The sequence below is a fragment of the Bos grunniens genome, chromosome 28 (genome assembly GCF_055505025.1).
Source record: "Bos grunniens cultivar Pamir isolate PY7600 chromosome 28, Bosgru_T2T1.0, whole genome shotgun sequence".
Lineage (NCBI taxonomy): Eukaryota > Metazoa > Chordata > Mammalia > Artiodactyla > Bovidae > Bos > Bos grunniens.
This window is the reverse complement of record NC_141192.1, coordinates 6,401,123-6,545,301: the sequence shown is the minus strand read 5'-3', so window position 1 is coordinate 6,545,301 and position 144,179 is coordinate 6,401,123.

Genomic DNA, 144,179 nt, shown 5'->3' with positions numbered 1-144,179 from the left:
CATCTACTACTGTGGGCAGGAATCCCTCAGAAGAAATGGAGTGGCCATCATGGTCAACAAGAGTCCAAAATGCAGTACTTGGATGCAATCTCAAAAACGGCAGAATGATCTCTGTTTGTTTCCAAGGCAAACTCCAAGTCTATGCCCCAATCAGTAATGCTGAAGAAGCTGAAGTTGAATGGTTCTATGAAGACCTACAAGACCTTTTAGAACTAACACCCAAAAAAGATGTCCTTTTCATTATAGGGGACTGGAATGCAAAAGTAGGAAGTCAAGAAACACCTGGAGTAACAGGCAAATTTGGCCTTGGAATATGGAATGAAGCAGGGTAAAGACTAATAGAGTTTTGCCAAGAAAATGCACTGGTCATAACACTCTCTTCCAACAACACAAGAGAAGACTCTATACATGGACATCACCAGATGGTCAACACCAAAATCAGGTTGATTATATTCTTTGCAGCCAAAGATGGAGAAGCTCTATACAGTCAGCAAAAACAAGACCAGGAGCTGACTGTGGCTCAGACCATGAACTCCTTATTGCCAAATTCAGACTTAAATTGAAGAAAGTAGGGAAAACCACTAGACCATTCAGGTATGACCTAAATCAAATCCCTTATGATTATACAGTGGAACTGAGAAATAGATTTAAGGGCCTAGATCTGATAGATAGAGTGCCTGATGAACTATAGAATGAGGTTCGTGACATTGTACAGGAGACAGGGATCAAGACCATCCCCATGGAAAAGAAATGCAAAAAAGCAAAATGCCTGTCTGGGGAGGCCTTACAAATAGCTGTGAAAAGAAGAGAAGTGAAAAGCAAAGGAGAAAAGGAAAGATATAAACATCTGAATGCAGAGTTGCAAAGAATAGCAAGAAAAGATAAGAAAGCCTTCTTCAGCGATCAATGCGAAGAAATAGAGGAAAACAACAGAATGGGAAAGACTAGGGATCTCTTCAAGAAAATCAGAGATACCAAAGGAACATTTAATGCAAAGATGGGCTCGATAAAGGATAGAAATGGTATGGACCTAATAGAAGCAGAAGATATTAAGAAGAGATGGCAAGAATACACAGAACAACTGTACAAAAAAGATCTTCACAACCCAGATAATCACCATGGTGTGATCACTGACCTAGAGCCAGACATCTTGGAATGTGAAGTCAAATGGGCCTTAGAAAGCATCACTATGAGCAAAGCTAGTGGAGGTGATGGAATTCCAGTTGAGCTATTCCAAATCCTGAAAGATGATGCTGTGAAAGTGCTGCACTCAATATGCCAGCAAATTTGGAAAACTCAGCAGTGGCCACAGGACTGGAAATGTCAGTTTTCATTCCAATCCCAAAGAAAGGCAATGCCAAAGAATGCTCAAACTACTGCACAATTGCACTCATCTCACACGCTAGTAAAGTAATGCTCAAAATTCTCCAAGCCAGGCTTCAGCAATATGTGAACTGTGAAATTCCTGATGTTCAAGCTGGTTTTAGAAAAGGCAGAGGAACCAGAGATCAAATTGCCAACATCTGCTGGATCATGGAAAAAGCAAGAGAGTTCCAGAAAAACATCTATTTCTGCTTTATTGACTATGCCAAAGCCTTTGAATGTGTGGATCACAATAAACTGGAAAATTCTGAAAGAGATGGGAATACCAGACCACCTGACCTGCCTCTTGAGAAAAATGTATGCAGGTCAGGAAGCAACAGTTAGAACTGGACATGGAACAACAGACTGGTTCCAAATAGGAAAAGGAGTTCGTCAAGGCTGTATATTGTCACCCTGCTTATTTAACTTATATGCAGAGTACATCATGAGAAATGATGGACTGGAAGAAACACAAGCTGGAATCAAGATTGCCGGGAGAAATATCAATAACCTCAGATATGCAGATGACACCACCCTTATGGCAGAAAGTGAAGAGGAACTCAAAAGCCTCTTCATGAAAGTGAAAGAGGAGAGTGAAAAAGTTGGCTTAAAGCTCAACATTCAGAAAACGAAGGTCATGGCATGTGGTCCCATCACTTCATGGCAAATAGATGGGGAAACAGTGGATATAGTGTCAGACATTATTTTTGGGGGCTCCAAAATCACTGCAGATGGCTATTGCAGCCATGAAATTAAAAGATGCTTATTCCTTGGAAGGAAAGTTATGACCAACCTAGATAGCATATTCAAAAGCAGAGACATTACTTTGCCAACAAAGGTTCGTCTAGTCGAGGCTATGATTTTTCCAGTGGTCACGTATGGATGTGTGAGTTGGACTGTGAAGAAGGCTGAGCACCGAAGAATTGCTGCTTTTGAACTGTGGTGTTGGAGAAGACTCTTGAGAGTCCCTTGGACTGCAAGGAGATCCAGCCAGTCCATTCTGAAGATCAGCCCTGGGATTTCTTTGGAGGGAATGATGCTGAAGCTGAAACTCCAGTACTCTGGCCACCTCATGCGAAGAGTTGACTCATTGGAAAAGACTGATGCTGGGAGGGATTGGGGGCAGGAGCAGAAGGGGATGACAGAGGATGAGATGGCTGGATGGGATCACTGACTTGATGGACATGAGTCTGAGTGAACTCCGGGAGTTGGTGATGGACAGGGAGGCCTGGCGTGCTGCGATTCATGGGGTTGCAAAGAGTCGGACATGACTGAGTGACTGATCTGATCTGATCTGAAAATGATTAAGTCAGAATATCCCCGCACGGGATCCAGAGATGGAGACAAAGAAGGCACCGCCTTGGCTGTGTGATAGGGAGGATGTGGCTGAGTGGAGGAGACAGTAGCCGTTTTGGGTGACTGTCACTGCCTAACAGATCAGCCCTAAATATAGTGGCTCAAAACAATAGTTGATTTAGCTCAAGAGTTTTCAGCTTGAATAGAGCTTAGTGAGGGACGCCTATGGCTGTGGACTCATCGTCAGTTGGAGAAGCTCTACCGAGGGTAGGATTTCCATTCCCAAGATGGCTTACTCATATGCCTGGCAAGTTGCTGTTGGCTGGGAGCTCAGCTGGGCTGAGAGCCAGTGGCTTTGGTTCCATTCCATATAGGCCTCTCGATGGGGGTCCCCACTGACCGCTGGGTTCCTGCGTAGTATGGCGGTGGTGCTCCTGGCCCAGAGGCTCAGACCCAGCCCCAAGGCCAGCCCCCCATGCTGTATCACTCTCTCCACATTCTGTTTGTGGAGTCAGTCACAGAGGCCTGCCCATGTTCAAAGAGAGAGAACACAGGCCTCAGTTCCTAATGGAAGAAGCGTCGACATCACATTGTGAGACAAGCAGGTGGGATGGAAGGCATCATTGTGGCCATTTTTGGAAAGTGCAAGCTGCCAATGAGGCTGTCAGAGGGAATACAAAGAAGAAGGGGGATTATCCAATGTCTTCCCTGACCCTGCTTTCAGAATCTGTATTCTAACAGTCTTGAATAGATTGTTACTCCTATGAGGTGGTTAGCTGATGCTGGGAAAGCTCAAAGAAAAGGTAGTGTGTTCTGTCTTAGGAATATTGAAATTTGTGGTGATAGAGGTAGTGCAGTTGTTGGCTTGGGCTTCCCTGGTAGCTCAGCTGGCAAAGAATCCACCTGCATGAGACCTGGGTTCTATCCCTGGGGTGGGCAGATCTCCTGGAGAAGGAAACGGCTACCCACTCCAGTATTCTGGCCTGGAGAATTCCATGGACTATAGTCCTGCTGCTGCTGCTGCTGCTAAGTCACTTCAGTTGTGTCCAACTCTATGCGACCCCATTGACGGCAGCCCACCAGGCTCCTCTGTCCCTGGGATTCTCCAGGCAAGAATACTGGAGTGGGTTGCCATTTCCTTCTCCATTGCATGAAAGTGAAAGTGAAGTCGCTCAGTCATGTCCAACTCCTAGGGACCCCATGGACTGCATCCCACCAGGCTCCTCCGTCCATGGGATTTTCCAGGCAATAGTACTGGAGTGGGTTGCCATTGCCTTATAGTCCATGGGGTCCCAAATAGTTGGACACGACTGAGTGACTTACTTTTTTTTCTTTTCAATGATTGGCTTATTCCTGCCCGGTTACAGCTTTGGTGCTGTTATGGCATTTGCCTTCGCTCAGGTCTGGTCTGAGAGAATGGAAGTCTTTTATCGTTGGGGAGATGGCAGAGGAATGCCTAAAGGATATGTGCAGAGCATCACCTGTGTGTATATACGTGTGTGTGAATGTGTGTGTCTTCCAGAAAGTAAGTGGCGTCAGGTGAGCTAGCACTCACACAGGCTAAGAGATGATGTCAACTGTTAGCCCTTAGAGCCAGCTCAACAGTGTGGGTGGATTTTGACATTGTTCAGTCACTGAAGTTAGAGGCTAAGGTCTCAGAGCCCCCGTGGCACAAATGATGTATTGGGCAAAGCTTTACATGGATTGACTCATGCTTATGAGCCTGATGAAATTTATCCCCCACAGAAAAAGACCTTAGCTTAGGGAACCTGTTTCCCCTTTGCCTCACTGATGCTCCTCTGTGGATCTTCATTGACTCATGTAATTTTAAAAAACCATAGTTCCAGTAACACAAGGTGAAGTTTCATACTTTTAAAATTGTTAACTATTTGTTGTTGTTTTAGTTGCAAAGTCATGTCAGACTCTTTTGTGACACCATGAACTGTAGCCCCGCCAGGTTCCTCTGTCCATGGGCTTTTCCCAGGCAAGAATACTGGAGTGGGTTGCCGTTTCCTTCTCCGGGGGATCTTCCTGACCCAAGGAATGAACCCACGTCTCCTACATTGCAGGCAGATTCTTTACCGTTGAGCCACCTTGGGAGCCCCACTGTTAACTATATATTTCTGTAAACATTAATGGGTGTCTCTTTCATGTGTAGGAGAAAAAGAATATGGAGAAGGATATTGGGTTAGAAACACACTGCCAGGAGAATGATAAATGTTGAGCAAATCAGTGATTATATGCTCTATTTGTTTAAGAAGCTGATACCTCTCTTAAACCATTACTGTGGCTCAGTGGGGAAAATCGGCTTTCAGGGATATTAAATGTGTCTGTACATGTAAGGGCTTGCACCTGTTTGGGATAAATATGTGTGTATGCAGGGTAAATTTCCTTTTAAACGTGTGATTTTCTTTCTGAGCCTTAACTACCTGAGACAGTATGATTCTGTGCTTTTTCAAGGCTGAAATATTTCTATCAATGAGCCACTGAAATTAGAAAATTCAAGCATCATCTGAATATAAAATAGTTGTGTAAATTGTACCTTCCTCAGGATTAGGTGTTAAATTACCAGATTTACATTTTATTTAATTATATTTGTCAGCCAGTCAGACAACATGCATTCACAGACAGCTGACCTTGTCTCAGGGCTGGTTTAGATGCCGAGCAGATGGCAGAAAAATAACTGAATCTCTGCCTTCAAGGATCCATAGGCTAATTTGGTGACAAAATAATTGTGCAAATACATACACATATATGTTTATATGGGCTTCCCTTGTGGCTCAGTCGGTAAAGAATCCGCCTGCAATGTGGGAGGCCTGGGTTCAATCTCTGGGTTTGGAAGATCCCCTGGAGAAGGGAAAGGCTACCCACTCCAGTATTGTGGCCTGGAGAATTCCATGGACTGTATAGTCCATGTGGTCACAAAGAGTCGGACACGACGGAATGACTTTCACTCATATGTTTACATATATACTGTAGGTATGTAATGCATGTTTACATTATATATTATAAATATACATATGAATCAGATGGTTTGAAGAACTGATAAATGTTATGAAGAAAATAAAAGTAGTATAATAGAGATTGATTGGGGAAAGGGGCAATTTTAAAGAAAGTCATCAAGGAGGGTCATTCTGAAGGGTGACTTTTGATTTTGGTAGCAGGGTGATGTTGGCCACCTAAAATAAGTTAGAAGTGTTCCCTTCTCTTCATTTTTTTTTTTTTTTTTGAAGAGTGTAGAAGGGTAGGTATTAGATCTTTGACTGTTTGGTGAGATTTGCCTGTGAAGCCATCTGGTCCTCAGTTCATTTCAGTCGCTCAGTCATGTCTGACTCTTTGCAACCCCATTAATTGCAGTACCCCAGGCTTTCCTGTCCATCATCAACTACCAGAGCTTACTCAAACACATGTTTGTTTACTTAACTCTATGGAGAGTTGGTGATGCCATCCAACCATCTCATCCTTTGTTGTCCCCTTCTTCTCCTGCCCTTAATCTTTCTCAGCTTCAGGGTCTTTTTCCAGTGAGTCAGTTCTTTGCATAAGGTGGCCAAAGTATTGGAGTTTCAGCTTCAGCATCAGACCATCCATTGAATATTCAGGACTGATGTCCTTTAGAATGGACTGGTTGGATCTCCTTGCAGTCTGAGGGACTCTCAAGAGTCTTCTCCAACACCACAGTTCAAAAGCATCAGTTCTTCGGCACTCAGCTTTCTTTATAGTCCAACTCTCACATCCATATATGACTACTGGAAAAACTATAGCCTTGACTAGGTGGACCTTTGTTAGTAAAGTAATGTCTCTGCTTTTAAACATGCTGTCTAGATTGGTCATAGATTTTCTTCCAAAGAGCAAGCGTCTTTTAATTTCATGGCTGCAGTCACCATCTGCAGTGATTTTGGAGCCCCCCCCCAAATAAAGTCTTTCACTGTTTCCATTGTTTCCCCATATATTTGCCATGAAGTGATGGGACCGGATGCCATGATCTTAGTTTTCTGAATGCTGAGTTTTAAGCCAACTTTTTCACTCTCCTCTTTCACTTTCATCAAGAGGCTCTTTAGTTCCTCTTCACTTTCTGCCATAAGGGTGGTGTCATCTGCATATCTGAGGTTATTGATATTTCTCCTGGCCTTTTGTTTTTTGGGAGCTTTTTGGTTACTGTTTCAAGCACTTGTATGAGTGATCAGTCTGTTTAAATTTTCTATTTCTTCCTGATTCGGTCATGGAAGGTTGTATGATTCTAAGAGTTTGTCCATTTCTTCTAGGTTGTCCAATTTGTTGGTGGATAGCTGTTCATATTATTCTCTTATAATCCTTTGTGTTTCTGTGGTATTGTTATTTCTCCTCTTTCATTTCTTATTTTATTGGTCAGGGCCTTCTTTCTTTTTTTCTTAATAAGTCTAGTTAATGGTTTGTCAACTATGTTTTATCTTTTCAAAGAACTAACTCTTAGTTTCACTGATCTTTCTGCTGTCTTTTTAGTCTGCATGTCATTTATTTCTGTTGCAATCTTTTTTATTTCCTTCTGAAGAGTGACATCTGAGAAGGAAACAGCTCTTCAGCAAATCTAGCTGAGAAGCATTCCAAGAAGATCTTGATGGGATGAACTGGGAAGCTCAGAAGAATAGAAAGGCTACTTGCTGGTGAATAGTGAGCAAAAGCGTAAGGGAAGGGGGAAGATTTTGGAGAGGCGGACAGATTATAAAACACTGCTCCTTTCTGATATGGTAGGGGTTTGATTTTATTCTAGTGGCAATGAAAAGCTATTGCAGAGTTTTCAGCATGAAGATGGTGCTGTCTGGTTTGCAATTTAGGATGATTACTCTGGATGTGTACAAAGAATGGACCATGGAAGAGCAAGTTTGAAAGTAGGAGGCTGCTGCATAGACCAAATAAGAGGTGCTGGTGGCCTGGTCTAGGACGGAGCAGCAGTGATGGTGAATAGTGACGTGGGAAGGCAAGGGGGTGCTTTCATGAGCAGAGGAAAGGATACTGAGCCCACCTCCAGGCATAGTGGTACAAAGCCTGTTGGGAGAAAAGGCAGCTAGAGCTGCATGATATTTGACATGCATAGAGGATAAACAAGAGGTTCCATTATATCAAGAGAGAAAAAGGAAATCCAGAAAGTCAAAGGCTAAAGCCCTAGGAGAATTTACTGACAGTGCAGTCCCAGTAGTCACAGAGGCTGTCCTCTCCAAGCTGATGTGATAGCATTTGGGGGTGAACATTGTGGAATCGTGGCCCCCTTCTTGAAATACAGGGTCGGGCTTGGTATTGTGGCATTTAGGAGAGCAGAGCAGTGAACTTTGGGTAATTGTCTCTTCTGTGGTGCACAAAGGATTTTTCTGGGGGAAATTCTGTGTCTCCGTAATAGAACATATTCTAGAAATACCTTTGCACTAAGGGGTGGGGCTGGAAAAGGCAATGGCACCCCACTCCAGTACTCCTGCCAGGAAAATCCCATGGACAGCGGAGCCTGGTAGGCTGCAGTCCATGGGGTCGCTGAGGGTCTGACACGACTGAGCGACTTCACTTTCACTTTTCACTTTCATGCATTGGAGAAGGAAATGGCAACCCACTCCAGTGTTCTTGCCTGGAGAATCTCAGGGACGGGGGAGCCTGGTGGGCTGCCATCTATGGGGTCGCACAGAGTCAGACACAACTGAAGCGACTTAGCAGCAGCAGCAAGGGGAGGGGCAACAGTTAAGACCTAGTCCGTGAGGTTTGTCGCTTTCTTCTACTGACGGAACAAGCCCTGGGTGAATCTAGCAGAATAAGACCCCACAGGGCAGGGCTTTCAGATTGCAGTTGGGTGCGTCATGGGAAATGAAAGCTTCTTTTTGTGTCCCCATAAACAGATATGTTTTAACTTGGCACTTCTTTTCCTCATAAAGAGGAAGAAAAGGAGAGTAATACCATCTGATAAAATGAAACAGGACAATTTGGGAAAGAAAATTAGGCCATATTAATACAATTTTAATTATATGATTACATTCTTCAGTTGAGTGATTGCCTTACTTGTTATTAATTTGGGTGGGGGAAATTTTTGTGAGCCATTATTGTGGAATTTTATGTACTTGTTGGTGGGCTTTGTATGGAAGCGCAGTGGAACTTGAAACTATGGATGCAAAGCTGCAGGCTTTACTGGAAACACCTGCTACTAGACTCTGATAGAATTTACTGGGAAGTACTAAGCCATTTTGATTCTGTAATTTTCTCTCTGTGTGTATATGTGTGTGTTTGCTATATTTGGAAAAGATTCCAGACTTGTGCTGTAGATGACTGGGAACCAATTTAAATAATTTGGGGGAATGCCTGAAGGCAACAAAATGTGGAAATGCTTCTAGATCTGCAGAGGTATGCAGGCTGTTTCAGAGTTTTCCCGGAATGCCATGTCAACAGCATCATCTTATTGGAAGGAAAACAATTTTCACTTAAAATTGTAACTGACACCTGTGATTAGTTTCCTGCAAAGAGTAGAGGTAGATAAATGGATTCTAAGAAATCATTAGTTTTAGTGGTTTGAATTGCAATAGTTGCTAGAAATCTCTAAGAAAATGTTAAGAGAATTTTATGGAAGATGTTTGAATAATAGAAGTTTGACATGTAAGGTTAAATAGCAAATGGATTGTTGCATTAATTCATCAAATAGCTACTATTTATTATAAAATTCTTCTTTTTCTTATCCATGTGCCAAGCATCATTCTGGGAGCTGAGGGCAGAGCAGTAATCAAAACAGATAGGAATTTCTACCCTCTCGATCTGGTAATGTAGTGGAGACAGAAGGATAGGCTATAAACAAAGTAAAGAAGACAGCATACAGTATGTAGATAAAGGTTATGGAGAAAGAATAAAGTTGGAAGGGTGGGTAAGGAATGCTGGTGGTGAGGAGTCAGTTTTAAATAGGATAATTAATGAAGACTTTTCTGAGAAACAGTATTTCACCAACAATTTCAGAAGGTGAGTGAATAAATGATGTGTAAGAAGGGAGATAGTGAAGGACAGGGAAGCCTGGCATGCTGCAGTCCATGGAGTCACAGAGTCGTGCACGACTGAGTGACTGAAGAGCCACAGGAAGATGGTCTAGATGGAGGGAATAGCACTTGCAAAAACTGTGGCATGGAAGCATGATTTAATAAGTTCATTCTGGAGGAAATATTGAGAATATATTGTAGGCCAGCAAGAGTGCAAACAGAAAGATCTGTTAAGAGGCTATTGAAATAGTCCAGGTGAGAAATGGTAGCCAGCTGGACCAAGGTGGTAATAATGAATATGAGAGAAGGTGTAAGAGTATGGGTATATTTTCAAGGAAAGCTCATAGAATTTGGTGACAGATTGGCATGGAAGGTGAGAGAAACAGAGGGGTTAAGAATGAGACTACACTTTGGATTTGAATTACGAGGGATAGGATTCCGATTAATGAAGACTCAGAAGTTTTGGCGGTAGGGAGGATCAGGGTTTCGGTTTTGTAGTTGCTAAGCTTGAGCTGCCTCTTAGCCATCCACATAGTGAAGTCTAGCGGCAATCAGACAGATGGGTATGGAAATCAAAGAGTAGTCCAGGCTGGGGTAGCAAATAAGACTGTCATCAGCATAATGGTGGTATCTAAATCCATGATATTGGGTAAGAACAGTAAAGGAAGTGTGTAGGTAAAAAGAGAAGGTCAAGTAAAATGAAGACTGAGAATTGACCGTTGTTCTTAGCAATCTAGAGGTCACTGGTGACTTTAACAAAGATGGTGAGGGTGAAAGGCTTGATTACAGTGAATCCAAAAGACAATTGGAGGAGAGAGATTAGAAACAGCAAGTAATAAAACAGCAAGTTTTATTAGTTTTATTGTAATTGGAAAGCAGAGATATAGGGCAGTAGTTGAAAGGGGAGACAAAGTAAAGAAATGATTGATTTTTTTTAATTTGAGAGAAATAACATCACATTTGTGAATAATCCATTAGTAAGAGAGAGAGTGATAATGCAGAAGAGTTGCATTGTTGTGCTCCATCTGTGAGTAGGTGAGAAGGGCTGAGATCTACTATCTAAATAAAGGGGTTGATTCCAGCTAGAGGTTAGAGCAGTTTATTCAACACACCAGAAGGAAAATTTAAGTATTTAGGCGGTGATTCTGGGAGGTTCATAGAGGTGTTGGAGTTTATTTAAGGTGCCTTCTAATTACTTCTGTTGGATTTAGAGAGGAAAGAGAAGAGTGAAGAAAGTAGGAAATTAGTTAATTCTGTAGTGTCTGTCAATGACCTTGTGGTCAGACTAGATCTGATCTGAGATGCTTCGATAGCAGTGGATGGGGTTGGTAAGATTCCTTTGTCACCCACCACCATGTAACCCATTACCACCCAAGAGCCAATCGTTGTTGTGGGTCCCTGGGTTGAAGATACCCATCTATCAGTATTCTTGATTTTGGTATTTCAAGGTTTTGGAAGAGTATGAAGAAATATATGCTAGACTAGAGGAAAGGCTATTATCTGGGTAGTGCTTATGTGAATAATCGGCTTGTAAGGGTTTGAGTTTCCTTCTGTTTTAGTGGTTGCCTTACAATTTGTCATATGTGTTTACAACTAATCTTAATCCACTTTGCAGATAACACTATACTGCTTCACAGGTGGTGGGAATACATTATACAAGATTTCCAAATTCCACCCTCCTGTCGGAGAAGGCAATGGCACCCCATTCCAGCACTCTTGCCTGGAAAATCCCATGGACGGAGGAGCCTGGTGGGCTGCAGTCCATGGGGTCTCGAAGAGTCAGACACGGCTGAGCGACTTCACTTTCACTTTTCACTTTCATGCGTTGGAGAAGGAAATGGCAACCCACTCCAGTGTTCTTGCCTGAAGACCCAGGGACGGGGGAGCCTGGTGGGCTGTTGTCTATGGGGTTGCACAGAGTCAGACACAACTGAAGTGACTTAGCAACAGCAGTCCTAACAATTATTAGAAGGAATTATTAGAAACAATTATTAGACTGTTATTCATTTCACTTATGTTGTAAGCTGTAAGTTACAACCATTCGATTTTTGTTGCTACTATTATTTTGAACAAACTATTATCTGTTAGATCAACTAGGAATAAGAAAAAAGAAAAGATTTTATTATACTTTCATTTATTTCCTTTCTAATACGCTTCCTTTCTGTGTGTAGATCTGAGTTTCTGATCTAATTTATTTTCCTTTCTTCACAATTTCTTTAACATTTAACACGTTTACTGTTGACAAATTCCCTCAGTTTTTGCCTGAGAAAGTATTTTCCTTCACTTTTGAAGGATAATTTCACTTCAGGATTGGTATTTGTTTTTTCTTTCAACACTATAAGCATTTCAGTTCAGTCTCTTCTTGCTTGCTTGGTTTGTGAAGAGAAATCTGATGTGATTCTTATCCCTGTTGCTCTATAGGTGAGGGATTTTCCCCTTCTGGCTTCTTTAAAAATGTTTCCTTTGGCTTTGATTTTCTGTGGTTTGAATATGCTACACCTAGTTGTAGATCTCTTTGGTCTTTATTGTGTTTGGTGTTCTCTGAACACTTGGATCTGTTGTTTGGTTTTTGTCACTGATTTTTGAAAATATCAGCCATTACGTGTTCAAATATTTCTTCGATTTTTTTCTCTTTCTTCTGGTATTCCCAATATGCAGATGTTATATCTTTAATAATTGTCCCACTATTCTGAGTATTCTCCTCCCTTTTCTAATTCTTTTTTTCCCTGTGTTTTTCAGTTTTGGAGGTTTCTATGAACATATCTTCAAGCTCACTGATACTTTTCTCTTGACTGTGTCCACTCTACTGATGATCTCATCTAAGGCATTCTTCATTTTGTTAGAGTTTTTGATTTCTAGGACTTCTTTTTGATTCTTTCTTAGTTTCCATCTCTCTGCTTATATGTTCATCTCTGTAAGCCTAAGTTCTTGAGTGCTATCCATTTTCCATTAGAGTCCTTAGCATATTAATCATAGTTATTTTAAATTCCCAGTTTGATAAATCTAAAATATTTTATATACCCAAGTCTGGTTCTGATGCTTGGTTTGTGTCTTCAGACTTTTTCTTTCAACTTTAATTAAAAAAAATATTTTTAATTAAAAGATAATTGCTTTAAAATATCAGTTTCATTTCTGCCATACATCAGGACATATGTTCAAATTTAATTTTTTATTTTTGATTTTAGCATACTTTGCCTTTTTTTTTTTTGAAAGCTGAACATGATGAATTAGGTAAAAGAAATTGAGATAAGTGGGTCATTAGTATGAGGTTTTGTTTATCTGGCTAGCAGTTAGGCTGTTTGTTTACTTTTTGCTGTAGTTTGAGGTATCAGAAGCTACAGTTTCCTCTGATATCCTTGTTTGGGTTTCTCTGCTGTCTTTGAGTTTCCTTAGATATTTCTTGTTAAGTAGAGTTCAAGCCTTGCAGTTCTTTTCAGCTATAATCTCCTATGTTGATGTGATAATAAGATGCAGGATAGGCCACAACTTCTATTTCCTTATGACCAGGTCTCAGTATGTTCATGAGCCTATAACCCTGTAGAGGTCACAACAGCTCACAACCTGTGACCTGTAAAGGTCACAAGTGCTCATCAGCTTCCTGCACCCACCCCCTGTAAGTGACGCAGGAGGGGTGGAGAGGCTGAAGGTGGGTATTTCCGTTTCTTTGTTAGTTCAGTTCAGTCGCTCAGTCATGTCCAACTCTTTGAGACCACAAGAATCACAGGCCTCCCTGTCCATCACCAACTCCCGGAGTTCAACCAAACTCATGTCCATTGAGTCCGTGATGCCATCCAGCCATCTCATCCTCTGTTGTCCCCTTCTCCTCCTGCCCCCAATCCTTCCCAGCATCAGGGTCTTTTCCAATGAGTCAGCTCTTCACATGAGGAGGCCAAAGTATTGGAGTTTCAGCCTCAGCATCAGTCCTTCCAATGAGCACCCAAGACTGGTCTCCTTTAGGATGGACTGGTTGGATCTCCTTGCCATCCAAGGGACTCTCAAGAGTCTTCTCCAGCACCACAGTTCAAAAGCATCAATTTTTCGGCATTCAGCTTTCTTCACAGTCCAACTCTCACATCCATACATGACTACTGGAAAAACCATAGCCTTAACTAGACAGACCATTGTTGGCAAAGTAATATCTCTGCTTTTTAATATGCTATCTAGGTTGGTAATAACCTTCCTTCTAAGGAGTAAGCGTCTTTTAATTTCATGGCTGCAATCACCATCTGTAGTGATTTTGGAACCCCAAAAAATAAAGTCTGCCAGTTTTTCCACTGTTTCCCCATCTATTTGCTATGAAGTGATGGGACCACATGCCATGATCTTAGTTTTCTGAATGTTGAGCTTTAAGCCAACTTTTGTGCTCTCCTCTTTCACTTTTATCAAGAGGCTTTTTAGTTTCTCTTCACTTTCTGCCATAATAGTGATGTCGTCTGCATATCTGAGGTTATTGATATTTCTCCCGGCAATCTTGATTCCAGCTTGTGCTTCATCCAGCCCAGCATTTCTCATGATCTACTCTGCATATAAGTTAAATAAGCAGGATGACAATATACAGCCTTGACGTACTCTTTTTCCTATTTGGAACCAGTCTGTTGTTCCATGTCCAGTTCTAACTGTTGCTTCCTGACCTGCATACAAATTTCTCAAGAGGCAGGTTAGGTGGTCTGGTATTCCCATCTCTTTCAGAATTTTCCACAGTTTATTGTGATCCACACAGTCAAAGGCTTTGGCATAGTCAATAAAGCAGAAATAGATGTTTTTCTGGAACTCTCTTGCTTTTTCCATGATCCAGCAGATGTTGGCAATTTGATCTCTAGTTCCTCTGCCTTTTCTAAAACCAGCTTGAACATCTGGAAGTTCACGGTTCACATATTGCTGAAGCCTGGCTTGGAGAATTTTGAGCATTAGTTTATTAGTGTGTGAGATGAGTGCAATTGTGCAGTAGTTTGAGCATTCTTTGGCATTGCCTTTCTTTGGGATTGGAATGAAAACTGACCTTTTCCAGTCCTGTGGCCACTACTGAGTTTTCCAAATTTGCTGGCATATTGAGTGCAGCACTTTCACAGCATCATCTTTCAGGATTTGAAATAGCTTAGCTGGAACTCCATCACCTCCACTAGCTTTGTTCGTAGTGATGCTTTCTAAGGCCCACTTGACTTCACATTCCAGGATGTCTGGCTCTAGGTGAGTGATCACACCATCGTGATTATCTGGGTCATAGAGATCTTTTTTGTACAGTTCTTCAGTGTGTTCTTACCACCTCTTCTTAATATCTTCTGCTTCTGTTAGGTCCATACCTTTTCTGTCCTTAATTGAGCCCATCTTTGCATGAAATGTTCCCTTGGTTTCTTTGATTTTCTTGAAGAGATCTCTGCTGCTACTGTTGCTAAGTCGCTTCAGTCGTGTCGGACTCTGTGCCACCCCATAGACAGCAGCTCACCAGGCTCCTCTGTCCCTGGGATTCTCCAGGCAAGAACACTCGAGTGGGTTGCCATTTCCTTCTCCAATGCATGAAAGTGAAGTTGCTCAGTCGTGTCCAGCTCTTAGCGACCCCTTGTAGTGTAGCCCACAAGGCTCCTCCATCCATAGGAATTTCCAGGCAAGAGTACTGGAGTGGGGTGCCATTGCCTTCTCGAGAAGAGATCTCTAGTCCTTCCCATTGTGTTGTTTTCCTCTATTTCTTTGCATTGATCACTGAGGAAGCCTTTCTTATCTCCTTTCTATTCTTTGGAACTCTGCATTCAAATGGGAATATCTTTCCTTTTCTTCTTTGCTTTTCGCTTCTCTTCTTTTCACAGCTATTTGTAAGGCCTCCTTGGACATCCATTTTGCTTTTTTGCATTTCTTTTTCTTGGGGATGGTCTTGATTTCTGTCTCCTGTACAATGTCATGAACCTCCCTCCATAGTTTATCAGGTACTCTGTCTATCAGATCTAGTGCCTTAAATCCATTTCTCACTTCCACTGTATAATCATAAGGGATTTGATTTAGGTCATACCTGAATGGTCTAGTGGTTTTCCCTACTTTCTTCAATTTAAGTCTGAATTTGGCAATAAGGAGTTCATGGTCTGAGCCACAGTCAGCTCCTGGTCTTGTTTTTGCTGACTGTAGAGAGCTTCTCCGTCTTTGGCTGCAAAGAATATAATCAATCTGATTTCGGTGTTGACCATCTGGTGATATCCATGTGCACAGTCTTCTCTTGTGTTGTTGGAAGAGGGTGTTTGCTATGACCCTAAGTCATAGCAAGTATGTTTCCCAAGTGTGTTCTCTTGGCAAAACCCTATTAGCCTTTGCCCTGCTTCATTCCATATTCCAAGGCCAAATTTGCCTGTTACTCCAGGTGTTTCTTGACTTCCTATTTTGCATTCCAGTCCCCTATAATGAAAAGGACATCTTTTTTGGGTGTTCTAAAGGGTCTTGTAGGTCTTCATAGAACTGTTCAACTTCAGCTTCTTCAGTGTTACTGGTTGGGGCATAGGCCTAGATCACCATGATATTGAATGGTTTGCCTTGGAAATGAACAGTCATTCTGTAATTTTTGAGATTGCATCCAAGTACTGCATTTTGGACTCTTTTGTTGACCATGATGGCTACTCCATTTCTTCTAAGGATTTCCTGCCCACAGTAGTGGATATAGTGGTCATCTGAGTTAAATTCACCCATTCCAGTCCATTTTAGTTCGCTGATTTCTAGAATGTCTTTGTTTGTTAGGCTTCAGTAAAACCTACATTGCTTAGGCCCTGATGAAATACTTTTCATGATATTTGGTCTCTTTTAGTGAGAACAGAATGCTCTGGGTGCTTTTCAAAATGGTTACTGCTCCCATCTTCCTTCCTGCAGCATGAGGAGATATTTCCCTGATCTTCACCCCGATAAGCTGATGGGGTTCCTACAGGTAAAACATATGAAGACTTCCCTACCCTACAAGGCTAAGTCCCTAAGAAGTTTTATCTATTAAGTGAGTCTACATTAAGCCTCCAGAAGTTAGTTAACCTTCGAGTATTCTTGGCTTCCCAGGTGAGTCAGTGGTAAAGAATACACAGTGTAGGAGACGCAGGTTCAATCCCTGGGTCAGAAAGATCCCCTGAGAAGGAAATGGCAATCCACTTCAGTATTCTTGCCTGGAAAATACCATGGACAGAGCAGCCTGGTGGGTTATAGTCCATGGGGTCACAAAGAGAGTTGGACACGACTTAGTGACTAAACAATGACAACAAAGTGTTCTGAGCAGGCTCTAGGGGTGGATTTTGCTTCTGGCAAGCCCTCGTTTTGTGCCTCCAGATGTTGGGCAAGTGATTTGTCTCGTGCCCACCATTCTCTGATGGGCCTAAGAAGAGTTGCTAATTTTCAGTTTGCCAGCCTTTTCTTGTGAGAATTGGATAATAACTTCCAAGTTTTTTTCCATGTTGAAACTCTAAAATGTGGAAACTGTGGTCCATTTTTTCAATGGGAAATGATTTAGGCTAAGAACCAACAACAACCCTTATCCCAAAGGAAAGCAAAGGAGAGAAGTCAGTAACAATCCCCTGTTAAAAAGAGATAAGAAAGTGAGATAAGTAAAGGGAAATAGGAAGGGGAAATTTTCAGCTTCTGACAATAGTCTGTAATTCTATTTTGACCCAGCCAAAAGTAATATCTTCCTCACCCTGGTCCTGCTTTTCCTGTTGTCTTTTCCTTTCTTTTACTCTTATCTTCCTCTTTGTTCTCGTCTCCGGTCTCCTCTTTCTTTCTCTTTTTCTTCCTTTGTGTTAAAAATATGGTAGATTTCCTCTGTGGTTTCATACACATCAGCCCTTGGCACTTCTCCCAGGTGAAGATGGCTCATCTCCTTTTCAGGCTGGCTTTACTGGTTTGTCAAGACAGATGCAAAATGTGAGGATCACCTTGATGCTCACATTGGATCTTGTCCTAGACCTTTTACATAATTAGATAGGAGCATTCTCCCATGATCTTTACTGTACATTCTTTTTTTAATTTTTTTTGTGGACAACAGGACAGACGTAGGATGGCTAGTATTGTCTCTGGAGGTCATTACTTGAGCCTTGAAGTGGGGCTGATTTAATCATTTGCCAAGTGTTGAAGGCAATTGCTCTAAGAAACTGGTTGGAAGTTACCAAGTACCTCTTCCACTGGCCATGTTAGAGTTTATGGAGGTGCTTCCCATTGTTTTAATATGCTTTTCTTATATTCTTGTGAGCCATATTAATCTTTATTAATTTTCACAGGGCTCTTGCTATAGATAGAGTGAACATGTAAACTCTCCATTTTGGCTTCCCTCGGAAGTTATTCAGATGTAACTGTTGTAGCCTGGAGAGTCAGCAGTTCGGGCTTTTGAAATGGCAATCTCAGGATCATCCTTGTGAGGAGGCCAGCACATTGCCGGATGATGAACAAAGCCATAACAGCCTGTACAATGACCATATACATGTGCCTTAGCACATGGTAATGCTGTTACTACTGAGGCATTCAAATGTTCTCTGAATTTCAGTTTCCTGGGAATAACTGTCTTATGGATGTTATAAACCTAAAACGGTAAGGGAGTTGTATAACCCCTGGCCCTCAGGAATCCCAGTAATCTAGTTACGAGGTCGAGACCGACTAGTTTCCCTCAGTACCAGGCTGAGAGTTTTGCTCAGAGTTTCAAGAAGTCTTTGTATGTAATATAAAGCATGTGAGAGTTTTTACTAAGGAAGTAGTGGAAAGAGGGCATGACTGATGAGCGAAAGAGAGCAAAGGATACATCTTGTGAAGGCGGATAAGAAGAAGAGCTGGGTGTTACATCCTTGGCATAGAATGTGTAAAGGCAAGGAAACTGGTTCATGAAGGGGGACAAAACAACACCCATCTTGACGAGAACTTGGATGTCAGTCACTTTCAGGGGAAGGCAGCTCAGAAGGGAAAAGGAATGAATGCACAGCCCGACTTTTGCTTCTGTTTCTCAGGCTTAATTACCTTTAAAGAATATTGACCCAGGAGCCAGACTTCTGGGGATTGAAACCGAGTTTTACAATTTACTAGCTGTTTAACTTTAGGGAAGTTACTTAGCCACTCTGTCCTTAGAGCTATAGGTGATTTAACTATAGTATAAGCTTATAGTATAACTATAAGTAATTTAAGCTTATAGAGCTTAAGTGATTTAACAATCATTCGCTCCCTGTAGAGAATTAAATGAGGCAATAATTATAAAGCTCTTAGAATACTGCCTGGCATGTTGTCATGGTGTAAGCACCCTGATGTGTTTGAATTCTGCATTATATACGTGAGGATTACTTCTTTCGAATGATACTGTAAATATTGAATGCCCATTGGTTGTGCATAGATGTACAGTTTGGTGTCACTAAGGAGATTTTCAAAAGTGCAAAACTTGGAAAAACACTTTGTTTGGTTTAAACAATACGTTCCTTAGGACCTCTCAGGATTTTCCCATTGTTGTTCAGTTGCTCAGTCGTGTCCAACTCTTTGTGACCCCTTGGACTGCAGCACGCCAGGCTTCCCTGTCCTTCACCATCTCCCGGAACTTACCAAACTCATGTCCATTGAATCGGTGATGCCATCCAACCATATCATCCTTTCTCTTCCTCTTCTCCTTCTGCCTTCAATCTTTCCCAGCATCAGGGGGCTCCTCTAATGAGTTTACTCTTCGCATAAGGTGGCCAAAGTATTGGAGCTTCAGCATCCTTCCAGTGAATATTCAGGACTGATTCCCTTTAGGGTGGACTGCTTAGATCTCCTTACTGTCCAAGGGACTCTCAAGAGTCTTCAACACCACAGTTCAAAAGCATCAATTCTTCAGCACTCAGCCTTCTTTATGGTCCAGCTCTCACATCCGTCCGTGACTACTGGAAAAACCATAACTTTGACTAGACAGACCTTTGTTGGCAAAGTAATGTCTCTGCTTTTTAATATACTGTTTAGGTTTGTCATAGCTTTTCTTCCAAGGAGCAAGCATCTTTTAATTTCATGGCTGCAGTCACCATCTGATTTTCCCATGGACAAGATTAAAAAGTTGCCAGTTGGAGCCAGGATAATAAGGAGACCATATTTACTATCCTCCCTGCATGGTTTATATTAACTGATTAAATCAACTTGGAGAAAGATTTCCAGGGGTTTAGTGCATCCTCTGACCACAGCTATCCTGCAGTACATGCTCGTTGGTGACTTTGGTGAAGTTATTAATATAAAGGGCCTACTCATTGGAGCTTTGGGGGGTGTCCATCAAATATGTTGGATAGAAAGATTTGGATTCTCAAAGGTGTTTTCAGCTCAAGCCCTTCTTGCTTGTCTCACTGTATGTTCTAACATTCCTCTTCTTTTATTGGTTTGCTACATTGCTTGAGTTTTCAGCACACCCTGTAGATTTTCACCTCTGCACCCTGTCTTCATGACATTCCTTCTTTTTACATATTTGTGACATGCTTTTCTTGGATGATCAGCTCTTCCTCTCTAGGGCACTTTCAAGGCCATCATGCTTTAATCAAGATAGTCCCAGAACTTGTTGGTCAGTCCTGGCTTTGCCTTGGAAAGCAGGATGGGGAAAAACACCTCCCTTTTCCTATGGTTCCAGTTGATGTACATGCATGTCTTCACTTCTCAGGGTGCAAGATGCTGTTGGCCTTGTTAAGGAAAGGAATCTCTCCACGCCAGTGGAGACTTGCTTGTTTAGATCTGGTCACAATGCTTTCCTCTGCACAGTGCCCTGTGCCAGCAGTGAGAAAGGGCACTTCGTTTATTACATGGACTGAACTAGGCAGGGAGAGACTCTGAAATAGCTTTAGCATTCTCCCACACTGGCTTTAAATCTGTTCTGTCCGCTCTCCTTTCCTCACTACTGGATCATATTCAGAGAAATGTTGCAGCTTTTCTAATCTATTTCAGATATCAGAAGAGTCTTGTCTTCAGCTTTTACCAAGCTGAAACTGATTTAAAGCAGAACCTCCTTCCTAGATTCAGTTTAAAGCTCTCCCCTAGCACTTCACCCCCACTTCCTGCTTTTTGGTCAGTATTGTGGTGGGGGGGGGGATGTCTGTTCCTTCGCCCTTTACTAGCATTGCTTCACCTCCCTCCACACACTCTGCCTGCCTCGGCATCCTGGATTTGGGCTTGGAGGAGGGAGTCATTTATTCATTCAGCAAATAGTCATTGTGTTCTTAATTTGTGCCAGGCACATCATTCTCAGTTCTGAGTATGAACAAATGTGGCAATGTCCCTGCCTTCATGGAACTTATTATATTCAAGAAGGGCAAGACAATTATACTAATAACAATATAATATATTTTTATTTTTTTAGCTTTATTTTGTATTGGGGTATAGCCAATTAACAATACTGTGACAGTTTCAGGTGAACATCAAAGGGACTTAGCCATACATATACATATATCCATTCTCTCCCAACGCCCCCTCCCATCCAGGCAAACAATATAATATATCTAATAAGGACAGTAAGGAAAGTAAAGAAGAATACAGGACTAGGGATCCTAGGAATGGAATTTGCTGTTCTATCCAGAGCCATCCATGAGACTTTCTGGTAAAGTGACATTTGAGAAGAGACCCGAGGAAAGAAAGGCGAGTGAGCCATGGAGAGGTACAGGGAGGAAGGTCTAAGCAGAGGAGACCAAACAGTCAAGGACCCCAAGGAGCCCACTGTGGTTGGTGGGACGAGTGAGGTGGAGAACAGCAGACTCTGGGGCAGAGAGGCAGATGGGAATTGGGTGGTCATGTTAGGCTCCCAGATCATGGAAGGAGTTTGGTTTTTATTTCAGGTAGGCTAGGAAGCCACTGGAGACATGTGTGAGGATGAAGAATGTCATCTGACTTTGACATTATATTCTGGCTGCTGGGTGAATAGAATGTAGAGTGAAGGTCAGGTGTGGGGAGACCACTTAGGATGTGATTGCCGTAATCTAGGTAACAGATGGTGGTGGCTTAGACTAGGGAGGTGGATGAGGAATAGTCATATTCTGGATCTTTTGAAGGTAAATCCAACAGGGTTTGTTTATAGGTAGTATTTGAGATTTAAAAAAAAAAAGAAGAAGAAGGGACTCCAGGTGACTTGGCTAGTAGCTAGACTGATGGATCTGTCATTTACCAAAATAAGAAAAGCTGCAGGAGAAACAAGACTCATTCGGGGTTTGGTGGAAAACAGGTTTAATTGTTGGATCCATAAAGTCTGTAGAGTTCAGGGATCTAGGCTGAAGTTTTGAACTGGGATGTTGTCACCATAGATGTTCAATATGAAGGAGCAGGAGGGAGTCTGAACAGAGCTGGCATTGTCAACTACAAAGGCCATCTTCTGGGAATAGATAAGGTGCTGAAGGTTTGGGAAGAGAGATGAAAATATGAAGAAGAGGGAAGAAAAAGGACACAGGGAAATGTGATTGCAGGATTCAAGCAGCCCTAATGACACCTTGGAGTTTGTGGTCATGAATTTAAACTAAAATTAATCAGCTTGGTTCTTCCTTAGCTACATTCTACAGGCTGAGTGAAGAATTTTTTCTTTTTTTTCAAAATATAATTTTGTGGATTCTTTAGATACCTTTGCTCAAGGACCTCTGATGCACCCCATCCTGTTTGTGGTCCTGTCAGTTCCTATGTGGCAGAACACTTCTGGGATCCTTGTATCTTGGTAGGCCACCCCCATTTTCAGGATCCTTTCAAAGTGACTTGAGTTGTTTTTTGTTTGCACTTCCCAAAGCCTCCGCTTGCCCCATGGGAACATTTGCATCTCCTTTCTGCAGTGGTAGAGATGTCGCTGACCCACTGTTGTCCTGTTTCCTCACCTGACCATTTCCCAAACTTGTCCAGGTGAGAGTTGGCAGTTTATATCTTTGCAACTCATGCTTAAGGGAGTACGTAAGTACATATCAGGTTCTTCCAAGAACTTTTTAGGCAAGACCTTTCAAAACCTTCATATTTCTGTAGCACAGAAATTCTCTAACAAGAGAAGATGGTAATTTGTTCTTCCCTAAAGTATAGCCTATAATTTCTCCGCATTATTTTTTTTAAATTATTTTGAAATAGTTTCACATTTACAGGAAGATTGCTGGAATAAGAAGAGTATAAAAGACAAATGCATGCCCTTTACTTAGGCTCACCTGGTGTTAACTTTTTATACTGTGTGCTTCATCATTTGCATGCTCTCACTCTGTAGATGGTCAGAAAAAGAAATATCTCTCATTTTCTCTCTCTCCTTAAGTAATTCAGTATGTAATTCCTAAAGGTAAGGATATTTTCTTATATAACTACAGCACAGTTCTCAGCTTCAGAAATTTATATTGATACAATATTCCATATTCACATTGAAATAATATTCCATATTCCAATTTAGCAATGATACCTTTCAAAGCATTTTTGTCCTGAGTACAGGATCCAGTCTAATGTCAGGTAATACTGCATTTAGTTGTTACACCTGTTCATTATCCTTTAATCTAGAATATTCTCACATAATTTTGTGACATCAACATTTTTGAAGAATACCTTCCTTCCTTTAAACAAAACTTTTCTCATTTGTGTTTGTGTAACATTTTCTTGTGATTAAAGTTATACATTCTTTTAAAAACTTCAGATAGAGTCACAACATAAAATTTACCTTTAAAGTATACAGTTTAGTACTTTTTAGCATATTCACAGGGTTGTGCAATCATCACCAATGTATAATTCCAGAATATTTCCATCACCCACCAAAAGAACTTTGTATCTATTAGCAGTTACTCCCCATTCCTCACTCCCCCTGAGCTCCTGACAACCATTAATCTACTTTCTGTCTCTATGGATTTGCCCATTCTGAACATTTCACAAAAATGTGGCTGTGCAGTATATGGCCATTTTTGTCTGACTTCTTTGATTTAAAGCATAATGTTTCTGAGGTTCATCGTTGTAGTGTATGTCATTATTTTATGGCTAAATGAGATACAATTGTAGGATATACAGCATTTATTTATTGGATGTACAGGATTTAAGGGCATATCGCACTTATTTATGCCATTGATGGGCATATGAATTGTTTGCATTTTGTGGTTATTATGAATAATGCTGTTATGAACATTATGTATGAGCTTTTGGTAGACGTATGTTCTATATTTTCATTTACTTTGGTATATATCTAGGAGTAGGGGAAGACCCCTTGAGGAGGACACAGCAAGCCACCCCAGTATTCTAGCCTGGCGAATCCCATGGACAGAGGAGCCTGGCCGCTATAGTCCACAGGGTCGCAAAGAGTCAAGCGCGACCGAAGTGACTGAGCAGCACACATCTAGGGGTAGAATTGCTGGGTCCGGATAAAGCATCTGCCTGCAATGCAGGAGACCCGGGTTCTATCCCTGGGTTGGGAAGATCCCCTGGAGAAGGAAATGGCAACCCACTCCAGTATTCTTTCTTGGAGAATCCCATGGACAGAGGAGCCTGGCGGGCTACCGTCCACGGGGTCGCAAAGAGTCGAACACGACTGAGCAACTTCACTTCACTTCACTTCAAAGTAACTTTATGCTTAACTCTTTGAGGAACTGTCAAACTGTTTTCTAAAGTGTCTGCACCATTCTACATTCTACTACCAATGAATGAAGGTTCCGTTTTCTCCACATCCTTGCCAACACTTGTTATCATCTGTTTTGATTAAATCCATTCTAAAGGGTAGAAAGTGGCATCCTGCTGTGATCGTGACTTGCGTTTCCCTTTTCCCTAAAGATTAATGGTCTTGTGTGTCTCTTCACGTGCTTATTGGCCACTTCTATATCTTTTTTGGAGCATTGTCTGTTCAAATTTTTTCCCATTTTAGAATTTAGATTAGTAATCTTTTTATTATCAAATTATGTAAGTGTTCTTTTCTAGAGTAATAGATTTTTATCAGATATATTCTGCAATGACCTCTCCCATTATGTGGAATGTCTTTTCACTTTCTTGATAATGTCTTTTGATGCACAGAATTATTGACTGATTTTGATGAAGTCCCATTTATCTAATTTTTCTTTTGTTGCTTTTGCTTTCGATATAGTATCTAAGAAACTATAGCCTAGAGCCAGGTCATGAAGATGTACCCCTGTGCTTTCTTTTAGGGGTTTTATAGTTTTAACCTTTTTAGGCCTTTGGTGTATTTAGAGTTAATTTTTTATGTGCTGTGAGGTAGGGCTTCAATTTCAGTATCTCTTACATGTGGATATACAGTTGTCTCTGTGCCATTCTTAGCAAACACTGTTCTTTCCCCATTGAGCTGTCTTGACACATTTGTCAAAAGCAAATTACCATAAATGTATAGGTTTATTAATGGACTTTTGATTCTATTCCAGTAATGTATATACCTAACCTTATGCCAGTATCATACATCCTTTATTACTATAGGTTTGTAATAAGTTTTAAAATTAAGAAATGCAAGTCCCAGTTTTTGTCTTTTATTTTCAATATGGTTTTACTATACTGGGTCCCTTGCATTTCAGTATGAGTTTTAGGATCAGTATGTCAATTTCTGAGAAAAGAAAAGGCACCAGAGTTTTGATAGGAATTATATTGAATCTGTAGATTGGGGGATTACTGGCATCTTCACAATAATAATTCTTCCAATCCATGAACAGAAATGCCTTTTCATTTACACAGATCTTGATTTTTTTGCAAATGTGCTTTGTAGATTTTAAATTTCAAGTCTTGATCCCTTTTGATAAATTTATTCTTAAGTATTTTATTTATTTTGATGCTATTGTAAATTGAATTGTTTTCTTAATTTCACTTTTGGATTGTGAATAGAAATACAATTGATTTTTGTATATTGATAATTTATCCTGCCTCTCTGAGCTTATTTATTAGCTCTAATAGTTCTATCTGGATTTCTTAGGACTTTGCATATATGAGATCATGCTGTCTGAAATAGAGATAATTTTACTTCTTGTTTTCCAAATTGGGTGTGTTTTATTTTTTCTTGACCAATTGCCCTGCTTAAAACCTCCAATAAATGGTGAATAGAAGTGATGAGGAAAAAAAAAAAAAATGCTTGTCTTGATTCTGACCTCTACGAGCACAGCTTTCAGTATTTCAACTTTGTGTATGATGTTGGCTGTGGCTTTTTAAATTCCCTTCTATTCATAGTTTGTTGAGTATGTTTTTTTTTTATTTTTTAGATCATGAAATAATATTAAGTTATTTCAAATGCCTTTTTTTGTGTGTCTAAAGAGATGATATGTGTTTTTTGCCTTTATTCTATTAATGTATTAATATGATTTAGTCCATTGATTTTCATATGTTAACCAATCTTGCGTTTCTAGGATAAATCCCAGTTGTTCATGGTGTATAATCCTTTTAATGTGCTGTTGGATTCAGTTTGATAGTGTTTTGTTGAAGATTTTTGCATCTATATTCAATATGAATATTCATCTAAATTTTCATTATTTGTGAGGGATTTGGTTTTGGCATCAGGGTAATATACTAGTTTCCTAGAATAAGGTGGAAATTTTTTCTTCCTAGGGTGGAAAATTCATAAACAAAAACATCTGGTCTTGGGCTTTTCTTCATGGGATTATTAAAAATTGCTAATTTTTTAAACTAATTATGTGTAAATTGAAATTTTCTATTCTTGAATCAATTTAAGTTGTATGTGTCTTTCTGGGAAATTGTTCATTTTATCTAAGATACATATTTGTTGGTATAATTTTTCGTTCAGTTCAGTTCAGTTCAGTCGCTCAGTTGTGTCCGACTCTTTGCAACCCCATGAACTGCAGCATATCGGGCCTCCCTGTCCATCACCAACTCCTAGAGTTTACCCAACTCATGTCCATTGAGTCAGTGATGCCATCCAACTATCTCATCCTCTGTCGTCCCCTTCTCCTCCTGCCCTCAATCTTTCCCAGCACCAGGGTCTTTTCCAATGAGTCAGCTCTTTGCATCAGGTGGCCAAAGTATTGGAGTTTCAGTCCTCAACATCAGTCCTTCCAGTGAACACCCAGGGCTGATCTCCTTTGGGATGGACTGGTTGGATCTCCTTGCAATCCAAGGGACTCTCAAGAGTCTTCTCCAACACCACAGTTCAAAGGCATCAATTCTTCAGTGCTCTGCTTTCTGTATAGCCCAACTCTCACATCCACACATGACCACTGGAAAAACCATAACCTTGACTAGACAGACCTTTGTTAACAAAGTAATGTCTCTGCTTTTTAACATGCTGTCTAGTTTGTCTTAAGTTTCCTTCCAAGAAGTAAGCGTCTTTTAATTTCATGGCTGAATTCACCATCTGCAGTGATTTTGGAGCCCCCCAAAATAAAGTCAGCCACTGTTTCCACTGTTTCCCCATCCATTTGCCATGAAGTGATGGGACTGGATGCCATGATCTTAGTTTTCTGAATGCTGAGCTATTTTTTTTTTTGAGATTTTAAATTTTATTTTATTTTTAATTTTGTTTTATTTTTAAACTTTACAATATTGTATTAGTTTTGCCAAATATCGAAATGAATCCGCCACAGGTATACATGTGTTCCCCATCCTGAACCCTCCTCCCTCCTCCCTCCCCATACCCTCCCTCTGGGTTGTCCCAGTGCAACAGCCCCAGGCATCCAGTATTGTGCATTGAACCTGGACTGGCAACTCGTTTCATACATGATATTATACATGTTTTAATGCCATTCTCCCAAATCTTCCCACCCTCTCCCTCTCCAACAGAGTCCATAAGACTGTTCTATACATCAGTGTCTCTTTTGCTGTCTCATACACAGGGTTGTTGTTACCATCTTTCTAAATTCCATATATATGTGTTAGTATACTGTATTGGTGTTTTTCTTTCTGGCTTACTTCACTCTGTATAATAGGCTCCAGTTTCATCCACCTCATTAGAAATGATTCAAATGTATTCTTTTTAATGGCTGAGTAATATTCCATTGTGTATATGTACCACTGCTTTCTTATCCATTCATCTGCTGATGGGCATCTAGGTTGCTTCCATGTCCTGGCTATTATAAACAGTGCTACGATGAACATTGGGGAACAAGTGTCTCTTTCCCTTCTGGTTTCCTCAGTGTGTATGCCCAGCAGTGGGATTGCTGGATCATAAGGCAGTTCTATCCAGTTTTTTAAGGAATCTCCACACTGTTCTCCATAGTGGCTGTACTAGTTTGCATTCCCACCAACAGTGTAAGAGGGTTCCCTTTTCTCCACACCCTCTCCAGCATTTATTATTTGTAGACTTTTGGATCGCAGCCATTCTGACTGGCGTGAAATGGTACCTCATAGTGGTTTTGATTTGCATTTCTCTGATAATGAGTGATGTTGAGCATCTTTTCATGTGTTTGTTAGCCCTCTGTATGTCCTCTTTGGAGAAATGTCTATTTAGTTCTTTGGCCCATTTTTGATTGGGTCGTTTATTTTTCTGGAGTTGAGCTGTAGGAGTTGCTTGTATATTTTTGATATTAGTTGTTTGTCAGTTGCTTCTTTTGCTATTATTTTCTCCCATTCTGAAGGCTGCCTTTTCACCTTGCTAATAGTTTCCTTTGATGTGCAGAAGCTTTTAAGGTTAATTAGGTCCCATTTGTTTATTTTTGCTTTTATTTCCAATATTCTGGGGGGTGGGTCATAGAGGATCCTGCTGTGATGTATGTCAGAGAGTGTTTTGCCTATGTTCTCCTCTAGGAGTTTTATAGTTTCTGGTCTTACGTTTAGATCTTTAATCCATTTTGAGTTTATTTTTGTGTATGGTGTTAGAAAGTGTTCTAGTTTCATTCTTTTACAAGTGGTTGACCAGTTTTCCCAGCACCACTTGTTAAAGAGGTTGTCTTTAATCCATTGTATATTCTTGCCTCCTTTGTCAAAGACAAGGTGTCCATATGTGTGGATTTATCTCTGGGCTTTCTATTTTGTTACATTGATCTATATTTCTGTCTTTGTGCCAGTACCATACTGTCTTGATAACTGTGGCTTTGTAGTAGAGCCTGAAGTCAGGCAGGTTGATTCCTCCAGTTCCATTCTTCTTTCTCAAGATAGCTTTGGCTATTCGAGGTTTTTTGTATTTCCATACACATTGTGAAATTATTTGTTCTAGCTCTGTGAAGAATACTGTTGGTAGCTTGGTAGGGATTGCGTTGAATCTATAAATTGCTTTGGGTAGTATACTCATTTTCACTATATTGATTCTTCCAATCCATGAACATGGTATATTTCTCCATCTATTAGTGTCCTCTTTGATTTCTTTCACCAGTGTTTTATAGTTTTCTACATATAGGTCTTTAGTTTCTTTAGGTAGATATATTCCTAAGTATTTTATTCTTTTCATTGCAATGGTGAATGGAATTGTTTCCTTAATTTCTCTTTCTGTTTTCTCATTATTAGTGTATAGGAATGCAAGGGATTTCTGTGTGTTGATTTTATATCCTGCAACTTTACTATAATCATTGATTAGTTCTAGTAATTTTCTGGTGGAGTCTTTAGGATTTTCTATGTAGAGGATCATGTCATCTGCAAACAGTAAGAGTTTTAATTCTTCTTTTCCAATTTGGATTCCTTTTATTTCTTTTTCTGCCCTGATTGCTGTGGCCAAAACTTCCAAAACTATGTTGAATAGTAGTGGTGAGAATGGGCACCCTTTTCTTGTTCCTGACTTTAGAGGAAATGCTTTCAATTTTTCACCATTGAGGATAATGTTTGCTGTGGGTTTGTCATATATAGCTTTTATTATGTTGAGGTATGTTCCTTCTATTCCTGCTTTCTGGAGAGTTTTTATCATAAATGGATGTTGAATTTTGTCAAAGGCTTTCTCTGCATCTATTGAGATAATCATATGGTTTTTATTTTTCAATTTGTTAATGTGGTGTATTACATTGATTGATTTGCAGATATTGAAGAATCCTTGCATCCCTGGGATAAAGCCCACATGGTCATGGTGTATGATCTTTTTAATGTGTTGTTGGATTCTGATTGCTAGAATTTTGTTAAGGATTTTTGCATCTATGTTCATCAGTGATATTGGCCTGTAGTTTTCTTTTTTTGTGGCATCTTTGTCAGGTTTTGGTATTAGGGTGATGGTGGCCTCATAGAATGAGTTTGGAAGTTTACCTTCCTCTGCAATTTTCTGGAAGAGTTTGAGCAGGATAGGTGTTAGCTCTTCTCTAAATTTTTGGTAGAATTCAGCTGTGAAGCCGTCTGGACCAGGCTTTTGTTTGCTGGAAGATTTTTGATTACAGTTTCAATTTCTGTGCTTGTGATGGGTCTGTTAAGATTTTCTATTTCTTCCTGGTCGAGTTTTGGAAAGTTGTACTTTTCTAAGAATTTGTCCATTTCTTCCTCGTTGTCCATTTTATTGGCATATAATTGTTGATAGTAGTCTCTTATGATCCTTTGTATTTCTGTGTTGTCTGTTGTGATCTCTCCATTTTCATTTATAATTTTATTGATTTGATTTTCCTCCCTTTGTTTCTCGATGAGTCTGGCTAATGGTTTGTCAATTTTATTTATCCTTTCAAAGAACCAGCTTTTGGCTTCATTGCTTTTTGCTATGGTCTCTTTTGTTTCTTTTGCATTTATTTCTGCCCTAATTTTTAAGATTTCTTTCCTTCTACTAACCCTGGGGTTCTTCATTTTTTCCTTTTCTAGTTGCTTTAGGTGTAGAGTTAGGTTATTTATTTGACTTTTTTCTTGTTTCTTGAGGTATGCCTATATTGCTATGAACTTTCCCCTTAGGACTGCTTTTACAGTGTCCCACAGGTTTTGGGTTGTTGTGTTTTCATTTTCATTCGTTTCTATGTAAAATTTGATTTCTTTTTTGATTTCTTCTGTGATTTGTTGGTTATTCAGCAGCGTGTTGTTCATCCTCCATATGTTGGAATTTTTAATAGTTTTTCTCCTGTAATTGAGATCTAATCTTACTGCATTGTGGTCAGAAAAGATGCTTGGAATGATTTCAATTTTTTTGAATTTACCAAGGCTAGATTTATGGCCCAGGATGTGATCTATCCTAGAGAAGGTTCCGTGTGCACTTGAGAAAAAGGTGAAATTCATTTTTTTGGCATGAAATGTCCTATAGATATCAATTAGGTCCAACTGGTCTATTGTATCATTTAAAGTTTGTGTTTCCTTGTTAATTTTCTGTTTAGTTGATCTATCCATAGGTGTGAGTGGGGTATTAAAGTCTCCCACTATTATTGTGTTGTTGTTAATTTCTCCTTTCATACTTGTTAGCATTTGTCTTACATACTGTGGTACTCCCGTGTTGGGTGCATATATATTTATAATTGTTATATCTTCTTCTTGGATTGATCCTTTGATCATTATGTAGTGACCATCTTTGTCTCTTTTCACAGCCTTTGTTTTAAAGTCTATTTTATCTGATATGAGTATTGCTACTCTGGCTTTCTTTTGGTCCCTATTTGCATGGAAAATCTTTTTCCAGCCCTTCACTTTCAGTCTGTATGTGTCCCCTGTTTTGAGGTGGGTCTCTTGTAGACAACATATGTAGGGGTCTTGTTTTTGTATCCATTCAGCCAGTCTTTGTCTTTTGGTTGGGGCATTCAACCCATTTACGTTTAAGGTAATTACTGATAAGTATGATCCCGTTGCCATTTATTTTATTGTTTTGGGTTCGAATTTATACACCATTTTTGTGTTTCCTGTCTAGAGAATGTCCTTTAGTATTTGTTGGAGAGCTGGTTTTATGGTGCTGAATTCTCTCAGCTTTTGCTTGTCTGAAAAGCTTTTGATTTCTCCTTCATATTTGAATGATGAGATCCTTGCTGGGTACAATAATCTGGGCTGTAGGTTATTTTCTTTCATCACTTTAAGTATGTCTTGCCATTCCCTCCTGGCTTGGAGAGTTTCTATTGAAAGATCAGCTGTTATCCTTATGGGAATTCCCTTGTGTGTTATTTGTTGTTTTTCCCTTGCTGCTTTTAATATTTTTTCTTTGTGTTTGATCTTTGTTACTTTGATTAATGTGTCTTGGGGTGTTTTGCCTTGGGTTTATCCTGTTTGGGACTCTCTGGGTTTCTTGGACTTGGGTGATTATTTCCTTCCCCATTTTAGGAAAGTTTTCAACTATTATCTCCTCAAGTATTTTCTCATGGCCTTTCTTTTTGTCTTCTTCTTCTGGAACCCCTATGATTCGAATGTTGTAGTGTTTAATATTGTCCTGGAGGTCTCTGAGATTGTCTTCATTTCTTTTAATTCGTTTTTCTTTTATTCTCTCTGATTCATTTATTTCTACCATTCTATCTTCTAATTCACTAATCCTATCTTCTGCCTCTGTTATTCTACTATTTGTTGCCTCCAGAGTGTTTTTAGTTTCATTTATTGCATTATTCATTATATATTGACTCTTTTTTATTTCTTCTAGGTCCTTGTTAAACCTTTCTTGCATCTTCTCAATCCTTGTCTCCAGGATATTTACCTGTGATTCCATTTTGATTTCAAGATTTTGAGTCAATTTCACTGTCATTATTTGGAATTCTTTGTCAGGTAGATTCCCTATCTCTTCCTCTTTTGTTTGGTTTGGTGGGCATTTATCCTGTTCCTTTACCTGCTGGGTATTCCTCTGTCTCTTCATCTTGTTTAAGTTGTTGATTTTGGGGTGTCCTTTCTGTATTCTGGCAGTTTGTGGAGTTCTCTTTATTGTGGCATTTCCTCACTGTGTGTGGATTTGTACAGGTGGCTTGTCAAGGATTCTTGGTTAGGGAAGCTTGTGTCGGTGTTCTGGTGGGTGGAGCTGTATTTCTTCTCTCTGGAGTGCAATGAAGTGTCCAATAATGAGTTATGAGATGTCTATGGTTTTGGGGTGACTTTGGGCAGCCTGTATCTTGGAGCTCAGGGCTGTGTTCCTTTGTTGCTGGAGAATTTGCTTGGTATGTCTTGCCCTGGAACTTGTTGGCCCTTGTGTGGTGCTTGGTTTCAGTGTCAGTATGGAGGCGTTTGATGAGCTCCTGTCAATTAATGTTCCTTGGAGTCAGGAGTTCCCTGGAGACAGGGTTTGGACTTAAGCCTCCTGCTTCCAGTTATCAGTCTTATTTTTACAGTAGTTTCAAAACTTCTCCTTCTATACAGCACCATTGATAAAACATCTACATTAAAGATGAAAAGTTTCTCTACTGTGAGGGTCACCCAGAGAGGTTCACAGCATTACATGAAGAAGAGAAGAGGGAGGAGGGAATTCGAGGTGACCCGAATGAGATGAGGCGGAATCAATAGAGGAGAGAGTGGGCTAGCCAGTAATCACTTCCTCATGTGCACTCCACAACTGGACCGCTCAGAGATGTTCACGGAGTTATACAGTGAAGAGAAGAAGGAGGAAGGAGACAGAGGTGACCAGGAGGATAAAAGGGGGGAATGAAAAGGAGGGAGACAGATCCAGCCAGTAATCAGTTCCCTAAGTGTTCTCCACCGTCTGGAACTCACAGAAATTCACAGAGTTGGGTAGAGTAGAGAGCAGTTAGGGAGGAGACACAGGCGACCTAGTGGAGAAAAAGGAGAGTCCAAAGGGAAAGAGAGCAGTCAAGCCAGTAATCTCGCTCTGTGGTGAAAAATGGGTACTGAAGATTGGATTCTTAAAAGTACAAAATTGGTAACAAATACATAAAAGCAAAAATTTTAAATCTAGAGTAGAATTTGGAATTTCAAAAATACAATGTTAAAGAAAAGAAGAAGGAAAAGAAAGAGAGAAAAAATGAACAAACAAAAACAAACAAGGTCACGAAAATTATAAAGAAAATATAGGTACAAAATTGATAACTAATACCAAAAAGCAAAAGTTAATAATCTAGAGTAGAGTTTGGAATTTCAAAAATACAATGTTAAAAAAAAGAAGAAGAAAAAGAAAGAGAGAAACAAACAAAAACAAACAAAAACAAAGTCGCAAAAATTATAAAGAAAATACAGGTACAATGTTGATAACAAATACCAAAAAGCTAAAATTAAAAATCTAGAGTAGAGTTTGGAATTTCAAAAATACAATGTTAAAGAAAAGAAGAAAAAAAGAAAAAAAAAAAAAAAACAAGGTCAAAAAATTATAAAAAATATATACATGAAGTTTGCTGAAAAAAAAAAGGTTTGTTTGTTTGTTTTTTTTTGCAAAGTAATAGGTTATAAAAGTGAAAATTAAAGGAATAATAGAGGGCTTAGAATTTTTTTTTAAAATCAAAAAAAGAAAGAAAGAAAGACTGATCGTAAAAATAGTAAAAATATATCTAGGACTTTCTCTGGTTTTGTTGTGAGTATTGTGGGTTCAGTTCATTTTTGGCTAGTTCCTTGGTCCGACTTATATTTCTAAAATCTATAGGCCCCTTCCTATGTAGTCGGTATAACCACAGGGTTTTAATCTATTGCCTGTAGCTTCCAAGGCGGTTCCCTCTGTTATAGCTTCTTCTGTTTGCTGTTGTCTTCAGTGTCTGGTTTCCACCCTGACACAAAGGGGACGGTGGAGGACACTTTTTTTTTTAGGCTCACTTGTTCAGTTGCGCTGTGGGGAGGGAGGGAGGGATGCTGCAAACAAATAACACTGGCGTGTGCTCGCAGTGCCTCAGCCACACTGGGTCTGCCCCCACTCACGGCGTGTGTAGCCTCCCTGCCCACACTGCTCAGGCTCTAGGTTGCTCCGCTGGGAACCATCCGTGGCCCGCCCTGGGCTGCCTGCACCTCCCAGGTCTAAGCTGCTCAGGTTCAGGCACTCGGGTGGTCCTCAGAGGCGCAGACTTGGTTGGGCCTGCGTTTTGTGCCCTTCCCAGGTCCGAGCAGCTCAGGTGATGAGGTGTTTGGCGAGCAGGATTGCTGCGACTTATTGCCTCCCCGCCGCTCGGTTATCTAGGTGTACAACCGGCACACCTTCTCAGGGAGATATTGACCGTCCAGACCCCCAAGAAGTTTTAGTTAGCAAAGAAGCCTGCTTACACTTTTATTGATAATGTCTCTCTGGGGCTGCGATTGTCCCCTTCCGGTTCTGGCTGCCTGTCACCGGAGGGGGACGGTCTGCAGCCGGCTGTCTCTGTTCAGTCCTTTGTTCCATGCATGGGCCTGGCGGTGTCTTAGGTTAGGGCTGGCTTTTCGCGTGGTGGATATCCCACAGTCTGGTTTGCTAGCCCAAATTATTTCGCTCAGATAGCACTCAGGGTATTCAGGCCAGGTCCTTACTCTAAGCGATGCAGCCTGTGCCGCACCTCCCTGCCCAGCCCCCGCTTGCTAATGTCCTGTGCAGGTGTCTGGGCTGCTTCTCCACTGGGGGAGTTACGGTAGGTCTCGCAATCTGTGGGTTTTAATTGTTTATTTATTTTTCCTCCCTGTTATGTTGCCCTTTGTGGTTCCAAAGCTCAGCACAGATTCGGCAGTGAGAAGGTTTTCTGGTGTTTGGAAACTTCTCTCTTTTTAAGACTCCCTTCCCAGGATGGAACTCCGTCCCTCCCTCTTTTGTCTCTTTTTTTGTCTTTTATATTTTTTCCTACCTCCTTTCGAAGACTTGGGTTGCTTTTCTGGGTGCCTGATGTCCTCTGCCGGCATTCAGAAGTTGTTTTGTGGAATTTACTCAGTGTTTAAATGGTCTTTTGATGAATTTGTGGGGGGGGTAAAGTGTTCTCCCCGTCCTACTCCTCCGCCATCTTGGCTCCTCCTCTCCTGAATGCTGAGCTTTAATCCAACTTTCTCACTCACCTTTTTCACTTTCATCAAGAGGCTCTTTAGTTCTTCTTCACTTTCTGCCATAAGGGTGGTGTCATCTGCATATTGGAGGTTATTGATACTTCTCCTAGCAATCTTGATTCCAGCTTGTGCTTCATCCAGCCTGGAGTTTCTCATGATGTACTCTGCATATAAGTTAAATAAGGAATTTTTCATAGTATTCCTTTTAAATTCTTTAATTTCTATTGTAATGGCACCTTTTCATCTCTGATTTAGCAACTTAAATCTCTCTTTTTTTTTCTCCTTGTTCATTCCAGCTTAACGTTTGTCAGTTTACTCGATCTTTTCAGGGAGCTCACTTTTGGCCTTCTTTTTTTTCTATTCACTTTTGGCTTTCTTTTTTTTTCTATTCTGTTTCATTTATTTCTCTAATATTTATTTTTCCTTCATTATACTTACTTTAGGTTTAGTAAACTTGTTTTTAGGTTTTGTTCTTCTTTTAGCTTCTCAAAATGGAAGTTTAGTTTACTGATTTGATATTTTTCTTGTTTGTAAATATATGCATTTACAGCTGTAAATGTTCCTTTGAGCATTTTGATGTACCCCATTTGTTTCGGTGTACTGAACTTTCATTTTAATACATCTCAAAGAAGTTTCTAATTTCCCTTTTGATTTCTCCTATGACCCATTGGTGATTTAGGAGTGTTTTATGAAATTTCTATATATTTGTAGATTTCCCAAATTTCTTTTTTTTTTTTCTTCTAATTTTATTTCATTTTTAAACTTTACATAATTGTATTAGTTTTGCCAAATATCAAAATGAATCCGCCACAGGTATACATGTGTTCCCCATCCCGAACCCTCCTCCCTCCTCCCTCCCCATACCATCCCTCTGGGCCGTCCCAGTGCACCAGCCCCTAGCATCCAGCATCGTGCATTGAACCTGGACTGGCAACTCGTTTCCTACATGATATTTTACATGTTTCATTGCCATTCTCCCAAATCTTCCCACCTTCTCCCTCTCCCACAGAGTCCATAAGACTGTTCTATACATCAGTGTCTCTTTTGCTGTCTCGTACACTGGGTTATTGTTACCATCTTTCTAAATTCCATATATATGCATTAGTATACTGTATTTATGTTTTTCCTTCTGGCTTACTTCACTCTGTATAATAGGCTCCAGTTTCATCCACCTCATTAGAACTGATTCAAATGTATTCTTTTTAATGACTGAGTAATACTCCATTGTGTATATGTACCACAGATTTCTTATCCATTCATCTACTGATGGGCATCTAGGTTGCTTCCATGTCTTGGCTATTATAAACAGTGCTGCGATGAACATTGGGGTACACGTGTCTCTTTCCCTTCTGGTTTCCTCAGTGTGTATGCCCAGCAGTTGGGTTGCTGGATCATAAGGCAGTTCTATTTCCAGTTTTTTAAGGAATCTCCACACTGTTCTCCATAGTGGCTGTACTAGTTTGCATTCCCACCAACAGTGTAAGAGGGTTCCCTTTTCTCCACACCCTCTCCAGCATTTATTATTTGTAGACTTTTGGATCGCAGCCATTCTGACTGGTGTGAAATGGTACCTCATAGTGGTTTTGATTTGCATTTCTCTGATAATGAGTGATGTTGAGCATCTTTTCATGTGTTTGTTAGCCATCTGTATGTCCTCTTTGGAGAAATGTCTATTTAGTTCTTTGGCCCATTTTTTGATTGGGTCATTTATTTTTCTGGAGTTGAGCTGTAGGAGTTGCTTGTATATTTCACAGCAGGATCCTCTATGACCCACCTCCCAGAATATTGGAAATAAAAGCAAAAATAAACAAATGGGACCTAATTAACCTTAAAAGCTTCTGCACATCAAAGGAAACTATTAGCAAGGTGAAAAGACAGCCTTCAGAATGGGAGAAAATAATAGCAAATGAAGCAACGGACAAACACCTAATCTCAAAAATATACAAGCAACTCCTACAGCTCAACTCCAAATTTCTATCTGTATTGATTTCTAGTTTTATTTGTGTTCAGAGAATATAGTGTGTATGATTTCAGTACTTTTACATTTATTAAGACTTGTTTTGTCATCTAACATATAGTCTATACTTGAGATTGTCACATGTGTACTTGAGAAGAGTGTGTGTGATGTTGTTGTGGCATGGGAGGCTCTATAGATGTCTGTTAGGTCTAGTTAGTATTTTCTGTGTTCACGTCATAATATTTCCTTGTTAATTTTATGTCTAGTTTTTCTCTCCACTATGGAAAATGGGAGAAAATTTGCTACAGCAGCTGGTGGGGGCTAAGCCTTGAGAATGACTGCTGCTGCTTCTGCTAAGTCACTTCAGTCATGTCCAACTCTGTGCGACCCCATAGACAGAAGCCCACCAGGCTCCACCATCCCTGGGATTCTCCAGGCAAGAACACTGGCGTGGGTTGCCATTTCCTTCTCCAATGCATAAAAGTAAAAAGTGAAAGTGAAGTCACTCCGTCATATCTGACTCTTAGCGACCCCATGGACTGTAGCCCACCAGGCTCCTCTGTCCATGGATTTTCTAGGCAAGAGTACTGGAGTGGGGGTGCCATTGCCTTCTCTGTGACAATGACTAAGTTGATCCAAATACCTGTGTCCAAACACAGAATTAAGTTTCAGTGTCTGCAGTGTGGACTTTTCAACTATAAGTCTGTATTAAAGTTAGAATGTAAAGTTTAAAAATAAAACAAAATAAAAAAAAAATGAAATGGTTAAGGTCAGAGTGGCCAGTGTAGCGCAGGTGGAGTTGAAAGTCTTGAGCTGAGAATGGATAGGTATCACTGTGTCAGAGATAAAGAGGGTAGGTGCCCAAGCGGAGATGAAGAAATACAGTAAAGTAAAAGAGTTCTCTTTGGGAGTATACCTTGAATCTGGCAAAATCTTTCCTGATACTTCTTCCTGCAGCTTCTTATACTTATGCTCTGTCCTCAAGAGGATTTTCCCACCTCTTTCATGGTGCCCAGGACTTCTGAAAGTAGGCAAGTTCCCTGTGCTTTCAGATAGAGGGCACCTATCTTTGGGCACACACACTGTTCAGGAGCCAAGACAGGGCTGACAGTGGAGAGGGTCTGGCAATACCGCCAGCCCACAATAGACTCAACAGAGGTGCCCTCCTGTTTATTTGTCCCAGGCTGTGGTGTGTCTTTCATGACAATCGAGTTTTATTTAAATAAGTAAATTTATTGCTTGCCTTTGGGTAGTCCTTGAAATTCTATTTGGGAAACAACGTGGCCTAAAGAAAAGAAAGCTTTGGAGTCATAAATCCTGAGCATGCCCAGCTCTGATGGTTACTGTCATTTAGACAAATTATTAAACCTGTGTTGTACTCATACATGTACACATAGTCATGCAGATGTGCCTCCACATAGATGCATATACTGCCACATGCGTGGGAGAGTGTAAGTGATGAAAGTGTTAAACAAGTAACTTCCAAAGCACTAGTGCCATGTCTGTTGATCAAAGGAATGGGAGTTCTTAGCATCTTCTCTTTCTTCCCCTTCCTTTCTGCCTGCTGTGTGAAAAAATAAAGGAGAGAGAGAGAGAAAAAGGAGAGAAAGTCAGAGAGAGAGAGAGAGGGAGAGAGAGAGAGAAGTTATCTCATTCAATTGGAAAACCAAGCTCAAACACATCTTTTGCACAGAGAGACATCCTGGCTTTAGGCAAGTCAACCAATGGCTTCAACTATTTTACTCCTGAAATTGACCATTGATTTAGATAAAAGAACTGGATACAGCAGAGGTTTTGATGGGCATAGAAGAGCAGATAGAAGGTATGATTGCTTGGCAAGTGATCATCTTCCATTGTAAAATAGATGCACTTGTTCCTAACTTCTCCCAGGCAGGGCTGAGTGAGGACAGAGGCGGATCCTGTGCGGTCCTCAGGTTGCATGTGAACATTTTCGTGTCTCTCCTTCCTTTTGCCCTCTCTGTGCTCTCCATCCTCATAGAAACGGTGGTTGTGCTGCTGCACCTGGATTTTGTTACCGTGGTTACAGATGCAGTCCCTGCTGGCGGAGGGGGAGGGAGCTGTGTTTCTTATAAGGGCAAATTGTACGGGCATTTAAACTGGAGGCATCACAGTGGAATACAGCTGCCAAGGCCTGGGAGGGTATGCTTCCCCTTTGTAACTGGGATGTTTGGAAGACTGCTGCCCCCTCCTCTTTCTATGTCTTTGTGTGTAGGGGGATGTGGACTCATTCCTTAGCCTGTAACATGTTCAGAAGGCTGAGATTCTGGTTGGGAACAGGGAGAGATCTTTAAGTAAGATTTTGAGGGGTCAGGGCTTGAACTAGGGATTTCTTAGCAGATGCTACAAATGATATCAAACAAAGGGGAGAAATAGTCAGATGTGAACCGGAAGACAAAGCTTCCCAGGTGGTGCTAGTGGTAAAGAACTTGCCTACCAGTTCAGGAGACATGACAGATGCAGATTCTGAGCCTGTGTCAGGAAGATCCCCTTGAGGGGAGGGCATGACAACCCCCTTCAGTATTCTTGGCTGGAGAATCCCATGGACAGAGGAGCCTGGTGGGCTGCAGTCCATGGGAAAGAGTTGGACACGACTGAAGCAACATGGCATGCGTGCACCCATGAACAGGAAGTCAAAATCCTGAAGCTGAAAGAAGATTACAAGGGTAGCCAAACAGAAAGAGCTGGGGATCATATGTAGGCAGGAGTCAACTCTATGAGGTTGAAGAAGATAGGAGCAGCATATGGTGAGGGGACCAGTACTTGCCTGGCATGGGTGCTTGTGTTTGCAGTCAGCCCCTGGGGAGCAGTGTCTGTGTGGGTTGGTGGAATTTACCAGGTGGAATCTAACTCAAGGATGTCCATGTCATCTGGACAGTGGGACCACCAAACAGGACACTGAGCCAGAGCCTCTTCCCCCTCCTTAAGGAAGATGATAAATTAGGACAAGTTAGTTGCAAATGTTTGCTTCTCAGGAGTAGCAGGCCCAAAGTCTGTAAACCACCGTTAGCCACAGAAGTGAATTTGTGGCTGGGCTTCTGGTTTCTTTTGCTTGTTGGCTAAGTGGGCAGTTGGCCAACAGACACCTGTTGAGGCCCCACTGTCTTCCAGGGCTAAAGGTCCCTGAAGGCTAAAGTGCTGTTCTTGTTTTCAACCCCAGCATCCTATATTAACTCTATCCACACTCAGGAGCCTAAGCATACTCCCCAACTAGGACAGGAACTGGGTTACTGAACATGGGAGAATGAGAAACCAGGGCCCTGCAAAAGTCTCTCACTGGCCATTGGGATAGCCTCTGCCTTCAGGCAGGGAGATGTTTGAGGACTTCTTGGGGTCTGTGTGCTAACTGTCAGTTGAGTCGGCCAAGAGTACAGGGCAGTACAGATGGAAGGCCTGCTGAGCCCACTTTTCACTTGACTTTCTGGCACTGGGTAAACTAAGTGGAGCCACATACTGATATAAATACTTCAGGAGATGAGCGTGAACCTTCTATGTTCTCATTGGTCAGTCCAGAGAGAATGTGTACACAGACTGATGTGTATACACAAATATTATGTATAGACTTTTATGTATACAGACATAGACAATATGCTTGTGTTTTGCCTCTGTATAGACATCTAAGTGGGTCCCTGCATGTGTCCTCGTGTGCAAATATGTGTGCGTGTGTGTGTGTGCATGTGTGCATATGCATGCATGCTTGGGGAAAGAATCTCTTGGTGTAAGCATCTAGAAATCAGAGAGCTCTGGATTTGAGGATTGACTGTTCCTTTTATTAGCTCTGTGATTTTTAAGCAAACAGTGTTGTATCTTTCAGTCACAGTATTCTCACCTGCAAATGGAAATAATTAATCCTATTTTATAGGCATCTTTGTGAGGATTATATGCCGTAATTAACGTAAAGCATCTGGTATAGTATCTGGCATAGAAGAGGCAATTAACAAATAATTCAGCTCCTTTTACTATATATATCTCTCCTCCCTGCCTTGAGAAGGCATGCCTCAAATTTTGTGTCATTATTCTCACTTGATGAAGGAGCAAATGGTTTTCAAAGCAGGCATATCAATAGCTTGAATGGTAGGCAGTTTATAGAATTTGTAAAAGCATATTCACACACTTGTTCTCCTAATATCCATTAACTACAGTAAAGCAGTCAAAATTATTTTGGTTGGTATTATGCAGATTCAAGAATGAGAAAGCACAGTTAGAGGAGCTGTTATTATGGAGCAAACCCTGGTCCACAGCTCTCAGAACCCAACGTGACCTCAGAAATGGAGGGCTGCCCCATGTACAGAGACAGTCAAGTACAGGAAGAAGTGACCTCTCTGCCTCCCTTCTTTATGTTTGGCCATGACTGACCTATTGGCCACAAGCCTTTGAATGGCACCCTAAACCAGAGTTGTGCACACCAAAATTCCCATTTGTTCCAGGAGGAATCAATTCTCACCCTGTTGTTTTATACCAGGCAGAGCAGGTTTCCTGCAGCAAGTGTGAGAGACCCTCAGAGAGCCTCCCACCTTGGTCTATAAGGAAGGTCAAGGCCTCTCCTGACAGCCTCTGGGCTGGTGAGCAGTGGCTCAGCTGGGGCAGGAACCACCAGCTGGTTCCCTCAAGGCCAGAGTTTCATTTTGAGACACATAGCCCAGCTGTGACAGAATTCATGGGCATGCATCATACTCATGTCTTCAGCACCTTGGAGCAGGAACTACACTGGGTCTTAGCCATTCTGTTTTGGTACAGTCATTGTTTTGTGGAACCCAAATGGAAGGGGTTAAGGAGAAAAGCTGAGGCTTGGACTGCTAAGAGCAGAATTTAGGGTAATTGTAGGGAATAACTTGTCTGCCTGGCCAAGTCAATACCAGAATAGCCATTCTGGAGTGTTGGTTCATCTCTTTATGGCATTTCCTTTAATGCTGTGTCCAGGCCTGTGTTAAGGTGGGTAGGGTGTGGGGATTGAGGGGAGGTCATGGCCCTGAATACAGGTATAACCAAAGAGCTAAGGTATTTACCTTAGTGGAACCAAACTAATTGTGTATTTGTCTCTGCCCCAACATGGATACACTGATTAGTGGAAGCAAGAAACCAAACAAAGGTCCTTATTAATTTCCATGTCATTCTGCAAGATGCCTTATGAAGTAGGCAGTAATCTCTGACCCTATCTCACTCCTGGTCTGGGTGGTGGGCTCAGGACCAGCAAACAAGGTAGAATAAGATGGGGGAAAGGGAGAATTTTCAAAGGAATATCAAGGCTCTGATAAAAGAGAAGGGACTTAATGTTTAGCAAACAAAACAACAGATGACCAGTGTAGTGACTCTATCCAGACCTCACTAATTTGTCTTCTCCTGAAATATCTGGGGTCCTTTGGGCTCTAGAGTTAATGCCCAAGTCTTTGTTTTCTGTTTTCTCTTGTTTCCTTTATTTAAGCGTTTCTTTTCTCCCAAACTGGAAACTGCGAAGGACTATGCCTCATCTAGGAAAAATGCAGTTTATTCAAAATGAACTATACCAATGTAGGTTTCCAAATGCTCCTTTCAGATACTCCTGCAGCCCCATCACCATCACATATCATCACCATCATCATTCCTATCATCATAATCACTATCATTACCATCATCATCATTCTCAAACACCAGTTTTTTGAATACCAGGCCCTGAGTAAGTGTCTTCAATAATTTTCCCAGTGAAAAAGAAATCTTTATAATAACCTCATGAGGCAGGCTTCTTTATTTTCTCTTTTTAGGAATAAGAAAAGTGAGGCTGAGGTCACAGTAAATGGAATCAAGATTTGATTTGTTTCTGCCTGACTGGAAACTCCATGTATTTAACTGTGGTGCTAGACTATACTGCATCCCCCCAAGCATTGTTATAATAGTAATTTACCAAATATTGAATATTGGCATGTTTTTCTTGTTCTTGAATGCTGTTTCTCAACACAGAGTCCAAGGACTACCTTTATAAAAATCTCTTGGGGTTGGTGGTTAAATATTCAATTCCTGAGCCCTATCCATAAATATTTTATTGAAATATATTTGATATGTAACATTATATTAGTTTCAGGTGTACTACATGTTTTTAGATTCCACATGTGAGATCTTTTTCTGTCTGGCTTGTTTCACTTAGCATAATGCTCTCAACTTCCATCCATATTGTTTAAATGGAAGTGTTTTGTTTCCTTCTTTTTTATATAGCTGAACAATATTCCATTATACATGTATCACATTTTCTTCATCCTTTCGTGGACACTTCGGTTGTTTCTATGTCTCGGCTGCTGTAAATAATGTTACAGTGAACATAGGGAACAGATACTTCGTCAGCCCAGTATTTTCATTTCCTTTGGATAAATACTCAGAAATGGAATTGCTGAATCATATGGTAGTTCTATGAAAATATTTTGAGGAGTCTCCATGCTGTTTTCCACAGTGGTATATCAATTTCCATTTCCACCACAGTGCACAAGGGTTCCCTTTCTTCCATATTCTCTCTGACATGTTATTTTTTGTCTTCTTGGTAAATGATAATAGCCACTCTAATAGTGTAATATAATATCTCATTGTGGTTTTGATTTACATTTCCATGATGATTAATAGTGTCGTTCAGGTTTTCATGTACCTGTTGGCCATCTGTATAATATGGCTTCTTTGGAAAAATGTCTATTGGGATTTTCTGCCCATTTTTAAATTGTGTTGTTTGGGATTTTTGCTATTGGATTATATAAGATTTTGAAATATATTTTGGACATGTGTGCTCAGTCACTTTAATCATGTCTGACTCTCTGCGTCCCCATGAACTGTAGCCTGCCAGGCTCCTCTGTCTATGGCATTCTCCAGGCAAGTATACTGGAGTGGGTGGCTATGCCCTTCTCCAGGGGGTTTCCCTGACCTGGGAATTGAACCTGAGTCTCTTATGTCTCCTGCATCGACAGGCTGTTTCTTTACCATTAGCACCACCTGGGAAGCCCCTATTTTGGCTATTAACCCCTTACTGGGTATCTGACTTACATATCTTCTCGTATTCAGTAGTTTGCCTTCCCAGTTTGTCTATGGCTTCCTTTGCTATGTAGAAACATTTGGGCTCTGACAGTAAAGAATCTGCTTGCAATGCAGGAGACACAGATTCTATTGCTGGGTTAGGAAGATGCCCTGGAGAAGGGAAGGGCAACCCACTCCAGGATTCTTGCTTGGAGAATTCCATGGACAGAGGAGCCTGGTGGGCTACAGTCCTTGGGATCACAGAGTCAGACATGACTGAGTGACTAACATTTTTTTCTTTGGAAAAATATCTATTCAGATTTTTTGACAATTTTTAAATCAGGTTGTTTGGGGTTTTTGCTATTGAGTTGTGTGTTTTTGAAATATATGTTAGTCCCTTATTGGATATGTGATTTACAAATGTTTTCTCCCATTCAATAGGTCGCCTTTCCGTTTTGTCAATTGCCTCTTTTGCCTTGTAGAAACTTTTTGCTCTGATGCCCTCTCACCTGTGTGTTTTTGTTTTCCTTGCCCGGAAATATTGAATCAGAATCTCTGGCCGTGGGGTTGAGTGATGATATGTCTTTCACATGATTCTTGCTAGAGTTTGGAAACTATTGTTCAGAGCGTAGGAGAGTATCCTTCTTAATGATTGTCCTTGGCCCTTCAGTCAGTGCCTCACAATCTTCACACAATAGCCGTAATTTTTATAGCTACAGGGCATGCTGTGAAATCAAAGCGGGGGTACCCCCTGGGGAAGGCCAGAAGCAGGCATGGCCACCATCAACAAACACAATCTGATTGCAGAGTTCAAACTGTGTCTATGGGATGTGAGCTTCATTTACAAAAGTCCTAATTTGGCTCAGCAATTGCCATGACTGCCCCATTCCCATCCTTCAGTTTAGGCATACTTTCTTCTACTCTGTCTCACCATCCATATTATTTCTTTCATTTTATTTATTCAAATCTATCATCTTATTATCTTCAGTTCTTTATTTGGTCATATGTCCATTTTCTACTTATCTGATTAGAATGTAACTTTCAAGGAGGCAAGGGCTTTGACTTTTCTGTGGAAAAGTCATCACAGAGTCCACAGAACCTGAACTATGCCTGACATATTATAGATATTCACAAAAATATGTGCCAAAAGAATGCATCCGTGATCTAGTGGGAGAGACCTGGTGGTAGCAACTTCCTGATCATAACCTAAAGGGTAATAGCAGACAGTAATGTCGAGTGGGATGCTTCCTATTGATTGAAGTAGAACCTCAACAGCCATGTGGGAGTATTAGAACAACCAAGAATAATCAAGTGGGTAGGATTTAGGGCAGGGCTGCAGTCCACACAGAAGTCTGAACTAAGTCAGAGGCCAGGCATATATATAATACAGACTATTAAAGAAATAAACCTGATTGACCTATAGCAGGCCAGACTTTGGATTTAGGTCAAATTTCATTGTGTCTATGATTAGGGATAGGTTGTGCCTACATATTCTATTTGGCTGGGCCAGGACCATTAAGGAATGGGTAGGGTAGAGCCTAAAGAGTGTAACTGTCCAGGTTTGACCAGGAAGAAAACTATCCCAACATTTAAGCCTTCTCAAAGTCATCCTTCTCCTTTCCTAGGAGTGGAATCCTAGGAAATGCAAAATAAATCATTTAGTCCCAAGTAAGTAAAAATTTGAAGCTTCCCTGGTGGCTCAACAGTGAAGAATCTACCTGCAATGCAGGAGACGCGTGCGAGAAACACAGGCTCGATCCCTGGGCCAAGAATATCCCCTGGAGAAGGAAATGGCAACCTACTCCAGTATTCTTGTCTGAAAAATCCCATGGAAAGAGGAACCTGGTGGGCTACAGTCCTTAAGAATCGAACAAGATTTAGTGACTAAACAAAAACAAACTAAAAATCTACTTTGTGATATGGGTAGTAAATGTAGCAACAGAAGGCATAAGAAGGCCAGTGATTTCAGTGATTTCACTGAAACTTAAATTACTTGTTGCTATCCCTAATAGAAGTGAAATAGAGATCTTTAGGAGTGTTTCTGGCATAACCATCCCGTGATGATTGGATAAAGACTTTTTTTTTTTTTTTTTTGCCACCACATGGACAGTGCTCAGAGTTACTTGGGGGTCTGGTGACTGATATTCAGGCATTTCCACTTTTGGTGACAGGCGTTATCTCTCCTTTAGAGCTTTAATCCCTGGCTCCTGCTCTCACTGAAGGTTTCTGGAGCAGGTGGTGAAAAATAATTTCTTTGGCCCAGGTACTAAAACATCCTCCATAAGGGCTGAAATACCGCATCAGGCGTTTCAATGCCTTCTTGTCTCAGCCACAGAATTTTGAAAGGTTTTAATTCTCTAATTTCTAACTCTTCTCTGCTTCTAAAAATGTATTGGTGGAGATTTCAATATCAAATGAATGCATGCTCATTAAAATATTTGGAAAATATAGTAAATAGAGTAGCAAAAATAAGCATCAGTAATTCTACCACCCGAAAACAACTGGTGCTAATATCTTGGCTTATTACCGTCCTGCATTTTTATTATGAATAGCTGTTAAAATTTTTTGTTTGCATTACATGGTGGTAATCATGCTGTATACACAATTTTGTATCCCTAAGTATAAAATTATAATGATAGCATAGCAGAGAGTTTTTTCTATGTTATTATAGGCACTTCATAAATACCAATTGTATATACCACAGCTGATTTAATCATTTCCTGACTATTGGACATTTAGGTTGTTTGCAATTTTTGAATAATGCTGAGATGAACATCTTTGTAAATAAAACATTTTCCACATTGGGGAATTTTTTACTTTGTGTAGATTTCATGGAAATGGAGCTACTGTGCTCACGTATGTCAGTCACCCTTGCCAGTAGCTGATAAGGCAACTTTGTGCAAATTAGAAACAGGCACCCTTTCCTCCAGACACTTGACTGCTATTTATGGGGAAATTGTCTCCATAATTAAACCACAATTCTTGCAAGTGAATAGTGCCACTTAGGGGTGTGCAAAATATAATTTGCACAGTCAAAAAAGTGGCAGATGTGTACATATTTCTAAGCTTCCAAATTCCTTTCCACATGTTATAATAATTTATTCTCCTAATAGTCATGTTGGAATGTGACATTTTATCTCATGTCAGTCAGTTTGGGGAGTTATTTTAAATATTCTAATTGGATGGGGGAGAAAATGGTACTTTATTTATTTATATTACCTGTGAGTCTTAAAAATGTTACTTTATTTCAGTTGTCTCTAAAGAACTGTTCTAAAGACAGTTCTAAAGAACTGTCTCCTCTTACTAGAGATAGATTTTTTTCCTTTTTTTAACATAGAAGTGTTAAGCAGAAGTTGATAGCTGAGCCCAGATATGGTTCCCCAGCTAAACAGAAGGTGTTTTGTGGCTCCTACCCAAGACTTGTGCTTTCAGCCTCTGTGGCTGGGAAAACATGTAATTGGTTCTTTGTGCTTCCAACCTTCCCTCCCAAGAAGGTTGCCTCCTGTTTTTTTCTTTCTTTCTTTTTTTTTTTTTTGTTCACTTCTGGGCTTATCCATGAAAAACACTGGGAATGTCTTCTCAGGGATCCAGAATGAGAAGGTCTCAGCATGATTTGGTCTGATCGGAGCTTCTTCCCTTGCTCAGCTGCTTACCAGAGACTGTGGAAGATTGTGGAGGCATACAATAGTGAATTCTGTGCCACAAAGCTCTTACCCCTGAGCTGTGAACCACCTGCTGAGACTTCCTGTCTAGGATCTAGGAACTTGTAGTGTCAGGAGTCTCCAGAGGAAGAAAACCAGTAAGAGACACAATGGGAATTGGCTCTTGCAATTATGCAGACCAAGGAGCCCTAGGAACCACCACTTGTGAAGTGGAGAACCAGGGAGACCATCAGTGCATTTCAGTCCAAATCTGAAGACTGGAGAACCAGGAGCACTGATGTCGGAGGGCAGGAGAAGATGGACGTCCCGGCTCAAGCAAAGAGAGTAAACTTGCCCTTTCTCCAAGTTTTTGTTTTAGTCAAGCCCTCAGCAATTTGCATGATGCCTACCTGCACTGGTGAGGGTGATCTGCTCTACTCAATCTATGATTTAGGTGTTAATCTCTTCCAGAAGCCCTTCATAGACACACCCAGTGATAATGTTTTACCAGATATCTGCTATCCCTCAGCCCAATGAAGTTAACACATAAAATTAACCATCACAGGCCCAGAAAACCATGGTATGCCTGTGAAGTTTTATTGAAGCCCTGGTCCCATAAAACAGCAAAGTGGCCAGGCCTCCCTCTTCATACTAGGGCATCTTCTCAGCTAGAGTCCAGGCTTATAATTTATTCATGCAACAAATTTTATGGGTTCTCTCTGTGTCCCAGGAACTGCTCTGGGTGCTGTATACAGTGGTCAACAAGAAGAGGCCCCTGCTATTGTGGAGCTTGTAACGGTTGGCAAGGCATAAAATGAGCAAGCAATCAAATAGATGAATGAGTAAATGAATAAAATCTAAAAGGTGATGTGCTTATCAGCAATTTAGAGTGGGGACTTAGAATAGGAGGATGCTTCAGAGTGGGTGGTCAAGGAAGGCTTTTTTGAGGCAATGACACTTGGGCTGACACTTGAATGACCTTGTTGATCAGCTATATGATAAAGAAAGGAACTAGCATCTATTATGACAGCAGTCCCTAACCTTTTTGGCACCAGGGACTAGTTTCATGGAAGACAGTTTTCCCCTGGATGGTGGGCGATCGGGTCAGGATGATTCAAGAACGTTACTTTTATTGTGTACTTTATTTCTATGGGGCTTTCCTGGTGGCTCAGATGGTAAAGAATCTGCCTGCAATGCAGGAGACCCAGGTTAAATCCCTGGGTCGGGAAGATCCCCTGGAGGAGGAAGTGGCAATCCACTCCACTGTTCTTGCCTGGAGAATTCCATGGACAGAGGAGCCTGACAAGTTACAGTCCATGGGATTGCAAAGAGTTGGACATGACTGAGCAGCTAACATTTATTTCTATTGGTATTACATCAGCTCCACCTCAGATCATCAGGCATTAGATCCCAGAGGCTGGTGACCCCTGAATGACGACATTACCAGGATCTTTGGGCGGAAATGTCATTTAACTCATATTATAAGGTATAAGGTGGTATCTTATACAGAGATTAAATCACTTGCCTGAGGTCTTGAGGCTTGTAAGGGTCAAAATCAATTTGTGGCCATGTGGGTGTAAGTTCAAAACTTGTGCCCTTTCCACAAAACCACATCACATGGGAAAGAGAACTTGCAGGCCAGGGGCTAAGCAGTTTCAGTCCCTGGTATTGGAACTGGTGAGGGAGGGCAAAACCAAGGACAAGAATTAGTTCCTCCCTTTTTCTTTTGTGAAGCTGTCCATGATTAAAATCGGAGTGCCTCTTGGTGGGAAAGGCTGGCTCAGTGGACAGAGAAACATAATTTATTGGTTCAGTAAATCTCATATGACCCCCGCCTCCGACATCCCAAGTCAGTCATCTTTTGCTGAGGAATCGTGACTTGTTTCTTTTTATCTTCTTGGCCAGCAGTAAATAGAAGCCTCTGTCCTAGGTGAAGACTCAAGTTGGAGCAAGGCTGGACCCTCATGAAGCTCATTCCAACCTGTTCTGGCAGTATTGTGACTCGTGGGAGATCTTTAGGCTGATTCCAGGCTTCTCTTGGGTTAGAAGCATGCAATTCTGGAAGAAATAACCATTTCAGAGACTATCAATGCAGCTCTCAAGCCCTTGTCTCTCTGCTAAGTGCTCTGTATCTTTATTGATGTGTTCTAACACCAAATGTGGAGAAGGCAATGGCACTCCACTCCAGTACTCTTGCCTGGAAAATCCCAGGGACGGAGGAGCCTGGTGGGCTGCCGTCTATGGGGTCGCACAGAGTTGGACACGACTGAAGCGACCTAGCAGCAGCAGCAACACCAAATGTAGATGTGACCAACGTATGAGATGGGCATCACTGAGTTTTTCTGTTCCTGGGCCCAGCGGGGTCCAGTGGAAACTTTGACAGCTTAATTATGGTCTTATTCAGTCACCCGCAACTAATGCATCTTCCTGGCAAAGCAGACGTCTTCCCTAAGGAGAACAACAGGGCAGATTGCTGTCACAAGAGTCTGCCAAAATCTGCTCTAAATTGTCCCTGAACCAGTGATAACAAATCAAATTGCTACAAATAGACATCAATTTGCAGAAATGTGAGCTGGACAAGGGATGGTTTTGCCTCGGGGAGTAAAGGTGAATGTGTGACAAATATCAGATTTGCAGAGAAGGGAAGGGATTTAAGGTTGTCTTGTGGGACAACAGTAGAGTCAACCCCCAAAGATACTGATTTTGCTCCATTCTCTGAATTACCAAGAGTTCATCTTTGGTCTCTGCAAGTCATAGTTTGTATCTTTGGCCATGTGCTCCAGTGGACTGGACAAGTTTGCAGTATTGGGGTTCCCGGGCTGTTTGAGAGACTAAACCTTTGTGTTTTGAGATGAGTAAGACTGAAGCCTGGGAGACAGTGAGAAATTGTGATGCTGTTTCCATCTAGGATTTGCAGTGGAGACTGAAACTAAAAGTCCCCTTGGAAAGAATGATTGGAATCAGGCCAGCATGATTTGGTCTCACTCTTAGTTCAGTGTTTATTACATTACTCAGACTCTGTTATGAGCAGTGGAGCTGAAAAACAGTAACCCCTACCACAGCTTTCCAGATGCTAAGAGTTTAGTTAGCTAGATGTGGAAGGACACTCTGCCTTGGTGGCAGGTAATAAACCAGCAATTCATAAGCCCTTCCTTGGACTAAATTCCTGGGATGGGACCTTTCAAGGGTCAGGAAGAGGAGGGAGAGAAAATAAATGTCCTCTCTTTTTTCCTTTACTTCTTCAGTCCTTATGCCTTTTTTTCTTTCTTTCCTTCCTTAACAAAGGCTGTTGTTTCATTTAAAATGTCTTTATTTTGTTAAATTTAGAGAATAAAAATGAAAGAGGAGAAAAAATGATACCTGCAATTTTATTATCCAGAGACAATCCATAATGACATTAAAGCCAATTTTCTTTCAGTTTTTTTACTCTGCCTAGATACTTTTTCATAACTATGATATTTTAATATGCATTTTATTTCACATTATGTATTACTAACTCTTTATAAACAACTTTAAAGCTGGTAAAGAATCCGCCTGCAATGCAGGAGACTGCAGTTTGATTCCTGGGTTGGGAAGATCCGCTGGATAAGGGATAGGCTACCCATTCCAGTATTCTTGGACTTTCCTGGTGGCTTAGCTGGTAAAGAATCTGCCTGCAATGTGGGAGACCTGGGTTCAATCCTTGGGTTGGGAAGATCCCCTGGAGAAGGGAATGGCTACCCACTCCAGTATTCTGGCCTGGAGAATTCCACGGACTGTATAGTCTATGGGGTCCCAAAGAGTCGGCCACAGCTGAATGACTTTCACTTACACTCACTTTTTCACTTTAATGGCCACATAATATTCAAACAGATAGAAATCATATAAATTACTTAGCATTGATATAAATAGCAAATTATATAAATTATTCCCTATTGTTCAATGTTTAGATTTTTCAATATTCATTATTATAAATAGGACTATAATAAACATCCCTGTAAATGAACACTTCTCTGTATTTAAAAAGATTTCCTGATGCAGTGCTAGAATTGTAATTACTAGCACTAGCACTATTGTAATTACTAATTTATGTGTGTATATATATATAAAATATATATATATATACTGAATAGTCTTTTTTTTTTTTATCTCCTGATTTATTAACTAGTCATAGACCCCGTCAGTGACAGAGGCAGTCTCACTCTTGTAACAGTAGTTTTAAAATTATGATTTTAACCCAGCTATAGACATTAACATGCTACTGCTGCTAAGTCGCATCAGTCGTGTCCAACTCTGTGCTACCCCATAGATGGCACCCACCAGGCTCTGCCATCCCTGGGATTCTCCAGGCAAGAATACTGGAGTGGGTTGCCATTTCCTTCTCCATGAATACTCTTGATATAGCAAAAGGTATGGGTTATGTGTATGTATGTGCATGCATGTTGGAGAAGGTGATGGCACCCCACTCCAGTACTCTTGCCTGGAAACTCCCATGGGCGGAGAAGCCTGGTGGGCTGCAGTCCATGGGGTTGTGAAGAGTCGGACACGACTGAACGACTTCACTTTCACTTTTCACTTTCATGCATTGGAGAAGGAAATGGCAACCCACTCCAGTGTTCTTGCCTGGAGAGTCCCAGGGACGGGGGAGCCTGGTGGGCTGCCATCTATGGGGTTGCACAGAGTCAGACACGAGTGAAGTGACTTAGCAGCAGTAGCAGTGCATGCATGTATGTATAACTAAATTATTTCCTGAGTCATGTCTATACTCTCAAATACATTTTCTAAATTTTGTATACTATATTTAATAACCACAGCAAGCTTTGCTAATTGTATGAAATCTGGTTTTTATATTGGCAAATAAGTGAAATGTTTTTCAAGTATATCCTGACAGTAAAATACACCTGATTGCTGAATGTGTTTGTGAGTCACCAGCTTGCCAGAGGAGTCTTGTCTGCTGGAGAACTGGTGCTGAAGCAAGAAACTCCTCCTAGTATCTTAGGGGCCCTGGCCTGTCACCCCCAGATGTTAAGAATCTGCTTATTAGAAGCTGAGCATGGTGGCTTTAACATCAGACTCAGACACCATCTATATTAATCCCTGGTCTTAAAGAACTTACATGTGATACCAGTTTAAAGAACACAGAAATTGCTCCCAGTTCCATAGTAAGATAAAAGACATCAATATAAAGCTTATAAATAAGAAGCCAAAGTAGCAACTTTGATGAGTTTAAGTTCTGGTGCTTGGTTGCTTAGTTGTGTCCGACTCTTTGTGACCCCATGGACTGTAGCCTGCCAGGTTACTCTGTCCATGGGATTTTTCAGTCAAGAATTCCAGGGTAAGTTGCCATTTCCTCCTCCAGGGGATCTTCCTGACCCAGAGACTGAACCTGCATCTCCTGTGTCTGCTGTATTGCAGACAGATTCTTTACCCACTGAGACATTAGGGAAGCCACAAGAAAATTCTGTCAAAAAATGGTAAGTAAAATATTTATATCTATATTAATTATATGTTAACAAACATTTAATTGCATTATTATTAAAGAAGTATACCTACATATATATATTTATTTATTTTTCTTATTTCCCTAAGCACACAACTTAAAGCTTAATTTTTCTATTAAATTATGTTTTCTTATCAGGACTGTTGCAAGTACTTATAGCTGAGAATGCATTTAAGAGTATTTAGGAAACTCTTCTGAGTTTAATTCTTAGCACAACAATAACAACAATAATAAAAGCTAATATTTATTACTTGCTATGTGTCAGGTACTATGTTGGGTGTTTTACATACATTCTCCCATTTAATCATCATGGCGAGTCAGTGGCATTGGTATTGCACCCATTTTATAGATGAGGAGACTGAGATCTAGAGACAGGAAATGACAAATGAGTACATCCTAGAGGTGACAGATATTCTCAGTGTGAGAGAAAGATGGAATAAATTTATAGGTCAATCCCTGAGTCATCTTGCATTGGAAATTAAGGGGTCTTGCCAAGAGGATGCATATTGTTTTCCTGCTGCATGTCCCATTTTAAACAACTCAGGCCTGATCCCCGAGTGAGGCGCCAGAATTTGTATCTGCAGCGCTAGCCCTTCATCTGATAGATTCAGCCAGTGCCCGCATCGACTCAATGGACATGAGTTTGAGCAAACTCCAGGAGCTGGTGAAGTACAGAAGAGCCTGGTATGCTGTAGTCCATGGGGTTGCAAAGAGTCGTACATGACTGAGTGATTCAACAACACCTAGGACTGGTGTGGCCCACAGTCGAGACTTGGAGGAAAAAGAAATGACTTGGCTCGTGATGAACCAGAAACACAATATCAACAGGGCAGAAGTGGATCAGTGGAACTTCTCCTAAAAATTAAAAAAATAAGTAACTACATAGGTATAATTGTTTTACATGTTAAAAGTGAAGTTATAGTGGTAAAATCATAAGACAAAGATTCTTTTTAGGTATAGGAAGAGTGACCCTCAGTTGTCTCTCCCACTCTCACAGCCAGTAGCGAATTGTGTTCTCTGCCAATGTGAACAGAAGAAGCATGGTGAGCTGAGCCATTCCTGAGCACTGGCGCAGGATCCACACTCAGCGCAGGAAAATTCTAGAAGGCGATCCTGAGGTTGGTGTCCATACCTGTTGAAGGAAGGATCTCAGAAGAGGGACCTACAGAAACAGTCTGCCAGTCTTGCTACATGGGTGTTTTATGATGCAAGCCCAGTAACGTTGGTATTGAATGTTGCATGTCCCATTTAAAAAAAATTAAATTTTTTTCTTGGCCAGGCCAAGCATGCGGGATCTTATTTTTCCAAATGGGGATTGAACCCACTTCTCTTGCTGTGAAAGCACAGAGGCTTAACCACTGGGCTGCCAGGAAAGTCGCTGCATGTCCCATTTTAAACAACTTAATTTCGGTCTTTGATTTCACAAGACTTAGATTTTCTACCAGGAATCCAGCTCAACCAATACTTCTAAATGCCTCATCATCAGGGAATATGGAATTTTAGTTTAAAAAGTTAACAGTCAGTTATAGGATTTGATGGGGGAAAAACATGCAGTTACACACTAACTCAGAAGCAATGATGAGGATGTATCATGATAAGGCTTAGAGTAGATAGCTAAGCCATACTTAGAGGAAATTTTACAGCCTCAAACACCATCATTTTTAAAAATTGAAAGCTAAAAGTGAAAATCTTATGCATTTAAAAATTTCAAAGAATAAGATAAATCAAAAGAAAATGGGAGAAAGCATTAAGATATTATTGGAAATGAATGAAGTAAAAAATAGGAGTTTCTTGAAGCACAGTTGTAAAGGTGAAACACAGTTTTGTGTTGGGGCTTTTTTGTCCTCTGCAATCCTAGAGTACCCTACGCAGACCATGCCATAACTTTCAGATGCAACCCCTGAGGGACACAAAGAGAGACTCACTTCAATCAGATACACATTCTACTCCTGAAAGGAACTTCTATCAGTGTCTAAACCTGATTCCCTACTGAGCTTGTTTATAATTAACAAAATAATAATAGTACTGACAGCAATTACTATTGTTACTGGGCACTTAACCAGATTCCAGGAACCTTGCTACTCTTCTTAACACTAGAAAATGAAGCTTAGATTAGGATATTTCATTCATTCAACAAATATTCTTTGAGTATTTGCTTTTTGCTATATAGTCTTCTTAGTGCTGAAGAGACAGTAATAAACCAAACAGATAAACTGCCTAAATGGATTTTCATTCCAGTTGCAGCTGCCCAAACTTACCCACAGTGGAAATTTGAGATTAGTCCATGGTTGTAGTCACTTTGCTGTGAAAGGCATCTTCCATCTACCCCCTTGAACTGGAGGCAGCAGAGGAAGGAGCCGAGTCTTAGCACAACTCAGGACCGATCACATGACCTTATGATCCTCATCTGCCTGGTGTTGGGGGCAGGATATCACCACCTATTCCTATCTAGGGGTTGACACTTCTGGGAGGTGTAGCACAGTGACTGATATATAGAAAAGCTCAGCAAATCCCAGATAGTGCTATTAATATTCCTTAAAAAAAAATGATCTGTGCCTTATCTCTTTCAACTCACCATACACCTTACTTGAGCTGAAGGCACAGCACATCTGTGTAGTAGGGAATGTACCCTTGCCCTGAACATCATGCTTGATAGGAGTGTCTTTGTTCTCCTAGAGGCCCTGGACCATGCCAAGTAGTCTAACAATATGATGTAGGGTGGGGGCTGCCTGCACTAGATACTCTTAGGGTGGGGACTGCCAAGACAGAAAGACCGACTATGTGATAGAGCGTGGGGGCTTTGGGTCATGAAATCAACCTCCAGAGGGGCTGAAATTAACCTTGTGGGCAATCAATCAATCGTGTCTGCACAGTGAGTCCCAATAAGAACTCTGAACACTGAGGCCTGGGTCCGTTTGCCTGGTTGACAATACTCCATGGGTGTTGCCACACATTATCAGGGAGTGACAGGGTCATGCCTCTTTGGGGAGAGGACAACTAGAAACTCTCTGTTTGGTTCTTCTCCTGAACTCTGTCCTCTGTGCTTCATTCCTTAGTTGGTTTTAATCAGTGTCTTTCCCTTTAGTAAAGGGCGACAACAGCTATCTGTGAGTCCTTTTGGAAAATTATCAAACCTGAAGGTGGTTTTGAGAACCCCTCACACTTGTACCTGCTATCAGAAGAAAGGGTGGTCCTGTGGACTGTTCCCTCAAACTTCGAAGTTGTGTAATTGCAAAACACCAAAATCAAACCTCCCCAGGTCTCATCTGGGAAGATGTTAGATTGAGAGGGACTGTCCAGAATCCCTAAGAGATACATGCAAAACTCACACCAGAAGGGGAAAAAGTGAAACAAGTTTAAAATAATAACAAAATGGCCCTTCTTCAGGCCAAAGTCAAAGACTATTGCACCATAATGCTCCAGCAGTGGCCAAGAAGGCTGAACAGTCTTTGACTTGAATGGAAATAGCGGGTCACAGAGAGAGATTCCAAAATCATCATTCCAAAACCAGAAGGCTCAGGGCTCTGCCTCTGATGAGGGCAAAGGTGCCTTGTGGAGTCTGTAGCTATCACAACTTCCTTCACACTCTTGGAATGCTTTTCCATATTGATTTGATTATTTATATATATATATATATATATATATAAGTTCCAATTTCCACACTTTCTAAAAAGTAAGGAAACGAGGTAGAAAGGGAAGGGAGGAGGGAGTAGATAGGAAAGGATAAAAGAGGAGCTTGGTTAAGATTACCACTGCAAGTGTATGCTGTAAAAATTCTTCACATGTATCCATTATATTGTTCAAAACCTCTGTGTCTTTATTTGTTTATTCTGTTGTTTATTCTTGGCTTAATCTATCTTTGACATTTGGTAGCACTGAAAGCATTCTACTGTAATAGTTTCCCTCAGTTTTCTCATGCATTCCTAGTGGTCTTTGCCCTACACTTCGATCAGTTCAGTTCTGTTCAGTCACTCAGTTATGTCCGACTCTTTGTGACCCCATGGATTGCAGCACGCCAGGCCTCCTTGTCCATCACCAACTCCCCGAGTCCACTCAAACCTATGTTCATTGAGTCGGTGATGCCATCCAGCCATCTCATCCTCTGTCGTCCCCTTCTCCTCCTACCCTCAATCTTTCCCAGCATCAGGGTCTGTTCAAATGAGTTAGTTCTTCACATCAGGTGGCCAAAGTATTGGATACTGTGTAATTAATTCATTTCCAGGGTTTGTGATTGTTAGGGTCTTCATTATAGGCTACACTGTCTGTCTGTGTAAAGTAACCTTTTCTCTGCTTAATGCATTTTGCCTTGAATTCTACTTGGATACTAAAATGCCTGCCTCTGGGTTATTTTCATTTGTTAGCAGCTACTATAACCTTGAGTAACCTTTTAATTTTAAGTTTTTAGTGTCATTTGGCTTTGGTTGTATCTTACAGAAGCAGCATATATGTATATTTTCTTTTCATTCAATCTGGGAGATTTTTATTTTGAGAGGAGGGTTTAAAACAGTTGCATTTTTTCCCCGAGTTGATGTTTGATATTTTCTCATACCCATACTGGCCTTCCCAGGTGGTGCTAGTGGTAACAACCTGCCTGCAGATGCCCGAAACATAAGAGGTGTGAGTTCGATCCCTGGGTTGGATGATCCCCTGAAGGAGGGTATGGCGACCCACTCTAGTATTCTTGCCTGGAGAATCCCATGGACACAGGAGCCTGGTGGGCTGTAGTCTCTAAGGTCGCACAGAGTTGGACATGACTGAAGCAGCGAGTGGCAGAGAGGCGAGCAGCAGCTGCAGTGCAGAAGTGGCTAGCGGCAGAGAGGTGATATCCCACGTCCAACATCAGGAGCCGCAGCTGTGAGGACATACCCCACGTTCAAGGTAAGGAGTGGCGGCTGTGCTCTGTTGGGGCAGCCATGAAGAGATACCCCATGTCCAAGGTAAGAGAAACCCAAGTAAGATGGTAGGCGCTGAGAGACAGCATCAGAGGGCAGACAGACTGAAACCACAATCACAGACAACTAGCCAATCTGATCACATGGACCACAGCCTTGTCTAACTCAGTGAAACTAAGCCATGCCCTGTGGGGCCACCCAAGATGGACGGGTCATGGTGGAGAGATCTGACAGAATGTGGTCCACTGGAGAAGGGAATGGCAAACCACTTCAGTATTCTTGCCTTGAGAACCCCATGAACAATATGAAAAGGTGAAAAGTTAGGACACTGAAAGATGAACTCCCCAGGTAAGTAGGTGCCCAATATGATACTGGTGACCAGTGGAGAAATAACTTAAGAAAGAATGAAGGGATGGAGCCAAAGCAAAAACAACACCCAGTTGTAGATGTGACTGGTGATAGAAGCAAGGTCCGATGCTGTAGACAGCAATATTGCATAGGAAACTGGAGTGTCAGGTCCATGAATCAAGGCAAATTGGAAGTGGTCAAATAGGAGATGGCAAGAGTGAACGTCGACATTCTAGGAATCAGCAAACTAAAATGGACTGGAATGGGTGAATTTAACTCAGATGACCATTATATCTACTACTGTGGGCAGGAATCCCTGAGAAGAAATGGAGTAGTCCTAATAGTCAACAAAAGTACCGAAATGCAGTACTTGGTTGCAATCTCAAAAACGACAGAATGATCTCTGTTCATTTCCAAGGCAAACCATTCAATATCATGGTAATCCAAGTCTATGCCCTGACCAGTAACGCTGAAGATGCTGAATGGTTCTATGAAGATCTACAAGACCTTTTAGAACTAACACCCCAAAAAGATGTCCTTTACATTATAGGGGACTGGAATGCAAAAGTAGGAAGTCAAGAAACACCTGGAGTAACAGGCAAATTTGGTCTTGGAATATGGAATGAAGCAGGGCAAAGGCTAATAGAGTTTTGCCAAGAGAACACACTGGTCATAGCAAACACCCTCTTCCAACAACACAAGAGAAGACTTTACAAATGGACATTACCAGATGCTCAGCACCAAAATCAGATTGATTATATTCTTTGCAGCCAAAGATGGAGAAGCTCTATACAGTCAGCAAAAACAAGACCAGGAGCTGACTGTGGCTCAGACCATGAACTCCTTATTGCCGAATTCAGACTTAAATTGAAGAAAGTAGGGAAAACCACTAGACCATTCAGGTATGACCTAAATCAAATCCCTTATGATTATACAGTGGAAGTGAGAAATAGATTTAAGGCACTAGATCTGATAGATAGAGTGTCTGATGAACTATGGAATGAGGTTCGTGACATTGTACAGGAGACAGGGATCAAGACCATCCCCATGGAAAAGAAATGCAAAAAAGCTAAAGGCTGTCTGAGGAGGCCTTACAAATAGCTGTGAATAGAAGAGAAGCAAAAAGCAAAGGAGAAAAGGAAAGATATTCCCATTTGAATGCAGAGTTCCAAAGAATTGCAAGGAAAGATAGAAAGCTTTTCTTAGTGATCAATGCAAAGAAATAGAGGAAAACAACAGAATGGGAAAGACTAGAGATGTCTTCAAGAAAACTAGAGATACCAAGGGAACATTTCATGCAAAGATGGGCTCAATAAAGGACGGAAATGGTATGGACCTAACAGAAGCAGAAGATATTAACAAGAGGTGGCGAGAATACACAGAAGAACTGTACAAAAAAATCTTCATGACCCAGATAATCACGATGGTGTGATCACTGACCTAGAGCCAGACATCCTGGAATGTAAAGTCAAATGGGCCTTAGGAAGCATCACTATGAACAAAGCTAGTGAAGGTGATGGAATTCCAGTTGAGCTATTCCAAATCCTGAAAGATGATGCTGAGAAAGTGCTGCACTCAATATGCCAGCAAATTTGGAAAACTCAGCAGTGGCCACAGGACTGGAAAAGGTCAGTTTTCATTCCAATCCCAAAGAAAGGCAATACCAAAGAAAGCTCAAACTACCGTGCAATTGCACTCATCTCACACACTAGTAAAGGAATGCTCAAAATTCTCCAAGCCAGGCTTCAGCAATATGTGAACCGTGAACTTCCTGATGTTCAAGCTGGTTTTAGAAAAGGCAGAGGAACCAGAGATCAAATTGCCAACATCTGGTGAATCGTCGATAAAGCAAGAGAGTTCCAGAAAAAACATCTATTTCTGCTTTATTGACTATGCCAAAGCCTTTGACTGTGTGGATCACAATAAACTGTGGAAAATTCTGAAACAGATGGGAATACCAGACCACCTGACCTGCCTCTTAAGCAACCTGTATGTAGGTCAGGAAGCAACAGTTAGAACTGGACATGGAACAACAGACTGGTTCTTAATAGGAAAAGGAATATGTCAAGGCTGTATATTGTCACCCTGCTTATTTAACTTAGATGCAGAGTACATCATAAGAAATACCGGGCTGGAGGAAGCACAAGCTGGAATCAAGATTGCCAGGAGAAATATCAATCACCTCAGATATGCAGATGACACCACCCTTATGGCAGAAAGTGAAGAAGAACTAAAGAGCCTCTTGATGAAAGTGAAAGAGGAGAGTAAAAAAGTTGGCTTAAAGCTCAACATTCAGAAAGCTAAGATCATGACATCTGGTCCTATCACTTAATGGGAAATAGATGGGGAAACAATGGAAAACAGCGAGAGACTTTATTTTTGGGGGCTCCAAAATCACTGCAGATGTTGATGACAGCCATGAAATTAAAAGATGCTTACTCTTTGGAAGAAAGGTTATGACCAACCTAGATAGCATATTGAAAAGCAGAGACATTTCTTTGCCAACAAAGGTCCGTCTAGTCAAGGCTATGGTTTTTCCAATGGTCATGTATGGATGTGAGAGTTGGACTATAAAGAAAGCTGAACATTGAAGAATGGATGCTTTTGAACTGTGGTGTTGGAGAAGACTCTTGAGAGTCCCTTGGACTGCAAGGAGATCCAACCAGCCATCCTAAAGGAGATCAGTCCTGGGTGTTCATTGTAAGGTCTGATGTTGAAGCTGAAACTCCAATACTTTGGCCACCTGATGTGAAGAGCTGACTCATTTGAAAAGACCCTGATGCTGGGAAAAATTGAGGGCAGGAGAGAAGGGAACGCCAGAGGATAAGATGGTTGGATGGCATCACCAACTCAATGGACATGAGTTTGGATGGGCTCTAGGAATTGGTGTTGGACAGAGCGTGGCGTGCTGCAGCTCATGGGGTCGCAAAGTGTCAGACACGACTGAGTGACTGAACTGAACTGAACTGAAGCAACTTAGCATTTACATACCCATGACATGTCTAAAACAGAATTCTGGATCTCTTCCATCTGTTTTCCCAAATCTCTATCACCAATTCCAAACTAATATTCCCCTCTTCTTCCTCATCTCCATTAACTGTATTACCCATACATCAAGTGAGAGAGGCATTTAGATTGGTTTTATAGGAGTAGAACAGACTAGCAGGCTGCAGAGCCCCCTCTCCTGTTGATGGCCAAAATAGTTAGAAGGCATTTACGTGGGAAGTGACCTGTTTTCACTGTAGCTGCTCTGTGTGTTTTCTTGTTTTGCCCTGTTTTCTCAGTATCTGTTGGTAACCCCTGGAGTTGCTTCTGCTCTACTTAACTTCCCTTTCTAAACTTACCACACGTATCTTAGAGAATATCCCTCAACACATCAACTAGTTTCTTTAGAGAGAATATTATAATATAATATAATATAATATAATATAATATAATATAATATAATGTAATGTAATATGTGTGTTATTTGCTCAGTAGCGTCTGACTCTTTGTGACCCAATAGACTGTAAGCCCACAGACTCGTCTGTCCATAGAATTTTCCAGGCAAGAATACTGGAGTGGGTTGCCATTTCCTTCTCTAGGGGATCTTCCCAACCTAGGTATGAAACCCAGATCTCCTGCATTGCAAGGAGATTCTTTACCATCTGAGCCACCAGGAAAGCCCACAATAAAATAAAACAATATAATATGTATTTTTATTTTTGCATGAGGTTAAAGGCCTCTGCTTTCAGAAGCTGTTTTTGCATGGGGACAATGGGAGAGAATTATGTTTTCAGCTGTTCAATACCTAGGGTTTCAATCAGTTACCTTGATAACACTCTGATTTACCAACCACTGGAGTTTCTGGAGAAGCTCTTGATCCTGCTAGCTCAATGCCAAATATTTTCCAGAAAGAGCTCAAGGGGTTATTTTCAGAAAACTCTATTTCTCCACAGATTGTAATTCCTAAGGACTTCCAAAGTTGGTCAATAAGAAAAATATCTTTACATTCGTATACAACCTTGAGAATCTATAAATCTGATTTTAATGCAAGCTGTGTCTGTCATAGGTTATCATACAGTTATTGCTATATTTTTTAAAAATATTTTATTTTGAAATAGTTTTAGACTTACAGAAAAGTTGCAACGATAATAAAAGGCAAAAGACGTATATCATCTGAAAAAAATCAGAGTATGAAAAGTTGCAAAGATAGTGCAGCGGATGCCTGTGTGCCTGTGGCGGAAGAATAATGCCCCTTCTCTGTGTATAATTTATAGTTAGCCCTCTGTATCCGTGGGTACTCTGCATCCATGGATTCAACCAACCATTGTCTGTGTAGTAACCATAGGCAGTATTTGCTGTAAAAAATATATGAGTGTAAGTGGACCTGTGCCATTCAAACACACGTTGTTCAAGGGTCAACTGTGCTGATTTTCCCTTTTCTTACTCTATTCTTTAGAATAGCTGCTATTAGTGATGGTGTGTAAGAATTTTAGGAGCTGACAAGACTGATTTTGAATGCCAGATATGCCACAACCTAGTTGTAAAGCACTGAATAAAATTATTTCATCTCCATATGTCTCTGGCCCTCATCTGTACAGTTGGGAGAGTGCTATCTCCTATGGCTGACCTGGGGATTATAGGAGATAGCACATCTATTTACCTAGCAAATATTTCTTGGGCATCTATAATTTGGTAAGAAGTACATTAAGTGAAAAGGATAACAGTGGTAGCTATCAGTGATTAGCATAAGATACAGACTTTATTTATGGGCAGTTCATCATATGACAGGGAAGATGAATCACTGAACTAGAAGTCACGGTGAAGCATTAATGCCTGTTCCAGCTGGGGAGGTTCACAGTGCTGTGAGAATGCATAATCTGAGGACCTAGCGGCGACATCGGGAAAGTCACTCAGCACAATGTCTGGTGTGTGCAGAGACCCTGAGGGATGGAAGGATGTACCCTGCCTGCCTTTTCCCAAGCTGGACCCCTCTCTTGTCTCTCGATCTCTCAAACAAACAGGTTACGAGAACTCCGTGTTGTTTTCCTTTTGTAAGACTCAGCAGTCTTTCGAGTGCTAATGCATATGGGGACTCACTGGCAGGGGCTCCGAGTATAGCTGTTTTCCAAGCATATATGATGGTGGCATGCTTTCTTGCTTGGAGCTTGTCACAAGCCTGGGGTTTGCAGCAGAGCTTTGGGGAAATGTGACTTTACCACGCTGGTCTCTTCACCACACATAGGATGCCCAGGATGAAATTCACCTCAACATCTGAGTTTTTAGTATGTTCAGATTCTCACAAGCTTTTCACAGGGGTATCTTGGTCACATACATTCCAGATCATTTCACTTCTGAAAGAGAGATTAATCTCTCCAAGAATTGAGTTCAAGGAAGATTTTTCAATTAAAAAAAAAAAACAAATAAAAAATGAACCTGTACATTTTATCATCCAGAGTCAACAATGAATCAGTCATAGGTATATACATCACCCTCTCTGGAACCTGCCTCCTGCCTCCTACCCCATCCTACCCCTCTAGGTTGTCTCAGAGCACAAGTTTGAGCTCCCTGTGTCATACAGCAAATTCTCACTGACTATTTTACATATGGTAATGCATATGTTTCTGAGAAGGCAATGGCACCCCACTCCAGTACTCTTGCCTGGAAAAAAATCCCATGGATGGAGGAGCCTGGTAGGCTGCAGTCCATGGGGTTGCGAAGAGTCGGACACGACTGATCGACTTCATTTTCACTTTTCACTCTCATGCATTGGAGAAGGAAATGGCAACCCACTCCAGTGTTCTTGCCTGGAGAATCCCAGGGACAGAGGAGCCTGGTGGGCTGCCGTCTATGGGGTCGCACAGAGTCGGACACGACTGAAGCGACTTAGCAGCAGTAGCGCAGCAATACATATGTTTCAATGCTACCTGGCAGAAACCAACACAACATTGTAAAGCAATTAAAAGTAAATATATTTAAAAAAAAGAAAGCTGATAAAAAAAAGCATCAACAATGATTAAGATTTTGCCATGTTTGCTTTATGGATTTATTTCTTTGCTGAAATATTTTAAGGTGAATATGAGATACCATAGTACTTCACTCGTATTTTCTTTGGTATACATCCCTAAAAACCACAAACCTTTTTTACATAATGATAGATCATTATCCCACCTAGTAAAAACAGCAGTAATTTGTTGGTGTTGTCTAAAAAGAGAGATGTGTTTGGCAAGGCCCAGCAACCCCAGTTTTAAAATTGGGTACAGCGTGGGCCTCCTCTCAGGAAATGGCTGGTTCTTTCTCGCATATCTTCTGCCTGTGGAAAATCACACTTCAAAGCCTGGCAATACCTCAGCATCCCCTCCATCTATCACAGCTTTGGGATGAAGGCGTTGTCTGGTAATAGGAATAGTTGTGGCCGAACTGAAGTGGTTTGGGACAGTTTATCAAGCCACAAGAAAGGTAGAGGTTGCACAAGGCAAGGACATTTTATACACTGGACAGACAAGAGGCTCAGAAGAAGAAATAGGCTGTTCTTATCCCCACAGGCTTTTGTTATTCTTCAGGGAGAGATGCCGGAGAAGGCTATGGCACCCCACTCCAGTACTTTTGCCTGGAAAATCCTATGGACGGAGGAGCCTGGTAGGCTGCAGTCCATGGGGTCGCTAGAGTCGGACACTTGAGCGACTTCCCTTTCACTTGCGACTTCACTTTCACTTTTCACTTTCATGTATTGGAGAAGGAAATGGCAACCCACTCCAGTGTTCTTGCCTGGAGAATCCCAGGGACAGGGGAGCCTGGTGGGCTTCTGTCTATGGGGTCGTATAGAGTCAGACACGACTGAAGCGACTTAGCAGCAGCAGCAGCAGCAGGGAGAGACGCAATGTTTAATTGACCTAAATGCAATTCAGTAATACAAAATTAAGATGATCATGTTGTGATTGAATATAAACCAGCTAATTACATTGCTTTCTAAGACATTGTGTTCGTGCTGTGTGAGGTAGATAAAATGGCCAACACAATATTTGGTGGGCTGAATAGATTCACTTAATTTTGACCTTTGTGTAACTTTGGGATACCTGGAATCACTTCTCTTTTTACCCAAAGTACTGGAACAAATGTAGTGTTTTTCAACTGATCATCCTATTGATCCATCCAGTGGTCCTCAACCTTTTGGGCACCAGAGACTGATTTCATGGAAGACAATATTTCCCTGGACTGGGGCTGGGAGGGTGGTTTCTGGATGATTCAAGTGCATTACACTTATTGTGCACTTTTTTTGTGTGTGTGTGTGCACTTTATTTCTAACCTAATGCTGCCACTGATCTGATGGAAGGTACCAGTCCACAGCCCAGACCTTGGGGATCCCTGCGTTAGTGACAAAGTGGAGGACGGTTGTTGACTCATCAGGCACCCATACCTCAACTGTGTCATCTGTCTTCAACTCCACGATACTTTATGATTCCGTGGCTCAAAATAGGCTAGAAAGACACTGGTCTGGAGGGTGACTGCTGGCCATCTCTGTAGAGGGAGCTAGCTTAGCCAGTTCTGTGGTCACTTCCCTTCACAAGACAGCTGAGGGGTGAGAATGTATGTCCCTCTCCCTCTCTATGGGTCTGAGCTGTTCAAACACTGGTAGAGCAGTGACCATCAGACCCAAGTCTCCTACTACATGGCCTCATCCCAAGAGGAGCATGTGGCTGAGTTCCCAACCTGAAATGTGTACACTGAGGAATCCCAGCTCCTCCTCATTCAGCAGGAAGGAAAAGTGTGATTGAGTGTTGCCTAGCTGTGGGCTTCTCACTGGAGCAGGACCTCACTATCAATCATCCCATTTATCTGACAGCTGAATAGGCCTGTTAAACAATGACCAAAATGCTTACTGTCTGGGCAAACAGGAAAATTATGGCTTTCACATGTATACATTGATGGTTTCTTCTGTTATTTACCTTAACAAAGCAACTCCACACAATTAGTGCAGACTACTGAAGGCTCCTGGTTATATTTAGCCAATGGATTCCATTTAAGGAGCAAGTAGCTAATGATCTGAAGCACATACTGCTATCACAGCAGCCCTAATAAGCTGGAAATCACAAGGAGAATAAGTATTGAACGTTTGCCTGGTGGGGGAGTGATTGAACTTTGAAGAGTGTCAACAGGTTCTTCTGGGTGTCCTCAACTGTTTTATACAAGGATGCCCTGAAATTAAGAGACCCAATATGAACTTTGCCCCTTTGCTGGTTAATCTATCCATTTTTAAAATTGTCAGTTACTAGCTTTGGGCTTCTAAGGGTTCAGGCCAAAATTGGTCTGTGGAGCCCTGAGAGAAATCAGAAAAAAAGATCATGGAGACCAAAGGTTCAGATGCTAAGTTTAGAAAATAAAGAGTCAGTGCCAGGGGTCACAGTGACAGCCAACTTTTGAAAAATTGGGAGTTAAAGGAATACCCTGGCACACTAGCCCTGTCAAGCCATGGGTGTAATGCAAAGGAAATATAGTAACAGCCAAACCACAGAAAACCATGAGTTGGCGAGGAGCCCAAGACCAGAGGCTTTCAGTGTAGGAGAAAGAGTAAAGCTTTGGAATCAGACAAGAGTTTGACTTACACTCTAACGCCTACTCATCTGACATGATCCTTTTCTGTCTCAGTTTTAGTCTTTTTGATCTATAAAAGGAGGACGCAGTTCTGCCCATCTTATAAGACCAGTGCATCAAGTCAATGTAATTTGAGAAGAAAAGAACACTTCACAGTGCTTGGCACATAGACATGCACAGCATCTGGGGACTGCTTTGGCTTTGTCATTGCTGTCACATGGCCTTTTTGGTTGCTAGACAGGACATTAGCTAACAGTGGAACATCTTTCTCTGCATGCTGTGTTCTTGAGCTTTAAAGGAGAAGTGATGTGGCTTCTAATTCCATTCTGGGTGTTTTCATGGGTCACTGGTTGCGTGTTTTGACTTTATAGCCAGACTCTTTGTGAATATTTTGGATAATGTTTTGTCCTCCACCAAGATGGAATGCGAAATGACATTTTCAAATTCAGCGTCTTTGTGATGGAAGCAGACTCAGGAAGAGGCAATAACAGTTTTACATATACATTTAGGGCAGGTGTCTTTTGTAAACTGACACTTTTGGAGAATTGTGTGTCAGCCTCTGTGACGAGCATACATATTCTTATTTAATTCTCACATCCCTTAAGAGAAGTTCTTAGTACTCTGTTTTTTTTTATGGGAGAGGAGACAGACGTGACTTGCCCATAGCCACAGTACTTGGTATTAGTTGCCACAGATGCTCTAAATCATATGTGCTCTCTTCATAGTTTGACAGTGACCTATTTTGTAAATCCTACCTTTCCAGCAAAAAAGTAAAGCCACTATTACCACCAAACACCTATATTTCCCAACCTCCCTTACTGCCAGGGTGCAGACATGTGACTTAGATTCTACAGGTTCGATACAAACCACTCGGGGAACCAAGCAGAATATGGGCTGCCCTCTTGGTGGTGGGAGTAGAGTCAGAGGTGATATGGTTGTGGGTTCACGGAGCAGCAACTTCCGAACTGAAACTGTTATGGTTCTAGAAGATATTTCTGAAAGCTCAGCCTAGGGCCTGTTGCCCCTGACTTTCCAAAGGATGGACAATTTTTTAAAATTCCTGAAAAAATTCCCTACTGAGAATGTTTGGGGCTTTTTTTTTTTTTTAAATCGTGGTGTAGTTGCTTTACAATGTTGTTAGTTTCTGTTGTATAACAAAGTGGATTCAGTTCAGATCAGTCGCTCAGTCATGTCGGACTCTTTGCGACCCCATGAACTGCAGCACGCCAGGCCTCCCTGTCCGTCACCAACTCCCGGAGTTCCCTCAAACTCATGTCCATCGAGTCGGTGATGCCATCCAGCCATCTCATCTTCTGTCGTCCCCTTCTCCTCCTGCCCCCAATCCCTCCCAGCATCAGAGTCTGTTCAGTTATATGTATATATATATCCCCTCCCTCTTGGACCTCCCTTCCACCACCCCGCATCCCACCCATCTAGGGCATCACAGAGTCCTGAGCTGAACTCCCTGTTCTGTACAGCACCTTCCCGCTGGCCACCTCCCAATTCATTCCACCCCTCCCCCCGTCCATGCCCACATGTCCATTCTCTACATCTGCGTCTCTATTCGTGCCCTGCAAATAGGTTCATCTGTGCACCATTTTTCTAGATTCCACATATATGCATTGATACTGATATTCATTGTTCTCGTTTTGACTTACTTCACTCTGTAAGATAGTCTTTAGGTTCATCTGTGTCTCTATAAATGACAATTTCAGTTCTTCCTATGGCTGAGTAATATTCCACTGTATATACAGGTATACGTCTTCCATGTATATCTGTACCACATCTTCTTTATCCATTCACCTGTCATCGGACATTTAAGTTGCTTCCACATCCTGGCTATATAAACAGTGCTGCAGTGAACACTGGGCCCTGGTCTTTACTCGTCTAAAACTCATTACAACTGAGTCAAGTTCCTGCCTGCTGCCCATGTCTTCTCTTTTGCTACTCTCATGGCCTCCTGTGCAGGCTGTGGGGTGGGCAGAGCCCAGCAGTCTTGCCAACACCCAGCTTTCCAGCCTGGGAAATGTGGGGCCTCGGTGCTGAAAAGCCTGGGCAGGGCCATCTCACCAGCTCCTGCTGTTTCCTTCCTGGCAATTAGGTTTGTGTATTTAATAACTGGACTACCCTGGTGGCTCAGTGGTAAAGAATCTCCCTGCCAATGAAGGAGACTCAGGAAACATGAGTATGAAGGGGACTCAGGAAACATGAGTTTGATTCCCTGGACTAGGAAGATTCCCTGGAGAAGGAAATGGCAACCAACTCCAATATCCTTGCTGGGAGAATCCTATGGACAGATGAACCTGGTGGGGTACAGTCCATGGGGTCGTAAATAGTCAGACATGACTGAGCAACTGAGCGCTCACACACACACACACACACACACACACACACATTTAATAACCCTTCCCAAAGACTTTGGGCTTCCCTGGTGACTCAGATGGGTAAAGAATGTGCCTGCAATGGAGGAGACCCAGGTTCAATCCCTGGGTTTGGAAGATCTCCTGGAGAAGGGAATGGTAACCCACTCCAGTATTCTTGCCTGGAGAATTCCATGGACAGAGGAGCCTGGCAGGATGCAGTCCACGGGGTTACAAAGAGTTGGACATGACTGAGCGACTAACACTTTCACTTTCCCAAAGACTTTAGGATTTCAGGGTTGAACAGTATAGCGGGTTGTACCCCATAGTGATCCTTTGTTTTCCTTTCAGGAACACTGAGCCACATTGACTATGATGACCTCTTTCTAAAAGGTTGGAAGAGAATAGGTGCTTTTGTGACTCACTGACTATTCTGGTCCCAACCTCCTCATCTGCTTTGGGACCAGCCACAGCTCTGAGCCAAGGAGCACCCCTTGCAGGAATTTTCTGAGGGAGCCTTTAGTTATAAGCTGTCTTACTCCTTCAGGGTCCTGAGCTTTCCAGCACCACTGGTGTTGTCTCTGGCTCTTATTCTGTATCTAGGTTGTTAATAGTGTGCTTGCTGATGGAGGAAATCTGTGATCCCATCCCCTCCATAACCTTTCAATTGTGTAGCCAGCCTCACAGTCCCTGTACTGAAAATGTCTGCCCCACTTGCCTGCCGCTTAGAGAAGTGCCAGATGTAGAAACAAGTTTGCAAAATAGAAGAAAACAAGCTTTTCTCTGAGTGTTTCCTTAAAACATTTTCCAGTTTATCTATCACTTTTTAGCCTGTTCATATTTCTCCTTATTGTGCCAATTTTTATATTTTATCCTTTTGAGGTTTTTTTTCCCCCCAGTGGCATCATTTTCCAAGTGTGCAGGATATTCACTTATAATTTAAAACAGTCTCTTGGGTATAGCTGGCTACATCTCCATCCTCCTTCCACATTTTGTTGATTTATGCCTTTTCTCTTTGTCTTTATTAGTTCCAGCATGGGTTTGTCTCTTTTATTAGTATTTCCAGAGAATCCAGATTTTAGATTTATTAATTTTACTGTTTTTCTATTCGCTTATGTCTACTTTTGTTTATGTTATTATCCCATGTTATTTTCCTCTTTTTTTCCCTAAGATTTTTAAGTGGAATGCTTAGCGTCATTATTTTTGCTTTTATGGTGTAACAGAATCATCTAATGTGCTAATTTTACAAATGAGGTCAGCTGTGCCAGGCTCCTATAAGTTTTGCTATTTTTAACATCATTTTAATTATCTTCTAACTTTACAGTTATTGTGTTCTGGATTCCTTTCCTCTTTGTGTGCTCCGGTAGGAAAGCTGCTGCTGCTGCTGCTAAGTCGCTTCAGTCGTGTCCGACTCTGTGCGACCCCATAGACGGCAGCCCACCAGCCTCCCCCGTCCCTGGGATTCTCCAGGCAAGAACACTGGAGTGGGTTGCCATTTCCTTCTCCAATTCATGAAAGTGAAAAGTGAAAGTGAAGTCGCTCAGTCGTATCTGACTCCTAGCAACCCCATGGACTACAGCCTACCAGGCTCCTCCATCCATGGGATTTGCCAGGCAAGAGTACTGGAGTGGGTTGCTATTGCCTTCTCTGAGAAAAGCTAGAAGTGTGATTTTAATCATAAGATTGGATGGGTTAGAAACCCAATTCCTATACTAACCAACACGTGGCCTTCCTCAGAGACATGTGGCGAAGACTATATAACTAATACATATAAAATGTTTTGCTTAAACTATTCTGTAAGTGTTCATAGCCAAGTTCCTGTGGGCACACTCAAGGGTCTGAACATGCATGGTGGTGGGCATATTGCTTATGGCTTAGGCGTCTCAGCAGGGGTATTGAGTGGACCTTACACACTTGATTCTGGTCTGCCATCTTGCAGTCACCGCTGCTGTCCTGGTTCTTTCCTTTGGGTTTCCTGTTTGTTCAGGTGCCTTCCTTGAGGAGTACACCCTTCCCCTACTTACAGAACTTCCTTTCTTCATATGATATAAATTATTCATCCCATAAGGCAGCACGCATCTTACTGTTTTTCTTTTATTTAACCTTTTTGTTGAATGGCCACATTTTATTTATTCTTAGTAAAAATTGCAGCATAATTGTTCTTGTTTTTAGCAATCAAAGTGATTATTTAAGACAAAAAGAAGTATTCTTGTGTAATCATCCAGGTGTGGTGAAATGCAACCATTTTATGGAATATGAGAACTTCTTGCTTTCTGGCTTGTTTTCTTGCCCCCAGTTTTCCTTTTATATTCATTATTAATTTAATCCATGACTTAAATTGTTCAATATTTGCATGAGAATTTTGTTTTAAAGTTAGTATAGTATATTAACTAAAATATAGGATGGGATTATTGTTTTGTTTAGTTGCTAAGTCGTGTCTGACTCTTTTGCGACCCCATGGACTGTAGCCTGCCAGGCTCCTCTGTTCATGGGATTTTCCAGGCAAGAATACTAGAGTGGGTTGCCACTCCCTTCTCCAGGGATGGATCTTCCTGGACATGGGAATCGAATCTAGGTCTCCTGCATTGCAGGCAGATTCTTTACCATCTGAGCTACTAGAACCATAGTTGCCTTACCCTCTGTTTATTTCATTTTGATTTTATTCTCTGTTGGATAGTTTCTCTACCTACTTATCAAATAGTCTCCAAAGCAACCATGCTTTCATTCAGCCCTCAGTCTTCTGGATAATGCTTCTTTTTTCAGTCAGATGGTTAATTGCTGACATAGTTCTGAGGTTTGATATGGAAGGTTGTTTCTCTGCAAGCTTTACTTACCAGTGACAGCTTGACTGAGGCAGTGTCGACGTTGGGTCACATTTTCCCCTTTATGTTTTTTGAAAATGAAATAAGATCTGTCTTAAATTTTTGTGTCCCACACCACTACCTTGTTGATTAAAAATGTTGCATCCCTATCACTGGAAATCCCTTGTGAGAGTCCCTTTATGCAGCCCAAGACCCGTGGCATCAGCAGATAGGAGTGTTATCTTTCCATAGGAATGGAGGTGAGTAGTGGGCTGTCACTATGGTTTCCTGTCAGGTTCTCTGATGTTGTACAGGTTTTTATTGTAATTGTAACACGGGATGAGAGCCTGTAGGATCTGCTTCAAGCTCCTCTACTTAGAAATGATGATTGCTTGAGTTTTGTTTTTCTGTCAAAGAATACATACATTTTACTTCTTGTTCTAATAATAGTTTCATGATTGGAGGTCATCTGTGGCTCAAGCTGGAATGACCCTTCAGAGTTGTCCTGCATCACCTCATCCTGTTTTAGGGCAGTAGTTCTCAGGTTTGAAACATCTGCTTCCCAGTCCCCATCCCTGAGTAGGATCCTTGGGTCCTTGGATTATGCCAACAGAGACTCATGTGCAAAGCATTGATAATTCTGTTCTCATCTCCTCCTGTCACCAAGGATTCTCAACAATTTAAAGGCACCGAGTCCAGTCTCCAGGAGGTGATGCAGGATAGCTCTAAAGGCTGAGTCCAGCCTCAGAGATCCCTAAGGGGCTGCTGAGTCCTTTGTCAAGACCATGTCATGGTCCAATTCTCATTTTTGCTCAATCTTCTTTTCTCCCCTTTTCCTTTATACGTGTTGATCCCATGTGTACTCCCTAAATACACTTCCTTCAAAATCATTCATTCTCAGAGTCAGCTTCCTAGAGGTCCCATTTTGCAACACTTGGCCACTTCCCTCAAGCTCCTCAGCCTCTTGCTTGGTGTGAACAGGGTCTGCCCTGAGAGCACCCCAGGGCCTTTGCATGGGCTCTTCTGCCATATTGCTCCTCCTTTGCATGTCCTAATGGCTTGTTTCTTCATTTCAAGTCTCTGGTCAGATGCCACCTCATTGAAAAGGCCACTGTGACCTCCCTATGATAAAATAACACCCTTTCCTCATCATCTTACTTTATTTTTCATTGTTCTTTTATGACCAACTGTCTTCCTCTGTCTCCCCTTACTGTGTGTATGTTCCATGAGAATATTTTATTACTCCTTCCCTAGTGTCTGGCACATAGTGAAAACCAATAGATATTTGTTGAAAGAATGAAGAGATGAGTGAATTCTATCTGCTTTCCTGCTCTAAGCCTGCAAGTACTTTCTCTTCCCCTGTATCTTCCTGTTTGGTTGCGGTTGGATGGCCAGAATTTCCAACTAGAAAGAGTGCATTTTGAAGTGTGCTCTTCACTAGCTGATTTAGTTGGCAGCAGTGGGATAAAGATAGGATTCTTGGAAGATGCCTGGAAAAAGTCCACTTTTCCCCAGTTTGGGCGGGAGGTACTATTCTGGCTTTCTTTTCCTTCTTATTTTTTAACTTGTCCTCTGCTCGTTTTGAGCTGTCATATTTCAAAGCATTGGACACTGACCTCTATGTCTACAACCCTTTTGCCTTTAACCTCATCATTGTCTGTTACCTGTGGATTATGAGGGGAGGTAATTCGATGAGCTGTAGGTCATAGTGATCAGCAGCCCTGGGCTTGACCATAGTGGTAGACATTGTTATGTCTGAGGATCAGTTAGTTACTGGTGCTGCTGCTGCTGCTACTAAGTCGCTTCAGTCGTGTCCACTCTGTGTGACCCCATAGACAGCCCACCAGGCTCCCCCGTCCCTGGGATTCTCCAGGCAAGAGTACTGGAGTGGGGTGCCATTGCCTTCTCCGAGTTACTGGTGAGTCCCCTCAATTCACTCAGTCACTGACTTCATACTTACATACTTCTCTTATGTCTAAATTCCTCTTTTATTAAAAAAATGGGTGAAGACAAAGCCGTTGCGACACAATACTTCAATTAAGAGAAATGAAAATGATTAAGCCTTAAACCCATGCTTGTCCTCTGCTTAACAAACGCTTTTCCTCCCCGCACAGGAATATGAGACCTGAGCCTTCCTTCCTCATTGTGAGCAGGTTACAGCTTGAAGGAAGCCATTCACTTATGCATCTCATTTTCAGAAAATCTTGATTGTGAAATGCTGTTTGTGGAGCCCATCAGAGACGGCCAGGTAAATGAGCAGTGACTGATACAATTAATTGATAAGAATCTATTAGCACGGATCCAGACCATCTTGTTTGAACATAGAGCGTCATGTCCCAGAAGCTGTCAGGGCGGCTATCATTTCCTCCTGGTTAAATAGAGGAGCCTGTGTGTGGCGCAGCCCAGAAGGTGGCGCCATACACATTTAAAGAATAATTGGTTTTTTTAAGTGCCAGGGGACCTGGTGTGGATAGCAGTTTGTGAGAAATTTCTCTAATTGGACGATTTGAAGAGCAGAACCCACCCTTTCTATGTCCAGCAGACCTTCCCCTTTGAGGATGTCAGGGAGTTCACACTCTGCATTTTTTTCCTCCACTCTCGAGTACTGTGCGGAGAACACGGGCGTGGGAGTTGGAGGACTTACTTTGAAAGCCCAGCTTTGCCATTTACAGGCTGTGTGGCCCTGAGCATGGTGCTTAACCTTGATTTTGCTCAATATAATTTAGGATTAATAAGAACTCTGTCATCAGGCTCTGAGGATTAAGTGAAATAATGTGTGCTAAGTAGGTTACATATGGTTAGGCTGTATACCTGTCTTAGAAAAAGGCATCACTCTGGAGCCCCACAGACTGGCATGGTGAGTGGAGAGTGGACTGGGCTGCAGCCGCCACCAGCCACTTCCTGGGCCAAGTGCCCTTGTGGTAACCATGCCTCCTCTCTCTTCATTCCACTTTACCTGCAAACTTGTGAACCTGGAGTTTATTGATGTGGCTATGCTCATCTTAGATGATTAAAGTGGTAAGCAATACCTCCCAGAAGAGAGGAAGGGTACAATGTTATTCCTTTGGAGAGAGATGGAGAGAGAACCAGGACAATTTAAACCTCCTAGCTTTAAAATATACAATCAGTATGCTACAGAGCCAGACTGGAATAAACAAAAAGGCATGTAATTTGAACAAAGAATTCTTGGAGCTCTGAAGTGGAAGCTTAGCCTGCAAAGCAGAAAATTTTACCTACTTGGAAAATTGGATTTGTTAACCTTTTGGATATTGAAATTCCTGGATAACTTAACAGAGTGTCTGGAATGTGGGTTTCTGTGAACGATGACTTGAGCTGGAGCTAGAGTGCCATCCTAGCAGTGGGGACACGTTTCTATGGAAACCCTGAAGCTGGAAGTTCCTCCATGTCTCGGAAAGGCTGTCAGTTAGATCCATGCACTTGGGGAGTCTAATGAAAACAGACACTTGTCATTTTTCCAGCAGCCATCTAACATAATACACATTTAAAATATGTCCATGGGAAGAAAAGCCTACAGTTAAGTTTAGCTGTTTATTTTAAAAGAATTCCCTTGTGTGGCTTTGACCAGGCAGATTTTTTTTCTCTCGCTCTACATTAAAGGAAAAAAAGAAAGTCCTCCAGTGTTGAGCAGAAATACAATTAGGAGAATGACTTTTGGTGGTTCATTCCAGGCTGTTAGAGGGGAGCCTCAGTCCTACAACCCTTATGTACATCACAGTGAGGATGGGTGGCCCACCCTTTCATATTTACCTCTCTCGTACTGGGTCCCCAGAGCTTTTGGTATTGTGAGCCCATACTGATTGACTGATGGGTACTTTTCTTTTAATGGGGCAGCTCTGAAAAGAAACCTTCATTAGACATCGGTCTCTTCAAATGTCAGATGCTAAGGAATAAGGAATCATAGTTTTTGCTTAGACTGACTTGCCATTTGAGGCCAACTGCTGGGATCTGACTCTCCCTGAGAGCACAAATCAATAGTCAGCACAGAAATTGGAATCAGAAGAGCTGGTTGAAGATGGTCTCTTACTATTTGCTTTCAATCGAAGGTATGTGTGTATGTATTTGCTTAATTTTACCTAAACATGCTAATTTTCAGTTGCAATTTGCAGAAGAGACACTCCTACTTCTTATCATGAGATGGTTAATAATATGATAAGAACACTTTTCTCAGATTGGGCTGGGAACTGAAGACCTGTGGTTGTGAACAATGTCAGGCACAAACACAGAGCTGAAAGCACATATTCAATCAAACCTGTCTTTTCCTAGCCCATTAGGCAATCAAATGACAATGCAAAATTCACTTCTCCACATTGAGAACTAAAGACTGGCGACTCTTTGACTTCTGAGCTGAGGGCATCCTACTCTTCTTTCACATGTCGAATCATAAGTAGGTCAACAGAAACACGTGCTATTAGTTTTCCAGTTAAGTCTGGCTCGTAAGAATGTAGCATACTTTTTCTACATTTGGTTTTCAGTGATATTTGGAAATTGCATTTTATGCTCCAGATCTGATTGCATATGATAATTATCACATCTCTGCTTGTGGCAAAGAAGCTAAAAATATTGACATGGAAAGACATAGATACTGCTTGGCCTCACGATTGAATTGGGGGGGCAGTAATTATACATATCCCCAAAGTATACATATTATGTGGCTCTAGATAAAAATTATGCTTAAGAAACTCTCATGGTATACTTACAGTAATGATGCTAATTAGTACAATAAAAACAGGAAACAGCAAGTCCAAGTCGCATATCTGTCCCCATAGCTTTCTCCTCTAATATCAAATGCTTTGACTGGATGGTTGGCAGAGTAACTCCCCACATCAAATATACTCAAGTAGAAAGTGTTGCCCAATGGTTAGAATATAAGACTTAAAGTGAACTCTACCACTAATTGACTGTAAAAACTTGGAAAAGTCCCTCACCTGATCTGGCTCAGTTTTACCACCTGTAAGAGAATTGATCTAATTGAGCACAAGTTTCCTGTTTTGATTCTGTAAGTGCAAAGCCTGCCATGTGGCCTTTGGGAGCTGAGCAAGTATCTATTTCTTGGATGGGCTAGGGAGGCCCCATTCCCACAGAACCAAGAGTTGTGCTACATCTTCCCAGCCTAGCTATGAGGACATATGAGGACTGGAGCCTTTGTTCTGCTTTGGCAAAGCATGCGCAACAGTCAAAGCCTCTCTCTCAAACAGCCAGAGTCGCCCAGGCAGTGCACTCACTGCCATGCTTGTCTAACTGCTCTTGCATGAGAAGATGAGTTGTTGCTCTGAATGGGTTTTTTTGGTTGGTAGTTTAGGATCTCAAAGTTGTGGCTTCATGATCATCACTTCAGTTCAGTTCAGTCACTCAGTCGTGTCCGACTCTTCTCGACCCCGTGAATCGCAGCACGCCAGGCCTCCCTGACCATCACCAACTCCCGGAGTTCACTCAGACTCACGTCCATCGAGTCAGTGATGCCATCCAGCCATCTCATCCTCTGTCGTCCCCTTCTCCTCTTGCCACCAATCCCTCCCAGCATCAGAGTCTTTTCCAATGAGTCAACTTTTCGCATGAGGTGGCCAAAGCACTGGAGTTTCAGCTTCAGCATCATTCCCTCCAAAGAAATCCCAGGGCTGATCTCCTTCAGAATGGACTAGTTGGATCTCCTTGCAGTCCAAGGGACTCTCAAGAGTCTTCTCCAACACCACAGTTCAAAAGCATCAATTCTTCGGTACTCAGCTTTCTTCACTTAGAGTCTCTTAAATTTTGTGACCTACTACTTGCTATGGCAGCACAAAATGAGAGCCTGGGAAAGAATCAGGGGCTGGCCACCTTCCTCCTAAGCTTTATTAGTGACAATCATTTTATAGAGAAATTGCTCCCTTCTGGGAAGTGCTTCCTCTGATTTGATGCTGTCTGCCAGTGGAAGGTGAAATTACAACAATTACAAACTTAATCTTGGCAGTGACCCCTGAATTGACCCTTTGGAGGAACCTAGATTATGTCTGAGTCTGTTATCTCTGGAAGGAGACAAGCTGTCTTCAGAATTGCTTTTGGGGCCCATCATGTCATTGTGAAATTGCAGTTAGTCATCTTGGCAACATTTTTCAGATTTGGTGCAGATAAGCTTGAACACATCCAGTTTCCTGGTTTCCAATGTTATTTAGAGAATTGGATGTTTTAAAGCACTTATTTTTCCTTAACTCAGTTCTCGTCATAATCCATCAACATCACAGTATGTTTATTCTCCATTTCATTTTTATATGATCCTATTTAGTTGGGAGTAACCCAAGTGATATTTTTCTTTACTGTGGTCCTGTTTCCTCTTTGCTTTTGCTAAAGTAAAAATTCACCCATCCTCTAGGCAACAATTTTCATAACCCTGATTTTATTCCTTGATTTTTTCCCCTTCTGCCCCATGCAAATGACATTCACAACAATATCTTTAAATCAGAGATTTGAACTGCCTCTCTTAGACTATTGCGGCTGATACTGTTGTAATCAACTGCAGTCTGTGGTATCCTTGTGCTAGTCCATGAAAGTGAAAGGAAGTTTGGAATTGAGAGTGAGTCGTACTTCCAGGCCCTAGGGAACACAGCCCCATATTGGCTCCAGTACAGTGACTCAAACAAGCACATCCTAGGATGTGTGGAAGGTGTCATTCTTGGCTATATGGCCGCCTCCCATTAATTTTTCAGGTGAAATTGGCATGCCCTATTGTCAAGGAGCTGGTGGCCCTGAGTGAGTTCTCATTGTAGTAGGGATGCAGGCTTGCTTCAGGGGAGCATTTCTGCCCCTGTTTCCTGAGTTCATTGTCTCTATATTGGAAACCTCACTAATCATAGGCCAGGATAGGAAGGCAGCATTTACTCTATCCATTCAAAGTTATTTAAGGAATGCACATTCCTCCTGTACAACTGTTTTCCCTTAGGAAAACAGTTTATCCTAGGGAAATGGGATAAAGGATCAGTTGTTCAGTTCTGTTTGACAAAATACTCATTGAGAATCTGATGCACTGGGAGTAGTAAGATGATAAGATAAGGACTTCCATGCTCAGGAGGTGCCACTTAAGTGGATTGGCTGTGGGACATGTTGAACTTAATGACATGGTCAGTGGGGCAAGAAGATTATGAAAATAAACCAGCTCTGGAATTTTCCTCTCTAACAGGTGGCCAGCATTGTAATGTACTGTGTGAAGGGAGTTCTAGTACCTTGTATTTAGTATCTAAATCAACGTAGACCAGGCTCGTCCCTAAAGTTGCTCGGAAGGAGTACAGCAGTCCACCTTATCTGTGGGGACACAATCCAAGACCCCCAGTGAATGCTTGAAATCACAGACAGTGCTGACTCTTTGATATACTATATTTTTCCTATACATACTTGATACAGTTTAATTTATAAATTAGGTACAGTAAGAGGTTAGCAACAATAGTTATAATACAGAACAATGATAACACACTATAACAAAAATTATGCATATGTGGTCTCTCTCTCTCTCAAAATATGTTATTGTCCAAACTGACTGCTTTTTCCGTCTTATCCCAGCACTTACCATGCGCTGTGGCTGCCACTGCTGCAGTTTGAGATGCAACAGCAAACCTCGCACAAATGTATTTTTCCTTCTTCACAGTTTCAGGATAGAAGATTTGTTCTTACTGTAGATCTTAGCAAGCTCAGCATATCAATCTTTTCTTTTCTTTTTCTCTTACTAAGTCAAGAACTTTCCTCTTTCAGTGGAAGGAAGGACTGCACAGCTCCTCTTTGGCATATCTGATTGCCAGCATTACTGGTCTTGTGCTCTGCAGCCATTATGAATTGCAGTCAGCGTGACTAGAACACAAGCACTACGATACCACAGCAGACACTCTGATCCCTGAGATGGCTGCTGAGGGGCTAACAGATGGGAGATGCTGGACAGAGGGATGATTCCCATTTCAGGCAGGACGAAGCGGGGCAGATGGCATGAGGTTTTATCCTGCTATTCAGAACAGGGCACAATTTAACATTTCTGAATTCTTTTTCCTGGGATTTTTCATTTAACATTTTGGGACTGCTGTTGATTGCCTGTGCTTGAAACCACAGACAGCGAAACCTTAGAGAAGAGGGAGCTGCTGTGCCTGGAGCTGTGTGATGCTTTGTCTGTGCAGGTTTGGCCCTTACTTCTGGTTAGGGACAGCGAGTCAGCCAATGGCAAATCTGGTCTTCTAGGTGCTCAGGGAGCAAAGACTTGAGCCATTATAATTCCCCCCCTCCCCTCACACATACAGCATCTGTGTTGTCAGGAAATGCTGTTGGCTCCGCCTTTAGAACACATCCAGAGTTCAACACGTCTCACTGTCTCCTCCACTGCCACCCTGGGGCAAGCCTTCAGCATCTCATCAGCATCCTGGATCATGACAGTCATCTTCTAACTGCTTCTTACTCTGCTCCTCCTGCATAATCAATTTTCAACACAGTCGTGAACATTCTTCATGCAATATCTAAACCAGATAGGGCCAGTCTTCAAAAATCCTTCAAGTCCTTCGGATCATTCACAGCGAAAGCCACTGTCCTTATGAGGGTCTTCGTGGTCCAGCCTCAGTGACTTCTCAGACTCATTCCCTGAGTTCCTCATGCCCAATGGCTCCATTTCAGCCCAGTGCCTTCTCCAGTGCCCAGACAGCCCCTTCCAGTCTCTACACTGGCTGCTTCCTCCAGTTATCTGCATACTTACTTTCCTGATCTCCTTGTCTTTTCTCAGCTGTCACTATTGCAATATGGCCTGCTTAGATCACCCTCGGAGAAGGCAATGGCACCCCACTCCAGTACTCTTACCTGGAAAATCCCATGGATGGAGGAGCCTGGAAGGCTGCAGTCCATGGGGTCGCTGAGGGTCGGACACGACTGAGCGACTTCACTTTCATGCATTGGAGAAGGAAATGGCAACCCACTCCAGTGTTCTTGCCTGGAGAATCCCAGGGACGGGGGAGCCTGGTGGGCTGCCAACTGAAGTGACTTAGCAGTAGCAGTAGATCACCCTATTTTATTTTATTATTTTTTCTTTCATTTAAGTCTAGTTGCTGCACAATATTATTTAAGTTACAGGTGCACAATATAGTGAATCACAATTTTTAAATGTTAATTCATTATAAGATATTCCCCATGTTTTACAATATATTGTTGTAGCTTATTTGATACCTTATAGCTTATACCTCTTACTTCCCAACCCCTATATCATCCCTCCTGTCTTCTGTGCCTCCACTGGTAACCACTAACTTGTTCTCTATATTTGTGAGTCTGTTTATTTTTTGTTATATTAAGTAGTTTATTGCATTTTTTAGATTTTACATGTAAGCGACTTAGCATGCATGCATACATTGGAGAAGAAAATGGCAACCCACTCCAGTGTTCTTGCCTGGAGAAATCCCGGGGACGGGGGAGCCTGGTGGGCTGCCGTCTATGGGGTCACATGGAGTCGGACATGACTGAAGCGACTTAGCAGCAGCAGCAGCAGCAATATGTAAGTGATAGCATACAGTATTTGCCACATCTTCTTTATCTAGTCATCTGTTAATGGGCACTTAGTTTGCTTCAGTTTCTTGGCAATTGTAGATAATGCTGCTATGAATGTTGCAGTGCATGCATATTTTCAAATTAATGTTACTGTTTTTTTTTAATAATATATATCCAGGAGTGGATCATATGGTAGTTCTATTTTTAGCTTTTTGAGAAACCTCTGTACTGTTTTTTGTTTGTCTCTTTGTTTCTTTGTTTGTTTCTTTCTTTTTACAGTGGCTGCACCAGTTTTCATTCCTATCAACAGTGTATGAAGGTTCCCTTTATTCTACATCCTCACCAACACTTATTATTTGTGTTCTCTTTGATGATAGCCATTCTGGCAGGTGTAAGGTGGTTTTTAGAAAATTATTTCAGTTCACTTCAGTCACTCAGTCGTGTCCGACTCTTTGCAACCCCATGAATTGCAGCACGCCAGGCCTCCCTGTCCATCACCAACTCCTGGAGTTCACTCAGACTCACGTCCATTGAGTCGGTGATGCCATCCAGCCATCTTATCTTCTGTTGTCCCCTTCTCCTCCTGCCCCCAATCCCTCCCAGCATCAGAGTCTTTTCCAATGAGTCAACTCTTCTCATGAGGTGGCCAAAGTACTGGAGTTTCAGCTTTAGCATCATTCCTTCCAAAGAACACCCAGGACTGATCTCCTTCAGAATGGACTAGTTGGATCTCCTTGCAGTCCAAGGGACTCTCAAGAGTCTTCTCCAACACCACAGTTCAAAAGCATCAGTTCTTCGGCGCTCAGCCTTCTTCACAGTCCAACTCTCATATCCATACATGACCACAGGAAAAACCATAGCCTTGACTAGCCGGACCTTTGTTGGCAAAGTAATGTCTCTGCTTTTGAATATGCTATCTAGGTTGGTCATAACTTTCCTTCCAAGGAGTAAGTGTTTTTTAATTTCATGGCTGCAATAGCCATCTGCAGTGATTTTGGAGCCCCCCCAAAATAAAGTCTGCCACTGTTTTCACTGTTTCCCCATTTATTTGCTATGAAGTGATGGGACCAGATGCCATGATCTTAGTTTTCTGAATGTTGAGCTTTAAGCCAACTTTTTCACTCTCCTCTTTCACTTTCATCAAGAGGTCTCAATTGGAGGATAATTGGTTTCTAATATTGTGTTGATTTCTGCTATATACCAATATGAGTCAGCCATGGGTATATGTATGTCCCCTCCCTCTTGAACCTTCCTCCCACCTCCCACCCCATCCCACCCTTAGACGTTTTCTTGTGGATTTAAGGTCCCTGCATCATATTTCCACTGGCTATCTAATTTTACACATGGTAAGGTATATGTTTCAATGCTACTCTCTTTGATTTGCATTTCCTTGATGATTAGTGTTGTTGAGTATCTTTTCATATATCTGTTGGTCATCAGCATATTGTGATGGCCTCTGCTTTCCCTACCACTCTCCTTTGACAGGCATTCCTGATCCTGAATAAGTAGTAAACTTACTCAATTTTTTTTTTTTAATCACAAAAATTATCACCTTCCAGTGTACTGTTTTTTTTTTCACTTATTTACTGTGTTTGCTGTTTGTCTTCTCTTAACCCTCCCCTCCCACCCACACGCCAGAATGAGAGCTATATATGGGCAGACTTTTTTGTTTATTTGTTTGCCCTGTTACAGCACAGTGCCTTGAAAAGGATCTGGTAGACAATAAATTTGTTGAATGAATGAATCCTGCAATCCTTCTCAATAAGCACTTTCAAATACTGGGGAATTCAAAGTTGTAATTCAGATAAGGAGTGGCTAATAAGTTTTCAACCTATTCGTTGGTTTTACTCAGCTCGTGAATGTATTTTGTCGTTTTACTTTAGATGTAATTTTTGTCATTTTAGTATTTAGATATAATCTTTAAAAATGACATCATTAGGTGTTTTCCCCTTCTGGGAAAAAAAAAGATAATTTTAGGGAGACTCAGACTCTTGGTGATCACAGGGCTTGTACCACACTTTGGTCTTCTCAGGAATTCCTGGACTTATCATTCTCCTCATTAAGCATAAGCTGTTTCAGCCCTGCTGTGTGAGATTCAGGGTGTTGGAGATAACTGACTCTAATGTGGAGATATGCCAGTTGGGTCAGCCACCTGAAGTCACAGAAAGCATCCTTGCTGGCATTATCAGTGCCATGGAAAAACTGCTCTTATTGCATCCTTCATTTTGAAGACCTGTATGTGTATCTTTCTCCTTGGAAGACAGAATCATGTATTGTGCCCATTTCTTCACATAGAGTGCTCAAAAGACATTCAGTTGGGTTGAAAGAATCAAATCTATATTTTCGTCAATAAATTTATAATTGATTTGTTTCAAGATCAGGAAATAATTTAACTCCAACTCATCTCTAGGACTATATAAAAATGGGGGTTGAGGTTTAAGTGCAAATGTTTGCATGAGGCAGCATACCTCAGTGGCACTGCAGTGGGGATTTCAAACACTAAACTCTGCTTTCCAGTTTATTTATATTTGATGCTGTCAGGAGTGTCTTTAATTATTCTTTTAACTCTTTGGCAAAAAGAAGATAATTGATTCTGATAGCTCTTCTCTAAACCAGAATCAGCTCTAGCTCTTTCCTATACTCTTTGGAGTAAAGAAAGACAGAGAAATACATTGATGATGGCTTTGCAGTATGAATTGTAGGGGAGATAAAGGAAATAGGCCCTCATGAACGCACATTCTTCTTTTCCTGTGAAAACATTTCTGTGATTCCTTGCAGTTCTCTCAAGACTGGAGGATAAAGATTGTGTTGTAGATGTAACAGTCTTAATTAGTAAAACTGACAAGAAAATACTTATCTCTTTATGTTGAATGACAGGAAAACACAACTTAGGGAATTTGTCACTTATGATTGAACAGAATTACATTTGAGTCTTACACATTTGTCTCAACCTGATTAGTTCACAGGCAGGTTTTGTTTAGCTTCCTGGATCATGAATATTCTGAAGTCTTAGCTTTTCTTATCAGCAAAGGAAAGCAATTTATAATATGAGGCCTGAACAAACAAAGCACTTTAGACTCTTTTCTAGTTTCCCTGCTAGAGAAGCTGATTTTCTGCTTAAAAGGGAAATTCACATTTTCAAATGTCATATTTTTCTTGATCAAAGAGAAGGGGGTTCATTATTTTCTAAACTTTTTTTAGGAACAGGAAGACTTGTTTTTTTTCTAAGACAACTTCACTAAACATAATTGTGCCTCCAAAAATAGTCATTTACTCAAACAACTATCTCTTCTAAAGAGCACAAATATTTATCATTTCTCCTTTATAAATATTGAATACTATGCACATATGCCAAAAACCGACTCATTCTTTGCAAGTCAGCAGTTTCATCCAAGAGTAAAGAAACCTGTCTGCTATCATATGTGGTGTTATTTGCTATAGAAAATTCACCAAAAGCCTGTTCTGAGCACGATATTTGGCTTTAGTTCTGTATGAATCACAAGAGTCTTATCAATAGGTATTGTAGCATGTATCATTTTTTTTTTCCTTATGTGAAATACAGCTCTGAAAAGTGCCCCCCCCCCCTTTTCTTTTCCGGTCTCTTACTTGTTAACTGACTGAATTTGGGGACAGTAGCGTTACTTTTTTAAATCAATTTTTCCAGAGAAGACATTGTACCTTTGAAAGTGAACCTCAGGCTCTGATGACTTCATGTCAGTACTAGCTAAGGTTTTCATACAGTAGGAGCATGATTTTTCTGGACTCCTGGGGAGCTGGAGGAAGGCAGTGCCAGGGACAGCTGGCATGATTCCTCTTTCTGTTGATGAAGATGTGCCCTTCCAATCATGAGCCTTGCTTAATTTGGTCTATGAACCAGGAGAGTGTTGTATTTGTAAACATTCTCTTCAAAGAAGGGAAAAGGTTCTTAGTGTTTATTTTTCCAGATTAGTAATATCCAAATAAAAAAAAAGAGGCAAAAACAAGAATTGTCTTTCTTGTACATCTGCCTGAGTCCTACCTGACTTGCCGGATTCACTGGAGACTTAGCTCCCAGGAACAGGAGCCCAGAATGACAGCCTGGGCCTGTTTCTGTCTGGGGCCACTGCCACACTTCATGCTTCTGTTAAGGTTTGTATCCTTTGCCAAAAAAAGTTAGGAATTTATATAGGTGTATGGGTGTATGTACGTGTGCTTACTACCCACAAATTCAAAACCTACTTCTAGAGGTAGAATAACACACTAAGGACTTGGAGTTAATAAACTGGTTGGTTCCATCAATCCCCATTTTCAGATATTTATCACTCTATTTTCTGGTCATATTTTATTTTTTAGGTGCTCGTCCTAAATCACTGTAGGTACAAATTCACTTGTCCCAGCACATAGAGTTATGTTCCCACTTAAGTTCCCTCTTTTATTTATATTTACAACATCTGTGTGAGTGGTACTACATTTTCAAACTTTTCAGTGGCTTTATTGAGGTGAGTTGATTTATAATAAACTACACATATATAGAGTATGTCATTAGATGAGTTGAATAGATGTATACACCTATGAAACTGTCAAGAAACCATTTTACAGTCAAGATAATGAACATATCTATCACCCTCAAAAGTAAATTTGTGCCTACTCATAATTCCTCTCTCCAACCCTTTGTCCATCCCCAGGCAACCACTCATCTGTTTCCTGTTATTGTAAGTTAGTTTGCATTTTCTGGAATTTATCCACTGGATCATTGAAAAAGCAAGAGAGTTCCAGAAAAACATCTATTTCTGCTGTATTGACTATGCCAAAGCCTTTGACTGTGTGGATCACAATAAACTGTGGAAAATTCTGAAAGAGATGGGAATACCAGACTACCTGACCTGCCTCTTGAGAAACCTATATACAGGTCAGGAAGCAACAGTTAGAACTGGACATGCAACAATGGACTGGTTCCAAATAGGAAAAGGAGTACGTCAAGGCTGTATATTGTCACCTTGATTCTTTAACTTCTGTGCAGAGTACATCATGAGAAATGCTGGGCTGGAAGAAGCACAAGCTGGAAGATTGCCAGGAGAAATATCAATAACCTCAGATATGTAGATGACACTACCCTTATGGCAGAAAGTGAAGAGGAACTAAAAAGCCTCTTGATGAAAGTGAAAGGGGAGAGTGAAAAAGTTGGCTTAAAGCTCAACATTCAGAAAACTAAGATCATGGCATCTGGTCTCATCACTTCATGGGAAATAGATGGGGAAACAGTGGAAACAGTGTCAGACTATTTTGGGGGGCTCCAAAATCACTAGATGGTGACTGCAGCCATGAAATTAAAAGACGTGTGTAAGTCTTTTCCTTCATTGGAAGGAAAGTTATGACTAACCTAGATAGCATATTGAAAAGCAGAGATATTACCTTGCCAACAAAGGTCCATCTAGTCAAGGCTATGGTTTTTCCGGTGGTCACATGTGGATGTGAAAGTTGGACTGTGAAGAAAGCTGAGCACCAAAGAATTGATGCTTTTGAACTGTGGTGTTGGAGAAGACTCTTGAGAGTCCCTTGGACTGCAAGGAGGTCCAACCAGTTCATCCTAAAGGAGATCAGTCCTGGGTGTTCATTGGAAGGACTGATGCTAAAGCTGAAACTCCAATACTTTGGCCACCTCATGCGAAGAGTTGACTCATTGGAAAAGACTCTGATGTTGGGAGGGATTGGGGGCAGGAGGAGAAGGGGACGACAGAGGATGAGATGGCTGGATGGCATCACTGACTTGATGGACGTGAGTCTGGGTGAACTCTGGGAGTTGGTGATGGACAAGGAGGCCTGGTGTGCTGCTATTCATGGGGTCGCAAAGAGTCAGACACGACTGAGCTACTGAACTGAACTGGATACAAATGGAATCATCTAGAATGCACTCTTTCTTGTCTGGCTTCTTTCAGTCACTATCATTATTTTGAGATTCAAACATGTGTGTATGAGTAGTCCCTCCCACCAATTAATTGTTGAGTGCTGTTCCATCATACGGACATACAACAATTTCTTTATCTTTGCTGATGAACATTTGTATTGTTTCCAGTCATTGGCTACTGCAAACAAAATTATTACTAACATTACTGTACACATTTTTGTATAGGCATATGCTTTAATGTTGCATGGGTAAATGCTTAGGAGTAGAATGGCTGCATCTTATAGTAGATATATTTTCACTTTTTATGAAATTGCTAGACTCTTTTACAAAGTGTTTGTATCATTTTACATTCATTTCAACAGTAGATGAGAGTTCCAACTGTTCCACATCTTTGAAAGAGTTGTTATGGTCAGTCTTTAGGTTTCACATTTCTAATAGTGGATAGTGGAATATTATTGTGTTTTAATTTGCATTTCTTCAATGTCTAATGACTATTGACTGGTGTATACACACTTACTGCCATCATATATTATTTTTGGTGAAATAACAACTCAAATGTTTGGCTCATTTTGAATCTTTAAAATTATTCTTTATTGTTTTAGAGTTCTTTATATATTCTGGATGTGGTTCCATTGATTTTTCTCTATTCTTCTGTTATCAATTTCATTGATTTTAATCTAATTTTCAGTATTTCCTTCCTTGTGCTTACTTTGTCTTTCTTTGCTCTTTTTTCCCCTAATTTGTTAAGAGAGCAGCTGTGGTCATTGAATTGAAAGCTTGCTTCTTTTTTAAATATCAGTATTTAGTGGGGATAAACATCCCCTTAATACTGCCTTTGTTAAATTCAATAACTTTTAATATGTTGTATTTTCATAATCATTCAGTTCAAAATACTGATTTCTCATTTTGAACTCTCTTTGACCCATAAATTAAAAGTGCAATCCAGAGCTAGAATTAAATGTAAATGTAACTGAGGAAATAAATACCCACAGCATAGCTTGCTCTGAATTTCAGATCAGTGTGGATGCTTGGGGAGAGACTAAACAGGAAATAATAAAGTGCAATGGGTCCCAGTAATGGTGGCCTTAATAAAATTATTACCAGAAAGAGTTTTTCCATAAATGAGAAAATACCAGAACAGGTCTGAGTCCTCTTAAGTTGGAATACAGTTACTGAAGAATTAGAGTAGACTGAAAAATGTGCAAAACCAGAGCAGCAGTCAGGGGAAGGCTCCGTTTCTGAAGGTATCTTGAAAAAGACAAGCATCTCTGGGGGACTTGGTGGCGAAGATAAAGAAGGAAGCACATAGAGGAAATAAACAATCCCATACAAACAAAAGATAACTTAATGAATTGGAAGACACTCTTTCTCCAGGTACGATTCTGTCCTCAAATAAATTATACTCTCTGGAGCAAGAGAGAAGGATACTCTTCAACTAAGGAACCTAGTAGACTAATCCAAAAGTTTTAACCTTCCTGCCTAGAAGGAGGTCAACTGCTAGTCTAGAAGAGTAGAAGACACTTCCCAATAAAAGGAAATTAAAAGCAGGATGACACAAAACAACTCTACACAGAAATTGAAAATGAGAATCAATTTATTTAGTTAATAAAAACATTTTCCTAAAATGAAACTGAAACAGGAAAATGGCAATATGACGTTCTAACATGAATGAACTACTATTAAACACTTGCAAATATTAATGTTGATTCAAAAATTTATCATGTTGATTCAAAAACAAACACAAGAGAAATGAACCAAAATATTAAAAGAACAAGATGAAATGACAAGTGATTAAATCAAGAAAGAATTTGAAGAAAAAGGACAAGTAATCTGAGGAATGAAAACTAAATTATAAATACCCAAAGGATATTGAACTGAGATACTAAAGCAGAAAAAAGAAGTAAATATAATGATGAAAGATGATAGAAGAATCTGAAAAACAGGTTATAAAAGATAAGTAGGTCCAGATTACATATTTTTGGAATCTCTGAAGAAGAAAAACAGTAGATAGAATCAAATTAATACTTAAAAAGGTAAATCCAAAAAATCTGTAAATAAAAGAATGATCTGCATCTATATATCAAAATGTTATACTGTAAGTTTGGAAAATTGACCGGTAATGAACAGCTCTGGGACATATCCTGGTGAAAATTTTAGACTTTAAAAATAAAGAAAAACAAATCCTCTAGCCTCCAGGCAAAAAAGATCATATAGATGACAAAGAAAAGAGAATCAGTGTGGCATCAAACTTTTTTTCCAGCAACCTACAAAGCAAGAACAAAAAGGAGCATCATTTTTTTTAACAACTCAAGGAAAAGAAAGTGATAACCAAGGACTTTATGTCCAGACAAACTGTTCTTCACTTATCAGAATTATAAAAAACAGGTTTAATACAGTCAGCCCTCCCTTATGTGCTGGTTCTACATCTGTGGATTCAGCCAACTGAGGATCAAAAGTATGGATTTTAGATTTAGAAAGAGGGACTTCCCTGACAGTGGTCCAGTGGTTATAGGCTCTGAGCTTCCAATGCATGTTCGATCCCTAGACAGGGAACTAAGATCCCACATGTCACTTTGCAGAGCCAAAAAAACATATATATGGAAAAAAAAAACTATCCATAAAATTCCAAAAAGCAAAACTTGAATTTGTAGCACATTGGTAAGTATTTACATAGCATTTCAATTGTATTAGGTGGATAAGTAATCTAGAGATAATTTACAGTATATGGGAAGATGTGCATAGACTATGTAGTGTTTGCAAATCCCAACCATCTTATAGAAGATGCTTAAGTATCTGTGGAATTTGGTATCCATGGGGGATTTGTTCCAGGAGCCCGTGGATACCAAGGGATGATTACATTGAAAAACCCAGGGAATATTGAATTCAGAACCCTTCCTGAAGAATCTATGAAAGATGGAATTTTCCTCTGCTGAAAGTGATTGGGGAGCTTTGGCAAGCTGTGACGACTGTGGCCACTGAATGAATGATTTTCTCTCTGCCCTTGTCCCAAGGAAGGTCCAAGTTCTGCTCTGCCTCCCCTCCGTACCAGCTTGACTTCCAGAAATGAAGCTCAAATGGGCAGAATTGAGACCAACCAGGAAGAGATATTTTCTATGTGAATGTTACTTGTGTGTGAGCACTGAATCTTTAAAAACTAACTGGAAATATCTTGCTCATTTCAATAGCATAATATGTTCTCTGTGGATTCCATTCACAGTTGTGACTGCTTAAGATAATAGACAACTGAATGATAGAAATGGAAGGCAGGAAAGGGCAGGAGGCTGCAGGCTGCCCATGAAAATTTACAGAGGAGAATTATGAATTTGAGTCACATAGACAGGAGCAGACTGTCTTACACAGAGGAAGCAACAGAGAAAGTGAGAGGTTTTCACTGTCCCCAGTGTTTATCTCATGGATACTTGAATGCCTTTGTTGCTTGACAGTGTTTGGTGACCTTTCATATTATGTTGAATGGGGAAGAGATGTGCTCTTCTCTGAGTGCCATTAATACCCTATGCCCCTATGGCATCCTTGGTGCCAGTAAGGGGATATGGGCATCCCTGACTCATTTTAAGTGTTTCCTCCCTCTGTTTACATTCCTCGTGAAAATGACCCTTGCTACTCAGCGTGCCCAGTGCCAAGAGTACTGGCATCATTGAGGAGCTGGTTAGGGATGCAGAGTCGGTCTGCGCTTCTAAAGTGTGTCTTACATATGAACGTGATATCCCTGGTGGCTCAGATGGTAAAGAGCCTGCCTGCAATGTGGGAGACCTGGGTTTGATCCCTGGCTCAGGAAGATTCCCTGGAGAAGGAAATGACAACCCATTCTAGTATTCTTGACTGGAAAATCCCTTGGACAGAGTTGCCTGGCGGGCTACAGTCCATGGGGTTGCAAAGAGCTGGACACGTACATACATACATGTGAATATAGATGCAAATTATATTATATAATAATATAATAATAATTTGTTATTATTCTTACTATTTCAAGATTTTAACAAGATCTTGTCAAATGTAGATCTTGGTTCAGAAGCCTGGGAGGGTGACCAAGATTCTGCATTTCTAACAAGCTCTCAAGTTATTTCAATGCCTCTGGTCCTTGCAACACAGTAGATCGCTTATCCCGTCCAGAAAGAGTTTGTTGAATGACTTCTTTTTGATATTCCCTGGCAAACTAGTGTTCAGTGTTTCCCTATAAATATCTAAAAAGAACAATAAGCCATCATAGGTAGAGAGATTCTCCTGCTAATCTCTTGAGGACCAAGAACTATGTTTAATCTACAGTGAAGCAGTGACAGATTTTATTTTGGGGGCTCCAAAATCTCTACGGAGTCACACACATGTAACTGCAGCCTTTAAATTAAAAGACACTTACTCCTTGGAAGAAAAGCTATGACAAACCTAGACAGCATATTAAAAAGCAGAGATATCACTTTGCAGACAAAGGTCCATTAAAGCTATGGCTTTTCCAGTAGTTATGTATGGATGTGACATTTGGACCATAAAGAAGGCTGAGCACCGAAGAATTGATGTTTTTGAATTGCGGTGTTAAAGAAGACTCCTGAGAGTCTCTCGGACAGCAAGGAGATAAAACCAGTCAATCCAACAAAGAACAATGTTACTTCATGTTGCTTGCTTATCAAATCACATGGGGCCTTTAGGGCAGCAAATGAGACACAAACATAAAGAATAGACTTTGTCCTTAGTGGGAGAGTAGGGTGTGATGATTTGAGAGAATAGCCTTGAAACATATACATTACCATATGTAAAATAGATAGCCTATGGTAGTTTGATGTAAGATACAGGGCACCCCAAACCAGTGCTCTGTGACAACCTGAAGCAATGGAGTGGGGAGGAAGGTGGAAGGAGGATTCAGGATAGAAGTTACAGTGTATACCTATGGCCAATTCATATTGATGTATGGCAAAAAAAAAAAAAAAAAAAAAACCCATCATAATATTGTGAAGTAATTATCCTCCAATTAAAAAAAAAAAGCAAACATAGTTTCCTAAGCCTAACTTCAAATTATTAAATCAGAATGGGGATAGGCAACAGGTATTTGTATTTTAAAATGCAAGTTAAATGCAAATTTTTACATGCACTCCATGGTGATTCTGATGCCAAAACAGTTTGAGAACACTATTCTGTGTAAATTTTTCTCCTGGAGTTATATAACCTAGTGGTACAAGAGCAAACAGAAAAAAAATGGGCAAGAATAACATTGGAGATGCAAGCAACCCAATTATCAAGCTTGGTCTAATAGAGAAATACAGAACTGTGCATCCAGTAACTAGAAAGATACATTTTTTTTATCTACATACTAAGATATTAATCAAATCTTAACAAATGCACAAGAAGGCCTGGCGTTCTGCAGTCACAAAGAATCAGACATGACTGAGTGACTGAACAATGACAACAACAAATGCAAGTGTGATTAGTACACAGATTATATTTTCTATCCACAATTATGTTTCAGGGAAAAAATTTTTTATTGGAAAAATCCTCACAGAAATAAAAAACCTCTCCATGCAAACATCAAGAACAAAAATAAGAAAAAAAAGACCAAGACTGCTTTATATTTGAATTCTGACATACAATCCAGTAACAGAAAATTATAATAATAAGTAAATTTTACTAGATAATATAATGCTACTTTCCAAGAATGACAACAGAACTGTTGCAGGAAGGGGGACCCCTTCCAGAGCCCAAAACTGGGCTCTTGTCTAACACTCGGAATGAATTGTCCGAGGAGACACATATGCTGACAAAGGGACTTTTTTGGGAAAGGGCACCCGGGTGGAGAACAGTAGGGTAAGGGAACCCAGCAGAACTGCTCTGCTGCGTGGCTCACAGTCTCAGGTTTTATGGTGATGGGATTAGTTTCCTGGTGGTCTTTGGCCAGTCATTCTAATTCAGAGTCTTTCCTGGTGGCGCACGCATCGCTCAGCCAAGATGGATGCTAGTGAGAGGGATTCTGGGAAGTGGACGGACATGTGATGTCTCCTTTCGACCTTTCCCGAATTCTTCTGGTTCGTGGTGGCTTATTAGTTCCGTATTTCTTATCAGGATCTCCTGTCATAAAACAACTCATGCAAATGGTTACTATGGTGCCTGGCCAGGGTGGGCAGCTTCAATCAGTGTGCTTCCCCTAGCAAAACCATAAGGAGACAGTATAAGAAAGTAAATTATAGGCCAATCTCACTCATGAATATAGATGCAAAAATTTTAAGTATTTTTGTTAAACAAATTTATAGCATTTAAAAAAGATAATGTGTCATGTCTGATATGAATTATCCAAGGAAAGCATGGATGATTTTACATTGGAACATTATTATTGTATTTTATCTTATTAAAGAACTAAATGAGGGGAAAAAAAAACCACATCAATAGATATAGAGAATTTATCCATAATGTCCACAAGCATTCAACAATAAAAACGCCTCGAAAACTAGGAAGTAATTATAATAGAAAGAAACTTCCTGAATCTGGTATTGGGTATCTATCAACAACTTACTGCATATAATATATTCAGATGTAAAGTCTAGAACATTCCCTTTAAAGTAAAATACAATGTAAGTAGCTTGAGTCTTGTTCTGGAGGTCCTAGCCAAGGCAGTAAGACAAGAGGAAAAATTCATAAAAGTGGAAGAAAATTGTCATTATTCACATAGTATATAAGTCGTGTCCAGCTCTTTGCAATCCCATGGACTTAGCCAAATGTAAATATAGCTAACCCTAAAGATTCTGTGAGTAAATATTTATAAATAATAAGAATTATTTGAAAGCTTGTATTTCTATATACCTTCCACAAGGAATAGAAAATGTTATTATTTTAAAAGATGAATTTAATAAGAGCAACCAAAAATGTAATGGATCAAAGGATATATTTGACAAAAACCCACATAAAACCTCTATTGAGAAAATTATAAGATTTTAGTATATTAAAGAAACTTAAAATTAATGGAGAAATATACCAAGTTCAGGGAAGGGAGTCTCAATAATTTTAAAATGTCATCTCCCACACAAAGGACCCCTTTGATTCGAATAATAGTCCCAACAGAATTTTTCTTGGAACCTAACAAGCTGATTTTTAAACTTATTAAGAGAACAATGTCAGGTAGAGTTGAAACACACTTCAAAAGGAAGAAAAAGTTGCTGGAAAATGCTCTACTGGGTATCACAACTTGTTACAAAGCTATTAGTATTGTTAGTTAAGGAACAGACAACTAAAACAATAGAACAGGACTTAGAGTCCAGAGATAGATAAAACGAACTGTGAAAGAGCCAGTGTGGCAGACTCCTATGAAAGATAAAACTGTTTAAAACAATTGTGTTGGGATAGTTGACTATACACATGCAGAATAATGTTAGATTCATATCTTATATAGTTCACAAAAATCAATTCTGGGTGAACTGAATACTTTAATCAGAAAGAAAACACTTTAAACATTTCTTATAAGAAATACAAGAAAGTATTTCTGTGAACTCAAGGTAGAGGAATATTTCTTAATCAAGATGCCACAAGTACAAAATGATTAACTTGACTGCAGTAAAATTAAGAGACCTGCTCATCAGACCATAACGAGGGAGAAAATGCAAGTTATAAACTGGGAGAAATTATTTTCTATAGATATAAGTAACAAACTTGGTATGCAGAATATAAAAGAAACTCCCCAGAACTCCCCAGACTCAATAGGAATTTGACAAAGAAATCCATAGAGTAAAATAATGAGCAAAAGACACAAATAGTTGTACTACAGAAGAAGAAATGCAAATAGCAAGAAATATGAAAAGATAAGTTCATTAGTATTAAGGAAAGACATTAAATACAAGATAAAAGATATAGTTTCCTGAATAGCAAAAGTTAATATCAAATGATACACGTGAATTGGTAAGAATGTAGAGCAAAGCAAATTTTTAGAAACTGTTTGAGGAAGGTTGATTTGGTAAAGTTGCTTTGGGAAGTAGTTTGCCATTACTGAGTGAAGCTGAAACTGAACATTTCCTTACGTCCTGACCATTCTCTATAACACAGAGAGAGCTTGTGATATTTGTAATATTAGAAAACTTTTAATAAATCTCAGTTGAGAAGAGAATGGGATAAGCAGTTCTATGATCATACAAAGAAATATTATAACAGTATAATAATACACCGGTGAGAAATAAATATGTTACATAGATGAATCTGCAAAAAAAAAAAAAAAGAAAAAAACTTTCAGAAAAGTTAGTTTTAAATAATAAAACTTTTGTGTTAAAACTACAAAAAAGCAAAAAAAAAAATAGGCTAAATGCACATGTGTGAAAGCTATATAGGAAAGAAATAGAATGATAAATAAAAAATTCATGAATGGGTTTACCTTTAGGTGGGAGAGAGAAGGATATAATTGCAGATTTTCAGAGAAAAAGCTCCAATAACATTGAGAAAGTTCTATATGTCAAATCAGGTGGTGAGTTTATGGCTATTTAATTATCATCATTTACATCTTACATATAATAAATTATATAAATATATTCAATATTTGAAAACAAAATACTTGAAATGATTGACTCAGTCAAATATGTTTTTAGGAATTAAAAAGAAAAAAAAAATGCACCATTGGCTGCTCCAAAGCTGAGTCAAAGCTTTCTTATCCCAATTCTTGAGGCAGCCAGAATGAGTCAGGTAATGCCCTTGTCCTCACCCAGAAATCAAATCCATCAAACATCTGTAGTCAAAGCCCTCAACAGCCCACATTTACTTAAATCCAATTTATTGCTATCTGTTTTTCATCTTATTTGACCTCTGAACTTAAAATCTCTTTCCTAATCAGTTTTCTGAGGCACCTTCTCATTTTGGCTTTTAAGCCATACTCATCTATTTTGTTTGTTTGTTTGTTTCCTTGCCATTTCAGGACACTTTGCTGACTCTCTTGTAAAGAGTCCTGTGAAGCAGAAACCACACTAGGTATTTTAGCTGAGAGAATTTAATATAGAAAACTGGTGGGAATGCAAACTAGTACAGCCACTATGGAGAACAGTGTGGAGATTCCTTAAAAAACTGGAAATAGAACTGCCTTATGATCCAGCAATCCCACTGCTAGGCATACACACTGAGGAAACCAGAAGGGAAAGAGACACGTGTACCCCAATGTTCATCGCAGCACTGTTTGTAATAGCCAGGACATGGAAGCAACGTAGATGTCCATCAGCAGATGAATGGATAAGAAAGCTGTGGTACATATACACAATGGAGTATTACTCAGCCATTAAAAAGAATACATTTGAATCAGTTCTAATGAGGTGGATGAAACTGGAGCCTATTATACAGAGTGAAGTAAGCCAGAAGGAAAAACACCAATACAGTATACTAACGCATATATATGGAATTTAGAAAGATGGTAACAATAACCCTGTGAAGGAGACAGCAAAAGAGACAGTGATGTATAGAACAGTCTTATGGACTCTGTGGGAGAGGGAGAGGGTGGGAAGATTTGGGAGAATGGCATTGAAACATGTAAAATATCATGTATGAAACGAGATGCCAGTCCAGGTTCGATGCACGATACTGGATGCTTGGGGCTAGTGCACTGGGACGACCCAGAGGGATGGTATGGGGAGGGAGGATGGAGGAGGGTTCAGGATGGGGAACACATGTATACCTGTGGTGGATTCATTTTGATATTTGGCAAAACTAATACAATTATGTAAAGTTTAAAAATTAAATAAAAAAAAAAAAAAGAAAACTGGTTACACAGGTGTTGTGTGTGTGTGTGTGTGTGTGTATGTGTATGTGTGTGTTAGTTGCTCAGTCATGTCCTACTCTTTGGGACCCCATGGACTATAGCCCATCAGGTGCTTCTGTTCATGGAATTCTCGAGGCAAGAATACTGGAGTGGTTTGTCATTCCCTTCTCTAGGGGATCTTCCTGACCCAGGGATTGAACCTGGGTCTCCTGCATTGCAGGCACATTCTTTACCATCTGAGCCACCAGGGAAGCCCTACACATGTTTTAGAGCACTGGACAAAGGAAACATAGATATAGTACCTGCAGGAAGCAGGTAACATCTCAAGGAATGGGAAACATATAGGAGATATTGGGATTACTGGATCTAGAATCTCAGAGGAGGGTCCCTGTGGAATTGGGACTGAAATTTCTGAGGTCACCATTCGGCTGGTGACCATACTCCAGAAACTCAGAAGAGAGCCCTGACGAAGTTGAGGTCAGACTTCGGGGACTGAGTTCTGCTCATTGCTCTATTACTGCACAGAGGACCACTTCCAGGAACCGAAACTGGCAGCTTCTGTCTCTGGGCAGGGCTGCTGCTGAGACAGCACTGACAAAGTCAGAAAGCCAACAGGAAATGAGAAGGAATATGTCCGTCTCTTTTCTTTGGCTTTCAGGTTTCATTCTATTGCCTCCTATTGGCAGGACCTAAAAGGAAGCCAGCTGGTGAAGAATAAATTTTGTTTTCAGGGTTCTACCTCTGGCATCATAAAGCGAAATATGAGATGGTGGGTTTCAAGCTTTGAGGACACAGTACAATGACTATCATGCTTTACCTATCTTTAGGCTTCAAGTATTAGAGAATGTAAGAGCTTTAGTCCTTGGCCCATTTCTTTTCTTTATAGAATCTTTCTTCAAGGAATCTTATCTGGTCTCATGCTTTCTATATCAGATAAAATAAGGTGACTCCAAAATTTATTTCTCCAGCTTTCATTTGCACTCCAGACTTATGTATCCACCTACATATCTGACAACTGTAATTGGATGCCTTCAAAGCAACTGTAGACTCAATACTTGCAAAATGAAATATGCTTCCCTTCAGTTTTCCTCTTGTCCATTAATATCAGCATCATTCACGCAGTTGTTCAAACAAGAAACCTGACATCATTCTTGCTTTCTTCCTTTATATCTGCCATTTCCCCACACCTGACCCATCAAAATTCTTGAGATTTATGCTCTAAAATACACTCAGACCCTTCACCCAACATGCATGACAACTGTCATAAAAGATGCCTTTTACATGGACCACAGCAGTAGCTTTGCAGTGGCTCATCCTCCTTTAATTTTTCATGCCTTTTAACTGACCTCTCAGAAGTAGCCTAAGCAATCTTTATTTTTTTAAATTTATTTATTTTAATTGGAGGCCAATTAGTTTACAATATTGTAGTGGTTTTTGCCATACATTGACATGAATCAGCCACGGATGTACATGTGTTCCCCATCCTGAACCCCCCTCCCACCTTCCTCCTTATCCCATCCCTCAGGGTCATGCCAGTGCACCAGCCCTGAGCACCCTGTCTCATGCATTGAACCTGGACTGGAGATCTGTTTCACATATGATAATATACATGTTTCAATGTTATTTTCTCAAATCATCCCACCCTCTCCTTCTCCCACAGAGTCCAAAAGACTGTTCTATACATCTGTGTCTCTTTTGTTGTCTCACATATAGGGTCATCGTTACCATCTTTCTAAATTCCATCTATGAGTGGGTGAGTGAAGTCGCTCAGTCGTGTCCGACTCTGCGACCCAGTGGACTGTAGCCAACCAGGCTCCTCTGTCCATGGGATTCTCCAGGCAAGAATACTGGAGTGGGTTGCCATTTTCTTCTCCAGGGGATCTTCCTGACCCAGGGATTGAACCCAGGTCTCCTGCATTGCAGGCAGACGATTTAACCTCTGAGCCACCAGGGAAGCCATCTATATGCGTTAGTATACTGTATTGGTGTTTTTCTTTCTGGCTTACTTCACTCTGTATAATAGGCTCCAGTTTCATCCACCTCATTAAAACTGATTCAAATGTATTCTTTTTAATGGCTGAGTAATACTCCATTGTGTATATGTACTACAGCTTTCTTATCCCTTCATCTGCTGATGGACATCTAGGTTGCTTCCATGTCCTGGCTATTATAAACAGTGCTGCGATGGACATTGGGGTACACGTGTCTCTTTCAGTTCTGGTTTCCTCAGTGTGTATGCCTAGCAGTGGGATTGCTGGATCATATGGCAGTTCTGTTTCCAGTTTTTAAAGGAATCTCCACACTGTTCTCTATAGTGGCTGTACTAGTTTGCATTCCCACCAACAGTGTAAGAGGGTTCCCTTTCCTCCACACCCCCTTCCAGCATTTATTGTTTGCAGACTTTTTGATAGCAGCCATTCTGACCGGCATGATGGTACCTCATTGTGGCTTTGATTTTCATTTCTCTGATAATGAGTGATGTTGAGTATCTTTTCATGCGTTTGTTAGCCATCTGTATGTCTTCTTTGGAGAAATGTCTGTTTAGTTCTTTGGCCCATTTTTTAATTGGGTCATTTATTTTTCTGGAATTGAGTTGCCTGTATATTTTTGAGATTAATTCTTTGTCAGTTGCTTCATTTGCTATTATTTTCTCCCATTCTGAAGGCTGTCTTTTCACCTTGCTTATAGTTTCCTTCGTTGTGCAAAAGCTTTTAAGTTTAATTAGGTCCCATTTTTTTACTTTTGCTTTTATTTCCATTACTCTGGGAGCTGGGTCATAGAGGATCCTGCTGTGATTTATGTCGGAGAGTGTTTTGCCTATGTTTTTCTCTAGGTATTTTATAGTTTCTGGTCTTACGTTTAGATCTTTAACCCATTTTGAGTTTATTTTTGTGTATGGTGTTAGAAAGTGTTCTAGTTTCATTCTTTTACAAGTGGTTGACCAGTTTTCCCAGCACCACTTGTTAAAGAGATTGTCTTTTCTCCATTGTGTATTCTTGCTTCCTTTGTCAAAGATAAGGTGTCCATAGGTACATGGATTTATCTCTGGACTTCCTATTTTTTTTCCATTGATCTATATTTCTGTCTTTGTGCCAGTACCATACTGTCGTGCTGACTGTGGCTTTGTAGTAGAGCCTGAAGTCAGGCAGGTTGATTCCTCCAGTTCCATTCTTCTTTCTCAAGATTGCTTTGGCTATTTGAGGTTTTTTGTATTTCCATACAAATTGTGAAATTATTTGCTCTAGTTGTCTGAAAAATACCATTGGTAGCTTGATAGGGATTACATTGAATCTATAGATTGCTTTGGGTAGTATACTCTTTTTCACTATATTGATTCTTCCGACCCACGAACATGGTATATTTCTCCGTCTATTAGTGTCCTCTTTGATTTCTTCCATCAGTGTTTTATAGTTTTCTATATATAGGTCTTTGTACAGGAGACAGGGATCAAGACCATCTCCATGGAAAAGAAATGCAAAAAAGCAAAATGGCTGTCTGGGAGGCCTTACAAATAGCTGCGAAAAGAAGAGAAGCAAAAAGCAAAGGAGAAAAGGAAAGATAACATCTGAATGCAGAGTTCCAAAGAATAGCAAGAAGAGATAAGAAAGCCTTCTTCAGTGATCAATGCAAAGAAATAGAGGAAAACAACAGAATGGGAAAGACTAGAGAGCTCTTCAAGAAAAATCAGAGATACCAAAGGAACATTTCATGCAAAGATGGGCTCGATAAAGGATAGAAATGGTATGGACCTAACAGAACCAGAAGATATTAAGAAGAGATGGCAAGAATACACAGAAGAACTGTACAAAAAAGATCTTCATGACCCAGATAATCACGATGGTGTGATCACTGACCTAGAGCCAGACACTCTGGAATGTGAAACTGAAACTCCAGTACTTTGGTCACCTCATGTGAAGACTTGACTCATTGGAAAAGACTCTGATGGTGGGAGGGATTGGCGGCAAGTGGAAAAGGGGACGACAGAGGATGACATGGCTGGATGGCATCACTGACTCGATGGACGGGGGTCTGGGTGAACTCTGGGAGTTGGTGATGGACAGGGAGGCCTGGTGTGCTGCGATTCATGGGGTCACAAAGAGTCGGACACAGCTGAGCGACTGGTCTGATCTGATCTGATATATAGGTCTTTAGTTTCTTTAGGTAGATTTATTCCTAAGTATTTTATTCTTTTCGTTGCAATGGTGAATGGAATTATTTCCTTAATTTCTCTTTCTGTTTTCTCATTGTTAGTGTATAGGAATGCAAGGGATTTCTGTGTGTTGATTTTATATCCTGCCACTTTACTATTTTCATTGATTAGCTCTAGTAATTTTCTTGTGGAGTCTTTAGGGTTTTCTATGTAGAGGATCATGTCTCTGCAAACAGTAAGAGTTTTACTTTTTGTTTTCCAATCTGGATTCCTTTTATTTATTTTTCTTCTCTGATTGCTGTGGCTAAAACTTCCAAAACTATGTTGAATAGTAGTGGTGAGAATGGGCACCCTTTTCTTGTTACTGAGTTTAGGGGAAATGCTTTCAATTTTTCACCATTGAGGATAATGTTTGCTGTGGGTTTGTCATATGTAGCTTTTATTATGTTGAGGTATGTTCCTTCTATGCCTGCTTTATGGAGGGTTTTTATCAAAAATGGATGTTGAATTTTGTCAAAGGCTTTCTCTGCATCTATTGAGATAATCATATGGTTTTTATTTTTCAATTTGTTAATGTGGTGTAGTACATTGATTGATTTGTGGATATTAAAGAATCCTTGCATCCCTGGGATAAAGCCCACTTGGTCATGATGTGTGATCTTTTTAATATGTTGTTGGATTCTGATTGCTAGGATTTTGTTAAGGATTTTTGCATCTGTGTTCATCAGTGATATTGGCCTGTAGTTTTCTTTTTTGGTGGCATCTTTGTCAGGTTTTGGTATTAGGGTGATGGTGACCTCATAGAATGCGTTTGGAAGTTTACCTTCCTCTGCAATCTTCTGGAAGAGTTTAAGTAGGATAGGTGTCAGCTGTTATCTAACTTTTTGGTGGAATTCAGCTGTGAAGCTGTCTGGTCCTGGGCTTTTGTTTGCTGGAAGATTTCTGATTACAGTTTAAATTTCCATGCTTGTGATGGGTCTGTTAAGGTTTTCTATTTCTTCCTGGTTCAGCTTTGGAAAGTTATACTTTTCTAAGAATTTGTCTATTTCTTCCAAGTTGTCCATTTTATTGGCATATAGTTGCTGATAGTAGTCTCTTATGATCCTTTGCATTTCTGTGTTGTCTGTTGTGATTTCTTCATTTTCGTTTGCAATTTTGTTGATTTGATTCTTCTCCCTTTGTTTCTTGATCAGTCTGGCTAATGGTTTGTCTATTTTATTTATCTTCTCAAAGAACCAGCTTTTAGCTTTTTGTTGATTTTTGCTATGGTCTCTTTTGTATTTATTTCTGTCCTAATTTTTATTATTTCTTTCCTTCTACTAACCCTGGGTTTCTTCATTTCTTCCTTTTCTAGTTGCTTTAGGTGTAGAGTTAGGTTATTTATTTGACCTTTTTCTTATTTCTTGAGGTAAGCTTGTATGAACCTTCCCCTTAGCACTGCTTTTACTGAGTCCCATAGCTTTTGAAGGAAAGTTATGACCAACCTAGATAGCATATTCAAAAGCAGAGACATTACTTTGACAACAAAGGTCCGTCTAGTCAAGGCTATGGTTTTTCCTGTGGTCATGTATGGATGTGAGAGTTGGACTGTGAAGAAAGCTCAGAGCCATAGAATTGATGCTTTTGAACTGTGGTGTTGGAGAAGACTCTTGAGAGTCCCTTGGACTGCAAGGAGATCCAACCAGTCCATTCTAAAGGAGATCAGTCCTGGGTGTTCTTTGGAAGGACTGATGCTAAAGCTGAAACTCCAATACTTTGGCTGCCTCATGCGAAGAGTTGACTCATTGGAAAAGACTCCAATGCTGGGAGGGATTGGGGGCAGGAGGAGAAGGGGACGACAGAGGATGAGATGGCTGGATGGCATCACGGACTCAATGGACATGAGTCTGAGTGAACTCCGGGAGTTGGTGATGGACAGGGAGGCCTGGCGTGCTGCAATTCATTTGGTTGCAAATAGTCGGACATGACTGAGTGACTGAAGTGAACTGAGCTGAACTGAGCTGGTCCATTGTATCATTAAAGTTTGTGTTTCCTTGCTAATTTTCTGTTTAGTTGATCTATCCATAGGCATGACTGAGGTATTAAAGTCTCCCACTATTATTGTGTTATTGTTAATTTCCCCTTTCATACTTGTTAGCATTTGTCTTACATATTGTGGTGCTCCTATGTTGGGTGCATATATATTTATAATTGTTATATCTTCTTCTTGCATTGCTCCTTTGATCATTATGTAGTGTCCTCCTTTGTCTCTTTTCACAGCCTTTATTTCAAAGTCTATTTTATCTGATATGAGTATTGCTACTCCTGCTTTCTTTTGGTCTCTATTTGCATGGAATATCTTTTTCCAGCCCTTCACTTTCAGTCTGTATGTGTCCCTTGTTTTGAGGTGAGTCTCTTGTAGACAGCATATATAAGGGTCTTGTTTTTGTATCCATTCGGCCAGTCTTTGTATTTTGGTTGGGGCATTCAACCCATTTACATTTAAGGTAATTATTGATAAATATGATCCCATTGCCATTTACTTTGTTGTTTTGGGTTTGAGTTTATACACCCTTTCTGTGTTTCCTGTCTAGAGAAGATCCTTTAGCATTTGTTGGAGAGCTGGTTTGGTGGAGCTGAATTCTCTCAGCTTTTGCTTGTCTGTAAAGTTTTTGATTTCTCCTTCATATTTGAATGAGATCCTTGCTGGGTACAGTAATATGGGCTGTAGGTTATTTTCTTTCATCACTTTAAGTATGTCCTGCCATTCCCTCCTGGCCTGAAGAGTTTCTATTGAAAGATCAGCTGTTATCCTTATGGGAATCCCCTTGTGTGTTATTTGCTGTTTTTCCCTTGCTGCTTTTAATATTTGTTCTTTGTGTTTAATCTTTGTTAATTTGATTAATATGTGTCTTGGGGTGTTTTGCCTTGGGTTTATCCTGTTTTGGACTCTCTAGGTTTCTCCGACTTGGGTGGGTAGTTCCTTCCCCATTTTAGGGAAGTTTTCAACTATTATCTCCTCTAGTATTTTCTCATGGCCTTTCTTTTTGTCTTCTTCTTCTGGGATTCCTATGATTCGAACACTGGGGTGTTTGACATTGTCCCAGAGGTCTCTGAGGTTCTCCTCATTTCTTTTTAATTCTTTTTTCTTTTTTCCTCTCTGCTTCATTTATTTCCACCATTCTATCTTCCACCTCACTTATCCTATTTTCTGCCTCAGTTATTCTACTGTTGGTTCCCTCCAGAGTGTTTTTTATCTCATTTATTGCATTATTCATTATTGATTGAGTCTTTTTTATTTCTTCTAGGTCCTTGGTAAACATTTCTTGCATATTCTCAATCATTGTCTCCAGGGTTTTTATCTGTAACTCCATTTTGTCTTCAAGATTTTGGATCATTTTTATTATCATTATTCTGAATTCTTTTTCAGGTAGACTTCCTATATCCTTCTCTTTTGTTTGGTTTGGTGGGCATTTATCATGTTTCTTTACCTGCTGAGTATTTCTCTGCCTTTTCATCTTGTTTAGATTGCTGTGTTTGGAATGGCATTTCTGTATTCTGGCAGTTTGTACTTCCTCTTTATTGTGGAGGTTCCTCCCTGTAGGTTGGGTTGGATGAGTGGCTTGTCAAGGTTTCCTGGTTAGAGATGCTTGCATCGGTGTTCTGGTGGGTGGACATGGATTTCTTCTCTCTGGAGTGCAATGAAGTGTCCAATTGTGAATTTTGAGATATCTATGGGTTTGATGTGACTTTGGACAGCTTGTATATTAAAGCTCAGTGTTATGTTCTTCTGTTGCTAGAGAATTTGCATGGAATGTCTTGCTCTGGAACTTGTTGGCTCTTGGGTGGAGCTTGGTTTCAGCTATGGAGGCTTTTGTATGAGTTCTTATCGATTAATGTTCCCTGGAGTCAGGAGTTCTCTGGTATTCTCAGGTTTTGGATGTAAGCCTCCTGTCTCTGGTTTTCAGTCTTATTCTTACAGTAGCCTCAAGACTTCTCCATCCATACAGCCCTGATGATAAAACATCTAGGTTGATGGAGAAAAGATTCTCCACAGTGAAGGACACCCAGAAAGATTCACTGAGTTACATGGAGAAGAGGAGGGAGGATGGAGATAGAGATGACCAGGAGGAGAAGAGGGGGAATCAAAAGGGGAGAGAGCAATCTAGCCAGTAATCAAATCCCTATGTACTCTCCACAGCCTTGAACACCCAGTGAGGTTCATGGAGTTACATGGAGAAGAGAAGAGGGAGGAAGGAGATAGAGGTGACCAGGAGGGGAAAGGGGGGGTGGTCAAAAGGAGAGAGACAAATCTAGCCAGTAATCAGTTCCCTAAGTGTTCTCCACAGGCTGGAACACACGTAGGGATTTACAGAGTTGGGTAGAGAAAAGAAGTGGTAGGGAGGAGATAAAAGGTGACCTTGAGGAGAAAAAGGAGAGTCAAAAGGGGAAGAGGGAAATCAAGCCAGTAATCACACTCCTAAGTAAAAGTGGGTACTGAAGATTGGATTCTTAAAGGTACAAAATTGATAACAAATATCAAAAAACAAAGATTAAAAATCTAGAGTAGAGGTTAGACTGTCAAAAATACAATATTAACAAAACAAAATCACAAAAATTATAAAAAATATATATGAAATTTGCTTTAAAAATAGGGTTTTTTTTTGGGCAAGGTAATAGTAGGTTATAAAAATGAAAATTAAAGGAGTAATAAAGGACTTAAAATTTAAAAAATGATAATAGTAAAAATATATCTAGGAATTTCTCTGGAGCTGTTGTGGGCAGTGTGAGGTCAGTTCAGTTTCAGATAGTTCCTTGTTCCAGCTTATACTTCTCAAGGTCTATGCTGCTGCTGCTGCTAAGTCGCTTCAGTCGTGTCCGACTCTGTGCGACCCCATAGACGGCAGCCCACCAGGCTCCCCCATCCCTGGGATTCTCCAGGCAAGAACACTGGAGTGGGTTGCCATTTCCTTCTCCAATGCAGGAAAGTGAAAAAATACAGTGAAGTCAATCAGTCGTGTCCGACTCCTAGAGACCCCATGGACTGCAGCCCACCAGGCCCCTCTATCCATGGTATTTTCCAGGCAAGAGTACTGGAGTGGGGTGCCATTGCCTTCTCTCCTTAAGGTCTATAGGCCCCTTCCAATGTAGTCGGTGCTAACTACAGGGTTTTAATCTGTTGCACCTATTACTTCCAAAGCAGTTCCCTCTGTTTATTTTGACTTCTTCTGTTTGCACGTTCTTCAGTGTCTAATTTCCTCCCTGACACAAGGGGGCGAAGGTGGTCACTTATTTAGGCTCACTTGTTCAGTTGTGTTGTGGGGAGGGAGGAACACTGCAGACAAATATCACTGGTGTGTGTGGGCAGTGCTCGCAGTGTCTCGGCCACACTGGGTTTGCCCCCACTCACAGCGTGTGTGCTTTCCCAGTCTACACTGCCCAGGCTCCAGGTTGCTCTGCAGGGAAACTGTCTAAAGCGGGCCCTGGGTTGTGTGCATTTCCTAGGTCTAAGCTGCTCAGGTTCAGGTTCTTGGGTACTCCACAAAGGCACAGACTCGGTTGGGTCTGCGTTTTGTGCCCTTCCCAGGTCCGAGTAGCTCAGGCGATCAGGTGCTTGGAGAGCGCACTCTCCCCAGTTGTGCTGTGCGTCTTATCCCCTCCCCTGTCCCAGCCGCTTGGTTATCCTGGGTGCGCAGCGGGAGCATTGTCTCAGGTGTGCTGTGTGTCTCCTCTGGGGAGCTGATCTCTGGTTGCAACCCTCCCGGTAGATGTCAACCATCCAGGATCCCAGGAAGACTTGGTTAGCAACTGGGAGCCTGCTCGCAGTTTGGTAGAGGATGCCATCTCTGGGGCCGAGATTGCTTGCTTCCGGCTTTGGCTGTCGCCTGCCAGCCTCCCTGCCTCCGGTGGGAGATGGGCCAGCCCGCAGCCGGCTAGCTGTCCTCTGGTATTCGCTCAGTCCTTTGTTCTGCGAGCAGCTGGCAGTGCCTTAGGTTAGAGCTTTTCGCCGGAAAGTTCTCTCTCTCTCTCTCTCTTTTTTCTCTCTCTCTGGCTATCCCACAGTTTCAGTTGCTGTCTCATGTTAGCTCCCTCAGATTGTCCACAGGGCATTCAGGCCCAGTCCCTGCCCTAAGCAATTCAGCCCGCGCCTCCCTGTTCAGCCCCCGCTTGCTGGTGGTGGATGCGAGCGTCTAGGCAACTTCTCCGCTGGGAGTTGCCATTAGGCGTGTAATCTGTGGGTTTTATTTATTTATTTTTCCTCTTGGTTATGTTGCCCTCTGAGATTCCAAAACTCCCCACAGACCCACTAGTTAGAGGGTTTCCTGGTGTTTGGAAACTTCTCCTCTTTTATGACTCCTTCCCCGGGACAGGTCTCCATCCCTCTCTTTATTTTATTTTATTTAACTTTACAATATTGTATTGGTTTTGCCATATATCAAAATGAATCTGCCACAGGTATACATGTGTTCCCCATCCTGAACCCTCCTCCCTTCTCCCTCCCCATACTATCCCTCTGGGTCATTCCAGTGCACCAGCCCCAAGCATCCAGTATCATGCATCGAACCTGGACTGGCGACTCATTTCATATATGATATTATACATATTTCAATGCCATTCTCCCAATTCATCCCACCCTCTCCCTCTCCCACAGAGTCCACAAGACTGTCCTATACATCAGTGTCTCTTCTGCTGTCTCGTACACAGGGTTATTGTTACCATCTTTCTAAATTCCATATATATGTGTTAGTATACTGTATTGGTGTTTTTCTTTCTGGCTTACTTCACTCTGTATAATAGGCTCCAGTTTCATCCACCTCATTAGAACTGATTCAAATGTATTCTTTTTAATGGCTGAGTAATACTCCATTGTGTATATGTACCACTGCTTTCTTATCCATTCATCTGCTGATGGACATCTAGGTTGCTTCCATGTCCTGGCTATTATAAACAGTGCTGCAATGAACATTGGGGTACATGTGTCTCTTTCAATTCTGGTTTCCTCAGTGTGTATGCCCAGCAGTGGGATTGCTGGATCATAAGGCAGTTCTATTTCCAGTTTTTTAAGGAATCTCCACACTGTTCTCCATAGTGGCTGTACTAGTTTGCATTCCCACCAACAGTGTAAGAGGGTTCCCTTTTCTCCACACCCTCTCCAGCATTTATTGCTTGTAGACTTTTGGATCGCAGCCATTCTGACTGGTGTGAAATGGTACCTCATAGTGGTTTAGATTTGCATTTCTCTGATAATGAGTGATGTTGAGCATCTTTTCATGTGTTTGTTAGCCATCTGTATGTCTTCTTTGGAGAAATGTCTGTTTAGTTCTTTGGCCCATTTTTTGATTGGGGCATTTATTTTTCTGTAGTTGAGCTGTAGGAGTTGCTTGTATATTTTTGAGATTAGTTGTTTGTTGCTTCATTTGCTATTATTTTCTCCCATTTGGAAGGCTGTCTTTTCACCTTGCTTATAGTTTCCTTTGTTGTGCAGAAGCTTTTAAGGTTAATTAGGTCCCATTTGTTTATTTTTGCTTTTATTTCCAATATTCTGGGAGGTGGGTCATAGAGGATCCTGCTGTGATGTATGTCGGAGAGTGTTTTGCCTATGTTCTCCTTTAGGAGTTTTATAGTTTCTGGTTTTATGTTTAGATCTTTAATCCATTTTGAGTTTATTTTTGTGTATGGTGTTAGAAAGTGCTCTAGTTTCATTCTTTTACAAGTGGTTGACCAGTTTTCCCAGCACGACTTGTTAAAGAGATTGTCTTTAATCCATTGTATATTCTTGCCTCCTTTGTCAAAGATAAGGTGTCCATAGGTGCGTGGATTTATCTCTGGGCTTTCTATTTTGTTCCATTAATCTATATTTCTGTCTAATGAATATAGTAAAGTTGCAGGATATAAAATCAACACACAGAAATCCCTTGCATTCTTATACACTAATAATGAGAAAATAGAAAGAGAAATTAGGGAAACAATTCCATTCACCATTGAAATGAAAAGAATAAAATACTTAGGAATATATCTACCTAAAGAAACTAAAGACCTATATATAGAAAACTATAAAACACTGGTGAAAGAAATCAAAGAGGACACTAATAGATGGAGAAATATACCATGTTCATGGATTGGAAGAATCAATATAGTGAAAATGAGTATACTACCCAAAGCAATTTATAGATTCAATGCAATCCCTATCAAGCTACCAACGGTATTCTTCACAGAGCTAGAACAAATAATTTCACAATTTGTATGGAAATACAAAAAACCTCAAATAGCCAAAGCTATCTTGAGAAAGAAGAATGGAACTGGAGGAATCAACCTGCCTGACTTCAGGCTCTACTACAAAGCAACAGTCATCAGTCCCTCTCTTTTGTCTCTCTTTATCTTTTATATTTTGTATTACCTTCTTTTGAAGACAATGGGCTGCCTTTCTGGGTACCTGGTGTCCTCTGCCAGCGTTCAGAAGTTGTTTTGTGGAATTTGCTCAGTGCTCAAATCTTTAGATGAATTTGTGGGGGAGAAAGTGGTCTCCCTGTCCTGTTCCTCCACCATCTTAGGACCCTAAGCAATCTTTTAAAAAAAGAAATTGTATTATGTCAATCCCCAATGTAAAAACAATCCTTTGGGTTTTATTAACAGAACCAAAAAGGCCTTGAATAGCCTACATGCCTGGGCCCTACTTCTCTCTCCACCTTATCTCATACTGTTCTCTTTCCAGTTTGCTGCTCTCTGGGTACATCGGCCTAGGGTGCTCTGCCAGTGCTACCAGTCTTGGCTGCCTCTGACCATCTCTCAGATATTAGCTTAAACGTTATTCCACACAGAGGTCTTTCCTTATCATCTGAGTAAAGTACCCATTTTGCTTTCCAGTTGCTGTCTATTGTTTCATACTGTTTATTGCCTTCATAGTAATAATTTGGCAAAATTTTGACTGGCTTAATAGCCAAACTCTGGCTTCTCTGTGGGAAATGATTCTATCTTTAAACCACTGTATCTTCAGAATCATCTGTAATAGTGTCTTGTACATAGTAGGTGTTCAATAAATATGTTTTTAATTAAAGCTATGAGAGCTGTCCAGCTTTTAGCCATCCACATGCTGATTGTTCAGGATGAATTTAACAGAAAGTAGGCCAAAGTGCAAGGGAATCTTATGATACATGACAATGCATTCAATTTTCTAAAGATGAAGGATGAAGATGGCATAAAATCTCTCTTAGGTATGGAAATCAACTTAGAAAAGTTTATTCTGTAATCAGTGCCTCGAAAAACACACCACTTCCAGCCTCCCAGCTACCCAACCATTTATTAATACATCATCAAACTCTTGCTGCCACCTTTCCAACCAGAATTGCCAATGAGAACCAGCTCACTGGAGCCAGAGTGCCTTTCTGCCTCTAGACAGAGAGCTCGTGATCTCCATTTTCTTAAAAGAGACCACACGTACCCTATTTTTGATGGCCACTTTTGACATTACTTATATTTTTTTCTGCTGATGGACTACCACATGGCTCAGCAGACAGACCTTGGAATCTGAGACACTTGGGTTTAAATTCAGTTTCCCCTACTTCCTTTCTTTGCATCTTTGAGTTTTAGTTTCCTCATTTGTAATGTGCCAATAGTAATATTTATGTCATGTTTGTGAAGATTAAGAGAAACAAAATGTGCACAGTATCTAAGGGAGTATCTGGCACAAAAAAAGAATGGGATTGCTAGGGATTATGTAAAACTGACATTACAGTGTTTGGAATCTAGACATACCCTGGGGGCACCAGCTCACTTCCTTTGTTTCTCTTTGTTTTCCTTGGAAAGGAAAAGTTCTCCCTCTCTGTGATAACTTTCTCTGCCCCCCATGACCCTTTCTTTGCCCTTGTTTACCTTGCTCTTGACCAGGGATACTGTATGGGTCACACCTCTGGGCTGATGTGGACACTGGCAGGAGTGAGGGGGGCATGTCTGCATCCACTCCCTCCCTGCAAGGCTGCCACATGGGCCTTATCGGTGTCCACAGGTCTCAACTCTGACCACAGCCTGTCTGCATAGCATCATTTCTCTCTATGGGTTGCTACCATCACTCCATCCCCTTGCTCCTTCGGGCCGAAAGCACATAATTCCACTTACTCAAGGTTCAGATTTCCCTTAGTTATTTCCCAACATCCTGCATCAGATCAGATCAGATCAGATCAGTCGCTCAGTCGTGTCCGACTCTTTGCGACTCCATGAATTGCAGCACGCCAGGCCTCCCTGTCCATGACATCCTGCATACCCCTTGTCAATAATCTCTTTATTCAACAGTCTGTGAATTATTTTGATACCATCTGTTTCTGCCAGAATTGAGCTAATGCAGTCTCCCTAAATGGTCAGTATTGTTGTGACTAAAATCCACACTCTGTCTGGTTTGAACATGTACACACACATGAGTCACATGGTCATTTTTATCCCCCTTGTGGGAACCACTGAGACCTCTACTGAGGCCACCTGGTAGCCACCAGCCAGCCCAATAGTGCTCCAGAAGACTGCCAGCCACTGTCACTGCTGGAGAGGGTTGTGACTCTGCTCTCCAGTTACATCTCCAATTTTCTGTTTTACAAAAGGTCCTAGTCTTTTCAGTTTCCCTGGTCTGGGGACGACACTGATGTTATGAGTCACTGACACTCGAGGAATGAGATGTCAGTTACTTCTTCAGCTACCACACTTCTGCCAGCTCCGCCTCCTTTCCCTGTGCTTCTCTGCCAGGTCAAAGAGCAAAAGCTTTGCTCACTAGATGGCTGCTTGCACAGCTGCCAGTTCTGCAGAGCCATGGAACTCTCTGGTGGCAACAGAGAGTGAATTGCAAAGCTGCCTGCATAGTGGGCTAGATAGCTTCCTTGAATAGATGACAGTTGTTGTTGCTGTTGTTCAGTCATTAAGCTGTATCCCACCCTTTGTGATCCCATGGACTGCAGCACACCAGGGTCCCCTGTCCTTCATTATCTTCCAGAGTTTGCTCAAATTCATGTCCATTGACTCGGTGATGCTATCTACCATCTCACTCTCTGTTGCCCCTTTCTCCTTTTGCCTCCAATCTTTCCCAGCATCAGTCTTTTCCAATGAGGCAGCTCTTTGCATCAGGTGGCCGAAGTATTGGATCTTTAGCTTCAGCGTCAGTCCTTCCAATAATATTCAGGGTTGATTTCCTTTAGGATTGGCTGGTTTGATCTCCTTGCAGTCCAAGGGACTCTCAAGAGTGTTCTCCAACACCACAATTTGAAAGCATCAATTCTTCGGCGCTCAGCCTTCTTTATGGTCCAACTCTCACATCTTCACATAAATACTGGAAAAACCATAGCTTTGACTCTATCTAATAGGATTTGGTGGTAGTAGAATGCTATTGTTGATAAACCCTGCACCTACCCAGAAGCTACTCTAGTGCTTCAGTTAAAAGTATCATTCATAGTTACTTATAAATCCAAAATTGCTCATTCTTTTAACATTTGAGAAAAATGTTGGAGACTTTTAAAACACTTTATTATTAACAAGACATATTTCTTAGCCTTAAAAAAAAGTAAATGAATAACATTTTTATTTCCTGGCTCAATCCTTTTTCTTTCCCTACTCAAGTTTAAACTCTATATACTTACCCCTAAACTTCATAAACTATAGCTCATGCATTACCCCCCCACCCCCATTTTCAGAGTTACTCACTATGGCATGGTTATAGAAGGAGTATTGTGAGTTATTACTTTTTAAACAATTTTGTCTTTGATAGGAAAGCTACACTGGTAAATCAGAGAAATACAGTAGACAAATGGGACCATTTGACATGCTCTTTATGGCCAATTTGGAGAAATAAGAATGCGCCAAGGCTGCTCAGTTGTGTCATCCCTGGTGGTCAAAGAATATTCATTCAAGTGTGTGTGTGTGTGTGTGTGTGTGTGTGTGTATGCATACACACATATTTATATATATAGGGAAGCTTGACAGTAATTGTGGACTGAAATGTGCAAGAAAAAATAATTTCAAAATATCTATTGTACAAACTCACAGACATATACATAGAGACATAACTTATAATAGGATGGCAGAATATGATGGAAATGTCTACTAACTACAAAGCAAAAAAAACCCTAATATTTTGAAAAACAGCTAATGAAGTTTGACCTCAGGATGTGAATGCTTGTTGAAAGATAAGAGGATTCTTTATACTGCCTCCACTGTTTGCTCCTCACTCTTATCCAGAGTTTGATGAAAGTTGGAAACATCTTAGCAGTGACTGTCAATTTCTTATAAGACAGTTGAATTCATGTGGTCTAAGATTAAAAGATGATGACATCCTTCTTATATTTTTCTATACCAGGGGTCATAAACTCAGATGGTGCCAGGATCCAAGTGAGAATATGTTGATTGAAGTTTAAGGGGTTGTGGATGTAGGAACTGTAGGCACTGAAGATGCTAAAAAAACTCATGATCCTTGCCAAGCCTGGCAACCACTCATTTCCAGTTGTCACCATCTTTGAATATGGGTACACTCTTACCAGGGCTTCCCTGGTGGCTCAGTGGTAAAGAATCCACCTGCAATGTAGGAGAACACAGGTTCAATCCCTGGGTTGGGAAGATCCCCTGGAGAAGGCAGTGACTACCCACTCCAGTATTCTTGCCTGGGAAATCCCATCATGGACAGAGGAGCCTGGCGGACTACTCTCCATGGGGTTTCAAAGAGTTGGACACAACTGAGCAATTAAACTACCACCACCATCACCACCACACTCTTATCGGATAATCTCTTCTCGTAGTTTATGTTAAATCTCTTGCTTATGAAATGTGAGCAATATATTCAATTTCCTTTTTTGTTTTTTTCTTTTCCTCTTTTGGCAAAATATACATAACATAAAATTTACCATTTAAACTATTTTCAAGTGTGCAGTTCAGTGACATTAAGTACATTCACAATGTGGTTCATCCATCCCCACCACCCATCTCAGGAAATTTTTTCAGTCCCTAGCTAAAACTCTACCTATTGAATGATAATTTCCATTTTCCTCATCTCTCTGGCTCCTGGCACCTACTCTTTTACTTTTTGTCTCTATGAATTTGACTGCTCTAGGAAGCACAAATAAATATAATCATACAATACTTCTGTATCTGACTTACTTCATTTATCACAATGTCTTCAATTATTCTGCAGCATGTGTCAGAATTTAATTCCTTTTAAAATTATTAAAAATTTTTTTGTTGTAAAATACATATAAAATTTACTGTCCTAACCATTTGTAAGTTTATGATTCAATAGTATAAAGTATATTCACATTGTTGTACAACGAATCTCCAGACCTTTTTCATTTTGCAAAACAGGAACTATCCTTATTAAATAACAACTTCTCATTACCCCTTACCCTCAGTCCCTGACAATCACCATCCTACTTTCTGTTTCTGTGTGTTTGATGGTTCTGGATTTCTCAGGTAAGTGGACTCATACAGTATTTGTCTTTGTGTGACTGACTTGTTTTACTTAGTATAATGTATTCAAAGCTCATCCATATTGTAGCATGTATCAGAATCTCATTTCTTTTTAAAGGCTGAATAATATTACACTGCATGTATATACTATATTTTGTATATCCACTCACCTATTGATGGATACTTGAGTTGTTTTCACTTTTTGGCTCTTGTAAATAATGTTGCTATGAACATTGGTATACAAATATTTTCTCATATCCCTACTATAATTCTTTTGGGTATAAACCCAGAAGTGGAGTTTCTAGGTCATGTGATGTGGTAATTCTATGTTTAATTTTTTTGAGGAACTACCATATTGTTTTCCACAGTGGCTACTCCATTTAACACTTCCCCAAACAGAACACAAGGGTTCCAGCCTCTCTTCATCCCTACTAACGTGTATTTTCTGTTTTCTTTCTTGATAATAGCCATCCAAGTGAATGTGAAGTATTATATAATTGTGGTTTGATTTGCACTGCCCTAATAGCCATCCAAATGAATGTGAAGTATTATATAATTGTGGTTTGATTTGCACTTCCCAATACTTTGGCCACCTCATGTGAAGAGTTGACTCGTTGGAAAAGACTCTGATGCTGGGAGGGATTGAGGGCAGGAAGAGAAGGGGACGACAGAGGATGAGATGGCTGGATGGCAAAACTGACTCGATGGATATGAGTTTGGGTGAACTCCGGGAGTTGGTGATGGACAGGGAGGCCTGGCATGCTGCAGTTCATGGGGTTGCAAAGAGTCGGATACGACTGAGTGACTGAACTGAACTGAACTGAATGATCAGTGATGTTGAACATCTGTTTATATGATTATCTACCATCTGTATATTTTGGAGAAATGGCTTAAATCCTTTGCCCATTTTAAAATTGACTTGTTTGTTTTTACTTGTTGAGTTGTAGGACTTCTTATATATTCTAGATACCAATCTTCTATCAGATATAAAGTTTACAAATATTTTCTCCCACCCTTGGGTTGCCTTTTCAAACTGTTGATATGTCCTTTGATGCACAATAGTTTAAAATTTTTCACAAAGTCCAATTAATCTCCTTTTTCTTTTGTTGCTTGTGTTTTTGGTGTCATACTAAGAAATCATTGCCAAATCCAATATCATGACGCTTTCCTTCTATATTTTCTTTGAAGAATTTTATAATTTTAGTCCTTTTGCTTAGGTCTTTGATTTTGAGTTAATTTTTGTGTATTGTGTAAGGTGAGGTCCAGTTTCATTCTTTTGCATGTAGATACTCAGCTTTCCCATCACCACTTGTTGAAAAAAACTAACCTTTCCTCATCAAGTGGTCTGGCACTCTTGTTGAAAATTATTTGACCATATATGCAAGGGTTTATGTCTATGCTCTCTACTCTGTTTCATTATATGGCTATTTGTATGCCAATACTGTGCTGTTTTGATTACGACAGCTTTGTAGAAAGTTTTTAAATCAGGAAGTATGATAATTCCAACTTTATTTCAAGATTATTTTGGCTATTTGATGTCCTTTGGGATGCCATGTGAATTTTAGGATGGATTTGTTTTTCTGAAAAAAAAAAAAAAAAAAAAAAACTTTGAGATTTTAAAAGGGATTGTATTGAATCTGTAGACCCTTTGCCTTCCAGGATGTATTATGTTACTGTGGACGTCCCCATCATCACAGATTCTACGTGTTTTGCCTTTCTGATACTTATAGAGATAGATAGTATAGTTGAGATGTGACTGCTATCTCTATAAGTATCGGAAAGGCAAAACAAAACTCATCCATGGTTTATGTGAGTTCTATTCTTTAGCCACTCAGTGAAAGTAAATTCTTGAGTACAGTTGTGTAGAAAGTGGCATACAACAACCCTACATAAAGTGATCAGAAAATGAGTAATCAGTCAGATTATTAACTCCCAAGAGAAGCAAAGCAATAGTAGTGATAATCAAAGGTGTCATAGAAAAAAGTGTCCTGGAATTTCCCAAAAGAAGAAAAAAACAAAAAACAACAACAACAAAAAAACACACCCAAAATTACGTTTAAAAGAATCATCAAATTCTTGAAAGAAGTCAGTGAAAAACATTAATAAATGGATACTGTATTGGCTATACTCCAATATAAAATAAAAAGTTTTAAAAAATGGATACTCTATGGAAGAAAAAAATTTAAGCACTTTTTTTAGAGGGAAAAAAGTCCTGTTAGTATCTAGCCAAAAAATCACTTAGGTTCCCACAAAGATGCAAAGCTTAGGCTACCATGAATCTCCTAAACCTCAATATAAAATGATAAACAATGGGGCAATTTCTATAAGTATTGAAGGAAGAAAGTTTTTTACCCAATAATTTTAAACAAAACTAAGTTCTCTGTCAGTAGGGAACACAACAGAAAGATATTTTCAGACATAAAATATTAAAAAAAGAAAAGAACCTTCTACGAACATGTAATTTCATGAAAAAATTCTTGAATGCTCACTCCATCCAAACTAAAGATGAAGTAAAATTAACTCAAAATGGAAAAGTCACAGAATAAAAGTACTGGAAGAATATCTGACTTGGACCACAGTCAATTGGCTACCAACAAGAATCACCACACAGCCATGGGGGAAACATGAATTGAGTGAAATGGGCTGTGTCCTCTGTGGAAGTCTTCTAGAATTCTGTAGTGAAATAGTAATAGGCTGCTTTATACAGTTCTTACTGAGAAACTTGAGTTCATACTTCAGTTCAGGTCAGTTCAGTTGCTCAGTCATGTCTGACTCTTTGCAACCCCATGAATTGCAGCACACCAGGTCTCCCTATCCATCACCAACTCCCGGAGTTCACTGAGACTCACGTCCATCGAGTCAGTGATGCCATCCAGCCATCTCATCCTCTGTCGTCCCCTTCTCCTCCTGCCCCCAATCCCTCCCAGCATTGGAGTCTTTTCCAATGAGTCAACTCTTCGCATGAGGTGGCCAAAGTACTGGAGTTTCAGCTTTAGCATCATTCCTTCCAAAGAAATCCCAGGGCTGATCTCCTTCAGAATGGACTGGTTGGGTCTCCTTGCAGTCCAAGGGACTCTCAAGAGTCTTCTCCAACACCACAGTTCAAAAGCATCAATTCGGCGCTCAGCCTTGTTCACAGTCCAACTCTCACATCCATACATGACCATAGCCATAGCAGGCAGCCTTGACTAGATGGACCTGCCTGACCCTAACTGCTGTGCTACCAGGGCTTGCTGGCTCTGGGCCAGGTCCGTTCAACCTCTCGCCCTCTAGGCTATGCCCTAACCCTAACCATATGGCTCTATGGTTTTTCCTGTTGGCAAAGTAATGTCTCTGTTCATATTTACATGACTATAGAATAAACCAGAGAATGATATGGCAGAAAGAATGGCTAGAATTGAGTCTTGATTTTCTTATTTGTATCACAAGGATACTACTTATCTCAAAGTGTTTCAAGGAAAAAAAAATAGAGAAAAATAGTGCCTTGTTGAGAACCTCTCACACAATATACCAAATGAGATTGAATGTTAATCAATGGAAAAATTAAATAAACACTTCTATAGTGTTAAACGTTGGCAACAGGCAATCATTCAAGTACAGAATGTGAGAGGACTTACATGTCTGCACTTCATGGGAAACAACTTGAGGCCAATTGCAGCTCATTACAGGTTAAATATTTGAAGGGGCTACTTAAGAACTGATTTTATCCCAAGAAGAAAAATAAAATGAAGAATATGAGAATAGAGAGGGGAAGGTCTCATTTTATTCTGAACTGGCAAACTCATATCTGTGTGCAGGATTTTGGAGCTGGCAGTACTAAGGTTAGAATGGGGTTAGCAGTAAAAATAGTGATGGAAGAACAGATATTAAAGAGAAAAGATTTAGAGTTGACCCTTGGCGGCATAGGGGCCCAGACTGTGTTGCAGTTCAGTTTAACAGTATCTTGCACCCTTTATATCTTTGGTTTAGTGAAAACCAATCTTGAGAACCCCATGAACAGTATGAAAAGGCAAAATGATAGGATACTGAAAGATGAACTCCACAGGTCAGTAGGTGCCCAATATGCTACTGGAGATCAGTGGAGAAATAACTCCAGAAAGAAAGAAGGGATGGAACCAAAACAAAAACAATACCCAGTTGTGGATGTGATGGTGATAGAAGCAAGATCCAGTGCTGTAAAGAGCAATATTGCATAGGAACCTGGAATGTCAGGTCCATGAATCAAAGCAAATTGGAAGTGGTCAAACAGGAGATGGCTAGAGTGAATGTCGACATTCTAGGAATCAGCAAACTAAAATGGACTGGAATGGGTGAATTTAACTCAGATGACCATTATATCTACTACTGCGGGCAGGAATCCCTTAGAAGAAATGGAGTAGCCATCATGGTCAACAAAAGAGTCCAAAATGCGTACTTGGATGCAATCTCAAAAATGACAGAATGATCTCTGTTCATTTCCAAGGCAAGCCATTCAATATCACGGTAATCCAAGTCTATGCCCCAACCAGTAACGCTGAAGAAGCTGAAGTTGAACAGTTCTATGAAGACCTACAAGACCTTTTAGAACTAACACCCCCAAAAGATGTCCTTTTCATTATAGGAGACTGGAATGCAAAAGTAGGAAGTCAAGAAACACCTGGAGTAACAGGCAAATTTGGCCTTGGAATACGGAATGAAGCAGGGCAAAGACTAATAAGAGTTTTGCCAAGAAAATGCACTGGTCATAGCAAACACCCTCTTTCAACAACACAAGAGAAGACTCTACACATGGACATCACCAGATGGTCAATACTGAAATCAGACTGATTATGTTCTTTGCAGCCAAAGATGGAGAAGCTCTATATAGTCAACAAAAACAAGACCGGGAGCTGACTGTGGCTCAGGTCATGAGCTCCTTATTGCCAAATTCAGACTTAAATTGAAGAAAGTAGGGAAAATCACTAGACCATTCAGGTTGACCTAAATCAAATCCCTTATGATTATACAGTGGAAGTGAGAAATAGAGTTAAGGGCCTAGATCTGATAGATAGAGTGCCTGATGAACTATGGACTGAGGTTCGTGACATTGTACAGGAGACAGGGATCAAGACCATACCCATGGAAAAGAAATGCAAAAAAGCAAAATGGTTGTCTGAGAAAGCCTTACAAATAGCTGTGAAAAGAAGGGAAGTGAAAAGCAAAGGAGAAAAGGAAAGATATAAGCATCTGAATGCAGAGTTCCAAAGAATAGCAAGGAGAGATAAGAAAGCCTTCCTCAGTGATCAATGCAAAGAAATAGAGGAAAACAATATAATGGGAAAGACTAGAGATGTCTTCAAGAAAATCAGAGAAACCAAGGGAATATTTCATGCAAAGTTGGGCCCAATAAAGGATAGAAATGGTATGGACCTAACAGAAGCAGAAGACACTAAGAGGAGGTGGCAAGAATACACAGGGGAACTGTACAAAAAAGATCTTCACAACCCAGATAACCACCATGCTGTGATCACTGACCTAGAGCCAGATATCCTGGAATGTGAAGTCAAGTGGGCCTTAGAAAGCATCATTATGAACAAAGCTACTGGAGGTGATGGAATTCCAGTTGAGCTATTTCAAATCCTGAAAGATGATGCTGTGAAAGTGCTGCACTCAGTATGCCAGCAAATTTGGAAACCTCAGCAGTGGCCACAGGACTGGAAAAGGTCAGTTTTCATTCCAATCCCAAAGAAAGGCAATGCCAAAGAATGCTCAAACTACTGCACAATTGCACTCATCTCACACGCTAGTAAAGTAATGCTCAAAATTCTCCAAGCCAGTCTTCAGCCATACATGAACCATGAAATTCCAGATGTTCAAGCTGATTTTAGAAAAGGCAGAGGAATCAGAGATCAAATTGTCAACATCTGCTGGATAATGGAAAAAGCAAGAGAGTTCCAGAAAAACATCTATTTCTGCTTTATTGACTATGCCAAAGCCTTTGACTCTGTGGATCACAATAAACTATGGACAATTCTGAAACAGATGGGAATACCAGACCACCTGACCTGCCTCTTGAGAAACCTATATGCAGGTCAGGAAGCAACAGTTAGAACTGGACATGGAACAACAGACTGGTTCCAAATAGGAAAAGGAATACGTCAAGGCTGCATATTGTCACCCTGCTTATTTAACTTCTATGCAGAGTACATCATGAGAAATGCTGGGCTGCAAGAAGCACAAGCTGGAATCAAGATTTCCAGGAGAAATATCAATAACCTCAGATATGCAGATGACACCACCCTTATGGCAGAAAGTGAAGAAGAACTAAAGAGCCTCTTGATGAGGGTGAAGGAGGAGAGTGAAAAAGTTGGCTTAAAGCTCAACATTCAGAAAACGAAGATCATGGCATCTGGTCCCATCACTTCATGGGAAATAGATGGGGAAACAGTGGCAGACTTTGTTTTGGGGGGCTCCAAAATCACTGCAGATGGTGACTGCAGCCATGAAATTAAAAGACACTTACTCCTTGGAAGGAAAATTATGACCAACCTAGATTGCATATTCTAAAGCAGAGACATTACTTTGCCAACAAATGTCCGTCTAGTCAAGGCTATGGTTTTTCCTGTGGTCATGTATGGATGTGAGAGTTGGACTGTGAAGAAGGCTGAGTGCTGAAGAATTGATGCTTTTGAACTGTGATGTTGGAGAAGACTCTTGAGAGTCCCTTGGGCTGCAAGGAGATCCAACCAGTCCGTTCTGAAGGAGATCAGCCCTGGGTGTTCTTTGGAGGGAATGATGCTAAAGCTGAAACTCCAATACTTTGGCCACCTCACGCGAAGAGTTGACTCATTGGAAAAGACCCTGATGCTGGTAGGGATTGGGGGTAGGAGGAGAAGGGGACAACAGAGGATGAGATGGCTGGATGGCATCACCGACTCGATGAATATGAATTTGAGTGAACTCCGGGAGTTGGTGATGGACAGGGAGGCCTGGCGTGCTGCGATTCATGGGGTCGCAAAGAGTCGGACACGACTGAGCGACTGAACTGAACTGAACTGAATCATGGATCATGTTTAGCACCATAGTATATATTTACATATGAAAAAATACATATTTACATAAAATTTTTAAAAACACATCTGTAAGTGAACTTGTGCAGGTCAACTCTATTTTAAAATTTCCATATCTTCATACGTTTTGATGACAACATATTCTAAGAGCAAAGGTACTATCTCCCTAAGGGACTAGACGTACCCTGCACTTCTAGATATGTCTGCCAAATGCTTTACACTGATCTCGATTCAGGCCTGACCCAGGCCCAAGGAAATGCTTGCAGGAATCTGATGTTCAAAATCAAATTACACAAAATTTGATAGCAAATTTTGCTATCAAAATTTTTTCTATGATATTTTTGGCCTGGTGAATATAATGACAAAATTTGATTTTGCTACACAGACCTTGAACTACAACACACCAAAGTGAAGAAATTTCAAATATAATAGTATGTTGGTTAAACACTCCCAACATGGGCCAGGAGTCATCTATAGCTCCTCCAGTGGCAGCTGGCCTGTCTCTACTGGACAGTCAGCAAATTCAGACTATTCCAGTAGACTACAATTCTTGCCTAAGAGATGGGCCCAGGAATTATGGAGTAAAAAAAGATTCTTTGCATCCAGTTTTTAAAGCCAAATGCAGATTTTTTTAGTGATCTGATTTTGAGATTGTCTATGCTCCTGACCCCTCCATGGATGGTTAAAATTGGGAAAACTCATAAATATGGCATGGATTTTGTTTGAATTGAGTGTAACACTTGAATGAATTGTCATAGTATGTGTATGCTAAGGAGGGCTCAATAGATCTTGTTTGGGAAGACTTCTTTAATCAGAGAACAGTAGATAGTATTAATTGTGCTCCTGTTAGATAGCAAGTGTCTTTCAGAAACTAGGTCATTTATCAATATCTTCTTAAAACAGTCCTTTGGTGGGGACTGGGGAGAGGGAGTTGGAGGGACCAGCAAGGTTCAAAGCTTGTGTGCAGTTACTTGGCTAGAATCTGGCTTTGAATGAGGCTCAGGATCACTGCTTTTCTCCAGAGTAAAACAATACTGTTTCATTGGCCCAATAGCTCAGACCAAACCTTTATCTAGAAGCTGCTGCCTTCATTAATCTTTGCTTTCCTGCTTCATGCATCCTACCCCAATTCTTCTACCCCTGATTCAGGGGAATACCTAGAGAAGGACTTGAGCAGGGCCAAACCAGTGGGATATAATCATTTTGATTTTATCGCTTCTCTCAAAGCCTGTTGCTAGAGTTGTTTTCCATTCATGGAGGTAATGCTAGCCCTTCTAAATTAAACATGATTTTTCTTCTCAGGAAAAAAAAAAAAAAGCTCAAAGGCAACATCATAGTTAATTAAAGAAAGTGATGCTGTAGCTGCTGACAGGAAGAAGCCCATCAAAGGCAACGGTTAAGGGGAGGATCTCAGATCATCAAAGCAGAGCCATTCAGTTGCAAATTGCTCTCTATTTCAGCTTTGTAGGGCAGAGGGTGTTCTGAGATCTTGGTGGTCTGCAAACACAGGGCTCTCTAGGAGTGGTGTCTAAAGAAAAAACCAGACACCGCCTGCCCCCCAGCCCTTAGAGAAAAGGAACTTGCTGTCAACCCTCAGTGATTTTGAAGTCTACAGAGGTTAATTAAAGGGTGTCTCATGGTATGGGGTCGCACAGAGTCAGACACGACTGAAGTGACTTAGCATAGCATAGCATAGCATAGCATGGTATGAGGTCTTTGTCCTAATGGTGACACATAGAACATTTATTCTCTGAGGTGGGCAGAAGTTCTTAGCTTCTTAGGTTTTCTAATTCAAATTCACCTGTGTGCTATATGTGAGCTTCTGTGCAAGGTTTTGGCTGCCTTTGTTCATCTCAGATACTTCAATAGGGTCTCTGTTTGATACCCAAAGTGATTCAAAAAATTGAAACCCGAAAGTATATGTTTTTTAATTGATGAAGACTGGCAAGACATGAAATAAACAATGTCCTGCTTCAGGGTCTGTAATACTCACTCTCAATTTCCCTCCAGTCCCTTAGCATTCTTGGTTGGAAGCATTCTTCTCCCTCCAGTTGTCATAGCCTCCTCTTTTTGCTCAGCTGGTGACAAGAGTTGGTTCTCTTTCTTCCCTTCCAATGTAGGTTCTTTTACAGGTAGTACTCATACACTTAGGATTCTACTTTTTTGCTCCCAACTTTCTTGCAATATAATTAACATATAACATTGTATTTGTTTAAGGTGTAAAACATAATCATTTGACATAGGTATATATTGCAAAATGATCACCATGATAAGTCAACACCCATTAACTCACAGTTGTATTTTTTCTTGTGGTGAGAATTTTAAGATCTGCTCTCTTAGTAAATTTCAAATGTACAATAGCAGTATTGCTAACTAAATAAATCCCCAGAACTTATTTATTTTAAAGCAGAAAATCTGTGCCTTTAACCACCTTCATCAGTTTCCCCAGCCACCACCCCCACCTCTGGCAACCACCAATCTGTTCTTTATATCTCTGAGTTTGGATTTTGTAGATTCTGTGTATGAATGACACCATATAGTATTTGCCTTTTTCTGTCTAACATACTTCACTTAGCATAATGATCTCAAAATTCATCTATGTTATCACAAATGGCAGGGTTTCCTTCCTTTTTATGATGGATATAAATATATACACACATGCACGCACGCACACACACACACACACACACACATATATATGCCACAACTTCTTTATTCCTCCTATCAGTGGACAATTTATGTTGTTCCATATCTTGGCTCTTGTAAATAATACTGAAATAAACATGTTCAGTTCAGTTCAGTTGCTCAGTCGCTCAGTCGTGTCTGACTGTTTGTGACCCCATGGACTGCAGCACGCCAGGCCTCCCTGTCCATCACCAACTCCCAGAGCTTGCTCAAACTCTCCCTTGGAGTCCTAGTGACTCTCAAGAGTCTTCTCCAACATAACAGTTCAAAAGCATCAATTCTGCACTCAACTTTCTTTATAGTCCAACTCTCACATCCATGCATGACTACTGGAGAAACCATAGCTTTGACTAGACAGACCTTTGTTGGCAAAGAAATAAACATGGGAGGGTGGCAAATACTGATTCAAGATAATGATTTAATTTCCTTTGGATATATACTGGGTTCTGTTTCTATTTCTATTGTTAGAAAAGACCCCGATGCTGGAAAAGATTGAAGGCAGGAGGAGAAGGGGACAACAGAGGATGAGATGGTTGGATGGCATCACTGACTCAACGGACATGAGTTTGAGCAGGCTCTGGGAGATAGTGAAGGATAGGGAGGCCTGGTCTGCTGCAGTCCATGGGGTTGCAAAGAGCTGGACATGACTGAGCAACTGAACAACAACAACTTCTATTGTTTATCTGACATTGCTCCCATGAGGTGACTCATGATGTCTACAGATTGTTTTTAGGTCTGTTTCCTTTTGGGTTCTCAGTAGCAGTTCATGCTGTGAACACATGCTCCCTCATCTGTTAAGTCTCTTGCCCAGTGCTCAGTATTCCTTTACCTTTCCTACCAGTCAAACTCTATCAAATATCTTTTTATTTTATTTTTTATTTTTTTACTTTACAATATTGTATTAGTTTTGCCATACATCAACATGCATCCGCCATGGGTGTACACATGTTCCTTTTAACTATTCTTTTATAATTACTTTTTCTTTGCTTTCTTTTATTTTTCAAATTTTTTGTTTGAGTCGTGATCAAAATAATGTCCATATGTTATAATGGTTTGATATGTCTTTTAAATGTTTTTAAATCCAAGGATTCATGAACTTTTTCTGTAAAAGGCCAGATAGTAGATATTTTAGTCTTTGGGGGCCTATGATCTATGTGACAACTACTCAACTCTTGTACTGTAGGACGAGACCACAATTCATAAGTAAGTGGACATGATAGTGTTTTAATAAAGTTTTATTTAAAAGTCAGTATGGTGACCAGATTTGGCCTATACACTGTAGTTGGCTGACTCTTATTTAAATCTGTAGGTGCTCCTTTTATCCTGTTTATCTATTCAGTTAATTTGTTGATGGAACTATATAATTTGTTCTGTGGAAAAATCTAGATGATCCTCTGTCTCTTGTGTTTCTTGGAAATTTGTAGTTAGACCTAGAGGTTTGATCAGACTCAGTTCTGATTTTTTGACAAGACTAATTAAAAAGTGGCAATATGAAATTGACCCTCTTTTTATGATGTTAATAGCTATTAACAACCTTTACCCAAACCTATCATTTCATTAGGGCTTTGTTTTTATAATTACATAATTCTTCTTAATTTACTAGCTAGAACATTTCTATGAAAGAAACTTCCCTCACCAACTCTTTTCTTACCTAAAGATATATTTTATAAAGGAAAGACAGAATAATTGTTTGGCCATTTCCCTTTATTTACCAGTTTTCAAAATAGTAAGTCAGTACCTAGAAATCTCCAAAATTGGCCAATAAGATAATTTTTCTTCAGTATACTTTAACTAAAATACTTATGAATATCTGAAGTGTTTCAGTGCCTTTTATTACTGTCCTTTTAATGCTCAAATTGTACCATTTTTGGACAGAGGGAATTTTTTCAAGATGACTTCTCAATCTTTTAGGAAAGCCTTCAATTGTTAAAATATTCTTTGGTTTCAAATATGAACAGATGTTCAGCACATCTTCTACATTTCTTACCCTACACCTAGAATGAAGGACTCCTGGTTCCTTTTAGTAGAAGTAGGATTTAGAGATGATAATCTGGCCCCAACGGTGTTCATTGCCATTGGGTTGATCTTTATTTCTAAGATTTTTTTTTTTTTTTAACAAAGTTGAGAAACATTTTATTTATTTTTCTTTTTTTAAATTAATTAATTAATTTTTAAATTTTATTTTATTTTTTAACTTTACAATATTGTATTGGTTTTGCCATATATCAACATGAATCCACCCCAGGTATACACGTGTTCCCCATCCTGAATCCTCCTCCTCCCTCCCTCCCTCCCTGTACCATCCCTCTGGGTTGTCCCAGGGCACCAGCTCCAAGCATCCAGTATCGTGCATCAAACCTGGACCAGTGACTCATTTCATATTTGATATTATACATGTTTCAATGCCATTCTCCCAAATCATCCCACCCTCTCCCTCTCACACAGAGTCCAAAAGACTGTTCTATACATCAGTGTCTCTTTTGCTGTCTCATATACAGGGTTATTGTTACCATCTTTCTAAATTCCATATATATGCGTTAGTATACTGTATTGGTGTTTTTCTTTCTGGCTTACTTCACTCTGTATAATAGGCTCCAGTTTCATCCACCTCGTTAGAACTGATTCAAATGTATTCTTTTTAATGGCAGAGTAATACTCCATTGTGTATATGTACCACAGATTTCTTATCCATTCATCTGCTGATGGACATCTACGTTGCTTCCATGTCCTGGCTATTATAAACAGTGCTGCAATGAACATTGGGGTACATGTGTCTCTTTCAATTCTGGTTTCCTCAGTGTGTATGCCCAGCAATGGGATTGCTGGGTCATAAGGCAGTTCTATTTCCAGTTTTTAAAGGAATCTCCACACTGTTCTCCATAGTGGCTGTACTAGTTTGCATTCCCACCAACAGTGTAAGAGGGTTTCCTTTTCTCCACACCCTCTCCAGCATTTATTGCTTGTAGACTTTTGGATCGCAGCCATTCTGACTGGTGTGAAATGGTACCTCATAGTGGTTTTGATTTGCATTTCTCTGATAATGAGTGATGTTGAGCATCTTTTCATGAGTTTGTTAGCTATCTGTATGTCTTCTTTGGAGATATGTCTATTTAGTTCTTTGGCCCATTTTTTGATTGGATCATTTATTTTTCTGGAATTGAGCTGTAGAAGTTGCTTGTATATTTTTGAGATTAGTTGTTTGTCAGTTGCTTCTTTTGCTATTATTTTCTCCCATTCTGAAGGCTGTCTTTTCACCTTGCTTATAGTTTCCTTTGTTGTGCAGAAGCTTTTAAGTTTAATTAGGTCCTATTTGTTTATTTCTGCTTTTATTTCCAATATTCTGGGAGGTGGGTCATAGAGGATCCTGCTGTGATGTATGTCAGAGTGTGTTTTTCCTATGTTCTCCTCTAAGAGTTTTATAGTTTCTGGTCTTATGTTTAGATCTTTAATCCATTTTGAGTTTATTTTTGTGTATGGTGTTAGAAAGTGCTCTAGTTTCATTCTTTTACAAGTGGTTGACCAGTTTTCCCAGCACCACTTGTTAAAGAGATTGTCTTTAATCCATTGTATATTCTTGCCTCCTTTGTCAAAGATAAGGTGTCCATAGGTGTGTGGATTTATCTCTGGGCTTTCTATTTTGTTCCATTTATCTCTATTTCTGTCTTTGTGCCAGTACCATACTGTCTTGATGACTGTAGCTTTGTAGTAGAGCCTGAAGTCAGGCAGGTTGATTCCTCCAGTTCCATTCTTCTTTCTCAAGATTGCTTTGGCTATTTGAGTTTTTTTTTGTATTTCCATACAAATTGTGAAATTATTTGTTCTAGCTCTGTGAAGAATACCATTGGTATCTTGATAGGGATTGCATTGAATCTATAAATTGCTTTGGGTAGTATACTCATTTTCACTATATTGATCCTTCCAATCCATGAACATGTTATATTTCTCCATCTATTAGTGTCCTCTTTAATTTCTTTCACCAGTGTTTTATAGTTTTCTATATATAGGTCTTTAGTTTCTTTAGGTAGATATATTTCTAAGTATTTTATTATTTTCATTGCAATGGTGAATGGAATTGTTTCCTTAGTTTCTCTTTTTGTTTTCTCATTGTTAGTGTATAGGAATGCAAAGGATTTCTGTGTGTTGATTTTATATCCTGCAACTTTACTATATTCATTGATTAGTTCTAGTAATTTTCTGGTGGAGTCTTTAGGGTTTTCTATGTAGAAGATCGTGTGATCTGCAAACAGTGAGAGTTTTACTTCTTCTTTTCCAATCTGGATTCCTTTTATTTCTTTTTCTGCTCTGATTGCTGTGGCCAAAACTTCCAAAACTATGTTGAATAGTAATGGTGAAAGTGGGCACCCTTGTCTTGGTCCTGACTTTAGAGGAAATGCTTTCAATTTTTCACCATTGAGGATAATGTTTGCTGTGGGTTTGTCATATATAGCTTTTATTATGTTGAGGTATGTTCCTTCTATTCCTGCTTTCTGGAGAGTTTTTTTTTTTTTTTTTTTATCATAAATGTATGTTGAATTTTGTCAAAAGTCAAAATCATTCTGGGCTCATAGTGATATTTCCATTCAAATTCAAGACCACAGGATTTTTATGAAACTGTGTTTATTTTGAATCTGTTCAAATTAATTTGCTTTTAAAGTCACCAAACATACTTTCCTTTTGTGTTATCCCACTGTAGTGGCATGCCACCGTATTTTTGTGTTCCTTTGTTTTATTCTTTTTATCTTTAGAAAATTTTAACTTTAATTTTGTTATATAATTACATAAAATGTTTATAGAATTCCAAAATCAAAGCTATAGATCTGAGAAATATAGATTCTCTTGTCCCTGCCTTTCTGTTTCTTTATTCAGTCTATAGATAACCATTAATTTTTGTTTATTTATCTTTCCATTAAAAATAAAAGGAAATAGTTATGCATCTGTACCACACCCCTTTTAGATAAATGGTAACCTGCTATAAATAATTTTATCCACAGTGCCTTTTTCAGACAGTAATATATCCTGGAGATCATTCCATAGCAGAATATGGAAATATCCTCTATTCCTTTATTGGGCTTCATGGTTCTTCATTGTGTGGATACACCATAGTTTATTCATTCACTTTCCTGTTAATGGACATTTGGGTAATTTCTACTTTTTCGTTGATCAGATATTTCTGCAGCTGTCTTATGCAGTTAAAAAATTTTTTTTTAATTTTTCTAGTATATTATCTAGATAGACTCCTGGAAGTCATATTGCCAACAGAAATGATAAAAATGCATGAAATTTTGCTAGATATTGCCAGAGTACCCTCCACATTGGTCTTTTATTGTTTGATATTTCTATGAAAAATTTATAAGGATGCATATTTCCCATAGACTTGTCAAGAGTAAGTTATCAAATTGTTTTTGAAATTCTGTCAATCTGATTGAAAAATATATGTGTAGTTCTGATTTTCATGTCCCTTATTATAGGTAAGGTTGAACATCTTTTCATATGCTTTGTTGTTGTTCAGTCACTCAATCGTTCCCGACTCTTTTTGACCCCATGGACTGAAGCATGCCAGGCTTCCCTGTCCTTTACCATCTCCCAGAGTTTGCTCAAACCCATATCCATTGAGTTGGTGATGCCATCCAATCAGCTCATCTTCTGTCACCCCCTTCTCCTCCTGCCTTCAGTCTTTCCCAGCATCAGTCTTTTCCATTGAGTCTGCTCTTTGCATCAGTGGCCAAAGTATTGGAGCTTCAGCTTCAGCATCAGTCCTTCCAATGAATATTCAGGGTTGATTTCCTTTAGGATTGACTGGTTTAATCTCCTTGCTATTCAAGGGACTCTCAAGAGTCTTCTCAAACACCATAGTTCGAAGGCATCATTTCTTCAGTGCTCAACTTTTTTTATCATGCAGCTCTCATATGCTTAAGGAACATTTTTTTCTCTGAACTTATTTGAGTCCTCTGCCATTTTTCTATGAGATCTTTTCTTGGTCTTTTCCATATATTTTTATAATGTCTTTATATATTAGAAATAGTAACCCTTTGTGATAAAATTCAAGATCCTTTTTCATTTTGCCATTCAATCCTGAAATTTCTTATGGTTGTTTTTGCTCTTGAGTTTATTTTCACTTTAATGTTAAGTATATGGATCCCTTTCCTTATTGCATTTGGATTTTAAGTCATAGTTACAAAAGGTTTCCCTAACCCTAGATTAACGAAGAATTCACCCATTTTGAAGTACCTGTAAGATTTAATTTAATTTTTCACTTTTAAATACCTGATCCACTTGGAATATATATTGAGCATTATATGCAGAATAGATTCCATCTTAATTATGTGGTTATACAGTTATCTTAGTAGCATTTATTATTTTTTCACTTACTGATTTGAGATACTACCTTTCTTTTATACTATATTTCCATATAGAATTAGAGCTCTTTCTGGATTTTCTATTTTTCATTTGTCTGTGTGTTTATTTATGATACCAAAGCCATACTTTTAAAATTATATATAAAATTTTTGTTCAGTTCAACACTCAGTCATGTATAACTTTTTGTGACTCCATGGACCATAGCACTCCAGGCTTCTCTGTCCATCACCAACTCCTGGAGCATACTCAAACTCATGTCCATTGAGTCAGTGATGAAATCCAAACATCTCATCCTCTGGCAGCCCCTTCTCCTCTTTCCTTCAATTTTTCCCAACATCAGAGTCTTTTCTAGTGACTCAGTTCCTTGCATCGGGTGGTCAAGGTATTGGAGTTTCAGCTTTAGCATCAGTCCTTCGAATGAATATTCAGGACTGATTTCCTTTAGGATAGAATGCTTGGATCTCCTTGCAGTCCACAGGACTCCTAGAGTCTTCTCCAACACCACAGTTTAAAGACATCAATTTTTCAGCACTCAGATTTCATTATAGTCCAACTCTCACATCCATACATGACTACTGGAAAAACCATAGCTTTGACTAAAAGGACCTTTGTTGGCAAAGTTATGTCTATACTTTTTATTTTTTTATTTTATTTTATTTTTTTAATTTTATTTTTAAACTTTACAATATTGTATTAGTTTTGCCAAATATCAAAATGATCCACCACAGGCATACCCGTGTTCCCCATCCTGAACCCTCCTCCCTCCTCCCTCCCCTACCCTCCCTCTGGGTCGTCCCAGTGCACCAGCCCCAAGCATCCAGTACCGTGCATCGAACCTGGACTGGCGACTCGTTTCATACATGGTATTATACATGTTTCAATGCTATTCTCCCAAATCTCCCCACCCTCTCCCTCTCCCACAGAGTCCATAAGACTGATCTATACATCGGTGTCTCTTTTGCTGTCTCGTACACAGGGTTATTGTTACCATCTTTCTAAATTCCATATATATGCGTTAGTATACTGTATTGGTGTTTTTCTTTCTGGCTTACTTCACTCTGTATAATAGGTTTCAGTTTCATCCATCTCATTAGAACTGATTCAAATGTATTCTTTTTAATGGCTGAGTAATACTCCATTGTGTATATGTACCACAGCTTTCTTATCCATTCATCTGCTGATGGGCATCTAGGTTGCTTCCATGTCCTGGCTATTATAAACAGTGCTGCAATGAACATTGGGGTACACGTATACTTTTTAATGTGCTGTCTAGGTTGAACATAGCTTTCCTTCCAAGGAGCAAGCATCTTTAATTTCATGGCTGCAGTCACAATCCACAGTGATTTTGGACCCCCAAAATAAAGTTTCTCACTGTTTTCATTGTTTCCCCATCTATTTGTCAAAGAGTGATGGGACTGGATGTCATGATCTTAGTTTTCTGAATGTTGAGTTTTAGGCCAACTTTTTCACTCTCCTCTTTCACTTTCCTCAAGAGCCTCTCTAGTTCTTCTTCACTTTCTGCCATAAGGGTGGTGTCATCTGCATATCTGAGGTTATTGATATTTCTCCCAGAAATCTTGAATCCAGCTTATGCTTCATCCAGCCCAGCATTTCGCATGATGTACTCTGCATTAAGTTAAATGAGCAGGGTGATGTACTCCTGTCCTGATTTGGAACTAGTCTGTTGTTCCATGTCCAGTTCTAACTGTTGCTTCCTGACCTGCATACAGGTTTCTCAAGAGGCAGGTCAGGTGGTCTGATATTCCCATTTCTTTAAGAATTTTCCACAGTTGTTTGTGATCCACACAGTCAAAGGTTTGGCATAGTCAACAAAGCAGAAGTAGATGATTTTCTGGAACTCTCTCTTTTTTTCGATGATCAAATGGTTGTTGGAAATTTGATCTCTGGTTCCTCTGACTTTTCTAAATCCAGCTTGAACATCTGGAAGTTCACGGTTCATGTACTGTTGAAGCCTGGCTTGGAGAATTTTGAGCATTATTTTGCTAGCGTGTGAGATAAGTGCAATTATGCAACAGTTTGAGCAGTCTTTGGCATTGCCTTTCTTATGATTGGAATGAAAATTGACTTTTTCCAGTCCAGTGGCCACAGCTGAGTTTTTCAAATTTGCTGGCATACTGAGTGCAGCACTTTAACAACATAATCTTTTAAAATTTGAAATAGCTCAACTGGAATTTGAAATAGCCCACTTCATGGCAAATAGATGGGGAAACAATGGGAATAGTGACAGACTTTATTTTGGGGCTCCAAAATCACTGCAGATGTTGAGTGCAGCCATGAAATTAAAAGGCACTTGCTCCTTGGAAGAAAAGTTATGACCAACCTAGACAGCATATTTAAAAAGCAGAGACATGACTTTTCCAACAAAGGTCCATCTAGTCAAAGCTATGGTTTTTCCAGTAGTCATGTATGGATGTGAGAGTTGGACTATAAAGAAGGCTGAGAGCCAAAGAATTGATGCTTTTGAACTGTGGTGTTGGAGAAGAGTCTTGAGAGTCCCTCAGACTACAAGGAGATCCAACCAGTCCATTGTAAAGGAAGTCAGTCCTGAATATTCATTGGAAGGACTGATGCTGAAGTTGAAACTCCAATACTTTGGCCACCTGATGGGAAGAACTGATATATTGGAAAAGACCCTGATCCTGGGAAAGATTGAGGGCACGAGGAGAAGGGGATGACAGAGGATGAAATGGTTGGATGGCATCACCAACTCATTGGACTTGAGTTTGAGTAAACTCCGGGAGTTAGTGATGGACAGGAAAACCTGGCCTGCTGCAGTCCATGGGTTTGCAAAGAGTCGGACACAACTGAATGAATGAACTGAACTGAACCTCTATAATGAAAAGGACATCTTTTTTGGGTGTTAGTTCTAGCAGGTCTGGTAGGTCTTCATAGAACCGTTCAGCTTCTTCAGCATTACTGGTTGGGGCATAGACTTGGATTACTGTAATATTGAATGGTTTGCCTTGGAAACGAACAGAGATCATTCTGTCGTTTTTGAGATTGCATCCAAGTACTGCATTTCCAACTCTTTTGTTGACTATGAGGGCTACTCCATTTCTTCTAAGGGATTCTTGCCCACAGTAGTAGATATAATGGTCACCTGAGTTAAATTCACCCATTCCAGTCAATTTCAGTTCGCTGATTCCTAGAATGTCAATGTTTACTCTTGCCATCTCTTGTTTGACCACTTCCAATTTGCCTTGATTCATGGACCTGACATTCCAGGTTCCTACGCAATATTGCTCTTTACAGCATCGGACTTTACTTCCATCACCAGTCACATCCACAACTGGGCGTTGTTTTTGCTTTGGCTCTCTCTTCATTCTTTCTGGAGTTATTTGTCCACCCATCTCCAGTAGCATGTTGGACACCTACCGACCTGAGGAGTTAATCTTTCAGTATCCTATCTTTTTGCCTTTTGATACTGTTCATGGGGTTCTCAAGGCAAGAATATTGAAGTGGCTTGCCATTCCCTTCTCCAATGGACCACGTTTTGTCTGAAATCTCCACCATGACCCCGTCGGTCTTGAAACACCCTACATGGCATGGCTCATAGTTTCATTGAGTTAGACAAGGCTGTGGTCCATGTATCAGTTTGATTAGTTTTCTCTGTTTATGGTTTTTCAGTTTGTCTGCCCTCTGATGAATAAGGATAAGAGGCTTATGGAAGCTTCTGGATGGGAGAGACTGACTGAGAGGGAAACTGGGTCTTGTTCTGAGGTCGGGGGTGGGGGGCGGGGAGTGCACAGTAAATTGTTAATCCAATTTTCTGTTGATGGGTGGATCTGTGTTCCCTTCCTGTTGTTTGACCTGAGTCCAATCTATGGTGGAAGCAATGAAGATAATGGCAAAAATAAAATTTTTGTAATTAATTTTAATATCTAGAACTAGTCACATCTTCCCCAGCCCCTACTCTTCTTTTTCAAGACATTTGTGGCTATTCTTAATTGCTTGTTCTCCCAAATAAATGTTATAATTAACTTGCCTAAGCTCCAGAAAACTGTGATGAACAAATATGATGAAATTTTTGCTAATCCATTGAATTTATTAACTTAAGAATAATCTCTATAATATTAATTGTTTTTACCTAATATTAATTATTTTTATCTAAGAATATGGTATGTCTTAACAATTATTATGGTTGAATACTTTAGATTTTGTCTTTTTATCTTCAGATTCTTCTTTGGCCATCTTACCTTCCCACTTTACCTACTTGAAATTAAGGACTTGAGGATCTTGTTAATCACACTTATTTCCTCTAAATTGGGGATGTCAGATATATGTTACCAGTCTGGTCCCTCCTTCAAGTGCCAGACCCAAAGATGCACATATTCTACATTTCTATGTGGACTGTTCTTAAAAACTGATGTTAATTAGACTGTGTCTTCATTGCCCATGGGCTCCTGTGTCCTGTTGTTCAGGGCACAGTTACTGGAAATCTAGTGGTCAGAAAATGTGCAGTAGCATCTTCTGTTTAATCATCTTTTGCATGCAGTAGGCATAAGCTCATTGGTCTTGGGAAACATTTGGAGTTAGATTATTTCTAGGGTGTATTAGTTGGTAGGACTTGACTTTCAGCTGCCAATCCTGTTTAAGAAAACTAAAATCAGAAAGGCTGAACTTGCAAAAACTGTCTTAAAATGACAGGCATCAGTCATTTCTCCCCCAAATTTTATGTAATCCTCTAATGCTGACAGTGGCACAGAAAAAGGAACACAGCAAACACAGACATGCCTTCGCTGTGAGTAGAACATCGAAAGCTCCATCTCTCCCTTGTTCCCTGCAGTGAAATCAGAACTTCAAAGGGAACCTTAATAATGAAGCGATCTCTAGGTTTGTTGAATTTCTTCATTAAGTCCCTTAACCTACCCAGGCATGTTTTTGTTTTCCAAAATAAAAGAGTCTAATTCTAAGTGTTTATTGTGAAGTTATTTGAAGTGTTGAAATAAACACTGAAGTTAGTTAGAAGCTAATTCAGTCAGCTGTAATTACAAGGGGAAAACGATATAAACACTCACCAGACAACATCTTAAAAGTTAGCTTTCAAAAATTTGTAAAATAAAATTGACCTAGTATAAGGAAATAGCTCCCAAGACCAGGAAAAATTTAAATGAGGACACAAGGTCAAGATTGCTGGGCCTGGGGTAGGGTGTTAGCATCCAGAAATAGAGACTAATGAATTTTGGGTATTTACTACTGATGAGTTTAATATTCATTTCTAAGATTCCTAGTGTCCAAGTTAAAAAGAGGAACATAGTAATCAACTTAATTGTCTCTGTAGGAGATACTGAACGGCAGGTTTAAAGTGTCATCAAAATATTTCCTGAATATACTAGCAAGTTTTTTTGCTCCTTCTTGTGATAACCCTTAATATCGGTCAAAGACATGATACTAAAGTGTAAAGTACTGTCAGAAAGAGATGCTGAGACAGTGTGGTCCAAAACTCATGGTCACACTGAGCCCATAGCCTTGACGACCACTGTGAAAGACCTTAGTTCACCAGAGAATGATTGTTGTCATATTATCCGGAATTATAAAATCAGGAAGTTATATATATATTTAAAGAGAACTGTTTTCAGAAGTACTGATGGAACCTTATGCTTCATTGTGTCTAGAAAACCAATATTCTTACAGCTTATTTTCCACTTCTTTGGCACATCAGTGATTACCTCAGAGGCCTATGAAATGCCTTTCTCTAAACATCTAATTGTTGGTATCACATGGGTGGGGCCCAAAGTCCATACTGGTGAAACCTAAAGGAATTATGAACCCAGGTGGTGCTAGAACATGAATAAACCGTGTTGTGATAACTTCTATGTGCCTCACAGAAATGGGGAGGGGAGTCTTTAGAGTTGCCAGCTCTTGGGGAACATTGCTATCTATATCAGACTCTTCTTGGAAGTTGTAAATTGGAAAAAAAAATTTTTTTTTGGTTATGAATTGCTGTGCAAAGCCTCCAAATCTTAAATTTATTGGCCCCATTAGTAATTAGTAAAGGTTTTATGAGCAAAGCAGTGGCACATAAACATTCAGCTTATGCTCTATGCTGCTTCCAAATCATAGTACTTGCTGTGATTTATGAGATGAAATGGAAATGGAAAAAACATGGGCACTGGCATATGTCTCCAAAAAAAGAAAACAATTGAGATCCTTTCCTAGAGTTGCAATGAGCCTCTCAGTAATGAACGGAAAGGGACTCAAAGGATACCTGTTATTAATGCACTTAATCAACCTTTGTTTGCTGGAAACCAGAGCACAGGCTGCATTCAGATGGTACAGGGGTACTTCCTCTTCTGACTTTTGGATTAACACAACATCTCATAGGTCCAGGGAGACCTGGGAGCTGACTTCTCTCGGTCTCCACTGAGGATGACTCAGAAGCTCAGAATCCCCTTTCTTCTATTCTCTCTGCTGTTGAGTTTACTCCCTCTGCTTTTCATTTTAGAAGTAAAAAACAAGAACAGAATCAAATATATGAAGTTACATAAATAAGCTATAGTTAGTTATGTTTGCTTTTCTACTATTTTCATAGCATCCTTTATTACTTGATTGAAACCTAACTGGTTTATTACATTGCTACTCTTTTCCCAAATAGGGAAAAAGAGATTTGCTTCTGAAATCAGATGGACTTGTGTTTGAATCTCACATATGTTGTGACTTGGTTATCTGAGCAAGCTACACAATTTCTCAAAGCCTCATTGTCTTCTGTTTAAGACATGGGGGCAGTGTTTTTTAACACACAGAGTTGCTATAGAGTTTAAATGAAATAAATATCACAAGCACATTAGCCAGTGCTTGGCACACAGTAGAGCCAGTGCAAGTCAACGTCTGTATTCTGACCATTCCCATAGTTGTAGTTGGATGCCAGCTCCAGGCTCTTTTAAAGACAGGGCCACTCTGCAGATGAGTGGGAAAGCAGATGGAAGCTTCTGGGAAGTGATGGATTACCCTCAGATTTTTCATTCTTGGCTCTTCTTTGCGAGGCTTCCCATGGAGAAAGGTCGATCCCTGCAGCCCTGGGAACTGAGAGGCCTGAGAGATCCCTAGAGCCACTGGGTCACTCGAGGCTCTCTGGAAAATGGAGTTCATCCCCTTCAGAGACAGAGGGGTTAGAATCAGACAAGTATGGAATGTTGGCCGAGATGTCAGGGCATGGAGGACTGGCAGCTCAGGCCGGGCCTCCTGAGAAGATGGGATTCCTGGGGCTCCTAGGGTTCAGATAGAGTCCTCAGAATATGGCCAAGTTTCCCATATGCAATCAGCCTGGAGCCCCACTCATACTCGTCAAACTCACCAAAGACCAACATGTGAACCAGGTGCCAAATGACCTGTTCTGCGAAGGACATTCCTTCCACCTAGATCACATGCTTCTAAGAATCAGGAAACCCTGTGGGAAATTAGGGATTATCATTGCAACCGTCACAACCATTTATTGAGTGTCCAATGTGTCCTGAGTATAAACATTCTTTGAACCTTAGATGGAGTTTCCTTCAGAGCATGGCTTGAAACCTCAGATTGAATGCAGTTAATTTTGGAATGTGATCCCAGGGAAGTGGATTGGGGTGTGGGGGCTGGGAAGCATGAAATGGGGAAGAAGGAAAGGTGATGCAAGGGTCTGTTATCAGACTGGTCACTGCTGTGGGCAACTGGGCTCAGTCCCTCCAGTGGGCTTCTGTGTAGAATGTGCTTCAAAATCATCTGTTGAGACATAGAAATATTCATTTCTTGATCTCTGTCTATCATTGGTTATGTCCAGGGTGTATTGTTAGCTCCTTCCAGCTTCTAGATTTGTGCCTATGCCAAAATGGTTGAGAGGGGCTCTTGTAGGCATCTCACAGGGAGAGGAACAGGAACCCTAGGGAAGAAGGCAAGAGATGCTTGGTACAGCTGGGCCAAGGGCCTCTGAAGCTGCCCCTCTGCAGCAATGGCCAGACCAAACAAGTGATCTGAAAGGATGTAGGACTGGGCACATGAGCTATCTAACATAACCTTTACTCCTTCTAGCAAGCCCACAGGCCCATAATGCTAGTGTCACTTCACAGATAGAGTACTCGAAGCTTGGTGAAGGGAAGTAACTGGCTCATGGTTACACAGCTCATTATTAATGGCAGGACCGAATTTAAATGAAGCCTCATTCTAACGTTCAAGCATGTGCCAGACTTCTCTGCTGTGATTCTAGATGCTTCCATTTGTCCCTCCAAATTCTCCTTCCAGCCTTGTCTGCCCTAGGAAGAATATCAAAGAGCTCTCTTTCCCACTGGCTTCTGGTTGGAGTAGTATACTGGGGAGCGCCAGCAAGTCACAGGAGAGACGGAGAGAGTATGAGCAGTGTAGTTATTTCTTTGGTTCGCTCTCTGCAAAGTTGCTCAGGATTAGCTGTGCACTTGGATGGAATACCATGGCTCTTTCCAAGATGTATGTCCATACTTTCCTTTCCTCTTTATTCTCCCGACTGTCCCCTTTCTTTGCTCTTTCAATCCTTGGGGGGCAATGTTATAGTTGCTTGTGATTTCCTTATACTCTTCCCACACCTCTTTGAATTGTCCTACTTTGACTGTACTGTGCCCTGCTGGGGGAACCCTGATTGATACAGCCACCTGGCAGGCATGGCTGGAAAATGCAGTCATAGCACAGATGTGATCTGCCTAGGTCTGCCTCTATGTCACTTAGCCACCGTCAATCTCTTTAGTGACCAAAGATGGTTCCTAGCCTAGGACCATTCTCTGTCCACTAGCCAGTGCTCACAAACATCAATACCTTATTGCTCATTCCTTCTCTAAGCTCCACGCCAACAAATTTTTTTTACCATGAGCAATTCCTCTCAGATGGATTAATAATTTAACAATGATAGCTTAACCTTTGGCTGTGCTTTGCTTTGAAGTCTAGGCTGATTTTGCTCTTCTCTGGTTGGGGCAACATCTATCCTTTGAGGTGTTCCTGCACGTGGCTAATCTCTGTAGTTCTGGGCAGATTATGCTCATTTTCCTCCTGGGGGATCAGAGTATTTCCAAGTATTTGTGAGACAGAGAAGAGGTCTGAGTTCAGTTCATCAGGTGATAAACCTGCTGGACTGAGGTGCCATCTTCCCTTTGAAGGGAGCTGGAAGTCAGCTGAGAAGAGGAGGACGAGGAGAGGCCTGCCTCTGCCTCCTCTCTGCAAACTCTAGCTCCACTTTTATGCCTCGCAGCACCTCTAGGTGTTTGACAGTTCGCTGCATTCATTTTGAATACAAAAAAAAATAGACTAGCTCGGGTTTGAACAAACATGTTTTTATTCAGGGTTTAAGGCATTTCTTTTATGGTTCCCCTGTGGTGCCTCTGATTGTTTCCCTTTCCTCAGAACATGAATGATTGTTTATTAAACATAATAATAATAATAAAGTAGAGGTAGGGTCCCTTAGCTGGCATTAGTTCAGATTCCAATTTCATCGTTCCCCAGTCTCACTTCATTACAACTCTATTCAGTTGCGTATTTCATAACCAGCATGTGTCATGGTGAATGAAGTCAAGCTTCAGAATAGCATGTCAGTAAGATGATTGTTTATGGAACACACAGTACTTCTGGTCTATAATTAAAAAAAACACAACAACCTGTTTCAAAAAAAAAATTAACTTCCTTCATTGCACAGAACTTAGTAGCTTTGAAATGGCAGAGTCTGCCTTCCTGAGCCAAGAGACCTGTCCCTGTGAATGTCAGGAGAGGGGGAGATGCTTTGTGATCTTTCAGAGGGGTGAGGAAGGCTGTTCTGAACCACTCAAAGAAATGTAGGAGGGACATGAACCTTCAGTCCTTAAACTTCCAGGAACAGTGTGCTTAGAATGACAGGCTCTGCCTCTTGTTAGTAATGTGGCCTCAGCTCTTTCAGCTATAAAGTGGGAGTGATAATAATGATATTTGAGACTGTTATACACATTACAAAACATGAGATACTACAAGTGATGAGCAGAGTGCCCAGCACATAGTCAGTGCACAATTTATGGGAACTGCATCTATTATTGTACAAGATTCCAGTACAAATAACCTTATCAATTATCAGAAATAGTGATTGTTTCAACAGACCTTGGGTTATGATTGAAGGAGAAAATAAAGATGATGCTCACTTCAGAGTGTGAGTCTAAGTCAACAGATGGATTCAAAAGTATAAGGAAACAACATAGAAATGCTCTTTGGTTATAAGAAGGAAAAAGGACATTGATGGGTTTGGGTTTGAAGGCAACTCCCCAAGAACCTGCTTGAGTTACATTAAAAAGGTGATTGCCTCACAAAAAAGGTATGCGGATGGCAAATAAGCATATAAAAAATGATCTACATCACATGTCATCTGGAAAATGTGAATTAAAGGAGTAATGAGATACCACTACACACCTATTAAAATGGCCAAAATCCAGAATACCAACAACATCAAATGCTGCGAGGATGTAGAAACACAGACGCTCTGGCTTAGGGCAATGTAAACTGGGCACTGCCAGTCTGGAGGACAGTGTGGTGGTTTCTTACAAAACTAAACACACTCTTACCATACTGCCCAGCATCACGCTTGATAGTTACCCCCTGAAGTTGAAAGCTTATGTCCACATAAAACCCTGCATGCAGATGATTATAGCAGCTTTATTCATAATTGCCAAAACTTGGAAGTGACCAAGATGTCCTTCAGTAGATGAGTGGATAAACTGTGTACATCCAGCCAATAGAATATTATTCAGTGCTAAAAAGAAATGAGCTATCAAGCTATGAAAAGACATGAAGAAACTTAAATTCATATTACTAAGTGAAAGAAGATGATCTGAAAAAAAGTATTTTCTATGTGATTCCAACTATATGACATTGTAAGCAAGGCAAAACTTTGGAGAGAGTAAAGTGATCAGTAGCTGCCAGGAAATGCAAGCAGGGAGGAGTGAATAGGGCAGTGAAACTATTCTGTAAAGTAAATAATGATGGATACTTGTCATCATGCAATTGTCAAAACCCATAGGACATACACCACCACGAGAGAACACTGATATAGAATAGGGGCTTTGGATGGTTATTATGTATGAGTGCTGGTTCCTGGGTTGTAACAAATATGCCACTCTGGTGGGGAATGTTGATAATGAGGGAGACTGTTCTTGTGTGTGTCAGTGAGCAGGGGTGGGTGGGAGCAGGGGAGGGAGAACATGGTAAATCTCTTTATCTTCCTGTCAGTTTTGCTGTGAACCTAAAACAGCTCTAAAACATTTGTCCTGTTAAAAAAAAAAAAAAGTGGTTTCCAGACTGGTATGCATAAGACAAGCATAGAATTTAAGAAGAGACAGGAGCCTGGAGTCTGAGAATGTGTGGCTGGGGTGCAGTGGGTGCAGGAGGATATGGACCCAAGGATAAAGGAAGTCAGAAACTGGGGAGAACGGCAACGTCCGGGGGCTTTTGAAGCTTTTGGCTGTAGGGTCGGTGATGTAAACCATCTCTCTCCTCCGGGACAGCCGCAGACATGTTCATCTAGTTTACAAATTCTTTTGTGTGTGTGAATCTTTTTAGAGAAGCTCAAAAGTTGCTGAGTTCTACCAGTGGGTCATTGCTGGTGAAAACTGGGATAGTTTTATGAGACACAGGAAATGGAAGGAGGAAGCAGCTGGCATCTTGGTTATAGTAATCAATATGCCGTAAATATCCTCTGAGGCTGCCCAGACTCGGCCAGCCAGGTGAGCATCGGCACGGGGATCTGATGGCCTCCTGAGGATCAGTCATCAGCCAGCCTCACATAGTCCTAGTGAGGAGTTGGTGAAGTCTAGTTTTCAGTAAAGCAAGTGCACCTCTCTCCCATCAACCCACTGAATATAGTGGCCATATTTTGAAATGAGGTCATCTACAGAATTTGTATTCTTGGGAATTTTCATTGAGGCTCATAATCTGGTTAATTTAGAATCAAGAAACTTATCCAAGGAGGATCTAAAATCAAGAAGATGAATATAATGGTTGTCTGTGTAATATGTCAATTTATGGTCCTATCTAGCCATGTTGAAGTCAGCTAACTCTACCCAGTTATGCCCAGGTGACCCATGGGTTTCTGCCTCTCTGAAGCTTTGTTGTTGAGTTTTTCTTTGAATCTAGCTCAGCAAACCAGCAAGAGCTTTGATAATCCTCTCTTTTTGCTTAAGTCAGTGTGAGTTGGTCTCTTTCACAGACACTCTGAGTGGAAAACCAGCAAAGGTGGCTATATTAGTCAGGGTTCTCCAGAGAAATAAAGCCAATAGGAGATAAATTTCAATAAATTTATTATAATAGATTGGCTCACATGTTTATGGAGGCTGAGAAGTCCCATGATATGCCATCTGAAAGCTGGAGAACCAGGAAGGCTGGTTGTAGGTTAGGTCTTGAGAGCCAGTAGGCTGATGGTGTAGATTCCAGCAGAAATCTGAAGGCTGGAGAACCAGAAGAGTCAAGGGCAGGAGAAAATTGATATCCCATCTCCAGTAGTTAGGCAGAAAGAGAATTCAATTTTCTTCAGCTCTTTTCATTCTATTTAGGCCCTCAACGGGTTGGATGATGCCCACTTAGATTGGGGAAGGGCATATGCTTTACTCGACCCACCAATTCACAAGGTAATCTCGTTTAGGAACACCCACACAGACACACTCGGAAGTAAGGTTTAACCAGATCTTGGGCACCCAGTCAAGCTGACATAAAATTAACCATCACAGTGGCCATGAGGTTGGGTCAGTTGGCTGCACCATACACTCACCTGGTGAGCAGGTTGTGACTTCCTCATTCTGTCTGGGCCCTGCCACCTGCCTGCTGGGTAACCACCTGTGATCTGCTTACCTGCTTCACCATCACTGGCAGTTCACTTGGCCTCTGAGCTTTACCTTCAACCTGTCAATTGAAAAACTGAACTAAACAGTCTTCTGGGGTGTCGTTCCACATCCTATTTGTAATTCCAGGATGAAGTAAAGGCATCAGAAACTATATTCTGAGAAGACGATCCCTCCATTTTCTTCCCAAGCCTCTGAGTTGCCAAAGGCACCGCTGCCCTCCCTGTTTGTAACGGTGTCCCCCCTCCATCCTGGCCTAACCTCTGAGCATCTCACTGGGAGTCTGATTGAATACTGTAGATTCCACTGCTGCTCCTCCAGATGGCTTTCTCCTGGCTCCAGGAAGCCTTGAGATGGTGTTTCAGGAGGACAGAGGAGTGCAGAAAGGACAGGAAGAGGGTCCTGGGAA